This window comes from Canis lupus, chromosome X (assembly GCF_048164855.1).
Source record: "Canis lupus baileyi chromosome X, mCanLup2.hap1, whole genome shotgun sequence".
Classification (NCBI taxonomy): domain Eukaryota; kingdom Metazoa; phylum Chordata; class Mammalia; order Carnivora; family Canidae; genus Canis; species Canis lupus.
The window spans coordinates 102,713,696-102,857,874 of NC_132876.1; positions in this window are offsets into that span (position 1 = coordinate 102,713,696).

Genomic DNA, 144,179 nt, shown 5'->3' on the forward strand with positions numbered 1-144,179 from the left:
CCTGCGGAGTCCCGTGGATCCTGCTGACCAGCCATGCCACCAGGGCTGATGTGAGAATGAACTTGTCCGGACAGTCAGGGCATTTCTCCCCGCCGCCGAGTTCACTGTGGCCGATGAAAACAGAGGTCAAGGAAAGCTTGCGCGCTGTCCTTGGATTTGGTGCTTCAGAATCTTTTGCTTTCCTGTGCGTGGAATCCTAATTCCATTGATATTGTTGAAGTCTCTCTCATGAGCCCGCTCCCTGCCCTCCTGGTACTCAGGATTTTCCCTGGCCCCGGCCTGATCTGTGGCCCATTCTAGTGCCCCTGGGGAGTCCCGTGGGTCCTGCCGACCAGCCATCCCACCAGGGAGGTTGTAAGAAGACGAGTATACCTACGTTCAGGGCATGTCTCCTTATGCCCAGGCTCGCTGTGGCTGATGAAACCAGAGTTCTGGGAATGCTCGCCTGCTCTCCTTGGCTCGGGTACCCCAGAGTCCTTTGGTTTTCTCTGTTAGGAACGCTGATTCCGTTGACATTGTTGAAATCGCTCTCGTGAGCCTCCTGCCGGGCCCTCTTTCCGAAGCAGGCTGATTCTTGGACCAAGCCTGATCTGCGGGCCGGTTCATTGCCTCCTGAGGATTCCCGTGGTTCCAACGCTTGATCTTAGGCAAAAGGCCGATTATCAATAGTCCCTTGGGTCCTGCTGACCAGCCATCCAACCAGGAATGATGTGAGAATACCAGTGGACCTACGTTCAGGGCATTTCTCCCCGTCCCCCTGTACCCTGTGGCCGATGATAGCAGGTTTCCGGGAGGGCTTGCATGCTCCTCTTGGGTTTGGTGCTCCAGAGTCCTTTGGTTCCTTCCCTTGGGAATCCTAATTCCACTGATCCTGTTGAAGTCCGTCTGGGGAGCCTACTGCCCGGCCCTCTTTGAAAGCACACTGATTCCCGGCCACCTCATGATCTATCTGCCGTTCCTTTGCCTCCTGGGGAGTCCTGTGGGGCCTGCTGACCAGCCACCCCACCAGAAGATGTCAGAGTACTAGTGTACCGACGGTGAGGATATGTCTCCTTATGCCCAGGTTCGCTGTGGCTGATGAAACCAGAGTTCTGGGAAAGCTCGCCTGCTCTCCTTGGCTTGGGTACCCCAGAGTCCTTTGGTTTCCCCTGTTTGGAATGCTAATTCCGTTGATATTGTTGAAATCTCTCTCGTGAGCCTCCTGCTGGTCCCTCTTTCAGAAGCAGGCTGATTCTTGGAGGAAACCTGATTGCTGTCCCTGCTTGGTATGTGGGACGTTCCAGTACCCCCAGGGGAGTCCAGTGGGGCCTGCTCACCAGCCTTCCCACCGGGGATGATGTGACAATTCTAGTGTACCTATGTTCAGGATATTTGTCCCCGTCCCCCAGCTCGCTGTGAACTGTGAAACCAGAGTTGGGTGAAAGCTCGCCTGCTCTCCTTGCCTTTGGTGCTCCAGAGTCCTTTTGTTCTTCCGTTTGGAATCCTAAAGCCATGCCTCTTGTGGAAGTCCCTCTCGTGAGCCTGATGCCGGCCCGCTTTAGAAGCAGGCTGATTCCTAGCCCCAGTCTGATCTGTGGGAAGTTCCAGTGCCTTCTGGGGAGTCCCGTGGGGCCTGCTCACCAGCCATCCAATCAGGAGTGATGGGAGAATCCTTGGGTTCCTAGTTCAGGGCATTTCTCCCCATCCCCAGGTTCACTGTGGCCGGTAGAAGCAGGGTATTGGATAACTCGAGTGCTCTCTGTGGTCTGGTGCTCCTGAGCCTCTGGGTTTCTTGTGTTTGGAAACCAAATTCAGTCGATATTGTTGAAGTCTCACTCATGAGCCTGCTGCTTGGCCCTCTTTCAGAAGTCGGCTGATTGCTGTCCCTGCTTGGTATGTGGGACGTTCCAGTGCCTCCTGGGGAGTCCAGTGGGGCCTGCTTACTAAATTTCCCAATGGGGATGATGTGACAATTCTAGTGTATCTACATTCAGGGTATGTCTCCCCATCCCCCTGCTTGCAGTGGCACGTGAAACCCGAGTTGGGTGAAAGCTCTCATGCTCTCCTTGGCTTTGGTGCTCCAGAGTCTCTTTGTTATTTCCGTTTGGAATCCTAATCCATGCCTATTGTGGAGGTCCTTCTCTTGAGCCTGATGCGGGCCCGCTTTAGAATCAGGCTGACTCCAAGCCCCAGTCTGATCTGTGGGACGTTCCAGTGCCTTCACGGGAATCCCGTGGGCCCTGCTGACCAGCCATCCCAACGGGGATGATGTGAGAATGAACATGTCCGTACAGTCAGGGCATTTCTCCCCATCCCCGTGTTCACTGTGGCCGATGAAAACAGAGGTCTAGGAAAGCTTGCGTGCTGTCCTTGGATTTGGTGCTTCAGACTCTTTTGCTTTCCTGTGTTTGGAATCCTAATTCCATTGATATTGTTGAAGTCTCTCTCATGAGCCCGCTCCATGCCCTCATCGTACTCAGGCTTTCCCCTGGCCCCAGCCTGATCTGTGGCCGTTCTAGTGCCCCTGTGAAATCCCGTGGGTCCTGCCGAACAGCCATCCCACCAGGGATGATGTAACAAGTCGAGTGTACCTACGTTCAGGGCATGTCTCCTCATTCCCAGGTTCGCTGTGGCTGAAGAAACCAAGGTATAGGGATAGCTCGCACGCTCCCCTTGGCTGTGGTTCTCAGGAGTCCTTTGGTTTCTTCTGTTTGGAAAACTCATTCCTTTGATATTGTTGAAATCTCTCTCGTGAGCCTGCTGCGGGGCCCTCTTTCCGAAGCAGGCTAAGTACTCACAACAGCCTGATCTCTGGGTCTTTCTGTGGCCTCCTTGGGAGGCCCATGTGTCCCGCTGACCAGCCACCAACCAGGGATGATGTGACAATTCTAGTGTACCTACGTTCAGGGTATTAACCACCGTTCCCCTGCTCGCCGTGGCCCGTGAAACCAGAGTTCTGGGAAAGCCTGCACGCTCTCCCTGGCTTGGGTGCCCCAGAGTCCTTTGGTTTCCTCTGTTTGGAATGATAATTCCATTGGTATTGTTGAAATCGATCTCCTGAGCCTCCTGGTCCCTTCGTTCAGAACCTGGCTGATTCTTGGACGAAGCCTGATCTACGGGCCGGTCCATTGTCTCCGGGGGAGTCCCGTGGGTCCTGCTCACCAGCCATCCCACCAGGGATGATGGTAGAATACTTGGGTACCCAGTTCAGGGCATTTCTCCCTACCCCCAGGGTCACTGTGTCCCGTAGAAGCAGGGTATTGGATAACGCGAGTGTTCTCCGTGGCTCTGGTGCTCCAGAGCCTTTGGGTTTCCTGTGTTTGGAAACCTAATTCAATTGATATTGTTGAAGTGTCACTCATGAGCCTGCTGCTTGGCCCTCTTTGGGAAGGAGGCGGATTGCTGTCCCTGCCTGGTATGTGGGACGTTCCAGTACCCCCAGGGGAGTCCAGTGGGGCCTGCTCACCAGCCTTCCCACCGGGGATGATGTGACAATTCTAGTGTACCTAGGTTCAGGGTATTTGTCCCTGTCCCCTAGCTCGCTGTGGCCTGTGAAACCAGAGTTGGATGAAAGCTCACCTGCTCTCCTTGCCTTTGGTGCTCCAGAGTCCTTTTGTTCTTCCGTTTGGAATCCTAAAGCCATGCCTCTCTTGGAAGTCCCTCTCGTGAGCCTGATGCCGGCCCGCTTTTGAATCAGGCTGACTCCAAACCCCAGCCTCTGTGGGACGTTCCACGGACTCCACGGGAATCTTGTGGGGCCTGCTGACCAGCCATCCCACCACGGATGATGTGAAAATGAACCTGTACGTACAGTCAGTGCATTTTTCCCCATCCCCGAGTTCACTGTGGTTGATGAAAACAGAGGTCTAGGATAGCTTGCGTAGTGTCCTTGTATTTAGTGCTTCAGACTCTTTTGCTTTCCTGTGTTTGGAATCCTAATTCCATTGATATTGGTGAAGTCTCTCTCATGAGCCCGCTCCTTGCCCTCTTCATACTCAGGCATTTCCCTGGCCCCAGCCTGATCTGTGGCCGTTCCAGTGCCCCTGGGGAGTCCCGTGGGTCCTGCCGAACACCCATCCCACCAGGAATGATGTAAGAAGACGAGTGTACCTACGTTCAGGGCATGTCTCCTTATCCCCAGGTTCGCTGTGGCTGAAGAAACCAAGGTATAGGGAAAGCTTGCACGCTCTCCTTGGCTGTGGTGCTCAGGAATCCTTTGGTTTCTCCTGTTTGGAAAACTCATTCCATTGATACTGTTGAAATCTCTCTCGTGAGCCTGCTGCGGGGCCCTCTTTCCGAAGCAGGCTGAGTACTCACAATAGTCTGATCTGTGGGTCTTTCCATGGCCTCCCTGGGATGCCCATGTGTCCCGCTGTCCAGCCACCAACCAGGGATGATGTGATAATTCTAGTGTGCCTACGTTCACGGTATTACCCCCCCGTTCCCCTGCCACTGTGGCCCGTGAAACCAGAGTTCTGGGAAAGCTCGCACGCTCTCCTTGGCTTGGGTGCCCCAGAGTCCTTTGGTTTCCTCTGCTTGGAATGATAATTTCATTGGTATTGTTGAAATCGATCTCCTGAGCCTCCTCCTGACGGGCCTTCTTTCCGAAGCAGGCTGATTCTTGGACGAAGCCTGATCTACGGGCCGGTCCATTGTCTCCTGAGGAGTCCCGTGGGGCCTGCTCATCAGCCATCCCACCACGGATGATGGGAGAATCCTTGGGTGCCTAGTTTAGGGCATTTCTCCCTACCCCCAGGTTCACTGTGGCCAGTAGAAGCAGGGTATTGGATGACTCGAGTGTTCTCCATGGCTCTGGTACTCCAAAGCCTTTGGGTTTCCTGTGTTTGGAAACCTAATTCAGTGGATATTGTTGAAGTGTCACTCATAAGCCTGCTGCTTGGCCCTCTTTGGGAAGGAGGCGGATTGCTGTCCCTGCCTGGTATGTGGGACGTTCCAGTACCCCCAGGGGAGTCCAGTGGGGCCTGCTCACCAGCCTTCCCACCGGGGATGATGTGACAATTCTAGTGTACCTAGGTTCAGGGTATTTGTCCCTGTCCCCTAGCTCGCTGTGGCCTGTGAAACCAGAGTTGGATGAATGCTCACCTGCTCTCCTTGCCTTTGGTGCTCCAGAGTCCTTTTGTTCTTCCGTTTGGAATCCTAAAGCCATGCCTCTTGTGGAAGTCCCTCTCGTGAGCCTGATGCGGGCCCGCTTTAGAAGCAGGCTGATTCCTAGCCCCAGTCTGATCTGTGGGAAGTTCCAGTGCCTTCTGGGGAGTCCCGTGGGGCCTGCTCACCAGCCATCCAATCAGGAGTGATGGGAGAATCCTTGGGTTCCTAGTTCAGGGCATTTCTCCCCATCCCCAGGTTCACTGTGGCCGGTAGAAGCAGGGTATTGGATAACTCGAGTGCTCTCTGTGGTCTGGTGCTCCTGAGCCTCTGGGTTTCTTGTGTTTGGAAACCAAATTCAGTCGATATTGTTGAAGTCTCACTCATGAGCCTGCTGCTTGGCCCTCTTTCAGAAGTCGGCTGATTGCTGTCCCTGCTTGGTATGTGGGACGTTCCAGTGCCTCCTGGGGAGTCCAGTGGGGCCTGCTTACTAAATTTCCCAATGGGGATGATGTGACAATTCTAGTGTATCTACATTCAGGGTATGTCTCCCCATCCCCCTGCTTGCAGTGGCACGTGAAACCCGAGTTGGGTGAAAGCTCTCATGCTCTCCTTGGCTTTGGTGCTCCAGAGTCTCTTTGTTATTTCCGTTTGGAATCCTAATCCATGCCTATTGTGGAGGTCCTTCTCTTGAGCCTGATGCGGGCCCGCTTTAGAATCAGGCTGACTCCAAGCCCCAGTCTGATCTGTGGGACGTTCCAGTGCCTTCACGGGAATCCCTTGGGCCCTGCTGACCAGCCATCCCAACGGGGATGATGTGAGAATGAACATGTCCGTACAGTCAGGGCATTTCTCCCCATCCCCGTGTTCACTGTGGCCGATGAAAACAGAGGTCTAGGAAAGCTTGCGTGCTGTCCTTGGATTTGGTGCTTCAGACTCTTTTGCTTTCCTGTGTTTGGAATCCTAATTCCATTGATATTGTTGAAGTCTCTCTCATGAGCCCGCTCCATGCCCTCATCGTACTCAGGCTTTTCCCTGGCCCCAGCCTGATCTGTGGCCGTTCTAGTGCCCCTGTGAAATCCCGTGGGTCCTGCCGAACAGCCATCCCACCAGGGATGATGTAACAAGTCGAGTGTACCTACGTTCAGGGCATGTCTCCTCATTCCCAGGTTCGCTGTGGCTGAAGAAACCAAGGTATAGGGAAAGCTCGCACGCTCTCCTTGGCTGTGGATCTCAGGAGTCCTTTGGTTTCTTTTGTTTGGAAAACTCATTCCGTTGATATTGTTGAAATCTCTCTCGTGAGCCTGCTGCGGGGCCCTCTTTCCGAAGCAGGCTAAGTACTCACAACAGCCTGATCTGTGGGTCTTTCTGTGGCCTCCTTGGGAGGCCCATGTGTCCTGCTGACCAGCCACCAACCAGGGATGATGTGACAATTCTAGTGTACCTACGTTCAGGGTATTAACCCCCGTTCCCCTGCTCGCTGTGGCCCGTGAAACCAGAGTTCTGGGAAAGCCTGCACGCTCTCCCTGGCTTGGATGCCCCAGAGTCCTTTGGTTTCCTCTGTTTGGAATGATAATTCCATTGGTATTGTTGAAATCGATCTCCTGAGCCTCCTGGTCCCTTCGTTCAGAACCTGGCTGATTCTTGGACGAAGCCTGATCTACGGGCCGGTCCATTGTCTCCGGGGGAGTCCCGTGGGTCCTGCTCACCAGCCATCCCACCAGGGATGATGGTAGAATACTTCGTACCCAGTTCAGGGCATTTCTCCCTACCCCCAGGGTCACTGTGTCCCGTAGAAGCAGTGTATTGGATAACCCGAGTGTTCTCCATGGCTCTGTCGGTCCAGAGCCTTTGGGTTTCCTGTGTCTGGAAACCTAATTCAATTGATATTGTTGAAGTCTCACTCATGAGCCTGCTGCTTGGCCCTCGTTCAGAAGGAAGCTGATTGCTGTCCCTGCCTGGTATGTGGGTCGTTCTGGTGCGCCCAGGGGAGTCCAGTGGGGCCTGCTCACCAGCCTTCCCGCCAGGGATGATGTGACATTTCCAGTGTACCTACGTTCAGGGTATTTCCCCCCATCCCCCAGCTCGCTGTGGCCCGTGAAACAAGAGTTGGGTGAAAGCTCTCATGCTCTCCTTGGTTTTGGTGCTCCAGAGTCCTTTTGATCCTTCCATTTGGAATCCTAAATCCATGCCTATTGTTGAAAAGCCTCTCTTGAGCTGATGCCGGCCCTCTTGGGGAGCAGGCTGCTTACTAGCCCCAGCCTGATCTGTGGGACGTTCCAGTGCCTCCTGGGGAGTCCCGTGGGTCCTGCTGACCAGCCATCCCACCACGGATGATGTGAAAATGAACTTGTCCGTACAGTCAGGGCATTTCTCCCCATCCCCGAGTTCACTGTGGCCGATGAAAACAGAGGTCTAGGAAAGCTTGTGCGCTCTCCTTGGATTTGGTGCTTCAGATTCTTTTGCTTTTTTCTGTGGAAACCTAATTCCATTGATATTGTTGAAATCTCTCTCATGAGCCCGCTCCCTGTCGTCTTCGTACTCAGGCTTTTCCCTGGCCCCAGCCTGAACTGTGGCCCGTTCTAGTGCCCCTGGGAAGTCCCGTGGGTCCTGCCGACCAGCCATCCCACCAGGGATGATGTAAGAAGACGAGTGTACCTACGTTCAGGGCATGTCTCCTTATGCCTAGGTTCGCTGTGGCTGATGAAAGCAGAGTTCTGGGAAACCCCGCCTGGTCTCCTTGGCTTGGGTGCCCCAGAGTCCTTTGGTTTCTTCTTTTTGGAATGCTAATTCCGTTGATATTGTTGAAATCGGTCTCGTGAGCCTGCCTCGGGGCCCTCTTTCCGAAGCAGGCTGATTTCTCACAACAGCCTCATCTGTCGCTCTTTCTGTTGCCTCCTCGGGAGTCCCCTGGATCCTGCTGACCAGCCGCCAACCAGCGATGATGTGAGAATACCAGTGGACCTACGTTCAGGGCTTTTCTCCACGTCCCCCTGTTCGCTGTGGCGGATGAAACCAGGTTTCCGGGAGGGCCCGCATGCTCCCCTGCCTTTGGGGCTCCAGAGTCCTTTGGTGTCCTGCGTTTGGAAACCATATCCATTGATACTGTTGGAATCTCTTTCGTGAGCCTGCTGCCTGGACCTCTTTCCGAAACAGGCTGGCAGGCAACAGTGTCCGATGAAAGCAAAATGTTTGGAAACCATGCCTTTTCTCCTTGGCTTTGCTCTGCAGTAATCCCTTGTTTTCCACACCTGGTATCCTAATTCCATCCATATTGTTGGACTATCTGACGTGAAGCTACGAGAGCTACGGCCTAGCCCCCTTTCAGCAGGCCGATTGCCCCCTGCAGAGTGATCTGTGGAGTGCAGGGCTCCTGGGGCAGTCCCGTGGGCCGTGCCTCACCTGGTGTGCCCACCGGGCATATGTGAGCACGTGCGCACTTGGCAGTCCCTTCGCCCCGTCCCCATGTTCCCTGTGGCAGCGGAACCCACAGTCTTCAGGAAGAGCAGCTGCGCTTGCTGGCTTTGCTGATGCAAACGACCCTTCTTTCGTGTATCTGCTATCCCCGTTCCGTTCGTGTACATGCCATGCCTCTTCTGAATTTGGTGTCCTGGCCTCTTTAGCAGCCTGCTCCCTTTGTGCTGGCCTGATCAAGGCATTTCTGATGCCCTTCTTCAAAAAGTGGAACGTTGAAGCCGAATCTCGTGCGGGTTGAATGTTGAGATTCCCAAAAGGAAGCGATGCAGAGAGTAGTTTTCTCCAACTTCGGCTCTCGAGGCCTCCTGGGAGGGCTTCTCGCAGAACCACGTTGCCTCCAGCCATCCCTCCGTCCTTCTGATTAGGTAGGTCGGGGTAGGTGGGCTGAAGGTTTTGCCATCTCTCTCCCAGTACCGAAGCACGGGGTGGTCGTGACAGGGGCCTCCCTGTGGGAACCAGCGGTCCTCTGGTGTGTTAAGTTCCAGGGAAGCCAATACAACGGTCGTGTGTATTGGAGGCTGGACCAGCGGACACCGTCTGTTCTTTTCTCTCTCTGTCTGTCTCTGTCTTTGCCTCTCGCTCATTCTCTCTCTCTCTGCCTCTGTCTCTCTCTCCCTCACTCTCTCCCTTTTTTTTTTTCTTCTAATATTCCGGTGGGAATTCTCAGGTTCCTGATATGCATTCCAGGTCCGTGGGCATGTGGGGGCCAGCCGCCCCTGCATGTATGGTATAGTTCTGAGAAGACGCTGGGCTCTTAACAGTGCCGCCGCTGTTGGCCATTGCAGTTTGACCGCTAGGGCTTAGCTCAGTCCCCTGTTGAGAGCTCTCCCCCGAGTCTGGAGTCTGGTCACGTGCCAAGTAGCGGGAGCTAGGGTGTGGTGGACCAGGCATCAGAGTAATGCTGATAGTTGTCATCTCGTTGCAGCTTCAGAGCCTGGGCAAGGTATGAGCGTGTGACCATCTTGCAAGAAGGGAACCGAGGATCGCAAACACCTGATTTTCTTCAGGCCACACCGCCAGTTGGCGGCAGGGCTGGGCAGGGCTCGGCAGGGGTACGCCATGCTCCCCGAGGTCTCCTAGAATGATGGGAAGACTCACGTCGCCTACTGTGGTGCCTCCAGCTACAGGATGGCCGAAGGCCCTGCGGATTGCCCGTGGCACGGTAAGCCGTCTCCCTTGAGCTGTCGGGTTGTTTCTCAAACGCGCGCGTGCATCGTGTCTGTGCGCAGGGGGATGGCGGGACCCCCTGGTGTACTGCGGGTGTGGGAGCCTCCGTGTGTCCGTGTGGACCTTGGCCTTTTGCACGTTTGAAACGTGGGGAGGGGACGAGCAATGAGAGCTGCTGTGCCGTGGACCACGAGTTGTCCTGAGGCGCTCCTCCGTCTCGTTTCAGTTTCTCTTCGGGGGCCAGGTGTGCAACCAGGCCCCGCGCCGCCGTGCTGGCAGCTGAGGGTCTGAGAGGACTTTGCTTGGGCCACGGGACAAAGAAGTGTCAGACGTCCGAGTGGGACCTGGAGAGCCGGGACCCGGAACCCGTGCTCCTGAGCGGGATGGAGTGGAGGTTTCCCGGCACGCAGAGGTGCTGCCTGGTCCGTGTCCTCCCGGGCGGGGCGGCGTCTTGTCCGAGGTGCCCCTGAGGCCACAGCAGTGCGCAGCCACCACTGCTTTGTGGTCTCCTGTCAGAAAGGACGTGACGGCCCCGGGGGTTGCGTGCAGGTAGAGGCCTGGTGAGTGAAGGTCTCGTGGGTCAGTCGTACGCCCGGAAGCCTGCATCCGAGTGGATGTTGCAAGCGGCAGCTCCTCCACGTTGGCGTCTGGCCCGAGACCGCCGCGGCCGAAGGCAGAAGCTGGGGACTTGCGCGTGTGAAGTGAGGGGACGCACGGTCTTGCCAGAGGACCTGGCCACGGGCGGTGCTGCAGCCATCGGCCCTTCGCTCAGCGAGGCGATGTCGACGGGCTGAGAGCCTGTGCCGGCCGTTGCCGGCCTCCCGGGGGTTTTCGCCAAGCTCAGGAGGCAAGGGGACGAGGCGGCGTTTCCCTTTGCCTCGGGCCGCTTGCCAGGAGCTCCAGGGCCTCTGCCGGCCCTCGGGGCCAGCCCAGCAGTTAAACTCCTCGCAGACGCAGCGCGTGAGTGGTCTTCAAACCTCTGCAAGAGGAGAGGCTGTCTGGGAAGGCAGCCTGTGTCCCGAGACGGCTGTGTTCGGACGCCTGCTGCCAGGCAGGCGCTGCCGAGAGGATCCGCTATGGACGCCTTCCCGACGCCGACGAGGCGCTCACCACTGCCACCGCCAGCGCCCCGTCCCCCTCCCGGAGGAAGCCGCGGGAACTCAGAGCTCTGGGGCTTTGTCCTGCCTGCACCTTCTTGGCCGCTCCGGAGGCTCGCGCGCGTTTCCGTGGCCAAGGAGGGTGCTCTTCTTTGGTCACAGCGTCCCGGTGAGTGCTTCGTCCTGTGCTCCTGGGCCTAGATCTGACTGGTACGATTGTGGTTTTGATCACCGGGGAGGCGTGTGACAACTCCCATTGCTGGTCCCCTGCTCCACCCCCAGATTTTCTGACACGGCACACCAAAGGGCTAAGGGGTGGGACGTGGGCGTTCTGCGATTCCAGCGGGTCCTTTGGTGGCCTTGAGGCTGCTCCTCTGGGCCGCCCCAACATTATCTGCTGGGGCTGGTGTTGGAAGGCAGATGATCTGCGAACTTCATCACCACGGGTAACCCGGGAAGAGGGCCGGGCCTGAGCGCCCTCGGTCTGAGTGTCCCCAGTGTCCCGAATGCCCGAGCGGGCAGCAGGCGTCTCGCCATTTGTTTTGCCCCTGGCTCTCCGAGGAATCCGACAAATCCATCTCAAGAGAACACGTCCAAAGGGAAGTGGGATTTCCCACTAGTGCCAATTAGTCGACACGTCTTTATTCTCTGAGCCCCGTCCAACATCTCCCGCAGTTCATCCATTCCCCCCCTAACCCACAAAGCACACCAACCCCAACCCCCCCCACCCCCCGCGCCCCCGATGACAGGTAACCCATTGCGGCAACGTGATCACGCCGGGCACGCTGAAATTTGCTGTTTGAACAGCGCGTTGCCACTGCCTCGGTTTTGCGGCACTCACGTGTACAGCACGCCTCGGGTCGGGGGAGGGTGGAACACAAGTGACTCAGCCTGTCCCGAATCATTCTCGCCCAATCACAGAGTCAGTTCCTCCACACCAATATGGACTGGTGACGTATGTGCAAATGCGCAAGAAAGCTCTTGCTACCTGTGGCTCTCCTTTCTCCCAGAAGGTGGATTCCTAGCTCCTGGCCTGACCTGTGGACATGGCTGTGCTTCCAGGGGAGTCCCACGGAGTCACTGGGCACCTCGTGCTCCCGAGATTGACGTGTGGAAGACGTGTGCGGCATGGCGCGTACCCAGCTCCACTGTGGCCGCTTGAAGCCGTGAATACACACCGAGGGCCTACTCTCCTTGCTCTGGAGGTTCACCATCTTTTGCTTTTTCATTGTTTCTTCTATTCTTTTCTTTTCTTTTCTTCCTCCAGCACGTTCTTGGAATCCGAAACCACTATAGTAGTTGAAAACGCTTTTGGGGAGTTGCTGCCTGACTCTCTTTCACAAGCACGCTGATTCTTGGGCCCAGCTTGATCTGTGGGACACTCCAGGGCCTCCTGCGGAGTCCCGTGGATCCTGCTGACCAGCCATGCCACCAGGGCTGATGTGAGAATGAACTTGTCCGGACAGTCAGGGCATTTCTCCCCGCCGCCGAGTTCACTGTGGCCGATGAAAACAGAGGTCAAGGAAAGCTTGCGCGCTGTCCTTGGATTTGGTGCTTCAGATTCTTTTGCTTTCCTGTGCGTGGAATCCTAATTCCATTGATATTGTTGAAGTCTCTCTCATGAGCCCGCTCCCTGCCCTCCTGGTACTCAGGATTTTCCCTGGCCCCGGCCTGATCTGTGGCCCATTCTAGTGCCCCTGGGGAGTCCCGTGGGTCCTGCCGACCAGCCATCCCACCAGGGAGGTTGTAAGAAGACGAGTATACCTACGTTCAGGGCATGTCTCCTTATGCCCAGGCTCGCTGTGGCTGATGAAACCAGAGTTCTGGGAATGCTCGCCTGCTCTCCTTGGCTCGGGTACCCCAGAGTCCTTTGGTTTTCTCTGTTAGGAACGCTGATTCCGTTGACATTGTTGAAATCGCTCTCGTGAGCCTCCTGCCGGGCCCTCTTTCCGAAGCAGGCTGATTCTTGGACCAAGCCTGATCTGCGGGCCGGTTCATTGCCTCCTGAGGATTCCCGTGGTTCCAACGCTTGATCTTAGGCAAAAGGCCGATTATCAATAGTCCCTTGGGTCCTGCTGACCAGCCATCCAACCAGGAATGATGTGAGAATACCAGTGGACCTACGTTCAGGGCATTTCTCCCCGTCCCCCTGTACCCTGTGGCCGATGATAGCAGGTTTCCGGGAGGGCTTGCATGCTCCTCTTGGGTTTGGTGCTCCAGAGTCCTTTGGTTCCTTCCCTTGGGAATCCTAATTCCACTGATCCTGTTGAAGTCCGTCTGGGGAGCCTACTGCCCGGCCCTCTTTGAAAGCACACTGATTCCCGGCCACCTCATGATCTATCTGCCGTTCCTTTGCCTCCTGGGGAGTCCTGTGGGGCCTGCTGACCAGCCACCCCACCAGAAGATGTCAGAGTACTAGTGTACCGACGGTGAGGATATGTCTCCTTATGCCCAGGTTCGCTGTGGCTGATGAAACCAGAGTTCTGGGAAAGCTCGCCTGCTCTCCTTGGCTTGGGTACCCCAGAGTCCTTTGGTTTCCCCTGTTTGGAATGCTAATTCCGTTGATATTGTTGAAATCTCTCTCGTGAGCCTCCTGCTGGTCCCTCTTTCAGAAGCAGGCTGATTCTTGGAGGAAACCTGATTGCTGTCCCTGCTTGGTATGTGGGACGTTCCAGTACCCCCAGGGGAGTCCAGTGGGGCCTGCTCACCAGCCTTCCCACCGGGGATGATGTGACAATTCTAGTGTACCTATGTTCAGGATATTTGTCCCCGTCCCCCAGCTCGCTGTGAACTGTGAAACCAGAGTTGGGTGAAAGCTCGCCTGCTCTCCTTGCCTTTGGTGCTCCAGAGTCCTTTTGTTCTTCCGTTTGGAATCCTAAAGCCATGCCTCTTGTGGAAGTCCCTCTCGTGAGCCTGATGCCGGCCCGCTTTAGAAGCAGGCTGATTCCTAGCCCCAGTCTGATCTGTGGGAAGTTCCAGTGCCTTCTGGGGAGTCCCGTGGGGCCTGCTCACCAGCCATCCAATCAGGAGTGATGGGAGAATCCTTGGGTTCCTAGTTCAGGGCATTTCTCCCCATCCCCAGGTTCACTGTGGCCGGTAGAAGCAGGGTATTGGATAACTCGAGTGCTCTCTGTGGTCTGGTGCTCCTGAGCCTCTGGGTTTCTTGTGTTTGGAAACCAAATTCAGTCGATATTGTTGAAGTCTCACTCATGAGCCTGCTGCTTGGCCCTCTTTCAGAAGTCGGCTGATTGCTGTCCCTGCTTGGTATGTGGGACGTTCCAGTGCCTCCTGGGGAGTCCAGTGGGGCCTGCTTACTAAATTTCCCAATGGGGATGATGTGACAATTCTAGTGTATCTACATTCAGGGTATGTCTCCCCATCCCCCTGCTTGCAGTGGCACGTGAAACCCGAGTTGGGTGAAAGCTCTCATGCTCTCCTTGGCTTTGGTGCTCCAGAGTCTCTTTGTTATTTCCGTTTGGAATCCTAATCCATGCCTATTGTGGAGGTCCTTCTCTTGAGCCTGATGCGGGCCCGCTTTAGAATCAGGCTGACTCCAAGCCCCAGTCTGATCTGTGGGACGTTCCAGTGCCTTCACGGGAATCCCGTGGGCCCTGCTGACCAGCCATCCCAACGGGGATGATGTGAGAATGAACATGTCCGTACAGTCAGGGCATTTCTCCCCATCCCCGTGTTCACTGTGGCCGATGAAAACAGAGGTCTAGGAAAGCTTGCGTGCTGTCCTTGGATTTGGTGCTTCAGACTCTTTTGCTTTCCTGTGTTTGGAATCCTAATTCCATTGATATTGTTGAAGTCTCTCTCATGAGCCCGCTCCATGCCCTCATCGTACTCAGGCTTTCCCCTGGCCCCAGCCTGATCTGTGGCCGTTCTAGTGCCCCTGTGAAATCCCGTGGGTCCTGCCGAACAGCCATCCCACCAGGGATGATGTAACAAGTCGAGTGTACCTACGTTCAGGGCATGTCTCCTCATTCCCAGGTTCGCTGTGGCTGAAGAAACCAAGGTATAGGGATAGCTCGCACGCTCCCCTTGGCTGTGGTTCTCAGGAGTCCTTTGGTTTCTTCTGTTTGGAAAACTCATTCCTTTGATATTGTTGAAATCTCTCTCGTGAGCCTGCTGCGGGGCCCTCTTTCCGAAGCAGGCTAAGTACTCACAACAGCCTGATCTCTGGGTCTTTCTGTGGCCTCCTTGGGAGGCCCATGTGTCCCGCTGACCAGCCACCAACCAGGGATGATGTGACAATTCTAGTGTACCTACGTTCAGGGTATTAACCACCGTTCCCCTGCTCGCCGTGGCCCGTGAAACCAGAGTTCTGGGAAAGCCTGCACGCTCTCCCTGGCTTGGGTGCCCCAGAGTCCTTTGGTTTCCTCTGTTTGGAATGATAATTCCATTGGTATTGTTGAAATCGATCTCCTGAGCCTCCTGGTCCCTTCGTTCAGAACCTGGCTGATTCTTGGACGAAGCCTGATCTACGGGCCGGTCCATTGTCTCCGGGGGAGTCCCGTGGGTCCTGCTCACCAGCCATCCCACCAGGGATGATGGTAGAATACTTGGGTACCCAGTTCAGGGCATTTCTCCCTACCCCAGGGTCACTGTGTCCCGTAGAAGCAGGGTATTGGATAACGCGAGTGTTCTCCGTGGCTCTGGTGCTCCAGAGCCTTTGGGTTTCCTGTGTTTGGAAACCTAATTCAATTGATATTGTTGAAGTGTCACTCATGAGCCTGCTGCTTGGCCCTCTTTGGGAAGGAGGCGGATTGCTGTCCCTGCCTGGTATGTGGGACGTTCCAGTACCCCCAGGGGAGTCCAGTGGGGCCTGCTCACCAGCCTTCCCACCGGGGATGATGTGACAATTCTAGTGTACCTAGGTTCAGGGTATTTGTCCCTGTCCCCTAGCTCGCTGTGGCCTGTGAAACCAGAGTTGGATGAAAGCTCACCTGCTCTCCTTGCCTTTGGTGCTCCAGAGTCCTTTTGTTCTTCCGTTTGGAATCCTAAAGCCATGCCTCTCTTGGAAGTCCCTCTCGTGAGCCTGATGCCGGCCCGCTTTTGAATCAGGCTGACTCCAAACCCCAGCCTCTGTGGGACGTTCCACGGACTCCACGGGAATCTTGTGGGGCCTGCTGACCAGCCATCCCACCACGGATGATGTGAAAATGAACCTGTACGTACAGTCAGTGCATTTTTCCCCATCCCCGAGTTCACTGTGGTTGATGAAAACAGAGGTCTAGGATAGCTTGCGTAGTGTCCTTGTATTTAGTGCTTCAGACTCTTTTGCTTTCCTGTGTTTGGAATCCTAATTCCATTGATATTGGTGAAGTCTCTCTCATGAGCCCGCTCCTTGCCCTCTTCATACTCAGGCATTTCCCTGGCCCCAGCCTGATCTGTGGCCGTTCCAGTGCCCCTGGGGAGTCCCGTGGGTCCTGCCGAACACCCATCCCACCAGGAATGATGTAAGAAGACGAGTGTACCTACGTTCAGGGCATGTCTCCTTATCCCCAGGTTCGCTGTGGCTGAAGAAACCAAGGTATAGGGAAAGCTTGCACGCTCTCCTTGGCTGTGGTGCTCAGGAATCCTTTGGTTTCTCCTGTTTGGAAAACTCATTCCATTGATACTGTTGAAATCTCTCTCGTGAGCCTGCTGCGGGGCCCTCTTTCCGAAGCAGGCTGAGTACTCACAATAGTCTGATCTGTGGGTCTTTCCATGGCCTCCCTGGGATGCCCATGTGTCCCGCTGTCCAGCCACCAACCAGGGATGATGTGATAATTCTAGTGTGCCTACGTTCACGGTATTACCCCCCCGTTCCCCTGCCACTGTGGCCCGTGAAACCAGAGTTCTGGGAAAGCTCGCACGCTCTCCTTGGCTTGGGTGCCCCAGAGTCCTTTGGTTTCCTCTGCTTGGAATGATAATTTCATTGGTATTGTTGAAATCGATCTCCTGAGCCTCCTCCTGACGGGCCTTCTTTCCGAAGCAGGCTGATTCTTGGACGAAGCCTGATCTACGGGCCGGTCCATTGTCTCCTGAGGAGTCCCGTGGGGCCTGCTCATCAGCCATCCCACCACGGATGATGGGAGAATCCTTGGGTGCCTAGTTTAGGGCATTTCTCCCTACCCCCAGGTTCACTGTGGCCAGTAGAAGCAGGGTATTGGATGACTCGAGTGTTCTCCATGGCTCTGGTACTCCAAAGCCTTTGGGTTTCCTGTGTTTGGAAACCTAATTCAGTGGATATTGTTGAAGTGTCACTCATAAGCCTGCTGCTTGGCCCTCTTTGGGAAGGAGGCGGATTGCTGTCCCTGCCTGGTATGTGGGACGTTCCAGTACCCCCAGGGGAGTCCAGTGGGGCCTGCTCACCAGCCTTCCCACCGGGGATGATGTGACAATTCTAGTGTACCTAGGTTCAGGGTATTTGTCCCTGTCCCCTAGCTCGCTGTGGCCTGTGAAACCAGAGTTGGATGAATGCTCACCTGCTCTCCTTGCCTTTGGTGCTCCAGAGTCCTTTTGTTCTTCCGTTTGGAATCCTAAAGCCATGCCTCTTGTGGAAGTCCCTCTCGTGAGCCTGATGCGGGCCCGCTTTAGAAGCAGGCTGATTCCTAGCCCCAGTCTGATCTGTGGGAAGTTCCAGTGCCTTCTGGGGAGTCCCGTGGGGCCTGCTCACCAGCCATCCAATCAGGAGTGATGGGAGAATCCTTGGGTTCCTAGTTCAGGGCATTTCTCCCCATCCCCAGGTTCACTGTGGCCGGTAGAAGCAGGGTATTGGATAACTCGAGTGCTCTCTGTGGTCTGGTGCTCCTGAGCCTCTGGGTTTCTTGTGTTTGGAAACCAAATTCAGTCGATATTGTTGAAGTCTCACTCATGAGCCTGCTGCTTGGCCCTCTTTCAGAAGTCGGCTGATTGCTGTCCCTGCTTGGTATGTGGGACGTTCCAGTGCCTCCTGGGGAGTCCAGTGGGGCCTGCTTACTAAATTTCCCAATGGGGATGATGTGACAATTCTAGTGTATCTACATTCAGGGTATGTCTCCCCATCCCCCTGCTTGCAGTGGCACGTGAAACCCGAGTTGGGTGAAAGCTCTCATGCTCTCCTTGGCTTTGGTGCTCCAGAGTCTCTTTGTTATTTCCGTTTGGAATCCTAATCCATGCCTATTGTGGAGGTCCTTCTCTTGAGCCTGATGCGGGCCCGCTTTAGAATCAGGCTGACTCCAAGCCCCAGTCTGATCTGTGGGACGTTCCAGTGCCTTCACGGGAATCCCTTGGGCCCTGCTGACCAGCCATCCCAACGGGGATGATGTGAGAATGAACATGTCCGTACAGTCAGGGCATTTCTCCCCATCCCCGTGTTCACTGTGGCCGATGAAAACAGAGGTCTAGGAAAGCTTGCGTGCTGTCCTTGGATTTGGTGCTTCAGACTCTTTTGCTTTCCTGTGTTTGGAATCCTAATTCCATTGATATTGTTGAAGTCTCTCTCATGAGCCCGCTCCATGCCCTCATCGTACTCAGGCTTTTCCCTGGCCCCAGCCTGATCTGTGGCCGTTCTAGTGCCCCTGTGAAATCCCGTGGGTCCTGCCGAACAGCCATCCCACCAGGGATGATGTAACAAGTCGAGTGTACCTACGTTCAGGGCATGTCTCCTCATTCCCAGGTTCGCTGTGGCTGAAGAAACCAAGGTATAGGGAAAGCTCGCACGCTCTCCTTGGCTGTGGATCTCAGGAGTCCTTTGGTTTCTTTTGTTTGGAAAACTCATTCCGTTGATATTGTTGAAATCTCTCTCGTGAGCCTGCTGCGGGGCCCTCTTTCCGAAGCAGGCTAAGTACTCACAACAGCCTGATCTGTGGGTCTTTCTGTGGCCTCCTTGGGAGGCCCATGTGTCCTGCTGACCAGCCACCAACCAGGGATGATGTGACAATTCTAGTGTACCTACGTTCAGGGTATTAACCCCCGTTCCCCTGCTCGCTGTGGCCCGTGAAACCAGAGTTCTGGGAAAGCCTGCACGCTCTCCCTGGCTTGGATGCCCCAGAGTCCTTTGGTTTCCTCTGTTTGGAATGATAATTCCATTGGTATTGTTGAAATCGATCTCCTGAGCCTCCTGGTCCCTTCGTTCAGAACCTGGCTGATTCTTGGACGAAGCCTGATCTACGGGCCGGTCCATTGTCTCCGGGGGAGTCCCGTGGGTCCTGCTCACCAGCCATCCCACCAGGGATGATGGTAGAATACTTCGTACCCAGTTCAGGGCATTTCTCCCTACCCCCAGGGTCACTGTGTCCCGTAGAAGCAGTGTATTGGATAACCCGAGTGTTCTCCATGGCTCTGTCGGTCCAGAGCCTTTGGGTTTCCTGTGTCTGGAAACCTAATTCAATTGATATTGTTGAAGTCTCACTCATGAGCCTGCTGCTTGGCCCTCGTTCAGAAGGAAGCTGATTGCTGTCCCTGCCTGGTATGTGGGTCGTTCTGGTGCGCCCAGGGGAGTCCAGTGGGGCCTGCTCACCAGCCTTCCCGCCAGGGATGATGTGACATTTCCAGTGTACCTACGTTCAGGGTATTTCCCCCCATCCCCCAGCTCGCTGTGGCCCGTGAAACAAGAGTTGGGTGAAAGCTCTCATGCTCTCCTTGGTTTTGGTGCTCCAGAGTCCTTTTGATCCTTCCATTTGGAATCCTAAATCCATGCCTATTGTTGAAAAGCCTCTCTTGAGCTGATGCCGGCCCTCTTGGGGAGCAGGCTGCCTACTAGCCCCAGCCTGATCTGTGGGACGTTCCAGTGCCTCCTGGGGAGTCCCGTGGGTCCTGCTGACCAGCCATCCCACCACGGATGATGTGAAAATGAACTTGTCCGTACAGTCAGGGCATTTCTCCCCATCCCCGAGTTCACTGTGGCCGATGAAAACAGAGGTCTAGGAAAGCTTGTGCGCTCTCCTTGGATTTGGTGCTTCAGATTCTTTTGCTTTTTTCTGTGGAAACCTAATTCCATTGATATTGTTGAAATCTCTCTCATGAGCCCGCTCCCTGTCGTCTTCGTACTCAGGCTTTTCCCTGGCCCCAGCCTGAACTGTGGCCCGTTCTAGTGCCCCTGGGAAGTCCCGTGGGTCCTGCCGACCAGCCATCCCACCAGGGATGATGTAAGAAGACGAGTGTACCTACGTTCAGGGCATGTCTCCTTATGCCTAGGTTCGCTGTGGCTGATGAAAGCAGAGTTCTGGGAAACCCCGCCTGGTCTCCTTGGCTTGGGTGCCCCAGAGTCCTTTGGTTTCTTCTGTTTGGAATGCTAATTCCGTTGATATTGTTGAAATCGGTCTCGTGAGCCTGCCTCGGGGCCCTCTTTCCGAAGCAGGCGGATTCTTGGATCAAGCCTGATCTGCGGGCCGGTTCTTTGCCTCCTGAGGATTCCTGTGGGTCCTACACTTGATCTTAGGCAAAAGGCTGATTATCAATAGTCCCTTGGGTCCTGCTGACCAGCCATCCAACCAGGAATGATGTGAGAATACCAGTGGACCTACGTTCAGGGCATTTTTCCCTGTCGTCCTGTTCCCTATGGTCAATGACACCAGGTTTCCGGGAGGGCTCGCATGCTCCCCTTGGCTTTGGTGCTCCAGAGTCCTTTGGTTCCTTCCCTTGGGAATCCTAATTCCATCGATATTGTTGAAGTCCGTCTCGGGAGCCTACTGCCTGGCCCTCTTTGAAAGCACACTGATTCCCGGCCACCGCATGATCTATCTGTCGTTCCATTGCTTCCTGGGGAGTCCCGTGGGGCCTCCTGACCAGCAATCCCACCAGGGAAGATGTAAGAGTACCTGTATACCGAAGTTCAGGATATGTCTCCTTATGCCCAGGTTCGCGGTGGCCGATGAAACCAGAGTTCTGGGGAAGCTCGCCTGCTCTCCTTGGCTTGGGTACCCCAGTGTCCTTTGTTTTCCTCTGTTAGGAATGCTAATTCCGTTGATATTGTTGAAATCGCTCTCGTGAGCCTCCTGAAGGGCCCTCATTCCGAACCTGGCTGATTCTTGAACCAAGCCTGATCTGTGGGCCGATTCATTGTTTCCTGGGGAATCCTATGGGGCTACACTTGCTCTTAGCCAAGAGGCCGATTAGCAATAGTCCCGTGGGTCCTGATGACCAGTCATCCAACCAGGAATGATGTGAGAATACCAGTGGACCTACGTTCAGGGCATTTCTCCCCATCCCCCTGTTCCCTGTGGCCGATGACACCAGGTTTCCGGGAGGGCTTGCAAGCTCCCCTTGGGTTTGGTGCTCCAGAGTCCTTTGGTTCCTTCCCTTGGGAATCCTTATTCCATTGATCCTGTTGAAGTCCGTCTCGGGAGCCTACTGCCCGGCCCTCTTTGAAAGCACACTGATTCCCGACGACCGCATGATCTATCTGCCGTTCCATTGCCTCCTGGGGAGTCCTGTGGGGCCTGCTGACCAGCCATCCCACCAGGGAAGATGTAAGAGGACTTGTGTACCGACGTTCTGGATATGTCTCCTTATGCCCAGTTTCGCTGTGGCTGATGAAACCAGAGTTCTGGGAAAGCTCGCCTGCTCCCCTTGGCTTGGGTACCCCAGAGTCCTTTGGTTTCCCCTGTTTGGAATGCTAATTCCGTTGATATTGTTGAAATCTCTCTCGTGAGCCTCCTGCCAGGCCCTCTTTCAGAAGTAGGCTGATTCTTGGAGGAAACCTGATCTGCGGTCCGGTCCATTGCATCCTGGGGAGTCCTGTGGGTCCTACACTTGATCTTAGCCAAAAGGCCGAGAATAATAGTCCAGTGGGTCCTGATGACCAGCCATCCCACAAGGGATGATGGGAGAATACTTTCGTACCTAGGTCAGCACATTACTCCCCATCTCCAGGTTTTTGTGGCTGGTCAAACCAGGGTCTTGGATAACTCGAGTGCTCTCTGTGGCTCTGCTCCTCCAGAGGCTTCGGGATTCTTGTATTTGGAATCCTAATTCAACTGATATTGTTGAAGTCTCACTCATGACCTGCTGCTTGGCCCTCTTTTGGAACGAGGCTGATTCCTGCCCCTGCCTCGTATGTGGGACGTTCCAGTCTCTCTTAGGAAGTCCCGTGGTTCCTGTTCACCAACCACCCCACCAGGGATGATGTGACAATTCTAGTGTGCCTACGTTCACGGTATTACCCCCCGTTCCCCTGCTCGCTGTGGCCCGTGAACGCAGAGTTCTGGGAAAGCTCGCACGCTCTGCTTGCCTTGGGTGCCCCAGAGTCCTTTGGTTTTTTCTGTTTGGAATGATAATTCCATTGGTATTGTTGAAATCGATCTCCTGAGCCTCCAGACGGCCCCTATTTCAGAACCAGGCTGATTTTTGGACGAAGCCTGATCTACGGACTGGCCCACTATCTCCTGGGGAGTCCCGTGGGGCCTGCTCACCAGCCATTCCACCAGGGATGATGGGAGAATCCTTTGGTACCTAGTTCAGGGCATTTCTCCCCATCCCCAGGTTCACTGTGGCCGGTAGAAGCAGGGTATTGGATAACTCGAGTGCTCTCCGTGGCTCTGGTGCTCCAGAGCCGTTGGGTTTCCTGTGTTTGGAAACCTAATTCAATTGATATTGTTGAAGTCTCACTCATGAGCCTGCTGCTTGGCCCTCCTTGGGAAGGAGGCTGATTGCTGTCCCTGCCTGGTATGTGGGACGTTCCAGTACCCCCAGGGGAGTCCAGTGAGGCTTGCTCACAAGCCTTCCCACCGGGGATTTTGTGACAATTCTAGTGTTCCTACGTTCAGGATATGTCCCCCCGTGCCCCTGCTCACTGTGGCGTGTGAAACTAGTGTTTGGTGAAAGTTCGCGTGCTCCTTGGCTTTGGTGCTCCAGAGCCTTTTGTTTCTTCCCTTTGGAATCCTAAATCCATGCCTATTGTTGAAGTCCCTCTCGTGAGCCTGATGCCGGCCCTCTTTAGAAGCAGGCTGATTCCTAGCCCCAGCCTCATTTGTGGGACATTCCAGTGCGTTCTGGGGAGTCCCGTTGGGCCTGCTGACCAGCCATCCCACCACGAATGATGTGAAAATGAACCTGTCCAGACAGTCAGGGCATATTTGCCCATCCCCGAGTTCACTGTGGCCGATGAAAACAGAGGTCTAGGATAGCTTGCGTAGTGTCCTTGGATTTAGTGCTTCAGACTCTTTTGCTTTCCTGTGTTTGGAATCCTAATTCCATTGATATTGTTGAAGTCTCTCTCATGAGCCCGCTCCTTGCCCTCTTGGTACTCAGGCGTTTCCCTGGCCCCAGCCTGATCTGTGGCCATTCTAGTGCCCCTAGGGAGTCCCGTGGGTCCTGCCGACGAGCCATCCCACCAGGGATGATGTAACAAGTCGAGTGTACCTACGTTCAGGGCATGTCTCCTTATCCTAGGTTCGCTGTGGCTGAAGAAACCAAGGTATAGGGAAAGCTCTCATGCTCTCCTTGGCTGTGGTGCTCAGGAATCCTTTGGTTTCTTCTCTTTGGAAAACTGATTCCGTTGATACTGTTGAAATCTCTCTCGTGAGCCTGCTGCAGGGCCCTCTTTCCGACGCAGGCTGAGTACTCACAATAGCCTGATCTGTGGGTCTTTCCGTGGCCTCCCTGGGAGGCCCATGTGTCCCGCTGACCAGCCACCAACCAGGGATGATGTGACAATTCTAGTGTGCCTACGTTCAGGGTATTACCCCCCATTCCACTGCTCGCTGTGGCCCGTGAAACCAGAGTTCTGGGAAAGCTCGCACGCTCTCCTTGGCTTGGGTGCCCCAGAGTCCTTTGGTTTCCTCTGTTTGGAATGATAATTCCATTGGTATTGTTGAAATCGATCTCCTGAGCCTCCTCCAGACAGGCCTTCTTTCCGAAGCAGGCTGATTCTTGGACGAAGCCTGATCTACGGGCCGGTCCATTGTCTCCTGGGGAGTCCCGTGGGGCCTGCTCACCAGCCATCCCACCACGGATGATGGGAGAATCCTTGGGATCCTAGTTCAGGGCATTTCTCCCTACCCCCAGGTTCACTGTGGCCAGTAGAAGCAGGGTATTGGATCACTCGATTGTTCTCCGTGGCTCTGGTGGTCCAGAGCCTTTGGGTTTCCTGTGTTTGGAAACCTAATTCAATTGATATTGTTGAAGTGTCACTCATGAGCCTGCTGCTTGGCCCTCTTTGGGAAGGAGGCTGATTGCTGTCCCTGCCTGGTATGTGGGATGTTCCAGTGCCCCCAGGGGAGTCCAGTGAGGCTTGCTCACAATACTTCCCACCGGGGATTTTGTGACAATTCTAGTGTATCTACGTTCAGGATATGTCCCCCCGTCCCCCTGCTCACCCTGGCCCCTTGAAACTGAGTTGGGTGAAAGCTCGCATGCTCCTTAGCAGTGGTGTCCAGAGCCTTTTGTTTCTTCTGTTTAGAATCCTAAAACCATGCCTATTCTTGAAGTCCCTCTCGTGAGCCTGATGCGGGCCCGCTTTAGAAGCAGGCTGATTCCTTGCCCCAGCCTGATCTGTGGGACGTTCCAGTGCCTTCTGGGAAGTCCCGTGGGTCCTGCTGACCAGCCAACCCACCAGGGGTATAATGAGAATGAACTTGTCCGGACAGTCAGGGCATTTCTCTCCGTCGCCGAGTTCACTGTGGCCGATGAAAACAGAGGTCAAGGAAAGCTTGCGTGCTGTCCTTGGATTTGGTGCTTCAGACTCTTTTGCTTTCCTGTGTTTGGAATCCTAATTCCATTGATATTGTTGAAGTCTCTCTCATGAGCCCGCTCACTGCCCTCATCGTACTCAGGCTTTTCCCTGGCCCCAGCCTGATCTGTGGCCGTTCTAGTGCCCCTGTGAAATCCCGTGGGTCCTGCCGAACAGCCATCCCACCAGGGATGATGTAACAAGTCGAGTGTACCTACGTTCAGGGCATGTCTCCTCATTCCCAGGTTCGCTGTGGCTGAAGAAACCAAGGTATAGGGAAAGCTCGCACGCTCTCCTTGGCTGTGGTTCTCAGGAGTCCTTTGGTTTCTTCTGTTTGGAAAACTCATTCCTTTGATATTGTTGAAATCTCTCTCGTGAGCCTGCTGCGGGGCCCTCTTTCCGAAGCAGGCTGAGTACTCACAACAGCCTGATCTGTGGGTCTTTCTGTGGCCTCCTTGGGAGGCCCATGTGTCCTGCTGACCAGCCACCAACCAGGGATGATGTGACAATTCTAGTGTACCTACGTTCAGGGTATTAACCCCCGTTCCCCTGCTCGCTGTGGCCCGTGAAACCAGAGTTCTGGGAAAGCCTGCACGCTCTCCCTGGCTTGGGTGCCCCAGAGTCCTTTGGTTTCCTCTGTTTGGAATGATAATTCCATTGGTATTGTTGAAATCGATCTCCTGAGCCTCCTGGTCCCTTCGTTCAGAACCTGGCTGATTCTTGGACGAAGCCTGATCTACGGGCCTGTCCATTGTCTCCGGGGGAGTCCCGTGGGTCCTGCTCACCAGCCATCCCACCAGGGATGATGGTAGAATACTTGGGTACCCAGTTCAGGGCATTTCTCCCTACCCCCAGGGTCACTGTGTCCCGTAGAAGCAGTGTATTGTGTATTGGATAACCCGAGTGTTCTCCATGGCTCTGTCGGTCCAGAGCCTTTGGGTTTCCTGTGTCTGGAAACCTAATTCAATTGATATTGTTGAAGTCTCACTCATGAGCCTGCTGCTTGGCCCTCGTTCAGAAGGAAGCTGATTGCTGTCCCTGCCTGGTATGTGGGTCGTTCTGGTGCGCCCAGGGGAGTCCAGTGGGGCCTGCTCACCAGCCTTCCCGCCAGGGATGATGTGACATTTCCAGTGTACCTACGTTCAGGGTATTTCCCCCCATCCCCCAGCTCGCTGTGGCCCGTGAAACAAGAGTTGGGTGAAAGCTCTCATGCTCTCCTTGGTTTTGGTGCTCCAGAGTCCTTTTGATCCTTCCATTTGGAATCCTAAATCCATGCCTATTGTTGAAAAGCCTCTCTTGAGCTGATGCCGGCCCTCTTGGGGAGCAGGCTGCCTACTAGCCCCAGCCTGATCTGTGGGACGTTCCAGTGCCTCCTGGGGAGTCCCGTGGGTCCTGCTGACCAGCCATCCCACCACGGATGATGTGAAAATGAACTTGTCCGTACAGTCAGGGCATTTCTCCCCATCCCCGAGTTCACTGTGGCCGATGAAAACAGAGGTCTAGGAAAGCTTGTGCGCTCTCCTTGGATTTGGTGCTTCAGATTCTTTTGCTTTTTTCTGTGGAAACCTAATTCCATTGATATTGTTGAAATCTCTCTCATGAGCCCGCTCCCTGTCGTCTTCGTACTCAGGCTTTTCCCTGGCCCCAGCCTGAACTGTGGCCCGTTCTAGTGCCCCTGGGAAGTCCCGTGGGTCCTGCCGACCAGCCATCCCACCAGGGATGATGTAAGAAGACGAGTGTACCTACGTTCAGGGCATGTCTCCTTATGCCTAGGTTCGCTGTGGCTGATGAAAGCAGAGTTCTGGGAAACCCCGCCTGGTCTCCTTGGCTTGGGTGCCCCAGAGTCCTTTGGTTTCTTCTGTTTGGAATGCTAATTCCGTTGATATTGTTGAAATCGGTCTCGTGAGCCTGCCTCGGGGCCCTCTTTCCGAAGCAGGCGGATTCTTGGATCAAGCCTGATCTGCGGGCCGGTTCTTTGCCTCCTGAGGATTCCTGTGGGTCCTACACTTGATCTTAGGCAAAAGGCTGATTATCAATAGTCCCTTGGGTCCTGCTGACCAGCCATCCAACCAGGAATGATGTGAGAATACCAGTGGACCTACGTTCAGGGCATTTTTCCCTGTCGTCCTGTTCCCTATGGTCAATGACACCAGGTTTCCGGGAGGGCTCGCATGCTCCCCTTGGCTTTGGTGCTCCAGAGTCCTTTGGTTCCTTCCCTTGGGAATCCTAATTCCATCGATATTGTTGAAGTCCGTCTCGGGAGCCTACTGCCTGGCCCTCTTTGAAAGCACACTGATTCCCGGCCACCGCATGATCTATCTGTCGTTCCATTGCTTCCTGGGGAGTCCCGTGGGGCCTCCTGACCAGCAATCCCACCAGGGAAGATGTAAGAGTACCTGTATACCGAAGTTCAGGATATGTCTCCTTATGCCCAGGTTCGCGGTGGCCGATGAAACCAGAGTTCTGGGGAAGCTCGCCTGCTCTCCTTGGCTTGGGTACCCCAGTGTCCTTTGTTTTCCTCTGTTAGGAATGCTAATTCCGTTGATATTGTTGAAATCGCTCTCGTGAGCCTCCTGAAGGGCCCTCATTCCGAACCTGGCTGATTCTTGAACCAAGCCTGATCTGTGGGCCGATTCATTGTTTCCTGGGGAATCCTATGGGGCTACACTTGCTCTTAGCCAAGAGGCCGATTAGCAATAGTCCCGTGGGTCCTGATGACCAGTCATCCAACCAGGAATGATGTGAGAATACCAGTGGACCTACGTTCAGGGCATTTCTCCCCATCCCCCTGTTCCCTGTGGCCGATGACACCAGGTTTCCGGGAGGGCTTGCAAGCTCCCCTTGGGTTTGGTGCTCCAGAGTCCTTTGGTTCCTTCCCTTGGGAATCCTTATTCCATTGATCCTGTTGAAGTCCGTCTCGGGAGCCTACTGCCCGGCCCTCTTTGAAAGCACACTGATTCCCGACGACCGCATGATCTATCTGCCGTTCCATTGCCTCCTGGGGAGTCCTGTGGGGCCTGCTGACCAGCCATCCCACCAGGGAAGATGTAAGAGGACTTGTGTACCGACGTTCTGGATATGTCTCCTTATGCCCAGTTTCGCTGTGGCTGATGAAACCAGAGTTCTGGGAAAGCTCGCCTGCTCCCCTTGGCTTGGGTACCCCAGAGTCCTTTGGTTTCCCCTGTTTGGAATGCTAATTCCGTTGATATTGTTGAAATCTCTCTCGTGAGCCTCCTGCCAGGCCCTCTTTCAGAAGTAGGCTGATTCTTGGAGGAAACCTGATCTGCGGTCCGGTCCATTGCATCCTGGGGAGTCCTGTGGGTCCTACACTTGATCTTAGCCAAAAGGCCGAGAATAATAGTCCAGTGGGTCCTGATGACCAGCCATCCCACAAGGGATGATGGGAGAATACTTTCGTACCTAGGTCAGCACATTACTCCCCATCTCCAGGTTTTTGTGGCTGGTCAAACCAGGGTCTTGGATAACTCGAGTGCTCTCTGTGGCTCTGCTCCTCCAGAGGCTTCGGGATTCTTGTATTTGGAATCCTAATTCAACTGATATTGTTGAAGTCTCACTCATGACCTGCTGCTTGGCCCTCTTTTGGAACGAGGCTGATTCCTGCCCCTGCCTCGTATGTGGGACGTTCCAGTCTCTCTTAGGAAGTCCCGTGGTTCCTGTTCACCAACCACCCCACCAGGGATGATGTGACAATTCTAGTGTGCCTACGTTCACGGTATTACCCCCCGTTCCCCTGCTCGCTGTGGCCCGTGAACGCAGAGTTCTGGGAAAGCTCGCACGCTCTGCTTGCCTTGGGTGCCCCAGAGTCCTTTGGTTTTTTCTGTTTGGAATGATAATTCCATTGGTATTGTTGAAATCGATCTCCTGAGCCTCCAGACGGCCCCTATTTCAGAACCAGGCTGATTTTTGGACGAAGCCTGATCTACGGACTGGCCCACTATCTCCTGGGGAGTCCCGTGGGGCCTGCTCACCAGCCATTCCACCAGGGATGATGGGAGAATCCTTTGGTACCTAGTTCAGGGCATTTCTCCCCATCCCCAGGTTCACTGTGGCCGGTAGAAGCAGGGTATTGGATAACTCGAGTGCTCTCCGTGGCTCTGGTGCTCCAGAGCCGTTGGGTTTCCTGTGTTTGGAAACCTAATTCAATTGATATTGTTGAAGTCTCACTCATGAGCCTGCTGCTTGGCCCTCCTTGGGAAGGAGGCTGATTGCTGTCCCTGCCTGGTATGTGGGACGTTCCAGTACCCCCAGGGGAGTCCAGTGAGGCTTGCTCACAAGCCTTCCCACCGGGGATTTTGTGACAATTCTAGTGTTCCTACGTTCAGGATATGTCCCCCCGTGCCCCTGCTCACTGTGGCGTGTGAAACTAGTGTTTGGTGAAAGTTCGCGTGCTCCTTGGCTTTGGTGCTCCAGAGCCTTTTGTTTCTTCCCTTTGGAATCCTAAATCCATGCCTATTGTTGAAGTCCCTCTCGTGAGCCTGATGCCGGCCCTCTTTAGAAGCAGGCTGATTCCTAGCCCCAGCCTCATTTGTGGGACATTCCAGTGCGTTCTGGGGAGTCCCGTTGGGCCTGCTGACCAGCCATCCCACCACGAATGATGTGAAAATGAACCTGTCCAGACAGTCAGGGCATATTTGCCCATCCCCGAGTTCACTGTGGCCGATGAAAACAGAGGTCTAGGATAGCTTGCGTAGTGTCCTTGGATTTAGTGCTTCAGACTCTTTTGCTTTCCTGTGTTTGGAATCCTAATTCCATTGATATTGTTGAAGTCTCTCTCATGAGCCCGCTCCTTGCCCTCTTGGTACTCAGGCGTTTCCCTGGCCCCAGCCTGATCTGTGGCCATTCTAGTGCCCCTAGGGAGTCCCGTGGGTCCTGCCGACGAGCCATCCCACCAGGGATGATGTAACAAGTCGAGTGTACCTACGTTCAGGGCATGTCTCCTTATCCTAGGTTCGCTGTGGCTGAAGAAACCAAGGTATAGGGAAAGCTCTCATGCTCTCCTTGGCTGTGGTGCTCAGGAATCCTTTGGTTTCTTCTCTTTGGAAAACTGATTCCGTTGATACTGTTGAAATCTCTCTCGTGAGCCTGCTGCAGGGCCCTCTTTCCGACGCAGGCTGAGTACTCACAATAGCCTGATCTGTGGGTCTTTCCGTGGCCTCCCTGGGAGGCCCATGTGTCCCGCTGACCAGCCACCAACCAGGGATGATGTGACAATTCTAGTGTGCCTACGTTCAGGGTATTACCCCCCATTCCACTGCTCGCTGTGGCCCGTGAAACCAGAGTTCTGGGAAAGCTCGCACGCTCTCCTTGGCTTGGGTGCCCCAGAGTCCTTTGGTTTCCTCTGTTTGGAATGATAATTCCATTGGTATTGTTGAAATCGATCTCCTGAGCCTCCTCCAGACAGGCCTTCTTTCCGAAGCAGGCTGATTCTTGGACGAAGCCTGATCTACGGGCCGGTCCATTGTCTCCTGGGGAGTCCCGTGGGGCCTGCTCACCAGCCATCCCACCACGGATGATGGGAGAATCCTTGGGATCCTAGTTCAGGGCATTTCTCCCTACCCCCAGGTTCACTGTGGCCAGTAGAAGCAGGGTATTGGATCACTCGATTGTTCTCCGTGGCTCTGGTGGTCCAGAGCCTTTGGGTTTCCTGTGTTTGGAAACCTAATTCAATTGATATTGTTGAAGTGTCACTCATGAGCCTGCTGCTTGGCCCTCTTTGGGAAGGAGGCTGATTGCTGTCCCTGCCTGGTATGTGGGATGTTCCAGTGCCCCCAGGGGAGTCCAGTGAGGCTTGCTCACAATACTTCCCACCGGGGATTTTGTGACAATTCTAGTGTATCTACGTTCAGGATATGTCCCCCCGTCCCCCTGCTCACCCTGGCCCCTTGAAACTGAGTTGGGTGAAAGCTCGCATGCTCCTTAGCAGTGGTGTCCAGAGCCTTTTGTTTCTTCTGTTTAGAATCCTAAAACCATGCCTATTCTTGAAGTCCCTCTCGTGAGCCTGATGCGGGCCCGCTTTAGAAGCAGGCTGATTCCTTGCCCCAGCCTGATCTGTGGGACGTTCCAGTGCCTTCTGGGAAGTCCCGTGGGTCCTGCTGACCAGCCAACCCACCAGGGGTATAATGAGAATGAACTTGTCCGGACAGTCAGGGCATTTCTCTCCGTCGCCGAGTTCACTGTGGCCGATGAAAACAGAGGTCAAGGAAAGCTTGCGTGCTGTCCTTGGATTTGGTGCTTCAGACTCTTTTGCTTTCCTGTGTTTGGAATCCTAATTCCATTGATATTGTTGAAGTCTCTCTCATGAGCCCGCTCACTGCCCTCATCGTACTCAGGCTTTTCCCTGGCCCCAGCCTGATCTGTGGCCGTTCTAGTGCCCCTGTGAAATCCCGTGGGTCCTGCCGAACAGCCATCCCACCAGGGATGATGTAACAAGTCGAGTGTACCTACGTTCAGGGCATGTCTCCTCATTCCCAGGTTCGCTGTGGCTGAAGAAACCAAGGTATAGGGAAAGCTCGCACGCTCTCCTTGGCTGTGGTTCTCAGGAGTCCTTTGGTTTCTTCTGTTTGGAAAACTCATTCCTTTGATATTGTTGAAATCTCTCTCGTGAGCCTGCTGCGGGGCCCTCTTTCCGAAGCAGGCTGAGTACTCACAACAGCCTGATCTGTGGGTCTTTCTGTGGCCTCCTTGGGAGGCCCATGTGTCCTGCTGACCAGCCACCAACCAGGGATGATGTGACAATTCTAGTGTACCTACGTTCAGGGTATTAACCCCCGTTCCCCTGCTCGCTGTGGCCCGTGAAACCAGAGTTCTGGGAAAGCCTGCACGCTCTCCCTGGCTTGGGTGCCCCAGAGTCCTTTGGTTTCCTCTGTTTGGAATGATAATTCCATTGGTATTGTTGAAATCGATCTCCTGAGCCTCCTGGTCCCTTCGTTCAGAACCTGGCTGATTCTTGGACGAAGCCTGATCTACGGGCCTGTCCATTGTCTCCGGGGGAGTCCCGTGGGTCCTGCTCACCAGCCATCCCACCAGGGATGATGGTAGAATACTTGGGTACCCAGTTCAGGGCATTTCTCCCTACCCCCAGGGTCACTGTGTCCCGTAGAAGCAGTGTATTGTGTATTGGATAACCCGAGTGTTCTCCATGGCTCTGTCGGTCCAGAGCCTTTGGGTTTCCTGTGTCTGGAAACCTAATTCAATTGATATTGTTGAAGTCTCACTCATGAGCCTGCTGCTTGGCCCTCGTTCAGAAGGAAGCTGATTGCTGTCCCTGCCTGGTATGTGGGTCGTTCTGGTGCGCCCAGGGGAGTCCAGTGGGGCCTGCTCACCAGCCTTCCCGCCAGGGATGATGTGACATTTCCAGTGTACCTACGTTCAGGGTATTTCCCCCCATCCCCCAGCTCGCTGTGGCCCGTGAAACAAGAGTTGGGTGAAAGCTCTCATGCTCTCCTTGGTTTTGGTGCTCCAGAGTCCTTTTGATCCTTCCATTTGGAATCCTAAATCCATGCCTATTGTTGAAAAGCCTCTCTTGAGCTGATGCCGGCCCTCTTGGGGAGCAGGCTGCCTACTAGCCCCAGCCTGATCTGTGGGACGTTCCAGTGCCTCCTGGGGAGTCCCGTGGGTCCTGCTGACCAGCCATCCCACCACGGATGATGTGAAAATGAACTTGTCCGTACAGTCAGGGCATTTCTCCCCATCCCCGAGTTCACTGTGGCCGATGAAAACAGAGGTCTAGGAAAGCTTGTGCGCTCTCCTTGGATTTGGTGCTTCAGATTCTTTTGCTTTTTTCTGTGGAAACCTAATTCCATTGATATTGTTGAAATCTCTCTCATGAGCCCGCTCCCTGTCGTCTTCGTACTCAGGCTTTTCCCTGGCCCCAGCCTGAACTGTGGCCCGTTCTAGTGCCCCTGGGAAGTCCCGTGGGTCCTGCCGACCAGCCATCCCACCAGGGATGATGTAAGAAGACGAGTGTACCTACGTTCAGGGCATGTCTCCTTATGCCTAGGTTCGCTGTGGCTGATGAAAGCAGAGTTCTGGGAAACCCCGCCTGGTCTCCTTGGCTTGGGTGCCCCAGAGTCCTTTGGTTTCTTCTGTTTGGAATGCTAATTCCGTTGATATTGTTGAAATCGGTCTCGTGAGCCTGCCTCGGGGCCCTCTTTCCGAAGCAGGCGGATTCTTGGATCAAGCCTGATCTGCGGGCCGGTTCTTTGCCTCCTGAGGATTCCTGTGGGTCCTACACTTGATCTTAGGCAAAAGGCTGATTATCAATAGTCCCTTGGGTCCTGCTGACCAGCCATCCAACCAGGAATGATGTGAGAATACCAGTGGACCTACGTTCAGGGCATTTTTCCCTGTCGTCCTGTTCCCTATGGTCAATGACACCAGGTTTCCGGGAGGGCTCGCATGCTCCCCTTGGCTTTGGTGCTCCAGAGTCCTTTGGTTCCTTCCCTTGGGAATCCTAATTCCATCGATATTGTTGAAGTCCGTCTCGGGAGCCTACTGCCTGGCCCTCTTTGAAAGCACACTGATTCCCGGCCACCGCATGATCTATCTGTCGTTCCATTGCTTCCTGGGGAGTCCCGTGGGGCCTCCTGACCAGCAATCCCACCAGGGAAGATGTAAGAGTACCTGTATACCGAAGTTCAGGATATGTCTCCTTATGCCCAGGTTCGCGGTGGCCGATGAAACCAGAGTTCTGGGGAAGCTCGCCTGCTCTCCTTGGCTTGGGTACCCCAGTGTCCTTTGTTTTCCTCTGTTAGGAATGCTAATTCCGTTGATATTGTTGAAATCGCTCTCGTGAGCCTCCTGAAGGGCCCTCATTCCGAACCTGGCTGATTCTTGAACCAAGCCTGATCTGTGGGCCGATTCATTGTTTCCTGGGGAATCCTATGGGGCTACACTTGCTCTTAGCCAAGAGGCCGATTAGCAATAGTCCCGTGGGTCCTGATGACCAGTCATCCAACCAGGAATGATGTGAGAATACCAGTGGACCTACGTTCAGGGCATTTCTCCCCATCCCCCTGTTCCCTGTGGCCGATGACACCAGGTTTCCGGGAGGGCTTGCAAGCTCCCCTTGGGTTTGGTGCTCCAGAGTCCTTTGGTTCCTTCCCTTGGGAATCCTTATTCCATTGATCCTGTTGAAGTCCGTCTCGGGAGCCTACTGCCCGGCCCTCTTTGAAAGCACACTGATTCCCGACGACCGCATGATCTATCTGCCGTTCCATTGCCTCCTGGGGAGTCCTGTGGGGCCTGCTGACCAGCCATCCCACCAGGGAAGATGTAAGAGGACTTGTGTACCGACGTTCTGGATATGTCTCCTTATGCCCAGTTTCGCTGTGGCTGATGAAACCAGAGTTCTGGGAAAGCTCGCCTGCTCCCCTTGGCTTGGGTACCCCAGAGTCCTTTGGTTTCCCCTGTTTGGAATGCTAATTCCGTTGATATTGTTGAAATCTCTCTCGTGAGCCTCCTGCCAGGCCCTCTTTCAGAAGTAGGCTGATTCTTGGAGGAAACCTGATCTGCGGTCCGGTCCATTGCATCCTGGGGAGTCCTGTGGGTCCTACACTTGATCTTAGCCAAAAGGCCGAGAATAATAGTCCAGTGGGTCCTGATGACCAGCCATCCCACAAGGGATGATGGGAGAATACTTTCGTACCTAGGTCAGCACATTACTCCCCATCTCCAGGTTTTTGTGGCTGGTCAAACCAGGGTCTTGGATAACTCGAGTGCTCTCTGTGGCTCTGCTCCTCCAGAGGCTTCGGGATTCTTGTATTTGGAATCCTAATTCAACTGATATTGTTGAAGTCTCACTCATGACCTGCTGCTTGGCCCTCTTTTGGAACGAGGCTGATTCCTGCCCCTGCCTCGTATGTGGGACGTTCCAGTCTCTCTTAGGAAGTCCCGTGGTTCCTGTTCACCAACCACCCCACCAGGGATGATGTGACAATTCTAGTGTGCCTACGTTCACGGTATTACCCCCCGTTCCCCTGCTCGCTGTGGCCCGTGAACGCAGAGTTCTGGGAAAGCTCGCACGCTCTGCTTGCCTTGGGTGCCCCAGAGTCCTTTGGTTTTTTCTGTTTGGAATGATAATTCCATTGGTATTGTTGAAATCGATCTCCTGAGCCTCCAGACGGCCCCTATTTCAGAACCAGGCTGATTTTTGGACGAAGCCTGATCTACGGACTGGCCCACTATCTCCTGGGGAGTCCCGTGGGGCCTGCTCACCAGCCATTCCACCAGGGATGATGGGAGAATCCTTTGGTACCTAGTTCAGGGCATTTCTCCCCATCCCCAGGTTCACTGTGGCCGGTAGAAGCAGGGTATTGGATAACTCGAGTGCTCTCCGTGGCTCTGGTGCTCCAGAGCCGTTGGGTTTCCTGTGTTTGGAAACCTAATTCAATTGATATTGTTGAAGTCTCACTCATGAGCCTGCTGCTTGGCCCTCCTTGGGAAGGAGGCTGATTGCTGTCCCTGCCTGGTATGTGGGACGTTCCAGTACCCCCAGGGGAGTCCAGTGAGGCTTGCTCACAAGCCTTCCCACCGGGGATTTTGTGACAATTCTAGTGTTCCTACGTTCAGGATATGTCCCCCCGTGCCCCTGCTCACTGTGGCGTGTGAAACTAGTGTTTGGTGAAAGTTCGCGTGCTCCTTGGCTTTGGTGCTCCAGAGCCTTTTGTTTCTTCCCTTTGGAATCCTAAATCCATGCCTATTGTTGAAGTCCCTCTCGTGAGCCTGATGCCGGCCCTCTTTAGAAGCAGGCTGATTCCTAGCCCCAGCCTCATTTGTGGGACATTCCAGTGCGTTCTGGGGAGTCCCGTTGGGCCTGCTGACCAGCCATCCCACCACGAATGATGTGAAAATGAACCTGTCCAGACAGTCAGGGCATATTTGCCCATCCCCGAGTTCACTGTGGCCGATGAAAACAGAGGTCTAGGATAGCTTGCGTAGTGTCCTTGGATTTAGTGCTTCAGACTCTTTTGCTTTCCTGTGTTTGGAATCCTAATTCCATTGATATTGTTGAAGTCTCTCTCATGAGCCCGCTCCTTGCCCTCTTGGTACTCAGGCGTTTCCCTGGCCCCAGCCTGATCTGTGGCCATTCTAGTGCCCCTAGGGAGTCCCGTGGGTCCTGCCGACGAGCCATCCCACCAGGGATGATGTAACAAGTCGAGTGTACCTACGTTCAGGGCATGTCTCCTTATCCTAGGTTCGCTGTGGCTGAAGAAACCAAGGTATAGGGAAAGCTCTCATGCTCTCCTTGGCTGTGGTGCTCAGGAATCCTTTGGTTTCTTCTCTTTGGAAAACTGATTCCGTTGATACTGTTGAAATCTCTCTCGTGAGCCTGCTGCAGGGCCCTCTTTCCGACGCAGGCTGAGTACTCACAATAGCCTGATCTGTGGGTCTTTCCGTGGCCTCCCTGGGAGGCCCATGTGTCCCGCTGACCAGCCACCAACCAGGGATGATGTGACAATTCTAGTGTGCCTACGTTCAGGGTATTACCCCCCATTCCACTGCTCGCTGTGGCCCGTGAAACCAGAGTTCTGGGAAAGCTCGCACGCTCTCCTTGGCTTGGGTGCCCCAGAGTCCTTTGGTTTCCTCTGTTTGGAATGATAATTCCATTGGTATTGTTGAAATCGATCTCCTGAGCCTCCTCCAGACAGGCCTTCTTTCCGAAGCAGGCTGATTCTTGGACGAAGCCTGATCTACGGGCCGGTCCATTGTCTCCTGGGGAGTCCCGTGGGGCCTGCTCACCAGCCATCCCACCACGGATGATGGGAGAATCCTTGGGATCCTAGTTCAGGGCATTTCTCCCTACCCCCAGGTTCACTGTGGCCAGTAGAAGCAGGGTATTGGATCACTCGATTGTTCTCCGTGGCTCTGGTGGTCCAGAGCCTTTGGGTTTCCTGTGTTTGGAAACCTAATTCAATTGATATTGTTGAAGTGTCACTCATGAGCCTGCTGCTTGGCCCTCTTTGGGAAGGAGGCTGATTGCTGTCCCTGCCTGGTATGTGGGATGTTCCAGTGCCCCCAGGGGAGTCCAGTGAGGCTTGCTCACAATACTTCCCACCGGGGATTTTGTGACAATTCTAGTGTATCTACGTTCAGGATATGTCCCCCCGTCCCCCTGCTCACCCTGGCCCCTTGAAACTGAGTTGGGTGAAAGCTCGCATGCTCCTTAGCAGTGGTGTCCAGAGCCTTTTGTTTCTTCTGTTTAGAATCCTAAAACCATGCCTATTCTTGAAGTCCCTCTCGTGAGCCTGATGCGGGCCCGCTTTAGAAGCAGGCTGATTCCTTGCCCCAGCCTGATCTGTGGGACGTTCCAGTGCCTTCTGGGAAGTCCCGTGGGTCCTGCTGACCAGCCAACCCACCAGGGGTATAATGAGAATGAACTTGTCCGGACAGTCAGGGCATTTCTCTCCGTCGCCGAGTTCACTGTGGCCGATGAAAACAGAGGTCAAGGAAAGCTTGCGTGCTGTCCTTGGATTTGGTGCTTCAGACTCTTTTGCTTTCCTGTGTTTGGAATCCTAATTCCATTGATATTGTTGAAGTCTCTCTCATGAGCCCGCTCACTGCCCTCATCGTACTCAGGCTTTTCCCTGGCCCCAGCCTGATCTGTGGCCCATTCTAGTGCCCTTGGGGAGTCCTGTGGGTCCTGCTGACCCGCCACCCACCAGGGTTGATGTGAGAATACTAGTTTACCTACATTCAGCACATTTCCCCCAGTCCTCAGGTTCGCTTTCCCACATGAAACCAGAGTTCTGGGAAAGCTCGCCTGTTTTCCTTGGGATTGGTGCTGTAGATTCTTTTGGTTTTCTGGTTTTGGAATCCTAATTCAATTGATATTTTTGACATCTCTCCCCTGAGCCTCCTGCCGTGTCCTCTTTGCGACGCAGGTTGATTTTGTACCCTGCCTGGTCTGCGTGCTGGTCCAGTGCCTCTTCAGGAGTCCTGTGTGTCCTGCTACTCAGTGATTCCACCAATGTTGATGTCTAAATATTAGGTACTTAAGTTTAGGGCATTTATCATGTTCCCCGGTTTCGCGGTGGCTGATGAAACCAGTGTAGTGGGAAAGCTTGTGTGCTCTCCTAGCTTTGGCACTCCAGAATCTTTTGCTTTCCTGTGTGTGGAATCCTAATTCCATTGATATTGTGGAAATCCCTCTCGTGAGCCCGCTCCCTGCCCTCTTTGCAAGGTGGGCTGATTCTTGGCCCATGCCTTATATGTGTGCCATTCCATTGGCTCCTGTGGTTTCCTGTGGTCAGACCCCCTAGTTCACCTGCTCGGGTTTGTGAGCAATTTTCCAGTGTCTGTTACTCCATCATCTGTGCGATGGTGTCGATGAAATCAAGTGTTTGTAAACCATGCCTTTTTCCTTGGCTTTGCTATGCTGTAACCCCTTGTCTTCTGTACTGGAATCTTAATTCCATCAATATTGGTGAACTGTCTCCTGTGAAGCTGTGGTCTAACTCTGTTCTGTCGTCTGGCTGTCTGCTCCCGCCTGTTTTGGGTTGTCATTGGTTCTTTAAGCCTCTTGTGCATTGCTTATTAATTTTCCCCTAGTGGTATGTGAATACCTACGTTCTTTGCTGTTCATTTTCTCATATTCCCAGATTTCCTGTACCACTTAACCCGAAGTGTTTAGAAACCATGACTGTTCTCCTTGGTTTTCCAATCTATCATTTTTTAAAAGTAGTTCATATTCTAAATGCATTAATGTAATTGAAATATAGCTATAGTCATCTTATTTGTATAATGTGGTTAATGAGTTAATTAAGGTGATGTGAGTATTTGGGTGGAGCCTTAATATGATAAGAAGTTTTTACCTGTATGTAGATTTGGGTGTACACCTTGTCCCAGTGGCTAGAGGCTTGTTTCTTTTGATCTTGGGGTCCTGATTTCTAACCCCATTTTTATCATTGAGTAATTAATGAAAAACTAAATAAATAAATAGATAAATAATATTTTTTTAACAAGTGCAAGAGGCACCACAGATCTCTCCATGTTTTCAAGTGGAAAGTTCATGGATAACACAGAAGGCAGCATGCTCCAAGCCAGCAAGTGAGGCCTGTCTAAAAACTAACACTGTTAGCACTTTGATTTTCGACTGATAACCTACAGAAATGTATGAAAATAAATTTCTGTTGTTTATGCCATATTGTCTCTGGTATTTGTTTATGATAGACTTTGCAAAATAGTACATGGGATAATACTTGATATCAGTTAAGTCAGAAATTAAAATTCATCTGTGGTACTTCACCTGAAGTTACATAAACCTTTAATGAATTTTTTAAATGCTAGTGAATTAATCCTCATAAAAAGTCTCTTTGTTAATTTTGCTCCATCACGGTGATATTTCCATAGTAAAGTCTACTTTGCCTGTCTCTGCATTGTTAAAACATATTCATACCTACTTTTGTATACTGATCTTATTCAGTACTTTCAAAACAAAATAAGCCTAACATATTTCTCACACTGTAGTTTGAATAATCATTTTAAATGAAAATCTGATTTGTATCAATACTCTGCTTCCAAGTCTTTATCAATCTTCTTCACGTTTATTATTATATTTATTATTTCCCTTTTCTTAACTCTCTAACTGTATTTACACCATCTCCCTGTGGGAGTCAGCTATATTAACCAAAACAAGTACAGAATTTAAATGAACAACTGTTAATGTTATAAAGAGTGATGCTAAGATATGCAGAATATAACCCAGAAAGAACAACTATGGAATTTCAGAGTTAAATAGTTTGAATTAAAGCATGCTTAGGGTGCTCCTAACCCAGTGTTGAAAAGTGTCTAGATTTCTTTGCTGTAACCTTAAGGGTAGGACATGTTTCTTCGTCATATCTGTATCACTGGCTTCCAACACAGTGTCTTTCCCAATAAATAGTCTTTAAAAAGATTAAGGAGCTGTCATTTCCACTAAGGAAACACCTAGAAAATTCAGGAGGATAGCCAAGAGAGGGATGGAAAGTCTGCCTTCCTTTTGCCCACAAGTGTGAAGGCTTGTTTTCTCTACACTTACGACTTCAGCAAAGTCTATCATCATTAATACATATTTTTTCCAGTTCCTATATTCCCATATTAATGTTTTGACATTTCTCTCACTTAAATCTGCCTTTAATTAAAATTGTGATTCTCTCTCCTCAACTAATAACCCCTGGGTGAGTGGGACTTAGAATCTCTTCTCTAGAGTTCAGTACTTCATAGATGATTATTCTATGTTTACTAAATAAAAAGCAGATAAAGCAAAATTTTTTGTTATTTGTATGACATTGCAGGCAAAGATTTCTGTTCACAGACAACCACCATGGACACGACACAGTTTTTGAGGAGTGAGTGAGCACATGATATTTACAGTGTCCAAAATAGATAAGTCATTAGTACTGAATTATATAAGAAACAACTACAAATTAAGAAAAACACATAATCGCTAATAGATAAGCAACCAGTTTTTAAAAGTAGAAAGCCAAGAAGTGAAATTAGCATTGGTAGAGCTATTCAGAGTATATAGCCAATCACAAAAATGTTAAATAACAAATTAATAGTCACTTGTAATAAGAATAGATTGGCAACATTTAGAAAGCTGGACAATGCCAAGTTTGGGTGGGGGCCTGGAGGTACCATGTTCTACTGGGGCAGCCATTCTGGAGAGTAATCAGGTGCTACATTATCAAATTAAATAAATGTGACCTATCTATAGTCCAGCCATTCTGCTATGTATATGTTCCAGGTAAATTCTTAGGTAGATCCATGAACAGACTTGAAGAATGATGTACATTGTTTCATTATTTGTACAGCATTGGAAGCTAATTGGTGTGTGCCTCCATGGGAGAGTATATAGTAAAGAACTTTTAGAAATAATTGATTAATATGCAATAGTTAGAAACAACTGATTAGAAATGCATGTAGCAATGCAGATGAATCCCAAAAATGAGGCTCAGTGAAAAGTTCTATTTACATAAATTTAAAAAACCATGCTCATAAAATAATAATACATATTTTCCAATAATATGTTTAAGCAAAAAGTTAAGCATCAAATACATTAGAATTGATGAGGAAAGGAAAGATGGGATCCAGGCTTAGAGATGTAAGGGAAATTTCTTTTAAAGTTTACTGAGTATGATTTTCAACTGGGTGTGTTTAACATAAGAATATCGAAATTTTGTAGCCTTTTGTCTGTACATATCCAAAATGAATCAGATTTTTAATGGAAATTGTATTGGTGTATATGTAGGCACACATCAATATCTTTGTGATTATTGCTACCCAGGGGACAATTTTCTGTGTTTTCAACCTGTCTCTTAGACTCTAGGTTTTATAGAGGTCTGTCACCTAAAATTTAAACAATCATCTCTGTGAATGGTGCTGGTGCTTTAAGTATTCAGTTTGTCAGTCCAAAGTTTGCCTCTGAACTTTGTAAGGTGCTGACAGTGACAAAGTTACATGGTAGCGTGAAGGGTTCTGGCTTTGCTCAGAACCTTTTCCTGCCACTGCTTCCATGATCTACAAAAGTTCCTAATGTTGAATGAATATACAGTAGAGAGGTCTGCCCTAATGCGCACAATATGATGGCCACGGTTGAACTCTGAATCCTTGTGATGACTAGAGAAAACATATGTAGTGGAACATGGGTGGAATGGCTGGAAAAATAAATATCATCTCAGGACCAGAAAAGCCGTCTATCTGAAAATGCTTCCAACTGAGTTCAAACTGAGTATGAGAAAGGCCAAAAAAAAAAAAAAAAATCTAAAAGAATTTCTTCTTCATTTTACAGGCCTAGAAGATGATTGCTGTGCAATTAAAGAAAAATATATTTGGCTGTCGCTATTTATGTTATGCAGTCAGTGGTTCTCAGCAGGCATAGTTTTGCTCCCCAAGAGACATTTGCCAGTGTTTAAGGACATTTCCTATTGTCTCAACTAGCTGGCTTCTAGCAGGTAGAACCCAGGATGCTGGTAAACATCCTGTAACATACAGGACAGTCTCCACAAAAAAAGAATGATCTGGCCTAGTATGTCAATAGTGGTAGGATTGAAAACTCATGGCCTGAGCTTAAAGGTTAAGTGAATCAAACATGTCCTTATTGCTCACACACCCTGAGTGGCAACCTTCACCTTCTTTGACCTTGCTTGGACTGCTCTTCTAACGATAACCATGTGGTTTCCTCCCTCTCTTCTTTCAGGTTCTAGGTCAAATGAGGCCTTCTCTGTGAGACTTTCATTGACCAACTTATTAATATTTGAGATTCGTATTTCATTCCTTGAAAATCCCTATCCATCTACCTTGCCTTATTTTACTCCATATACTTACCAACTCATGAAATATGCTTTACTTATTTTATCTCTAAATAACTCTATTAAGATGTAAGCAACATTTATTATTACTGGATCTCCAATGGTGGGAGGAGTGCCTGACACAGAATAGGTACTCAATAATTTCTTATTGAACAAATGAATGAACTCCGTCCCAAGAACCTTAATTCAAATCAGGTATGCCATCATTTTTTAGGTTTAGGCAGTTTTGCTAAGTCTTGAAATAACACTGATGATGGTATGATCTTACCCGATGTTCCCATTCTCTCTTCTATATGACAAAGACTAAGGGACATGGGAAGCTCCTCCAGCTTGGCTTGTGAAGATTCAGAAAAAAAAAAAAAATCTTTGTTCACATTCAAGTATCAGATTCTGTTAAATTTCTTTCAATTATTAACATCTAAGAGAGCACCTAAACTGAAAGAGATTTAAAAAAAAAAAAAAAAAACAGATTTTAGTTTTCAGTAGTTATTTGTTTGCCAGAGAAAGCCAGTATCTGGTAAACAGTTCTGCACTTATCTACTATAGTGATTTTCCTATCCCTACCGAGTCCATACATACCACTCTCTCATACACACTCATGGAAAGAAGTGGGCAAGAAAATCTCCCCTGGTGAGTATAAAAGGGTGTTACGTACTCAGAGCCCTCTCCACATACAACTGTTACCATTCTTGTCCATAAAGAAATGGTATATGCTTGGAACCAATAATCACTATATGCTAATTTCCCTTTACTGTTTTTCTAAATAAAATTACTTTTGAAAAATCACTGTTAACCTTGTTTTTCCCCTACCATTATATTTTGGGTATACTGAGGTGGTCAAATTGATCATTTCCCACATAGGCTACATTTCAGGGGTAAACCACATTCATAGAATAGTCTAATTATGAGACTAATCAGCAACAGCTCTCTTTTAAGAACTTTACATTTCATTAGATCTCTAGATTTTTCTTAGAAATAGAGAGGCAATTTTGGTTGCCTCTTACCGTACTTACATTGGTCATGGTTCCCTCAGAAAATAGAATGCTGACTGAGCTTTTATATAAGATACAAGGACAGGATTAAGGGGATCATAAGGAATACTGGGACACTCAGAAAGCCACTATGGGAATCCTTTTACCTCCCCTAATACTGGGAGGTAAGAAGAGGAAAAGCTGTTACCTGAATCTCTTCATGAGGCCATGAAGGAGCAGGTGCCTAGGAGGAGCTGTTGGGCTTTAAAGGACCAAAAGTAGCTAATAACAAAATTTTGTTAGTACTACTGAAACCGCCCATAAGTCACTGTATAACAGTATCACTGGCACTTTTTCTATACAGAGAGGACAAAATAAACTCAAGGTTCTGCCCATTGAGAGGAATTCCCTTTACCATGGTTTATCAAGGCTACTCATCGTTAATTAAGGCTGTAATGCAGTAAACGTGTGCTGCCAACTGCTCCCTGCAGACACGCAGAATCATCCACAAGTCAGGTCCAGGTTTTTCCTGACTCTTCTCTTGTTACAGGGAACTCTCCTTAAAGCCATAGGTGTGGGGCAGGGAGAGAAGGAGCTAGAAGTAGGTACAGTATGAGCCACATGCTCATAAAATTTACTTGTACTAGTACTAAAGAAATGGAATATTGATATATAAATTAAAACACAGGAGTCTGTCAGCACAAAATCAACAGTAGGAAGCTGAGGTTGCACGCTCACTTCATATTCCATACTCACCCATTCATTCTCTATCAGTGTCTAGAGCAACCTAAGGCCTCACTTTCAAGTGGTGTTGGAAGAGGTCAGTGAGAGAACGAGACCAATGGTTGACCCGGGAGCTAAATCCGGGCAGAGGCTCCCCACCAATACCTGTGCGCGTGATGTATGTCCTGCACGTGCCCACACCGCCCGCCCGAGCTGTTTGCCAGGACGCAGCCTCCAGAGGGCGCTGTGCTCCTGAGCCCACCCACCTGCTCCCTCTGGGAGCCCAGACGCCGCCTCTGTACACCTTAAGATTCCCGGAGGGTGGAGGCGCCTGGCTGGCTCGTTCCGCACAGCATGCTATTCTGGATCACTCTGGATCGTGAATTGAAGAACCACGTTGAGCGTAGAGGTTACTTAAAAACAAAGAAATTCTGGCGGCAGGTGTAGCGATCTCATCTTTCAGCGCCCAAAACAAGCCTCGCAGGCCTCCCTTCTTTCTCGAACCTGCTCCGCCCCCCCCCCCGCCCCCGCCCCATCTATCCTGAGTGGCCACCTCTGTCTTCGCCCTCTCCTTACCCTCTGCCCGTGAGGGCCCAATTTGTGAACCAACGAAAGAGGAAAGGTCTTTGGTAGAATATAGCATTACCCTCCTCCAAAGCTTTAGGGGTCTCTGCTCTGATTTGTGTTTGTGCTTTGCCTCTATGCCACAGACACTTTAAGTATCACTGCCTCTCCTGGGTCAGGAGGTCACATACTCAAGCATTTTGAACCACAGCCTGAGCTTGCTCTGGAATTCTCTCTTGAGGCCTTAATCAAAAGTGGCTAGTTCCTGAGTTCCCGAAATTGATCAGATAAGAACTCCTAAGTGTCCTTTGTTTTGCTTCACAGTTGCATCGGTAGATTATTGGATACCTGGTAACTAAAGTGATGTGGCAAATGCACTTTCCAGGGATTATATTTTGCTGCTACTTCTTTGTGACAAGATTCAGTTAGCATCATCAATGTAACAGACCCGAGTGATGATCTATGGGATTTGAATAAAACCAAAATCCCTTTTGTGCATTATATTTTAAACAAAAGAAGTAGGGGCACCTGGGTTGGCTCAGTCAGTTAGGCATCTGACTCCTGATCTTAGCTCAGGTCTTGATTTCAGGGTCTTGAGTTCAAGCCCCACATTGGGTTCCATGCTGGATGTGGAGCCGACATGAAAAAAAAAAAAAAAAAACCCCAAAGACCAAAAAACAACAACAACAAAAGAAGAGCAGTACAGTTGATATAGTCTTTAGGTAAGACAAGGAATGTGCACTGTTGCCCTTGGCAGGGTAAAGCAAACAATTTCTTTTTTTTTTTTTTTTTTTTTTTTACTGAATTGTATTGAAAATGAACTGTTCACTAGGTTAGTTTTATACCAGGGGCCAGTGTCAGTGTAAGTATGCCCCAGTAAAGATATTTCTTCTGGAACAACAGCTAGAATCACCACGTGGTTACGTTTATAAAAATCTACAGTCCTTCCTTGAGATCCACGTGCCCTCTGCACTGCAAAATAGGTGAGTTAAATTAAAATCACTGACACTGCACCTTTTAAGCTTTTGAGGTTGGCATAAATCTCTGACATCCTCTGGTGATGTGGTAAGTGTTTTGGCTTACTATTTTGGAAGAAGGGCACAGTTCCAGAGTCTTGAAATTGTCCCTTGTTTTTTTAATTGCTCTCACTCCATGGATTCAGGACCCAGTGTGAGGTTTCTGTTAGTTATTTCATAAGTCTTTGCCAATATATATACTCAGTGACTGAGAATATAACCACCGAGTAAGTCTCTGGTCTGTCTGCACCCACTGTTTTTTTTTTGTTTTGGTTTTTTTTTTTTTTTTTTTTTTGCACCCACTGTTAAATGAGCTCAGCCCAAGACCCATTCTACATCTGATTTCCCTAAGCCTCCATTTGGATCAGCAGATCAAGGTAGCATTCGTATTCCCTGGGGATTAGAGACAAGTCATAGCTAGCATCTAATAATTCCTAAAAGTTCAGGGTACTTTATTTTCCCTAGTGCCCATACATTCTAGTAAATGGCTATCATTCCTTCTAGGAAAAGGCTTAGAGGAATCATTGTAATCACTTTTGGCTGCATTGCAGAGTTACCCTTCAATGTGACTTAGCCTCCCCATCAGTCAAGGTTCTCTGGGTTTCTGAACTGAATGGAGTGTAGGAACTGGGTTAAGTATACCCACTTTGGTGGATTGAGTCAGATTTCTGCTCACTCTAGCAAGAATTTAAAATATTACCAGAAAGTTAGCTGAAAACAATATTCTGTTTCACCGTTCTACCAAAATCTAGGCTCCAGCAAGTGTTATGTCTTTATTTGGGTCACCTGAAGATGTCCTTACTTTCTTCCTGACTCTATAATGTTTAGATATCTTAGGTTCATGAGAGCCTGCAATATTTACTTTTATTGCTAAATTCATTGATTTCAATGGGAGAGACTAGGAAAACACTGTGATCATTTTGTCGATGATTATTCATGTATTCATTTGATATATATTTATTGAACATCTACTACATATTAGAAACTGTTCTGGATACTGGAGATACAGCAATGAGTATGGGGGATGCTCACAAAATGAGTTGAATATACAGCCCTCTATGTTATGCGAGCCCAGAGCTTTAAAATTATATATCATTTTGAAATAAATAATGTAAGACAGGAAAAAAAATGCACCAAAAGGTTTTCCAAGCTGTGAAATTTCAGTATATAGATTTTCTTCTTTAGTTTTCTCTATATTATCTATGGTGTTTATGGTTTTGCTTTGTTTTGTTTTCTCTAAAGAAACTGTGTATATAGCAGTAAAGAGCCAAAGATTTGAATTAGACAAATGGATCTATTTATTTGCTAACCATGTTACTTTGGATAAATGATATTAGCAGTGTTACTTCAGAAAAATGGAGGCAGCCTGGGTGGCTCAGTGGTTTAGCGCCACCTTCGGCCCAGGGCGTGATCTTGAAGACCCGGGATCCAATCCCACATCAGGTTCCCTGCATGGAGCCTGCTTCTCCCTCTGCCTGTGTCTCTGCCTGTGTGTGTGTATGTGTGTGTGTGTGTGTGTGTGTGTGTGTCTCGTGGATAAATAAATAAAGTCTTAAAAAAAAAAAAGAAAAATGTTAGCAGTCCATATATGTAAAATAGAATAATGACCATATAGAATTGTTTTGGATCATTAAATGCAGTACTGTTTCTAAAGGTATGAATATAATGCCTGCTTTGTCATAAATAATAAATGGTAACATCATTCTTAATCAAAAGTACAGCTTTTGTAATCAGATAATTTTTTTTTGAGTAATCTCTACACCCGATGTGGGACTCGAACTCACAATCTCAAGATCAAATTGTATGTTCTACCAACTGAGCCAGCTTGGCACCCCTGTAATCAGATAACTTTTTAAAGAACAAAAAGATATAAAACCCAATAGCTCTAATGTATACCTGTTAAATGATACCTTCTCCTCATTAAACTGTAAAGTAGTGATATTTCAGAGGGATTTCTACTCAAAACTCCCTTCACAGATACTGCTTTTTAAGTTACCATTTGTGTGTGTGTTGAGATCCCATAAGATCTACTCTCCTAGCAAATTTCAAGTCTACAATACAGTATTGTTAGAGTTACCATTTACCATGCTACATATTAGATCTCCTGAAAGTGTGCATCTTGAACTGAAAGTTTGTACCTTTTGGCCACCTTCTAAAATAGTTCAAAAAAGATCCTCATTCTGATCGATAGCAGTATAGATAAGAAGTGGTGTCATGTTTCCTTTAAAAATTGCATTTTTTTTCTCATTTTAAAAGTGCTACAGTATTATTATGGACTGTTTGTAACAGAGCATGAGGAAAACATGAAGTCAAAGACAACCAGATAATCACTATAATTTATGTGTTTCCCACCACTATTTTGCAGTCAATATTTAAAAATAATTTTAATCTAAAAAATATTTTGGGGTGCTTGGGTGGCTCAGTGGTTAAGCATCTACCTTTGGCTCAGGTTGTAATCCCAGAGTCCTGGGATCGGGTCCTGCATCAGGCTCCCTGCAGGGAGCCTCTGCCTGTGCCTCTCTGTCTCTCATGAATAAATAAATAAAATCTTTAAAAATAAATAAATAAAAAATATTAAAGTTGTATATATATTATTTGACTAATACAAATTGACACTTTTGAAATGAATTTTAGTTTTTTATAAATTAAAAGATACCATGAATGTTTTACTTAACTAAAAGAGCCATTTGAAACATACTAAATAATATGTACTTAGATTTAAGTTATCAATAAAGTAAAAGAGAATCATATTTTATAGTATGACCAGTTCTTCAAATATTGCTCTTATATAGCACCAGACTGAATAATTTTTTTAAAGATTTATTTATTCATTTGAGAGAATAGATAGAGCAAGAGAGAGCAAGCAACCATGAGTAGGGAGAGGGGCAGAAGTAGAGAAGGAGACTCCCCGCTGAGCATGGAGCCCACTGTAGACCTTGATCCCAGGACCCTGAGATCATGACCTGAGCCAAAACCAAAAGTCAGTCACTCAACCAACTGAGCCACCCAGGAGCCTCAAAATAATATTTTAAAACAAATTTTGGCTAAATCTGCTTTTTGGTGGAATAACTATAAACTATCCTATAATGATCATTTTAATCTAATTTATTTCATTTTCTTCTAAAACATTTTAAAATGCTAAACATATAAATGATGCATGAACCAAGGGAAATTACAGTCCTCATTGTTTTAAAGTGCTTATTCCTAGGCCATGCAAATCTGTCAGCATATTTTCAATCTAATGTACCAAGGTCAAATGCACTCTAGAGATACTTCTTAATGGAATTTTTAGGTAAGCCTATGCTATTGTACAGTACACTAAACAATTTGATGACCAGCACATTTGGAATATATATTATGTAATTTCAGAGAACTTCGGAAATGCAGGGCTGCCTTTTAAATGCTAAGTAGTAGCTTTGAATGTTCTTTCTGAAGAAAGATGGAAGAAATAATTTTGCTGACTTTTTTCTAGTGAGACAAAGTACGGATGAATTGTGAGTGTAAATTTAATTCTTTCAGCTATGACTTTAGTGGACTAAAAGTATGTACAAAGGAAAGGAAAGGAAAAGACTTGCTGGAAAAATTTGGCTGTCACTAATGATGTTATGGAAGGCAAATCAGGTCTCGTCTCCATCTGTTAACTAACTTGTGAATATGACTTTAAGAGTATTTTATGTTATTAAATATATATTAAAGCACATTAACTAAGCTATTAACTCTATTTTAAGTAACGTTATGACAAGAATACTATAGTATTTATCAAAATGAAATTTGATGTTGAACAGTTATTATGTCCTTGAAATAATTTCCTCCCCTGTATTCTATCATGTTTACTGTTTTTCTCATACCTCTCCATTTTTTTTTGTCCAGTGCTTGTTTACTCCTTCTGCTTCCTTTGCATATTAATAGCAGTTTTAAAACAAAAATCTTTGTATTCCCAAGTCTCTTCCTTGATTATTTTCATCCATTCTTTTTACTTTATTTGCCAAGTATATACGGATAATAACCAAATGTTAGTTGCCTAGACTCTTTCCAGTGGCCAATTTCTAATTCCCATTTCTTTCTGTCTCTTTCCAGTTAGTTCACCACTAAGTTTCAAAAAAATCCATCTGAGATATCTCATCAATCTCTTCTTTCTTCTCCAATATCTATTGCTGTAACCATAAATAAGATAGGTAAGATCTATAGCTTTAGACAGTACTAGCCAATAGAAATTTCTGCAATGATGGAAATGTTCTATATCTGTGTTGTCAAATATGGTAGCCATTAAGGGAGCTATTGAACACTTGAAATGTGGCTAATGCAAACGAGGAACTGAAACTTTAATTTTAATTAACATTCATTTAAATTTCAATACACACATAAGGCTAGTAGCGACTATCTTGAACAGCACAGCTATAGAATGTTTTTGGTCTCAGAAGTTCCAAGATACAGGACTTTGGATTGCTGTGCTCTTATTTTTTTTTTTTTTCAGAATTTTAAACTAGATTAAAATTTAATAAAATACAATGTTTAAATTAAATTAAATTAAATTAAATTTAGAATTACAATTTAAATCCATCCAAAAGAATCAGAATTAAACACATTGCATCTCCATGAAACTAAAGATGTGATTTCTTTTTTTATAGTTTTTTTTTTATTTTTTAAATATTTTATTTATTTATTCATGAGAGACAGAGAGAGAGAGGCAGAGACATAGGCAGAGGGAGAAGCAGGCTCCATGCAGGGAGCCCGACGTGGGACTCGATCCTGGGTCTCCAGGATCATGACCTGAGCTGAAGGCAGCGCTAAACCGCTGAGCCACCCAGGTTGCCCAAAAACTGTGATTTCTGTCAAAGAACAATTAGGGTATCTTGACACGGTTGGTTAGCAGCTTGCAAAATGATTCACAAAAAGCACAAAAAACAATGAAAGAAAAAATGACCACCATGGACCAAATCAGAAAAGATGTTAAAGAAGAGTAAAAAGAAGAGTAAAAAATAAATTGATTAAAAATACGATCAATGATAATAGATGGATGCTGAAAGCTTGGCTCCATACAAAATGACATTTTAGAAAGGACTAAATATGGAATATAAGAAATAGTGAAAGGAACCCATAAGAGGACCAGGGACACTGAGTGGTGAAAAACCAGAGAGGAAGACAAACCATGAGAGACTCCCAACTCTGGGAAACAAACAAATGGCTGCAGAAGGGGAGGTGGGGGCGGGGGTGGCCGGGGCAACTGGGTGACAGGCACTAAGGAGGGCACATGATAAACACAGGAAGCTCTACATATTACACTGCTACTTAAGCCTTTTGGTGCCTCCTCTTATGTTATTACTGAAACCAAACTCCATAGGCTCATACATAATGTCCACTTTGGTCTGTTCCCATCACACTTGTCCAGTCACATGTCCTTTAATCCCATCCTTATATACTCTAATCTGTCCAAACTGAATTATCTTTATTCTGAGTTCATTGCTTATGCTTTTTCCACATTCAGAATTTGATTCATATATTAATTCTCTTTTAGAAATCTTGTTCCCAAACTGCATTTCCAAGTCTTCTTAGTAGTTTTGGGGGATTTTGTTTGTCTTTTTAAGATTTTAAATGTATTTGGAATATAACAACAGAATGCATTTTGTGAAATTATGCAGAACAAAGTCATTTCCCCACCAGCTATTTTAGTGGACCTGAGTCTGGTTTATATCAGAAGCCCCAGGATGCCTTAAGAATATTTGCCTGGGGTCCCTGGGAGGCGCAGTTGGTTAAGTGTCCGATTCTTGGCTTCAATTCAGAGCATGATCTCAGGGTCATGAGATTGAGCCCCGCACAAGGCTTCCAAACTCAGCATGCAATCTGCTTCAGATTCTTTTTCCCTCTCCCTCTGCCCCTCTTGCTCCTGTGTGCTCTCTTTCTCATGTACTCTTTTTCTAGAATAAATAAATCTTTTAAAAAAGGAATATTTGTCTCATTATCCCCATTATTTTCCCCTCCAGGGACCTGTCCCTAATAAACTTTGCTATGCCTCTTCTAGGTGTTTTTTTTTAAAATCCTATTTATTTAAAGTAAGAGGTAAAAAGAGGTTTACCCATTCCTCCCACCCTTCAGTCCCGCCTCTGGCAACCACAATCTGTTCTGTTCTCTGTATCTTATCTATGAGCATGTTTGTTTTTGTTTTTGTTTTAAGATTTCAAATATAAGAAAGATCATATAGGGGTACCTGTCTGGCTCAGTCAGTGGAGCATGTGACTATTTATCTTAGGGTTGTGAGTTCAAGCCCCATCTTGGGCATAAAGCTTAGTTTAAAAAAAAAAAAGAAAGAAAAATCATATAGAATTTGTCTTTCTCTTATTTCACTTAACATGGTATCCTTGAGGTCCATCCATGTTGTTGCAAATGGCAAGATTTCATTCTTGTTTATGACTGAGCAATCTATTGTATACATATACCACGTCTTCTTTATCCATTCATCCATCTGTTGGCACTTAAGTTGTTTCCTCATCTTGGAGATTGTAAATAATGCTTCAGTGAATATGGGGGTGCATATATTTTTTCAAGTTAGTGTTTTCACTTTTCTGGGATAAATACCCAGAAATGCAACTGATGGATCTTATGGTAGTTCTATTTTTCATTTTTTGAGGAACCTCCATACTGTTTTCCATAGTATTTGCTCCAGTTTGCATTCCCACCAGCAGTGCATGAGGGTTCCCTTTTCTCCACATCCTTGCCAACACTTCTTTCTTGTGTTTCTGATGATGACCATTCTCACAGGCATGAGGTGATAGCTCATTGTGTTTTGTTTTTTTTTTTTTTTTGCTCATTGTGTTTTGATTTGCATTCCCTTGATGATTAGTGATGTTAAGCATCTTTTCATGTGTTCATTGGACATCTGGATGTCTGCTTTGGAAAAATGTCTATTCAGATACTCTACCCATTTTTCAGTTGGATTAATTGTTTCAGGTGAAGTTGCCATTTATTTCATGAAACATTTTCCAGTTTCCCATGCTGTAAGCAAGCTCTCCCTCCACTGAATCACTCTAGTTATCTCTTTCTTCCTGGCATATATTTGATTTTTCTGTAAGTTTACAAGTTTTTGTTGTTACATCCTGTATCTGATTTATTCAGTAATATTCAGTCTTTGGTTCACTGTCTGACATATAGAACACTCAAAACAACTCTTTGTCAGGTAATTGGATTGAATAATAAATAACTGAATGAATGTGGACATTTGAATTTGAGACTCTTGTTATCACCATCACAACATATTAAAGGATAGTAATTAAATCATTAGGTAAATATGAATTTATAAATGTAAATATTTCATATATAGAGATATGTTTTATGAACATATATATAAAACTCTTAATTGTGTAAATATATATATGTATATACTCCCAAATATGCAAATAATCTTTTTACTTATAGCTGAATGGCTTGCATATTTTGCAGAAATTGTTTTCTCTTTTTATATGCATATATAACACATACATTTTTGTCTGATGTGTACTGAGAAAAGTAATTGTATTTTAAATTTTTTTCTAGATAATTGGCTCTGTTCTCCATTTTATTGCCCACATGTAAAGCAATCTTAAACATTATAATTATATGCTACAAAACAAAACATTGTGTGAAAATATTTATTTTAAACCAGAATATTATGTTAAGTTGAGAAGATTTTCCCACCGTGAACATTTGTTTGCCATCTGTATTCAGTCCAAGCAAACTGTTCATTACCATTAGGGAAAATCGTATAGTGGACATTCTACCCCTTGGAACTATTAAATTGTGGCACTTATCAATATATGAAAAACCTGATACTCCATTTAATATTTTATGAACTTCCTCTGGAGTATCGTGAGAAGTTCACTTTTCTAGGAAATGTAAGTCCCAAATAGAAAATAGGTATATTCATATTGTAGACACAATCCAGTCTGTAATACAGTCATTTTAATAATGCTTTATTTTTTTTTTCTTATTACAGAAATCAATGATTCCATTGTCAACAGTATTAAATGGCAAACTGCATTACGGATTAGACGTTAGACATTAGGCATTAGACAGGGTCCAATTGCTAAAGAAGAAAGACTCACAGGGCCAACAATGATAAGGCTTAAAAATCTATAGTTCATTGCATGAAAAGGCTACAATAAAGCAACAGCATTAAAGTCAGGATATGGATCACAGCCACAGGCTTTTCCACAGCAAGTCTAGAGAAGCCAGGCATAAGTTCCTATATTCCCTTTGCAAAGGCCATACATGATAACACCTTCTCTCTCAGACCAGGAACATGATTTTCTCTTATATCAGAAACCACCTAGGGATCCCTGGGTGGCGCAGCGGTTTGGCGCCTGCCTTTGGCCCAGGGCGCGATCCTGGAGACCCGGGATCGAATCCCACGTCGGGCTCCCGGTGCATGGAGCCTGCTTCTCCCTCTGCCTGTGTTTCTGCCTCTCTCTCTCTCTCTCTCTGTGTGACTATCATAAATAAATAAAAATTAAAAAAAAAAAAAAAGAAACCACCTATATGTGTACATAAAAGCACAAAGCTGGGAAAGTCAAAGTGGAGTCTCAGACAGGATTCTTTATATTCTGAAGATCATGTAGGCATCTTCCTCCTGCATAACCTGTCCCTATAGCAGAGTGCTCCAGGTCCCTTGCCAAGACCAGGTGCAAATCATCAATAAATCATAAATAAATCAAGCAAGCAAGCAAGCAAGCTGACATTCTGGTCTATCATCCCAGAACTTCTTAAACCTTTAGTTACAAAGAAACACTAGTAGTCAGTGTAGTTTATGCCCTGGTCAGGGTTAGTGCTGCACAGGTACTTTTCTTTTTTCAGTAAAACAACTCAGACCATTTCCAGGCCTGTGGGAGTTAACTGTCACAACTCAGAAACCAAATAACAGGAGCTATTTCTTGCAACACATAAGGTAACAAAGATTTAGTAATCAAAATATGTAAGATGCACTTGTAAACTAGAGAAAGAAACTAATAACCTAATAGAAAGAGAAGCCACAACATTTTTTTAAACACATAAAAACTCACTAATGATTTAAAAGTTGGCAAAAAATTCATAATACAATACTCATCAGATTACCAAATTTTTCACAGGTCTTCTAGGTAAGTTTCAGTAAGAATTTGTGAGAACAAAAGCCCTCAAATGCTGCCATACGAGGATAAAGTGGTACAGTCACTTAAAAACCTGACAAACTTTACAATCATTAAGGATATTCGTATCTTCAAAGTAGTTCTTCATCTTGTAGGAATATACCCTCAAAAAACTAGAAAATATAACATGGAAACATTTGTACAATTATTTAACACAGCATTGCTTGTAATGGTGAAAAATTAGAAATCATCTATGACCTAGAAATAGAAAAATAAATTTAAAAATTGTATATTTTCCAATGGAATACTTAGTAGATGTTAAAATGAATAAATAGGCATTTATATATCATGAGTCAGTGATATAATGTTCTGCAACTCCTGAATTATAAATGTGCTACAGAACTAAAGTTTTATTATTTATTTTTTATTTTTTAAACAGACTATTTATTTTAGAGAAAGAGCACAAGCAGGGGGAAGGTCAGAGGGAAAGGGGGAGAGAGAGAGAGAATGAATGCAAGGCTCAATCTCATGACCCTGAGATTATGACCTGAGCTGAAATCAAGAGGCAGAAACTTAACTGACTGAATCACCCAGGTGCCCCTATACCACTAAAATTTTAAAACAAAGAGAGGAAATAAGATTACAGACAGATAGCAAATTATGTTGTATCACTTATTTGAAGCTTAAAAACAAAGCCAAAAATTCATAATATGTTATTTATGGAGCTATACAGATATAATGAAGTATAAAATTTAGGAAAAATTGGGATCCCTGGGTGGCTCAGCAGTTTAGCACCTGCCTTGGCCCAGCGCGTGATCCTGGAGTCCCGGGATCGAGTCCCACATCAGGCTCCCTGCATGGAGCCTGCTTCTCCCTCTGCCTGTGTCTCCGCATCTCTCTCTCTCTGTGTGTCTCTCATGAATAAATAAAAAAAAAATCTTTAAAGAAAAAAATAAAATAAAAATAAGTAAATAAATAAAATAATAAAATTTAGGAAAAATAAATACCATCTTTAAAAAAATGTTGGTTGTTAGTGAAGTATAATGAACATAAAATAGTTTGTCATGGGTCTCAGTTATGTGTCATAGTGATTCAATATTTTTATAATTTATAAAATGATCCTCATAAATCTAGTTACCATCTGCCACTATACAAAGTTATTACAATATTATTAATTATCTTCCCTATGTTGTACTTTTTATCCCCATGACCTATTTATTTTGTAACCTGATTTTTGTACCTTTTAATCCCCTTAACCTATTTAGGCCACCCTCTAAACCCCTCCCCACCCTGGTAACCAACATTTTGTTTTCTGTAGCTATGAGTCTGTTCCTGTTTTTCTGTTTTTGCTTGTTTTGCTCTGCTCTCATAAAAGTGAAATCCTATGTCATTTGTCTTTATATATCTGACTTATCTCATTTAGTATAATATCTTCAAGGTCCATCCATATTGTTACAAATGGCAAGCTTTCATTATTTTTTATGGTTGAGTAATATTCCATTGTATAAATAGCACATTTTCTTTATCCATTCATTCATCAATGGAAACTTAAGTCACTTCCATATCTTGACTATTATAAATAATGCTGCAATAAACATAGGGTTTCATTCATCATTCAATAAACATAGGGTTTTCCGTAGTGGTTGTACCAGTTTGCATTCCCACCAACAATGTATGACAGTTCCCTTCTTTTTTATATTCTCACCAACACTTGTTATTTTTTGTCTTTCTGATAATTGCCTGACATATGTGAGGTGATACCTCATTATGGTTTTGATTTGCATTTCCCTGATGATTAGTAATATTGAACATCTTTTCATGTGCCATCTGTATGTCTTCATTGGAAAAAATGTATATTCTAGTCCTCTGCCCATTTAATTGGGTTGGATTTTTTTATATTAAGTAATATATGTTCTTTATATATTTTGGATATTAGCCCCTTGTCAGATGTGTGATTGCAAATATCTTTTCCCATTTGGTAGATTGTCCTTTTGTTTTGCTGTGGCTTCTTTTGCTATGCTTTTTAGTTTGCTTTAATCCCATTAGTTTATTTTAGTTATTTTTGCCTTTGCCTGAAAAGACTGGTCCAAAAAGTATTGCTAAGATTGATGTTAAAGAGCTTACTGCTTATGTTTTCTTCTAGGAATTTAATGGTTTCTGATCTTACATTTAAGTCCTTAATTTATTTTGAATTTATTTTTGTATATGGTATAAGAGAGTGATCCAGTTTCATTTTTTTGCATGTAGCCATTCATGCTAATACCTTTTAGATGGTAGGTACCTCTGGGGAGAAACTTAAATATTCTCAGACAGGGATCCAAAATGATTTAGTTATTTGAAAACAAGAACTTGTGACAAATGTGGCACAATGCTAACTATACCAGTTGGAAAATTAAAACTGCCTCCTAGAATTTGGGTTGTAGGGGGACTGGTGACAGACTTGGATCTGAAAAAAAAAAATATTGAATTGAAGGGATACCACAGAAGTCAAATTGCCCACCCATCAAAAAAAAAATTAAAAAGCAGCCTATAGCATAGTAAATATGGACTTTATGTGAAGAAGCCTGCCTGGGTTTATCTTGGATTCTTCCTAAAATTACTACCTGATTGGCTGTAGATTATAACCCCAGCTTGTGAATAGAAACTGAGGGAAGTGTCCTGAGTGTCCAGCCATAGAAGAGACATTTTTCAAGGTCAAGAATGAGGAATTGGCCACATCCAGTTGGGCTACTTCTCAGTAATTCTCATAAACAAAAGAAACACTCTGTGAAATAATCATTGGCATTAAGAATCTGCCATACTCAGAGGGAATCATCAAGGTAATACCACTGTCATTAAAGTAAATCTTTTCTTGATCCTATAGGCTGCCTATTTGGTATAGGAGTAAGAAAAAGGAGAAGCATAAAATGGGGTAAAGATGATACCAAATGATACCTCAGGAGAGATGCAGGACTGTCTAGGTAAAAGAACCAGCTTCTAACTGAATAAGACTATGGAATTGTGATAATTGCCAAAAAATGATATTTTAATTGAAAAATAAGACTTCTTATGACTGAATGTGATCAAACATCTTTTCATTGTCTAACAGTGTCATAAAGATTTTGGAATCTGCTTGAAATTTCATCCTAGGCAGGGAAAGATTTAGCTGTATGAAGCTGATATAAAGGGTCAGTGAGAGCAATAAATGTTTTATATTTGTGCCTTAAAAGTTACTATCTGTACAATAAACAGATTATATGGTTATTTTATATAAAACAAACACAGAGCACAAAAGAATTTATATCTTCCTTAGAGCATTTGTGATAGAGACCTTATTCTACTCCTGAGTGATTTGCAATCCTCATTACGATAAAACAGAAGAGGGAGGTTGGATTTGGTGATATGTGTACCGGCAACTACTTAAGAGTTCTAATACAATTAGAACTTTCAGAGTTTTTAAGATTTTTTGTGCCAATTATCAATGCTACACATTTCAATCCTATATATTTGTTTTGAAATCAATAGCCAGAAAATGCCATGTTGGAAACATAAAGACAACAAAGAATATGCTGGCTGAATTTAATTTTCGCCTGAAGCATTTAGATAAGCTTCTTTATCTCCTGTGTTTGTGACTTCTTAAGTAAGAAGCTATAATATATTTTTCGATTGTTTCAAAGTTTTAAATTTTTTTTAAAGTTTATTTATTTATTTGAAAAAGAGAGCAGGCATGAGGGACAGAGGGAAAGAGAGTCCCAAGCAGGTGCTGTGCTGAGCGTGGAGCCTGACTTGGGGCTCCATCTCACAACCCTGGGATCACAACTTGAGCTGAAACCAAGAGTCAAATGCTTAACCAGCTGTGTCACTCAGGCACCTCTACAAAGTTTTGATTTTTTTAAATTAAACTTTACTTGTCACAAGTGTCCTTTTCTAATTTGCAAAGGTTGTGAATGCCTATAATTTCCTCTATGGATCACTGAGAATTCAAGTGACCATTTCAGGTCCTGAATTTGACTTGCTGCAAATTAGTGGTGAAGCTATGCTACTGAGTGCTACAGTCCTCAGGGTAGACTTCTATGCTGTCACACAATTCTGAGATCAAGATAATGCTTACCTGAGTTATTTAGTTGAGGCGATCTTTACTGCAAAAGGGTCTGTTATTTACAACATAACATTAGGTGATAAGTAAGATATCTCTGTGGAATTCAGAAACATATAGTCTGTAAAGTCATAGTCTTGATAACTATTAGCATATGATATATCAACTGCTCAATAAAACCAGAATGCATATCTACCTATAGGATTGGATGATTCGCAGTAACTCTATATCAAAATATCAACATGGGTTCTCAAACTAGCATTCAATAAGCACTGTATATACCATATTGCTGTGTATGCTATCCTGTTTCTCTCCATCTGGAAATGTGACCAGTGCCACAGGAGGCAGTTGATGATTTATCCAGAACTTAGGTGACTTTGCGATTCCTTAGAATAGATTGATCATGTACTTTTCACTCTTTCCTGAATATGCATCACACACACTTATTCTTTTGTTTATTTATAAATTTATACTTTGTATTTCAAACTTGCACAAATGTACCAGTGTATTGTGTTCATTACTAAACATGTACAAATATTAGAAATGTAAAATTTTTGAGATAAAGATTAAATAAGCATTATTTTCACAGAGATATTCTATTAGAGAATTCAGCCAGACTAAACTTGATTCAGTTTTGGCTTTGAAAATTCTTAACATATGTTTAAAGTGACAAAATTAATAAGATGCCATAAGTGCCTCAGTGTGTGCTGTTCCTATGAGATCTCATTTTGGAAGTCTGTTGATTATGAAATTTGGTAACCAGGAGAATGTTACATGACAAAAATTAGCCAGTCTTCAAAAAGAGTCCAAGTAGCTAACATAAATGCATGCATAAATCAAGCAAATATTGAGTACATATATATTAGAGCAACAAGATTGCGTTAATGTTATGTATTAGAGATGTAAGACAGGTAGAACCAAAGACTTTTGCTTAAAGGGAGCTTTCCTATCCTCTAAAGAAAGAATGGATGGGCACTATAATTACCACGTTGCTCAGATAACATTCATAGCAACCAGGAAACTCTGTAACACAGGCAGTACACAGAAAGAAACTTGTTCCTGAAAACCAGACACATGCTTTCAGATAACCATGCTGGATCACCCAAGCATTTGTATAAAGGCGTACAGTGGCTATTAAGAGCAACCGCAGTTGTTTGCCTTTTGATTAAGTGTAGAGACTGAAAATTCTCTGAAGTTACTAGAAAGATCATGATAATAGATAGTGGTCTTTTCAATGCAAAGTTGTAAGGGAGGCAAAAAAAAAAGGGATAAAGAACCATTTCTCTTGATAATTAACAGAGGAAGGTCTCAACAACTCTATTGAAATAGGCTTAGAAGTTAGAAGAAGAATACTATTTCAGCATGCCTCAGTACTGCTGGAAACAGACTTGCCAAGAAATAAACTGCACTCAAGAACAAAGAATTTTATGTGGAAATATAATCTAGGGCAGACGTCCGCAAACTTTGGTCTGTGGGTCAAATCTGACCCACTGCCTCTTTTTGTTAATAAAATTTTATTGTCACCTAGTGACACCCCTCTATTTTTGTATTGTGTATGATAGCTTTCACAAGATAATGGCAGGGCTGACTAGTTGTAACAGGTGCCATCTTTCCTGTAAAGCCTAAAATATTTATTCTTTGGCCCTTTATAGAAAAAGTTTTCTGATATATAGTCCCCTGGAGTTGATACATACTACTCAAGTTTCTAAAAGGACTTGTTATTAATGTAAAAATTTAATGATTAAATCCCCATATTTATTTTTATGGGACAATACTTTTACACAGGGATCCCTGGGTGGCGCAGCGGTTTGGCGCCTGCCTTTGGCCCAGGGCGCGATCCTGGAGACCCGGGATCGAATCCCACGTCGGGCTCCCGGTGCATGGAGCCTGCTTCTCCCTCTGCCTGTGTCTCTGCCTCTCTCTCTCTCTCTCTCTCTCTCTCACTGCGTGCCTATCATTAAAAAAAAAAAAAAAAAAAAAAAACAATACTTTTACACATATTTAAATACTACCTTGGATATTTTACCCTGATTGCCTATGTTGTATGTATATGTATAAAACCATAGTTGAAAAAAAAATAAAACCATAGTTGATTCTAGAATAAGATTCAGTCATTTTTCATTAGTCATTTGGGGCTTTTCTCAGTTTTAAAATGGATTTTGGGATCCCTGGGTGGCGCAGCAGTTTGGCGCCTGCCTTTGGCCCAGGGCGCGATCCTGGAGACCCGGGATCGAATCCCACATCGGGCTCCCGGTGCATGGAGCCTGCTTCTCCCTCTGCCTGTGTCTCTGCGCCTCTCTCTCTCTCTGTGACTATCATAAATAAATAAAAATTAAAAGAAAATTAAAAAATAAATAAATAAATAAAATGGATTTTATCTCCAGTGGCAAACCATTTGGGTATTTTCTTGTATATTTTAGATCCTGGCGCCTAGAATATCGTCCAGTTGAAAAGGTCTATTAAGATTTTTGCAGGGGATCCCTAGGTGGCTCAGCGGTTTAGTGCCTGCCTTTGGCTCAGGGCGTGATCCTGGAGTCCTGGGTTCGAGTTCCGCATCAGGCTCCCTGCATGAAGCCTGCTTCTCCCTCTACCTGTGTCTCTGCCTCTCTCTATCTCTGTGTCTCTCATGAATAAATAAATAAAATCTTAAAAAAAAAAATTCTTGCAGACAGAGAAGCAAATTAAGTAAGAAGCCAATTTTCCAAAAGTTTGGATTCACTGTTTTTTTTTTTTGTCCGGGACTTTGTATTATCATATATGTACCTGTGAAGGGCACAGGACCATAAACCATTCAGTTCAGCTTTGACTTTACTTTATAAACCACTTCTCTGCACCTCTCTGCAGATCAGAATGTCTTGGCATGACTGTCCTTGTCAAAAGGGTGTTTTATGTCAAAAAAACAAGAATGGTCTTTTCACATCAATTTCTTCTCCATAAGCTCCTTTACTATCAGGGATCAAGTTTTGAGTTAGATACCTTTCCTGCTTCATGTAATTGAGGGAATGGGTATACAGAGTGTTCATAATAAACAACTTGACAAGAAATCTGGCCCAATTTCTCTGTCCCTGTTTGCATCATTGCTAGTTTCGGTCCCACTTTAGGAATTTATTAATCTGATTTATTGCCTTTAGTAGATCATCTAAAAATGTGTCACCAGTAGCCGATCATTCCACAATATCTTTATATGAATTAATGTCATAAGTGAGAAAGGTCCTGAGGAACCAGTAGGTTCTGTAACATTTTGAACCATGACTAAGGCAATAAGATTAAATTCATGACACAATGGACAATGGGTATCAGAATGGGCAGAGAGCAGAAAAAGCTGCAAATGTCAGCAGAAATGATACATAACCTTCACTTGCTTCACAGTTCAGCCTGGGGCCAGCTCAGCTCAGGAGGTCGTTATGCTGACTTTTTCTGCAGAGAGAGGGTGTAGGGGAGAATCAGAGAGAAAGGAGAAAGAGAAGGAGGAGGAGGAGAAGGTGGGGAGCAGGGTGAGGGGTGAGGTGAGACGTGGGGGGGGGGGTGATGGCGAAAGAGGAAGAGGAGAGAAGAAACCCTGCTCGTCAGTTGTTCACTGCTTTTAGGAATTTCTAACCGATAGTTCTAAATGACTGTTTTCTATCCTGGGACTCTATGTTTTTTGCCTTTCTGGATCCCATCTTATCTTCTATTATTTAAATAGTTTTTTTCAGAAGGGTGTTTACCTAAATGAGATTACTTTGGCAGCATGGCCTCTGGCATGATTATTACAATTCTCAAAATTTTTGGCTTATGGCTGCAGAATTTCCCATCAACATACACAAAATGTGTTCACCAAGGTAAGATGCTAAGGACCCTTGGAAGTGTCTCTTTCCACAATAAATAAACAAAAGGATGAGATAAGTTATCTGGCATGGTAACAAAAAAACAGAATCAGGGAGACAACGAGCAGTTAGCCACACTTGTCTGTATTTTTTATTCTTAGTCTGAAAACCGATTTGATTGTCTATACTAATGAATAATCTCACCCTTCAAATAACTGTTAAATATTTATTTCAGGTTGGATTACATTTATAAAATGAAAGGTAATAGTTTTATCAGGAGAATTATTTTGTAGATATATTTGCACACATCCCTCCCAGCTTTGTGTCAGAATTTCAGTGGTACCCTGCAGCTATTCATTGACCCCAAATAATAGATTTATTCCTCAGTGGACCACAAGCTAGCAATGGTTCTTGAGACATAGGACAACTATAGTGGTAGAAAAAGAGAGCAGGTGTTGTAAAATCCTCAGAGAGGACATATTTGATAACAAGCATGTTAATGTAAATTATCTTATTCTGTTCTATTTTTTGTTGTCCCAGTGAAAATTGTGTCATTTATGCCTACAGAGCACAATGCTCAGTTGTGCTTTTAGCTATTCCACTTTATCTGAACAGTTCTTTTCTTATCTTTGACCATTTTTTAAATGAAGCCTTAGCCCCCAGATTGACATTATTAACTTGCTGTGCCTTGGGAGCAGTTCTTGTGAATTCAAATGCACGTTTCCTTAATTTAAAATAAAAATGAGAAAATGCAAAATGATTATATTTCATTATGCAAATTAATTTTTCTTTCTTGCTAAAAAGATTTGGTTATTGCCTTTGCTTCAAATGAAACACAAATGAGGCATGAGATCTCCTGTCGCTTTTTCACAGTTGAAAACAACATTTAGTATTAACACAGTCATTAATATTATATACAAGCCCTAATTCAGTTGGTTATTGATTTGTATGATATCACACAATAAAAAAATAGTAACTATTTGGAAGTACCTGTTTGAATAGTAAACTGTTTGAAACCTACAGCAGAACTGTGATGAAAATCACTACCGACTATTGGCTTGAGCTAACTATACTACAGATTTCTTTGCTTAACATTATAATCAAGAGATATTAGTTATGTGTTTAGGAATTTGAGCTATTTTTTATGTTGCTACATGGATGATTACTAACGCAAGTAGTTTCAGCTTTATTCATCATGTATAGTTTTATTATTCTCCTTATGTGATAAAACACTAATTATAAAGTCAAATATAAATTTTAATTTTATATTGAAAAAAACTTAAAAGCCATCTCTCTTCAGATGTGATCCAAAGTCACAACCAGGGGATTCACAGAAAGAACTCATTCATGTTAATGTATTATTTATGTATATTTAAACTGATTGGCATTCAGAATATATATTTGTCATTATGAAAAATGACAAGTCTTGAAAAGATGATCTTTTAAAAAACAAATATTACATATTGAGATTTTAATTTCATTTTTGTGAACAATCTATATGTATGTTAAATTAAGGAAATACATGTTTGAATTCATAGTTTATGAACAAATTTGCAGTTACATTTCTATATGCAGCTTGCTCTTCCATTATAATGCAATGGCATTATGTTTCCAGTAGAAAACGACATTATGAAAACTAATTCTGATAGTCACATCAAATCAGCAAATGTAATGCCTTTGAATTTAAGGTATCTGTGTTTTTCCTTTCTGAAATTTGGTATTGCAGACTCGTTTTGGTCTAGTTGTATGAGACCACATGGGATACCATAAACCCGTGGTTCCCAAATGGAAGCAGTTTAGTCCCAGAATATTTGACAATGCCTGAAGACATTTTTGGTAGTTACAACTTGGGGCAAGGTGCTTTTGGCATCTAGCAGGTAGAGCCCAGGGATGCTTCTAAATCTTCTACAATGCACAGGACAGCTTCCCACAACAAAGAATTATGTAGATTCAGATGTCAATAGTGTTGTTTTACTGCAGGTTAAGAAATTCTGTATAGAGCAGTGCTGTCCAATATAAATATAGTGAATCACAGATGAGAGCCTGATATGAGATTTAAAATTTTCAAGTAGTCACATTTAAAAAAAAAAAGGAAACAGGGGATGTTATTATAATAATGTATTTTATTTAAGCTAGTATATCTAAAATATTGTTTTTCAGCATGCATTTAATATAGCATGACAGATATTTTACATTTTTAATACTTTTAGAAATCCAGTGTTTATTGTACACCTACAATACATCTGAATTCAGACCAGCCATATCTTAGGTGCCCAATAGCCACTTGCAGCTGGTGACTAATTGTACTGGGCAGAGAAGCTTGCCTCTACCCCTAACTTTACCATTATTCACCCAGATCTTATAAGTAGCAAAATAATTAAAATGATCTATACTTGTGCCACCAAGTGTGACCAGTGTTTTCTTTGATTTATCAAATGATCTTATCCAGGGATCTTAACATTTTTTACAATAGTGTTGAATCTTACCTCTAAAATGATCACTTTTGATGACAGTCACAAAGTTAGAAGGAATATTAAGAGAATGTAATGCAATTTCCATTTCAGTCCAGCAATTCTATCACTTACATTGTCAAGTCTTTTGAGATATATTACCTGTATCTCTATCACAGCCTGCAGTCTATTTAATAATGTTAAAAGGGAGAATACTTTTTTAAGAGGAATCTTAAATACCACTTTTTATTTTACTCAAAGCAGTTCTTGTATATTAAGACAGAAAAAATATTGAAGTAGACTTTTATCTTTTAAAGTTAAATATGCTAGGGGTGCCTGGGTGACTCAGTCGGTTAAGCCTCTGACTCTTGATTTTGACTTACTTCATGATCTCAAGGTCATGAGATTGAGCCTTGCATCAGGCTCTGCACTGGACATGGAGCCTGCTTAAGATTCTGTCTCTCCCTCTGCCTCTCCCTGCCCTTGTGCTCCCTCTTCTCTCTCTCTCAATCAATCAATCAATAAAAGTTAAATATATGTTGTGCCCATGACTTGCTCCACTTATGTGGTTAGCAGCTTAGAAATGATGCTATTAGGTCAAAATGCCCACCTCCTGGGACACCTGGGTGGCTCATCAGTTGAGCATCTGCCTTTGGCTCAGAGCATGATCCCGGAGTCTAGGATCAAGTCCCACATCAGGCCCCTTGCGGGGAGCCTGCTTCTCCCTCTGCCTGTGTCTCTGCCTCTGTCTCTCTGTATCTCTCATGAATAAATAAATAAAATCTTTAAAAAAATACCCACCCCCTTTTAAGTTCAGTTATTACAGAATAAACTTTGTTCTGGGAAAATAGGCAATAAATTAGGATTATTGTATGAGTAGACAGACAGTACTTACCAGAATCCTGATGATATGTAATAGGAAGTTGGAAGCCTATCTTTCCTTAACTTTTACTCTCTGAAAAGATATAAGGCTATCATAAATACAAAATAATAAACACAACAGGTATTATTTTAATTACTACTTTAAAGAAGTAGAACAATCTTAAAGTATTTAAAAATGTATTTGTTCCACAGAAAACAGAAGCAAGTTGTTTAAATGATATAATCTATTGTTGAAAACTCTTATACAACTGTATGTGGTACCTGGGATGGATTTGAAAAACACATATAATAGCTCATTAAGTAACATATCTTAATTTTGATGCTGTTCCTCCCGTTGACTCTCTCTTTAATGGCAGGATTTATGGGAGATTTCTGTGTCTGCTTTGAAGAAGTAGCTTAATGCTTACAAATTTGGGATTAGTTGATATATCTGTAAAGTCTTTGAATGTCTCTAAAACACATTAAGAAAGTTCTCTGCTCACAAAAGATGGGAATCTAAGAATTGAGAAGAGCAGATTGTCAACTGAAATATGATGGTAGGTGGTGGAATTTGTTTAAATATAGCTATCTACTCTTCAATAATTGTTGCTGAAAATGCACCATCTGCTTTAAAAGAATAATCATTTGTGGCATATCATGCTAATACATTCACAAGAAGGAAGGAATTTATTTTTGAAATTTTCATTTACTAAGTCACTAATTAAGTATATTTGGCCAGTGTGTTAGGGCAACATTAGAAAATTTCCAGTGAGTTATATGGTATATCTTTCAGCCAGGTGATCCTGTAAGATCTGGTTTGAAATTACTCCAAGAATTTGTTGATGCAGAAAAATTAAGAGATGTTTTATAAATGAAGATATATGATAAAAGACATAATATTGGTCAAATTGGCATCTTAATGTTCGAAATATTTGAGGGTAAGTCAGCATTCTTAAATATTCATTGTCTGGGTTTGGCAAATACCTTCCAGGCAGTCTTTGCATATCTATCCATAGTGTTCTTTACTTGAAAATACCAAATGGCTTCTGTTTCATAAGCATGTAATCAAAAACAGTGGAGTAGATAATATTAAATTGCCTTGTATTCTAAAAAGAAGGCTTTTATTCCAACATGTTATTTTTAATTTAATGGATATATTATTAAACTGAAATAATATTCCACTTATTTTTGATAACTGATTTGCAATACCTATTAATTTTGCTTTTCTGTTGCATGTCACCATTTTTATAATTATAGCAACATTTTATGTTATCAGCAATACATTCATATTTCACAATGTGTAAAATATACTCTAGACAGATACTAATAGTAGATGCTAAATACTTTGATCTGTTCCTTTAAGGCTCACCTAAAGCATCTTTTGAAACTTTTTTTCAATTCTTTCTCAGTTAAATATGACTGATTTTCATTCTGTGATATAGAAGTTATTCCTTTTATTTTGAATTTCTTTTGCAGCATTTTTATCTAATTCCCCTTTAACTACTCCCTTCCCTTTAGAAGACAAGCACTCTTAAGGGAAGTGACTATCTTTTATTCTTATATATAATCTTTCTCAAATCCAGCACATGTGTTACATATAGTAGACCTTCAATCACGTTGGTTTTAATTAAATTGAATACTATATGCTTCTATCCATTTTGAGATTAATTGGCTGTCATGTATTAAGGAAGGAATGTAATACACAACTCATTTTTCAAAGACAAATCAGCCAGATGGATTTTTTTTCCATTTAAGTGGTTGACACTTTTATATTTATTCCATGTGGCATGTGCTCTTTCTGTCACATCTCTCACTTTAATGAGTTGATAATGTCACCAAATGGTTTTTGGCTATATCAGAACAGGTATGTGTAGGAAGTAGCTAGAATTCCCTTATGAATACCTACAAATGCCAAATGAGTTTCTAACGTAGCATTAGGACAAAAGAAGAGAACATCTGAGTTAATAAAAAAGAAGACAATGCACTCCCTGGTAGAGCTGCAGTGGGATGCACCTAGGACAGTGCAGTGCTCCTTTTTAGAAACACAGGGAAGAGGAAAAAATAAAACAAGATGAAATCAGAGACAAACCATAAGAGACTCTTAATTATAGGAAACAAACTGAGGGTCGCGGGATGGGGATGGGGTAACTGGGGCTGGACATTAAGGAGGGCATGTGATGGAATGAGCACTGGGTGTGAGCACTGGGTGTTATAGAAGACTGATTAATCAGAGAAGGACAAACATTATATGTTCTCATTCATTTGGGGAATATAAATAATAGTGAAAGGGAATATAAGGGAAGGGAGAAGAAATGTGTGGGAAATATCAGAAAGGGAGACAGAACATGAAAGACTCCTAACTCTGGGAAACGAACTAGGGGTGGTGGAAGGGGAGGAGGGCGGGGGGTGGGGGTGAATGGGTGACGGGCACTGAGGGGGGCACTTGACGGGATGAGCACTGGGTGTTATTCTGTATGTTAGTAAATTGAACACCAATAAAAAATAAATTTATTATAAAAAAAAGAAGACTGATTAATCACTAACCTCTGCCTCTGAAACCAGTAATACATTATATGTTAATTGAATTTAAATTTTAGAAAAGTTAAATCATAATAAGAGTTAATGTTTAATAAATATCTTATTTCATAGCTAAATATCCATTTAAATGTTTCTAATCTGTCAAAAAAAAAGAAACAGCAATTAGAGCTGTGTGCTTTGAGATAGCTCTCTCTATATATAATTTTATCCTACCTTGACTCTTTTCTCACTTAAAAAATGTCTCTAGCTTATTCAAGCATATTTCCTATGTTTGAAGAGTTGTTTTTACTACTGAACATTGAAGAATTTTAAAAATGCAAATATGCTAATTAAGCTACTTATAGCTCTGCCTATAAAATATTGCAAGATTGGAGGTACAAGCTCTCTATCCTCATCTTAATTTTTCCCTTAATACCTGGGTGATGTTGGCAAGACATTACACCTGTGTCTCAATTTCTTCTCTCAATCTCTTCATCTATAAAGTCAGAGATTTGGATGTTCTATACTTCAATGAGTCCTCATTCTGAATGTGTTTGTGTGTGATTGTGTCTTGTAATACAGCCTTGATGTAATCCTCTCCTATACTCCTTATTAGCTCTTTCACCTTCTAAATTTATTTAATCTACCTCAGACTCAATCTCAAGTATAGAAGGTAATTACAGTTCTCCTGCAACATCAGAAACTCTGAGACATTCATGAAGTCATACACATAAATGTACAGTATAAATATCTACAGGTTACATATTGTAATATCTGGAGTAATGTGGAAGGAACATCTAGAGCAACACTGTTCAACAAAGGTAAGATACAAGGGTAAATGCTACCTAGCTACAATGTGATTTTAAATTTTCTAGTAGCCACATTTAAAAAAGAAAAAAAAAGTGAAATTCATCATCATAAATTTATTTAGCCCAATTTATCCAAAAATTTATGGGACCATGAAATCTATATAAAATATTAAAGAAATACTTTGCATTCTTTTATTCATGCTAGGTCTTTCAAATCTAGTATCTATTTTATATTTATAGTACATATCTTAATTTGATCTAGCCACATTTCAAAAGCTCCATAGCCATGTGTGGCTAGTGGCTATCATAACGGGCAGCACACATCTGGAAATTTCAAGGGATAATAAAGGAAACTTAGAAATGAACAAATGTACCTCTCTCTCATCACTGCTTTGAAATTGTATTATGTCTTATTAAAGCATGCAATGAAATTTGGAGATGGGCTCTTCTTGAAACCTATTTTCATTGTTTATAGTCAAGATTAAACGTAAGTCTCGGTTATTTAAAAAAGAGAATACCTTGGCCTTGTGTGTGTGAATTATGCTTATGAGCCTGGGAATTATTTTAGAATTTTTCCCATATTAAAAATTATTATTGTAGTTCCACATTCATTGCCTCTTTCCTAAATATTTGGAATCTCATTCCAAAGTACTAATCAAGTTGCATATTATTGATCAACATTCTAGCAAAAATAGTACAATTCTGAGGCTTGTGTGCCATATACAAACATCCCCAGTTATGGATTGTACAGCAAAGCAGTGCTTGAGTGACTCATTTGGTTGAGTCAGACTCTTGGCTTCAGCTCAGGTTGTGATCTCAGGGTTGTGAGATCAAGCCCTGCATCAGGCTCTGTGCTCAATGTGGAGTTTGCTTGAGATTCTCTCTTCCTCTCCCTCTCCCTCTCCCTTTTGCTCAGTCTCTCAAATATATAAGTAAATAAGATAAATAAATAAATAAGATAGATAAATAAATAAATAAAGGATTGTACAGCAAAATCATGTGGTTTTTAAACAGTTATCTCCTCTTTGGAAAAGAAAAGTAAATAAATAAAAAATACAAACTTGAAAAAAATGCTGACACCATGTTAATAAAATTGCATTGAAAAAGTTCATATTATTATTTTTAAATTTGTTTAATTGAAGTATAGTTGACATACAACATTATGTTAGTTCCAGGTACAACATAGTGAACTGACAATACATTGTACAGTGCTTACCACGATAAGTGTAGTCACCATCTGTCACCATGCAACGTTATTATATTATGTACATTATTATATTGTATTCCAAATTCATGCTTTTTTGTCCTAAATTTAATTTAAAATGTAGATCCCTTGAAACTGAGAAGTAGTTTACAATTCCAGAATCTAAGTATGGACTATGCCTCATTTATCAAAAAGTAAGTAATATAATAGGTAATTGTGCTCATGGTATGCATTCTCCATTGCCTTTGAAGAATTTGAATTATGGAAATCAATCAGTCAGGGACATTGTCAGTGATATTTCTTATATACTGAAATCATGACTATTGTTAGCAGAATAGTATCAAAAACACCTAGTTCTATAAAATTCAGTTAATTACTTAATTTAATCTTTACCACAAATTAATAGGCCCAAAATAAGACAAACATAACTTTTGGATAAAGTCACTAGGATTCCTTCTTGTTGAGTATAATTTAACTTTTCTTTCTTTATTAAAGTTGAAATGTCTACATGAACAAAATCATTTCCTTCAAGACAAAAAAATCATACGGTATGTCTTTATAAATATTTGTACGAGTACATTAATACTCAAAGATGTGCCAGCAAAACACAATTTGGCAACAATAAATAAATATAGAAATGTACCTATCTGTACATATGTATATATGTGCATGTATATTTATACACATATGGTTTCTTTTTTTAAAGATTTTGTGTATTTGAGAGAAGGAGAGTGAGTGGGTAAGCATGAGCAGGGGGTGGGGCAGAGGAAGAGGGAGAGAGAATCTCAGGCACACTTCATGCTGAGTACAGAGCCCAACATGGGTCTCAGTCCCATGACCCTGAGATCATGACCTGGGCTGAAACCAAGAATCGGTCACTTAATTGACTGAGCCACCCAGGCACCCCTACACATGTAGTTTCTAACCAACATGATGTCATCTTTGGGACCAACAAAAGAAGTATGTTACCCATTTATTTACAAAGAGGAAAGGGTATATATTTTCCCTGTATTTTACTTGGGCAGAGCACATTGAAAATAGTAAATTTTGAGTAATATGTATTAACATATATGTTCTTATAATCACACATTTACTCACATATATTATTCTTATCATTAGTGTTTATCAAAATAAAGAAACACCACAAATTAAAATTTTTCTTAATATATATGTTTGTACATTATGGTGTGTACAATAGTGTCTTGAGTATATACTAGATACTTACCACTTGGTAAAATACTGCTGGCTACCCAATGCTTTTTCATCTTACCAAAAATGAACTTGAAACTGTTGCTCTGTTGAGAGTTAATGGAGTCCTGATAGAAAATAACATGGCTTAGGAGTAAATCAAAAGGTGCTTTAATATCAAATGTGTCATTCTTGGGATCCTTGGGTGGTGCAGCGGTTTGGCGCCTGCCTTTGGCCCAGGGCGCGATCCTGGAGATCTGGGATCGAATCCCACGTCGGGCTCCCGGTGCATGGAGCCTGCTTCTCCCTCTTCCTGTGTCTCTGCCTCTCTCTCTCTCTGCTTCTCCCTCTGCCTGTGTCTCTGCCTCTCTCTCTCTCTCTGTGTGACTATCATAAATAAATAAAAATTTTAAAAAAACAAAAACAAAAAAAAAAACAAATGTGTCATTCTGAATGGTGTAACCATAAGTTATTTCACACTTTTAAACTTTAGTTTTCTCAGTTGAAAAGTGAGATCTAGGGAGTAAAAAAGTTCAAATATGTCTTATACTACTACTATTTCCTCTAAACATATCTATTATCCCAGTGATTCTATTGATATATCTGATTAAAGATACACTTTATTTTACATTTCTCTAAGTAAAGTCCTTTCTTTTTTAAGCCATTATAAAATGTACACATTGTTACTTTTATCAGGATATAATTTGTTGGGGATTCCTGGGTGGCGCAGCGGTTTAGCGCCTGCCTTTGGCCCAGGGTGCGATCCTGGAGACCCGGGATCGAATCCCACGTCGGGCTCCCGGTGCATGGAGCCTGCTTCTTCCTCTCCCTCTGCCTGTGTCTCTGCCTCTCTCTCTATGTGTGACTTTCATAAATAAATAAATAAATAAAATTTTAAAAAAGGAATATAATTTGTTATTAAAAGAGATATAAAAATAAAAAAATAAAAAATAAAATAAGAGATATAATTTGTTATAAAATTAATCCTGGAATATAGATCTACTATAAAATTTCCCTACAATACAAAATTTTCCATCATGGTAGTTTTCTTCTTGTTGCATGAGATATATTTCTTTTTTTGTTTTTGGAATATTAATTTGATTAAATTATATGATTTTAACTCTGAAAGGAAATAAGATGAAGAAGACATTTTGAAACTCTCATAGCTCTAATACTAATTTGAATATGTAGTGTTTATTTTTTCAAGTTGTTATATATATATATTGTGTGTGTGTGTGTGTTTGGGGGGGTGTGTGTATACACACTTCAAGAAAGGACCTGAGTTTCTGACATTTTGGAAAAGAATATTTATCCCAAAAAGGGAGTGAAAGGAAGGCTATAAAGATAAATAGGAATTTTCTACAATGTTTTATTAGTGGTCTAGTCTACCTTGTCTAATAATATATATGAGAAGTCTGGTGGCATGCTGGAGCCAGCTTATAGAAGCTCAAAGGGGGGCTAGTGGTGTACATCCTTTCCTAATTCCATGTTTAAGGATGCCACTCAATAGCTTAAAATCAGCTATAGAGGGAGTATGCTACAAATCAGAATTTAGGGAACTGCTTTCTGTTCCTTAGTTGGGCAATGTTCGTTCTTCCCTAGACCAAGTTTTTTATTTTTTGGTTTGTTTCTTTTATACAGTGATGCCTCTTCCCAGAACACTCTTTCTCTCTGCATCCACATTTGTTCATGAAATTGTTTGGTCTCACAAAGAGAAGAGAAGTGAGGTCCTATGTTTTTATAAGCATTAAGTCAAATACATAGGATTTCAAGAGAAGCTGGTTATATTGAAATATAATTATCAAAATATTAAAAATATGTTATATAATTATGTCTTCCATTAAGTTATCAAGTAAGATCCAGAAGCACATTTAATAACTATCATAATTTTAAGTTACTATTTGATATGTGATATGAAATATATGTAACTTCTACTATTAATATGCCACTGAGACTGCTAATTCTATCATGATGTGTGTCTGCATTTGTAATATAAGGAAATGCTAATTTTCACAACTTTATTGAAAAATTATTGATATTCAAAAATCTGCACATATTTAATGTATATAGTTTGATGACATTGGACATGTGCATATATTCGAGAAACCATCACCGCAATCAAGGTAACAGATAAAACTACTACCTTGCAAAGTTAAAGAAATGCTCATTTTATTTGTTTTATTTTATTTTTTTAGAAATGCTCATTTTAATTAGAGTTTGGTTGCATTTTTTTTTTTCCATAACCAAGTAGACAGACTCTTTGAATCATGTTTCAGGATATCTGTTGACAGAGTAGAATTTTGTGTGTCCCTTGGGATCTTCTTTGACTTTCCATTTTTGGAGAGGCAATCTTTGTTATCCCAAAATAATCACCAATTTTAAATAGTAGTAATGATGCCATTGTAATTGCCAATTTGATTCTGCTAGAAGTCTAAGAGAGAAAGGGCTGTTTATATCTTTTTCATGAAGGTTGTTTCAGCTCCTAGCACCCATAACACAGAGTTCATGAATGAGTAAATGAACAAATGCATAGACATTTGTGGCTCACTGACTGTTGATTCTTACTCATGGTAAAAGGGAGAAGAAAGTACAATGATACTTTCTTTTTCTGATAATTGTCTCTTTTCTGTATAACTGGAATCCTTAGAGATTAATATTGGTGAGTTTTTCAGATATGGCAGCAATAATATACACACTATTAAGGAAAACTCAATCTGAACCTCATAATATTTTACAACCAAAACTGCAGAGAAGAAAAGTCACTGTATACATAGAAAATTGCATAATTTATACCCAGTTGTAGCACTTTCTAAGATTGGCTATGTACTATCCTTTCCAGGCATTCTCTAATTTTATTGATATCAATTTACCAGGTGCCCCATGGAGTTTAGCTGGCATAGTATTACGTAGTTTCTGAACTCCCATTTATCAGATCAATAGCTCATACTGTCTGCATGTCACAGTATTAGTATCACAGGAATAGTTATTATTTCTGGCCTTGAATATTATTCTGTCTCCTCACTTCAGTCATTCTTGGACAGAGCGCTAAAAGTTGGTGTGTTTGGGGTAAATAGAGAAGAACAGTATCTAATCCAAAGTGAGTGTTGAACAAATAATAGTTTATTTTCTCTTCCATCCCCACAGTGGTGGGTTCCTTTACATTGCTTCCATTTTTCCTACCCAGCATATTTATCAGGACTTTCGTTGCCACTAAGATGTATTATACATTTACAAGCACTGAAATGGTGTATCCCCATAAAAACACATAAGCATTCCTTTCTCCACTGCTAACCATATATGCATGGATTCCCAGCCTTCTGGGAACTCACAACATTTACTCTTCTTTTCCCATTTTATACATTCAAAATAAACAGTAAATTCTTCCAAGATAGAAGGGCCTCTAACTTTATATGTTATTTGATAACACAGAGAAAAAGTATATAGTATATAAACCAAATAATCTTCTAAACATAAAAGAGGTTATTTTGTGCTTTAAATAAATTATATGCTAAATTAGATATTTGAATGTGGTTTTCATAAGCAGGGACTGAATCTTTACTACACATTGAAGGTTGGAGACACATTTTATTCTGGTATTTGGACCTACTCTGAGTTTTCGGGCATTAAATATATCTGTGATACTTTGTCTTATATGATCAACATCTGTCAAATCAATTCTGTAAAATATCATAATGAAAGAGGTTCTAATTAGCCGACAAAAATGGCAACATACATCTTTCTTGCACAATATTATTTTTTATTTTTTTCTTTTTCCCAGGTTGAAGTATGATTGACAAATACATATGTGTTTGTGGGCATGTTTAAATTATACAGTGTGATGTTTTGATATGCATATACACAAGAAATAATTTCCACAGTCAAGCTAATTTCAATCAACTCACATAGTCATCATTTTGTTTGTGTGTTGTGAGAACACTTAAGATCTAATCTCTTAAAATATTTCAGCTATATAGCACAGTGTATTAACTATAGTCATCATGTTGTACATTAGATCTCCAGAGCTTATTCACTCTGCATAACTGCAACTTTGTACCCTTTCACTGACATCTCCCCACTTTCCTCACCCCTCAGCCCCTGACAGCCACCATTCTACCCTGTTTCAATGAATTCAATGTTTTTCAACTTCACATAGAAGTGAGATCATGCAGTATTTGTCTTTCCATGTTTGGCTTACTTCACTTAGCATAATGTCCTCCAGGCTCACCCATGTTGTTACGAAGGGCAGGATTACTTAAAAAGAAATGCTGTTTCATTTTATCACATTTATATATATTGTATTTTCTTTATCCAGTCAACTAGCAATGGACCCTTAAGTCATTATATTTTGGCTACCGTGAATAATGCTGCAATGACCATGGGAGTGCAGATATTACTGCAGACAGTGATTTTATTTCCTTTGGATATATGCAGCTTTCGGGGTAGGATTGCTCAATTATATGGCAGTTCTAGATTTCATTTTTAAAAAAATGTTTTTAAAGATTTTATTATTCATGATAGACATAGTGAGAGAGAGAGAGAGAGAGGCAGAGACACAGGCAGAGGGAGAAGCAGGCTCCATGCAGGGAGCCCAATGTGGGACTCGATCCCGGGTCTCCAGGATCAGGCCCTGGGCTGAAGGCAGGCACTGAACCGCTGAGCCACCCAGGGATCCCCCTAGTTTTCATTTTTTGAGGAACGTCCAAACTATTTTCCATAATGGCTGTACCAATTTTTCATTCTCACCAATAGTGTACAAGGGTTCTCTTTTCTCCACATCCTTGCCAACTTTTGTTTTGATAATAACCATTCTATTAGGTGTGAGGTGATATCTCGCTGTAGTTTTGTTTTACATTTCCCTGATTAATAGTGATGTCGAGCATCTTTTCATATACTTGTTGGTCATTTGCATGTCTCAATTTTAAAATATTGGTATTATTTATATGCATGGTTTTTTTTCATTATTATACTGTTATGAGCAGCCAGGGGTACTTAAAGTCTTTTAATATGGTTTTCTTTTAATTTCTCCTGCAATTCAGGTTTTAAGAAATTTGCTTGATTTTCATAAATTAAGCTACATAAAAATATTTTTGGGGTGAATTATGCATTTTACTATAGAGCAGCACATTGTTTTTTTTTAAATATTTAGCCTTTAATTAAATTTTTCATATTAATATAACAACTCTTTTCAAAATATGGCTGTAGGTCCTTTACAGTCATTTTACTTTTATTCATTTTGTCTAACTTTGTGTTAGATGAATCTTTGTCATGTATCACATTATTGGGCTATGGGTGTTGATATGGTAGAATCTTTTTTAATAGGTTAACTTTTCCTATTTACACTTATTGATGTGATAAAAAGATTTGATTTTACCCCTTTTATCTACATTCTCTGCTTATAATATTTTCTGTTTTATTTTTGCTAAACTTATTTTTATATGATTCAGGTTTTCTATTCATAATTCTGAAGGTTAGCAATCAGTTTCTATCATTCTGTTGTTTGATTCCATATGTGTAATCTGATTACTGAATGTGTAATCTGAATTACTGAAAGGTATTGGCAGGGATAGTGATGGTGAATCAGATGTATCTGCATTTCAGAATGAAAATCCAAAGTAGGCTAGGTCTAAATAATCAAAAAGATAGGTTAAGGGCCTATCTCTGATGGCTTTTACACTCCTACTTAGGTAGTTAGTTAGTTAGTTAGTTAGAAGAATGCAGCATCACCAGTGCTTTTAAAGGCACAGAGAATATTAAAATATGAAAAAAGGACATTAATAACTCTAAAATGGAAGTAAAATTATACATACCATAATGATGCATCTTAAAATCAATGATACTGTATGAACTATGATATATAATTATTAAAACCTTAATTGACCTCTCTACCATAAAAGATGAGACTATTAGCAGACTACTTCTTTCTGTCTCTACTTCCTGATGATTATTTTTATATTACATCTAATATTATAAGTTCTATAATATATACTTTTAAAGCAATAATAGTCTAGTTCTTGTCAGATTAAGATTTTATGTTTTACTTCCCTCTACGGAGAACAGTGAAATTATTATACTTTCTCACACCCCATACCATAAATTTAGGTTTCTTATTAGGTAGAACTCTATGTAATTGAAATTGATCATTTTTCAAGGTTGAAAGTACCAACTTTTGACAATTGTATATAGTCTAACCTAATATATTATCATTTTTTTTCCTTAAGTTTTTATAATTTTAACTTCTATAACCATACCTCATACACAGCCTGGGAAATTTATATACGTATAGTAATTATCCCTCTGTAAAATTTATATATATTTTCCAAATCATCTCATCCCGCCTATGGATATCTAGGGCAAGTATTTTTATCTTTCAACAGGAAGTGAAACAGCAGTTTCTCACATAACACACAAACAATTTTCTCCAGAATTTAGTCATATGACCACAACTACTTGTAAGGAAGAGTGGAAAGTATGCTCCCAAGGATGGATGGCAACATGCCCAGCTTAAACTATGATGTTTATTTTTAAAATAAAGATGGTAGGAAAAGATATTTGAGGACGTTTAGTGGTCTATGACACAGATACTGTCTAATTCTTTACATTGATAGACCTATGAAAGTTACATCACTGTGTTAACTTTTTATAGCAGTTGGTAAAGATCAGAATGAGCCTATAATTTCTAAGAAACTAGAGAAAAATTTAAAAACAGAAGAGTAATAAGAAAAATCTTGATAAGTCATGCTAGAAAAGAAGAAAACAAAGGGGAAAGAGGTAAAATTCAAATCACAAATGGAAACTAAATAGTTGACAGAAATTAGACTAAATCAGTAATAGAAATTAATAAATATTTGGGAATATCTATGATGATATAAGGCTAAACATAAGGAAAAACAATCTAGATTTTTTAAAAAACATAAGTTTATTAATAGTATAATCAAACTAAGTGGAATTTAAGTTTAAAAATCATTCAGTGGAATAACTGGGGACATTTTGTGTCGTCAAGTGGTATGGCCCATCAAGAATATATATAATGGTTCAGTGTAATTAATCACTGAACAAGGTAATATCAAAGTATAAAGTAAAATGTTTTCTAAAAATATTGTAAAATCGGTGAATCCACAATTATAGAAGGAATTCTTAAATCATTTTCTTAATCATTTAAATAGAAAATTTACATAAGAGAATTAATAAGCTTAGTCAAGTAAAATGTGTAGAGAAAATTGTATCCAAGGAACAGAAAATAATTTCTTGTCCAGTTGTTCTGGAATACTTCCAAAAACCAATACATTATAGGCCACAAAGAAAATTAAAAATTATTTGCAATGGAAAAAAAGCTCACATAGGCCACAATCCTTGAATTCTACACAATAAAACAAGGATTCAAAATAAACTGTGTTGGGGGGCCAGGTGGCTCAGTCAGTTAAGCATCTGCCTTAGGCTCAGATCTGATCCCAGGTTCATGGGATCTAGCCCCACATTAGCCTCTCTGCTCAGTGGGGAGCCTGTTTCTCCCCTTCCCTTTCCCTTTGTCCCTTCCATCCCCACCCCTCCATGCACTCCCTATCTCTCCCTCTCAAATAAATAAAATCTAAATAAATAAATAAAATACAATAAAACCGTGTTGAGGAGGAAGACCTTCCTTTGCCTTGTAATCCTTCTAGCTGTACTAAGACTCAAATTGGCATGAGACAGATTAACAGGAGAAAATCAAATTTATTAGACATATTACGAGGAGTACACACAAAAATGAAATTCCAAAGACTGTAAGGCAAGGAAAGCTCATTTGAGCAACGGGAGTAGGGTAGGGTCTGAGGACACAAAGGGAGAAAACTCTTTAGCAAGAAGACTGAAAGGAGCTTTGTGGAAAAACAAGATTGTTCTCTTATGCAGATGAGTTCCCTCTTTAAAGGAAGCCAATGTTAATGCTTCTCTCCCTATCGCCACTTTCCTTTCTAATGTAAATGTAGGCAGTTAAGGGGTGAGGGGGAGGGCAAGAGGGTGTGCAGAGCATTTACTTTTAACTGGAAATAATCTTTGTACCAAAATGGTACATTTTGGAGTGTCTCATCCTGCATCCCTTTAGCTGAAAACCTTATTATCCATTTGACTTCAAAGACAAAGTTATGTTAGAATAATATAAGGTAGAAAATTTAAAGGAAATATTATTATAAATAATATCTAAAGCATTGTGTACAAAACATTTGAGGATAATCAGGTTCGTCTTAGAAAGCTGGACACCCACATTTCCATCACACTGACCTCCTATCTAACAAAGATTTGACAGAGAGGTACAAAATATAAGTGAAACTGAAGAAGAGCTTGGTTCTTGTCTCAGGGAGTCTAAGAATGAATCTCGCTGCTGATAAAGGAGAATGAGTAAGGCAATAGACGTTTATTAAGCAAAGATACGCAGAAAGCTCTCAGAAGTGAGAGGGGTCCCGACAGGGTTGCCACTGAGAGCATTTTTGGCTGGCTTTATAGACAGCCTGACCAGGGAGATGATGGCCTTGAGAGTTCTTGTCCTGAGTGAATGACATATGACTGTTTTGAGCCTTGGTGATTACTTGAAAGCCTTCAAAGGAAGATACTCCCTAACATTTTGGAGCCAAGGGGCCAGACTTAACTTCCTTATCTCTGTTTTTGTTACCATATTTGCATCTCAGTGTCCTTGGGATTTATGGGGGCCCAGAGATTTGTGGGAACTTAACTCTGGGCCTTTCCCTTATCTTTCCCTGCCTAGTCTCATTTTCCCCTAATTCAAAACTTTTCAAAGCATATGGCTAAACAACGTAGAATTATATGGAGTATTTGTCAATTCATTCTGGTCAGGTTAGCCCTGAAAGGGAAACTGGATAAAGAGAACACATATAGAAAGAAAATTATTGGGCAGCCCCGGTGGCGCAGCAGTTTAGCGCCCCCTACAGCCCAGGCTGTGATCCTGGAGACCCCGGATGGAGTCCCACGTCGGGTTCCCCGCATGGAGCCTGCTTCTCCCTCTGCCTGTGTCTCTGCCTCTCTCTCTTTCTCTCTCTTTCTGAATAAATAAATAAAAATCTTAAAAAAAAATTAGTTTCACCTGAGAATATGTATATAAAACCCTGAAATCCCTGAAATATATAATATACATAATCTAATTAATGTAATTCTTCTGAGAAACATATTAAAGGCAAAAATAAAATGTACAAATATTTGAAAACTTGCTGGAAAAAACGAACATTAATAGCAATTCCCAGGGGATGCCTGGGTGGCTCAGCGGTTTAGCGCCTGCCTTTGGCCCAGGGCACGATCCTGGAGTCCCAGGATCGAGTCCCACCTTGGGCTCCCGGCATGGAGCCTGCTTCTTCCTCTGCCTGTGTCTCTGCCTCTCTCTTTCTCTACGTCTATCATGAATAAATAAATATAATCTTTTTAAAAAAATAGCAATTCCCATTTAAACGCTCAACTAGAAATAGATTCCTTTCCATCTCATGAAGTGTATTTTATCAGAAATAGGAAGTAAACGTGATACCTAAATGTGAATTAATGGAACAATAATGTTAATATAATCAGTAATACATATCTAAATGTGTGTAAAATCATTTGAACCATTCACAATTTTTCTGGATTGCAAAAAATGTTTAAAATGAGCAAAAAGGGATGCCCAGGTAGCTCAGTCAGTTGAGCGTCTGACTCTTGGTTTCATTTCAGGTTGGGATCTCAGTGTCATGTAATCAAGCCCCAATTCAGGCTTTAAGCTCTGTGCAGAGTCTTGTTGTCCCTCTCCCTCTGCTCCTCCCCCTACACATTCTCTCTCTCTCACTCAAATAAATAAATAAATAAATAAATAAATAAATACATAAATAAATAAAATCTTTTAAAAATAGTAATAATTTTAAAATAAGCAAAGAGATATGGATGTTAGCAACAGATGAGATTAATTTTATTTGCAGAAGACACATTGTCTAAAAAGCCTAACGTTGAAGTTAAGCAGTCATTAGAACCAAATTGCTCAGTCATCTTGATACCAGATACAGATATACATCAGTCACATTCTATACATGTCCAATAAATAAAAAATGTAATCGTAAAAAGATCCAGTTTGCAATAGTGACTCAGTAAAATTTCACCCCAAGTCCAGTCCTACATCTCTCTAATCTGTCTGATGTCCAGTTATCTCTGTCTTCACTAGTCTCTTGGCTTCCACCCTTGGTTCTCTGAAGTTTTTTTTCAACACAGCATCCAGGATATCTTTTTTTTTTTTTTCCCAGTAAGAGATATCTTTTAAAGCTGAAATTAAGTTTGTTCATAACCTTTGATAGCTATCTTCTCACTCATAGTAGAAGTCAAAGACCTTATAGGACCCTCTACAATCATTATTCCCTTTATGCTTGTGACCTCATTTTCAGAAAATGAAACTATCTACTTAGCTTACTTTGCTCCCATTACACTGGTTTCTCACCTCTTCTTAGAACATGCCAAACATGTTTTCATCTCAGATGCTGTTCCTTCACCTAACTACGATTTCCCAGTTCCACAGGGTTACTGTCTCATCACGTATTGATTTAAAGATCACCCTCTTGGTGGAGACCTTCTAGTCCATCCTATCTAGCCCTATATTGCCTACATGAAGTCTCTTTTTTTTCCCTGTTTTTCTCTGTAACACTCATCACTGTGTTACATATTTATCCTACTTATTTCTGTCTCCCTGTGCAAAGATCTAAGACTGCAAGTTGAGATCTACACAGCTTCAACAGAAACATTTTTTACTCCCCATAGTTGTGTAATGTACAATCTGCACACAGGTATAAGGTGGCCCTGCTCTCACAATAGTAATTTAATGCCTATTAGGACATGAATTCTTCCTGGGCTTTTTTTGCCCCATTATAGGAGTGAGGTTGAGGGTGGTGGGAGACAAGATCACAGAAATAATGAGACCTGATTGTGGATGGGCTTTGAAGACCATTCTAAGAACTTGAAATTTACTTGGAGCAAGGGTAGAAAACTACTAGAGAGTGATAAGGAGATTAGTGACCTAATCCAATTTGTACTTTAAAAGGTTCACTCTGGGAGTGTCTGGCTGGCCCAGTTGACAGAGCATGCTACTCTTGATCTCAGGGTTTTGAGTTCAAGCCCCACATTAGATGTAGAGCTTACTGAAGAAAGGGAAAAAAAGCTTCACTCCGCCTGCTAAGTGGAAAATAGACTGTATGGGGAGAAAGATGGTGTAATGGATATTAATTAGGAGGGTATTATAGTGATTATAATGAATCAAGTCAAAGATGATGGCAGCTTGGCAAAAGGGGGCAGCACATTGGAAGTGGAGAGTTAAGCTCATGGTCTTAGATATATATTGAAAGTAAAGCCAATGGGAATTGTGGACAGATTTGATGTGGGATGTAGGAGAAAAGATAGAGGCAAGGATGGCCAAAAAGGTTTTGGGCCTGAGCAGCAAGAAGTATGCAGTTGTCACTTATATAGATGGAAGAAATACCCAGAGGGCATATTTGCATGGGTCTGGGGGTGGAGGGGAGGGGAGATCAGTAGTTTGGCTATGGATATATTAGGTTTCATATTTCTGTTAGGCTTTTGGATCTATTTGGATATATGATATTGAACTTTAAGGGGAGACATACAAACTAAAGATATAAACGTGCACTTGTCAGAATGGTAAAATGAATAACACAAGAAACAACAGTTGTTGGTGAGGTTGCAGAGAAAGGGGAACCCTCTAACAATGTTGGTGGGAATGCAAACTGGTGCAGCCAGTCTGGAGAACAGTGTGGAGATTCCTCAAGAAGTTAAAAATATAGCTACCCCATATTCCAGCAATTACAGTACTAGGTATTTACCCCAAAGACACAAAAACACAGATTTGAGGGATACATGCATCCTGATGTGTTTTTTTGAATATTTATTTTAGAGAGAGATCATGGGGGGTGGTGGGGTAAAGGAAGAGAGAGAGAAAGGGAATCTCTAGCAGACTCCCTACTGAGCACAGAGTACAATGCAGGGCTCCATCTCAAGATCATTGCACCCCAATGTTTATAAAAAAGCATTATCAACAATAGTCAAACTATGGAGAGAGCCCAAATGTCCATCAACTGATGAATGGATGAAGAAGATAAGGTATACATATATACAGTGGAATATTACTCAGCCATCAAAAAGAATGAGATCTTTTCATTTGCAACAACGTGGATGGAGCTAGAGTATATTATGCTGAGAGAAATAAGTCAGTCAGAGAAAGACAAATACCATATTATCTCACTCATATGTAGAATTTATGAAAGAAAATAGATATACAGAAAGGGGGAAAAGAAAAAAAAGGAGAGAGGGAAACAAGACATAAGAGACTCTTAATGATAGCAATGATGAGGGAGGTGGATGGAGGATGGGCTAGATGGGCAATGGGGATTCAGGAGGGTACCTGTTGTGATAAGCACTGAGTGTTGTATGTAAGTGATGAATCACTAAATTCTACAGAAATTAATATTGCACTGTATGTTCACTAAAATTTTTAAAAATTGAAGATATAAACTTGTGATTTATCCATCTGTAAATGGGTTTTGTTTTATTTGTATTATTAATGTAAAATTTAGCATCATAAGCATTTTAAAATGTACAGTTCAGTTATGTTAAGTATTATAGATGGTGTTTAAGCTATGCCTGTGGGTGAAATCAACAAGAATAAGTATAAAAAGCAAAGGGAAAATGTCCGCAGATTGATCCCTGGGATAATCCAATGTGAAAATGATGAAGAAGAACCAATAGAAGGAAAAGCCAGTGAGAGGGTGGAGGGAACACTCAGAATATGGGGTGAGTTAAAAACCAAGGGAAAAAGAATTCCAGGGTAGGAGTGATTAACTACATCACATGCTGCTGAATATTCAAAACAGATGAGCACTTAGATTCGGCCATTTGATTTAGTACTGTGGCGCTTATTAGTGACAGTGGTTTGTTAACATTACTATTTTGTCCCCAGGTCTTCAGCACTGTCTCTATCCACATACTTTGCCTTGTGCCTCTTCAGTTCTTCCCACAGAAATCAAGTGTCTCTGACCTTGGACTCAGCATTGTTTTAGTGATAGAACACAGAAGGGAGTTCTAGTGTGCTAGTTCCTTAAGAGATACAGGTATTTCCCTTCGTCTTGCTCTTCCCTATCACTAAGAGCAGCATGTGGTCTGGTCAGCCTGTTGGTCCAAGGAGGATGAGGCTCCCTTGAGACAGACCCACTCCTAATATGCAGCCTAGAGCTGTCCAGCCTAGCACACATCTGTATCAACTGACTCCTAGGTGCACGGCTTTTGATGGATGGATGCCGGAGACATTACATGTTTGTTACATAGTTAACTGATATGGTGACCTTGACAAGAGTTATGTTGTTGGAATGATGGATAGAGAGCCTGACTAAAGTTAAGTCCAAAGGAAAATGGGAAGAAAATCATTGGATATAGTATAGCAATTCTTCTGTGCTGTTTTTGTAATTTTCCCATGACTAGGGTGTAAGAAATGGGAAAGTACTTGAAGAGAGATGTTGAGTAAAAAAATGATATTCCTTTTGGATAACAGAAATGACAGCATGTTCGAATGCTGATGAGAATGGTCCAGTAGAATGGAGGAAAATGGTGATGCAAGAAAAAATCACTCCCGTCATTCTGGGGGACTTGACGTATCCAAGTGAAGATTTGGGCCTAGGAAAGTTTCAAATTCAGATTGTCCTGTCGTGAAAATCCACGCATTTTCTATTAAAATATGCTGTCAAGCTTCTCTCTCAAAGCAGTAAATGTGGAATGAGTGTGGGAAGATATGTAGTAAAGCCAATTTACTGGAATGATAATTTAAAGTCCAGAGATCTTCTTAGGATGTGCCTTTAATTAGATGCATGATCTCAGGCAGGTCCTCTAATTATTTGGATCACTTCGTTTCCTCACCTTATTAAAAAAATGAATAGAGAAATGAGCTCTAAATTTCCTCATCTAGCTCTAAAATAGTATTATTTCAAGACCCGACAATTATGCTTGAAATTGCCCCTCTGAGAGCTGTTGCCATCATTATGTAAGTGCACAGCTCACTGGCATTCTCCTATATAACAGATCTCAAAATGCCTCTTTCACAGTAACATCCCAAACTCACCTAAAGTCAGATATTTTAGAATATCTGACATCTGCTTAGTCTCCCAAGGCTGGCAGAATGGATTGAATAATAGTTATTTTAGGATGTAATTGCCGCACTGTTAAAAAATAAACCCCTCTGCAACTAAATAATGTCACATTTCTGAGCCACTTATGTAACCAAAATGACTTATCCAAATAAAAGAGCATGATTTGGGGAAACATTTAAAAAGTCATTGCAAACGATTTTCATTACTAGCCTGCTGTGCTGTAAAAGTGTGATTCTCCATATTTTAGATGGTTGCTATGCAGAACAATGGCAGTTTTCTAATACTACATGTAAAAAATCTTAGCCTAGTAGCATTAGAGAAAATTAAGGTATAGAGTACAGGAAAGGGAATATGGAAGTACCTAAAAGACCCTAAATGTCTTGGGGCAAATAGAAAGTAGTGGGAAGCAATTGTGCAAGGAGATTAGAACACTGATGGCACTTAATCAGTTTATGCACAAATAATAGAGGAGTAATTGACAACTAAGAGGGGTAACAGGAAAATAGGGATCTAAGGGGAAAAGATGGAGAAGACAAAGAGGAAGAAAAAGGATATTTCTAGTAACTTTAACTTTGCATAGGCTGGCCAACTTTTGTAGTTTTGAAAAATAACCACTGAGCCTAGGGTTGGGGGGTATGGATAAATAATGATAAGGTAAATAGAAACATAAATATGGATAGATAGATGATAGATTGATAGAGACAGTTTAATATCTTTTGAGTATGAATAAATACATCTTATTTGAAATTTGTATAATTGTGAAAAACAGCAAAGAACTAAAGTCAGCATGGCATGGCACACTACTAGAATTGGCAATGTCAATGCATGTTAAAATTCTCAGGGCACAAATTAAGAATTACAATGTCCACATCACCTCAAGTTTGACATGGAAGTTGTGGGTGGGTGTGTCTATGTATATATTTCTATGTGTGGTGTAAAGATTGTGAAGTACATTTCAAATAGAATAAGTCAATTAATTGAAATAGAAATGGGGTGGCGACTAAGTTCTGAAACCTAAACTATGATTTTTAAAAATTCTAAGATGGCTGGTCAAAAGTGACATTTCAACTAACTAGTAATTTATTGTTGTGTATAGGCAAATGACGTGTTAAATAATTTATCCCCAGAAATTTGGTCCGATTTCAAATGATGACAAATGTATTAATACTTGCATATCAACAAACATAATTAAAATACAATATGCCATTTTGCTTTAATTGCATCCCCCAAAGAAATACCATGAACAATCTCACTGAGATTCACATTGACCCAATACTGAAATGTCAAATACATGATACTAGATAGCCCATTACTTCTTTCCGTTTCTCTAAATGAAGGTTTCAAGAGAAAATAGCACTAATTGACAGGAAAATAATTTACCAGTACTGTAGCCTGTAAATCATTTTAGAAAAGCAAGAACTCCATTAAATCTCATTCTTCTAATTGGATTTCCCATTGCCTTGCCACCTTTCTATTGGCAATGGCCCTGTAAATTCAGATGCAGCCTCAGTAAATTCAGTAAAAATAATCAGAAGCTAAAAGTTAGTTAGTTGTTCCTTTAAAAATAAAAGGATCAGTTAATTAATTTTTAACTAAATCAGGTATTTGACACCAAAGTAGTTTGTCATACCATTTGACTTAGTCTCTGTGTTGCTAAACTGACACTTGACTGAATTTGACCTGATTTTTGAAAAATCTTTGTTATTACATACACACTTGGAATCCCTGGGCTGAGTATTAGAGATATGTTGCCTCATTTAACATCTTGTTTTCCTGTTTCAAGCCAAAGGTATGCTAATAGATGATAGAGCCAGGATTCAAATCTACAGTTACTTCCTTCAAAATCACATTCAAGGGACACCTGGGTGGCTCAGTAGTTGAGCATCTGCCTTTGGCTCAGGGCGTGATCCCAGATCCTGGGATCAAGTCCCACATCAGCTCTCTGTGAGAGCCTGCTTCTCCCTCTGCCTGTGTCTCTGACTCTCTGTGTCTCTCATAAATAAATAAATAAATAAATAAATAAATAAATAAATAAATAAATCTTAAAAAAAAATCACATTCTAGAGCCACAGGCTCTCATTAAAATACTCCCTGGGAACAGAGTTGAGGGTGAGGATCAACAATTGTAACTCAGCAAATGGATACATAAATATAGGTTCACAGCTAGATAAATTGATAGACTTGTTATATACTATAGATAGATATTGACGTGTTTTGACAATTTGTATAATTTTAAACTATATCAAGAAATTAGCTTGTCATAGCATATAGATTTCAGTTTCATCATCTCTAAAAATGACAAACAGTATATTTACTACAAGGGCACTGGATATTACTATAGCCAAGGGAAAGCAATAGTTAGGCAAATCTCAGTTCAAATTCAAGTTCTGCTAACTACTTACTGGCCATGTGACCTTTGACTCCTATAAGCTTCAGTCTCCTCATCTGTAAAATGGGGATTTTGAATATATTGTTATTTTTTTTTTAAAGATTTTATTCATTTGACAAAGAGCATAAAGTTAGGGGAGTGGCAGGCAGAGTAAGAGGGAGAAGCAGGGCTCCATTCTAGGACCCTGGGATCATGGACCTGAGCCAAAGGCAGACACTTAACCGACTGAGCCACCCAGACAGCCTTAGGATATATTGTTCTCAAAATATTCTTGGGACACTAGTATACTACCCAGAATGGAAGATGACCTTAGGCCAAATGCCTAGAGTAGATAAAAATCATAATGATTTAATATCTGGAAGGTTTTTTTCATTAGTTCTTAGATATAGGAAGTTCTAGACTTCACTGTGTTTTAATCAGTTGGATTCAACTATTAAATAGACCAAGTATCAACTGAGCAATTTCATCAACTGGTTTAATATATCACAGCTTGATGACATTGCATTATTTCTGGTACTGCAATAAAAGATCATTTCAATTTACTTTTTTTCCCTTTCAGGGAAAACAAACAAACAAATAAACAAACCTAACTTTTATGACTGGGCCAAAAATAGAAATGGTCTATATTTATTACCCTTACCGTTAAAACCCTAGTGCTTAGAACAGTGCCTGGCAAATCAATATTTTTAAAAAATATGTTCATTAAAATGAGTTGGGTAAATAATAAAATTACAAAGTGATTACTGTACTTTAAAAGAACTATTTTAGACAGTTGTGTGTCAAATTCAGTTCTGTGCTATAGTAGCTATGTATGAGTTATGCAGACAACTGTAATAAACCTTTGGAGTTTGTTGTGCCCAAGATCGCGAATCCGAGAAACCGCCAAAGAGCCGACACTGATGCAATCACACGAGGGTTTATTACAAGCCCGAGCCTGGGTCCAAATATACCCGATGCAGCGGAGCAGGGACTTGGACCCCGAGACTAAGAGGCTTAGCAACTTTATAGGGGCCAGTGGCCAATGGGATACGTAAAAAGTTGCACAGTCATGCTGGTCTGCTGAGCCGGATTTCCAATTACGGTGTGTTCTGGCCTTTATTAGGGCAGGGCAGTGCCCTAAGTAATAAGCAGGTCAGCACAAGGCGGGTGCAGCCCAAAATAGAGTCAGTCCTGCTCTGCTTGTCCAGGGGTAGGGGATTTTGTTCAATTTCCTGGGTCCCACAGAGTTTATACACATTAGCATTCATTAATGACTTTGAAATTATGTGTGCAGCTATAGAGAGAAATAAAAATGAAGCATGGGATAAAAACATTTCCTTGTAGCATCTTTGTGAAAACTAATGTAAATAAAGAACATATGTAAGTTAAAGGCACACAGAATCCTATGAATAAAAATTTAAAAGGTACTTTTTCAGATTTTGAGATGGGTTACACTTTAATTGATGTTTTTGTTTTACTGTCAAAGGAACAGAGAATTTTGAAATTTCACAAAAAAGTCATGTCTAAAATTAAGCAATATGTTCTTGGGAATCTAGGTTGAATATCTTAGCAATTATTCCTCAATTATAATATACACTTGCCCCTTCAACTTGTAAATCATTAGCCTTAAATTACTACAATTAAATCATCAGGGGATGGTTTTTACTAACTGACCAAAATAAGGAATAGGGATCTTTGCTGTAGCTGTGGTTGTTACTGTTCTGTTGTCTTATTCCTTCCCTACAAGCCAGAATATGAGTAGAGACCAGTCAGTGCATGTGAGAAAACACAGTTGATCATTTGCATTTTCATCGGTGGATAGTCTTCCATATGGTGCTTTCTGGTATCCAAATAGGTGCTATCTGTGATATAGTTTGTTATAGACCTTTTTTATTAACATGGGAAGTTTAGATGTGGGCTATGATAAATAAAGTTTTATCAGGTAACTACTATGTGTTTTTATGTCTTATGATGCCACACACTGTTTTCTTTCTTCAGGAGATGGATATTCTCCTTATGCTTTCCTCTTACGTTTTTTGCTAACGAGAACAACTGAGAAATTTTGTAAGCCATGGCTATGGTTGGTAGACAATTTTATATTAACATTTTTCACACTAATAATGCTGTACAATTTATGTCCTTGTACATATGTAGAGTTAATTTAGCTATCAATTACAAGCTATCCTTTGATAATACCACTGCCTTATACAGAAAATATTTGAGCATGTTAAAATTATTTTAAAAACAATGAGAATTTCAGCTACTTCAGGATGAAAAATACAAATTACTTCATGATCATCTATGATAACCATTTAATCAGCAGTGTTTTTTTTTTTTAAGATTTTATTTATTTATCCACGAGAGACACAGAGAGAGAAAGGCAGAGACACAGGCAGAGGGAGAAGCAGGCTCCATGCAGAGAGCCTGACATGGGACTCGATCCCAGGTCTCCAGGATCACGCTGCGGGCTGAAGGTGGTACTAAACCACTGAGCCACCCGGGCTGCCCTAATCAGCAGTTTTAGCAAGCAAGAAACATCTTATAAAGATAAAGGGAAAAAAAAAAGATAAAGGAAATATATATTATATAAGTTTAAATATATTATACATACACTTATGTATTATATAAATATATGATTGTTATATAATATGCAATTTATATATGTAAAATCTCACAATCCTGAACAGCTTCTTTCACATAAACAATATATATTCTTATATACACATATACCTACATATATACATATTTATTTATTTAATATTACATAGGAAAAAATCTTCCCCTCCTGAGATTTTCTTAAAATTTTAAAGTATTATTTTTATTTATTTATTTATTTTAATATTTTATTTATTCATGAGAGACACACACAGAGAGAGAGGCAGAGACACAGGCAGATGGAGAAGCAGGCTCCATGCTGGGAGCCCGACTCGGGACTCGATCCCGGGACTCCGGGATCACGCCCTGAGCCGAAGGCAGATGCTCAACTGCTGAGCCACCCAGGCATCCCTAAAATATTATTTTTGTTTAAAATGCAGATATATATCCTCTTTAAGATGAACCTATAATATATATTTTTATCTTCCCCATTCTATTATTGATGTATTTGGTATTCACAGAATAGGTAACAGTAGAACTGTAAATGCTTCCTTATATCACAATGCAGAATATCAATTATGGGATGTTATAAATTATATTTGAAATTGAAATTACTATTTATTCAAAAAACTAAGAATTTCCCTGTAATTAATAGACATTAACATTTCTACCAATCAGAAGAGCCACACAAAGGCTACCCGATTACTTTTACTCTTCTGAAGCAATAAAGTCTCTTACATATTAGAGTTAGAGAAAATGTGAGATAAAATACATGAAAAGAATGCTGTCTAATAACAGAAAAAAATAGAGGTTATGACAGCATAATAAATAAACATCCATAGTAGTTAACCTGATTATGTGTTATGTGGTAGCTAATGGCATTGCAGGTGAATGTCAAACCTTTTTTTTTGAAAGAACTAGCATGGTTTCCATGATTGCAAAAAGAAGAGTCGTTTAAGGAATTCAACTTTATTACATACATACTAAAGGCTAAATTTGACTTTTGCTAATTTCAACAAAGATTAAATATTTCCTCATAACCAAGGTGAAAGTCAAAGTAGCTTTGTAAATACCACCATAATTACTTCATTATTCCCTTTGTTATAAAGGGAATAATTGCTTAGGCATGTTAAATTCCTTTTATGAACAAATACACTGTGTTTTGGGATAGAGAAAATTAAAAGAACCCATAACATTTGGGTTTCCCAGTATCTGTCTTCCCCTCCAACATAACTGAAATCTAATGGGAATGTTGCAATATATGTCCGCTCTTGGTATTTCTGGTGACTAATATTTGGTAGCATTGCTTAGTGGTTGCCCTTTATGTTCCTTGTCCCTGACTTGAGGGATGTGATGAGAAATTCTATGTGTAGAAGTTGCCATGAATCTTTGAATGCAGTGGGACAGAGAGGCATGGGGTTTGGGAGGCTGGAGAGTTCAGCACCACACTGGAGGTGTGCAGAGGGCATGGCAGGTGGAGCAGCTTTGATGGTGAGCATCAGTAGTATTTCTGGGGCATGATGTTGGCTAGACCTTGCATCCCTCAGTACCTCAATGTCTGTTCCCACCAGCTCCTCATCTCCTGTATTCTGTGAATTATCTGATTCTCTTCCAATAAATGATTTTTCTACTTAAGATAACCAGAGTAGGTTTCTCTTGTTTGCAAATAAGAATCCTGACTAGTAGTTCTTCTTTCTTTCTGTTGTAGCTATTTCTCTTTTTTTTTTTTTAATATTTATCTTAGAGAAAGTGAGAGAGAGAGCACGAATGAGCAGAGGGAAGGGCAGAGGCAGAGGGAGAAAGAGAATCCCAAGCAAGCTTCACACCCAGCGCTGAGCCCGATAGGGCTCCATCTCACCACTCTGAGATCATGACCCAAACTGAAACTAAGGGTCAGACACTCAACACCCAGGTGTCCCTGTTTCTATTTCTTTAATTATTAATTGGTCATGTAAATCTTCCACTGCCCTTTGATAAACTTTAGCTTTAGCAAATTTATGAGCATGTAATGGCTAACCAGGAGATTTTGACCCTATCTAAATGTTATTGAAAAAATGTAAGAACTTCTTGGTCCTGGGAAACAAAATTCAATAACCAAAAATTTTGTATTTTTTCACACTTAAATGGAAAAATAACCACTAATTTCAGGGGGGAAATTAGGGCATGAGTAGTGAAATTGTGGGAAAACTCAACAAAATGTTGACATTTACTAGTTACATTTACTGATGTAAATAAAACTTACCACACATAAACTAAAACCATTTCACCCCTAAGTATTCATCCAAAAGACGTTGTGAGTTAACTAAGAAAACAAGAAACTTCTTTCTTTTCTTTCTTTCTTTTTTTTCATTTATTTATGATAGTCACACAGAGAGAAAGAGAGAGAGAGAGAGAGGCAGAGACACAGGCAGAGGGAGAAGCAGGCTCCATGCACCGGGAGCCCGACGTGGGATTCGATCCCGGGTCTCCAGGATCGCGCCCTGGGCCAAAGGTAGGCGCCAAACCACTGCGCCACCCAGGGATCCCTTCTTTCTTTCTTTCTTTCTTTCTTTCTTTCTTTCTTTCTTTCTTTCTTTCTTTCTTTCTTTCTTTCTTTCTTCTTTTCTTTTCTTTTCTTTCTTTTTTTCTTTCTTTTTAAAAGATCTTATTTATTTATTCATGAGAGACTCAGAGAGAGAGGCAGAGACACAGGCAGAGGGAGAAGAAGGCTCCATGAAAGGAGCATGACGCGGGACTCAATCCCAGGTCTCCAGGATCACACCCTGGGCTGAAGGCGGCATTAAACCACTGAGCCACCTGGGCTGCCCAAGAAACTACTTTCTGAGCCATATGTGTAGGAAAGATTTTGTGAAAAGTGATCTATTTTAGAGCTTTAATTGAGCTATAATGGTATAGAGTTCAAATGGTCCAATTTATATTGGTCCTACTAACCTATATTTTCTTGCAGTTGTCCTACACTGCAATATCCACATATTTTGGATCAAGACAATAAATGAATGAATGAATAAATAAATACCATAACAAGTACTATTTTTGCAACATGAAAATAGTATTAGTACAGATAACTCAATCTAATCTGTTATTAGCATTTTTAACTAGAATCCAATTTCATGATAAATGCACTCTATACTCCAAGGAGCCATTAATAAAGTTGACTGGAAGTCTGTCTCATCCATAGCTGATTCCAGGCCTTGTTGCTCAGCAACTACCTGCCAGATTACATTTCCAAGCTGTAATGTAACTGATTCCCTGGAGAGCACTTCAAACAAATGGGAGTTTTCAGCCACTTAATTCAATGCCCTTTACAGAAGGATTGCTTTAGGGACCATGAGATTTGGGATTTTAAATGCCCTGGGACCCCTGTTAACTCTATAGTTTCCACAGAATTCTGGTTCCAAGTAAGTGCCTGATTGTGCAAAAGAAATGCACACCAGCACAACTAAAAGCCACCCTGGCAGGTGCTTCATTTCTGGACAGCCTGGAAGTGAATGAAATAAACATCAATAAAAATATACAGATGGAGAGGTAGTTAATTCAGGAGGTTATAATGGCTGTGGGAATTCCTGAAGGAAGGCATTTTAAGAAGGTATGATAGTCAGTGCCCAAAATATCTGAGGAGCCAAACTGAGTGAGAGAAATCCATGGGATTTGAGGTAAAGTTGCTGACGAGGCCAAAATAAATTGGCTTTATCAATTCATTGTTTTTCCGTTGAGTACCCTACTGTCTTACTTTTTAGGTGGTCCCTCGGTAGTTGAGCTCTAAAAAATTTGTTAATCACTCACCTTCATCTATGGCCCGATAAAACTGTGAATAGGCCACCCATTAAGAAGAAAAAAAAAAAAAGTTGAACCAAGGAGATGGAAAGGTGGCTGTATTCATTTCATTATTAGCATCAGACCAGAATGGAAGAAATAAATCAGAAGGCCTATTATACAGTCAAAGCATAGAAGCCATCAGAGTTAGCCATTATCCAGTCAAGAATATATAGGATGGAGATTAAAAAGGGCAAGAGGAAAGAGAAGAGAAAAGTAGAAATCAAGAAAACAAAAAGGAAAATTTTGGAGACAATTTCAGGAACTCTAAGATTCCTCTAGACTTCTTTTTTATATGTATAAGGAAGTCCATTTCACTGACCTCAGCTTCACAATAAAGAGTGCAAGCTGAGGGACACCTGGGTGGCTCAGTGGTTGAGCGTCTGCCTTTGGCTCAGGGCATGGTCCCAGAGTCCTAGTATAGAGTCCCTCATCAGACTCCCTATGGGGAGCCTGCTTCTCCCTCTGCCTCTGTAGCTGCCTCTCTGTGTCTCTCATGAAAAAATAAATAAAATCTTAAAAAAAAAAAAAAGTGCAAGCTGAGCCATACAGTGGATGCCTCCTTCTAAGGCATCTAAGACTGTAATTCCCATTGATCTCCTTCTCGCTCATTCACTCTCTGTCTTTCTCTCCACACACATATACACATGTAAATAATTAAATTTTGTATACTATTAAATCATTATACACCAACTCTATCACTACTGCATAAGATACTTCATGACAGAAAAAAAGATGTCTTACACAATGTATGTAATGCCTAGCAGAGTGAATTGTAAATTATATGGCTTATTGCTGAAATGGAAAATTGCCCACAAACTGCAATGTGTTTACTCAAAATTGTGGTATTTCATGAGAAATCTAGAGATATCCCTAGACATTTGTCTCTGAGCTCCATCTCTATCCTGCAGACCTTTTCAATTGCCTTTCCAATATTCACTTCTCCTCTTTTACTAAGTAAAATTATATTTGGGATAGAAATGTATGTGTAGCAACAAGTACTTTTCTTGCAGAAACCCAAACAAAACCATCAAGCCTAGAGAGCAAATACCATGTTTGCCCAATTTATTTCTGACACATTTTTCTCATGTGTCTAGTTAAAAACATCCCCAAGTTCTTTGCAGCTCGGCTGGCCCTGTGATCCAAGTTCTGGTCAATGAGATACAAAAAGAATTCATGTGTATTGGGCTTTCAAAAAAAAAAAAAATCTGTAATTTTTCCTAATGAAAGAGGCAGATTCAATACCCTGTAAATTTGTTTTTCCCTGTGCCTTTTTTCATCTTCCTGCCTTGAGTAAACACTTCATGCTTGATAGTAGAGCTGCCATCTTGCAACTGTGACTTAAAAGGTTATCTTATAAGCATTACGGGGAAGAATGCTAGAAAAATATCATAGACTTGAATTTTTTCTTAAACAACTACATCATCCCTGAAATCCATTTCTCTAGGCTTTTTGTTGCCTGACAAAATAAGATCCCTATTTGTTTGAGACAGATAATTTCCTACAAGGAGGTTTCTAAGCTCTACTTATAATCATATGTATAGATAAAAAAAGATATATTAATACATTTATTTTGGCTTTCCAAGTAACATTATTTAAGTATATCAGTGGAAAAGACCACCATGACTATTGTTTTATATATTATTGAGCAATGATATACTTTGAGAAAATGTTATTGAATGTCAGAGTTCAGGTTTTTAAAAAGAGACTATGTGGACTAGGAGCAATAGCCACTGTGAGATATTTGTTGGAGGGAACAAAACAACACAGAGCCGTATTTGTTCTAATTAAAATTCATCAGGGATCCCTGGGTGGCTCAGCGGTTTGGGGCCTGCCTTCGGCCCAGAGTGTGATCCTAAAGTCCCGGGATCCAGTCACATGTTGGGCTTCCTGCATGGAGCCTGCTTCTCCCTCTGCCTGTGTCTCTGCTTCTCTCTTTATCTGTGTCTCTCATGAATAAATAAAGTTTTAAAAAATAAATAAATAATAAAATTCATCAATGTGAAAGGACAAGATACGTTTTATTAAATGCCTTCATTTAATCCACATGTAAAAGACTGTAATTAAGAGCATGATGAAATCTTGAATGTTAAACTTATGATTTATGAACATCTAAAAATCAGACAGTAAATAACTATATTTGAGCTGGTGGCCTACAGTTTCCAGAAACGTTTTTGTAAAAAGTGATTCCATCAAGGATTTGTTAAACATCATCTAATATAACATCAATATTGATTCTTGGCTCCAATAAATAGTAGAGGTGAGATGAAATGTCAAATGTCTAATGTGGGTAGATCTCATCAAAACAGTGGCAACGTGTGGCCATTTATCACCTTTTATTTTGTGTGCATATTTGTTTTTCATGATGTATGAGTGGCAGAGTGAAAAAAATATTAAAGGGCATTTTCGTTTGAGGAGATTAAGGGTTTGATCCCATGGTTTTGTGCAAAAGTGCACATTTCATGAATATATTTTGAGAACCAGAAATATCATACACTTGGGACCACATAAGAAAGACAAGATTTAGGTAGGTGAGAGGGCAACAAATTTGATTCTTTCTACATCAGATTAGGAAATTGTACTCTTGGTGAATAGCAACAGGGATTGAGGACTTTTTTGCGGAAACCTAGACAAATAAAACCATCAGGCCTATAGAGCAGCCTCCATGTGTGCCTAGTTTATTTCTGATACATTTTCTCATTTATGAATACTAAGAAGTTGCACAGCTTTCCAGATATGAACGGGAGATATGTTTATTCTGCTAGCCTCCCTTTGCTCCCCACTTCCTCTACTGCATCATGCTTTAAGAGTTAGTGGATTGATAGAGTGTTGTGAGTTACAAGATTTTGTGTATGAATTTCCAAATGAATCAAGCTAAAGTTCTTTCTAGGATTATGATATGTTGGGTTTTTTTTTCTTTTCTTCAGTTCAATCTAATTATCATTGAATTTTTTAGAAAACAGTGTCCACCCTCAAATTTGCATCTCCTTATGCCCGTGAATTACTTCCACAGATAAGTCTGCAACCTGCATTTTGCTAGCCGTATGGTTATCAATGCCTCACATATCTATGAGGAGAAAATTTAAGAATCCTTTCATGAAATCACCTCATTTCTGATTTTCTCACTCCTATCTCTGATAACTCTCCTTGAGAAAGCTATTTACTGAGAAAGTTGTGACAGAGCAACCTTTGTAGTCTGCAAGGACTCACACTGACTTGATGTTTATGTGCAGAGACAGACGCTCTATGGATTTCTGCAGTGATTTTTCCCCCTGCAGTAAATCAAGGAAGCCAGCCGGTCTGTACATTCCATTGAAAGTGATGAATGGTTAACTTTAAACTCTGCCTGGGGTTAAATGATCTCAGGCTTTAGTGAATTCCTGATTCCTCTTTGGAAAACTTTCTATGAGTACCAGTGTGTTCATTCATCCTGAAGGTGCACCCATGCAAGGCTTTTTTTTTTTTTTTTTTGCAATTAGAGGAACTAATGAGACATCAAAAGTAGCTGTGGCCTCATTGTCAGACCTTACTCTGTTGTTCATCTATCAGTTTAGGCTCCCATTTTAAGTCTTAATGGTAGGAGTGTGGAGGAAACAAACTCTGTGGAGTGTACATGACAAGAACAAATGAAATGATGTGAGAAGCCCAGAAGTCACCGTTGAAAGATACTCTCAGGATAGTATCAGGCTTTAAATTGCAGAGAGGGATCATAACCTTCACAGTAAGATATGTAAACTAAACCAGACCTGAAATATATACAATTCCCTTATATTTATTAATAATTTGATGAGTAGGTAGTGTCGGGGAGGAAGAGCTTCCTCTGCCCTACAAGGTCCTCCTAGCTGGACTAAGTGACATGAGAAAGATTAATAGGACAAAATGAAATTTAATAGGTGTATGTACAGAAAATCTACACACACATGAAATTCTAAAGACAATGAGGCAACATGAAGCTTAGATGAGCTAATGAGAGGGGTGGGGTCTGAGGCCACAACCAGGAGAAGACTGTTAGCTTAACACATCAAAATGTTGATGGTGATTGATGCAGGAAAGATGTTAGTGTTCCAAGCCAACGGCCAAGAAAGAACTCTTGAGATGCCTTTGGTGCAAAAAAAGTGGTTTCATTAAAGCATGGGGACAGGACCTGTGGGCAGAAAGAGCTGCCCTGGAGTCAGTAACCAGTTGCCCATCACATACTTTCAAGTTGAGGGGTGGGGAATTAGGGATAGCCTAAATCTCCCAGATATTTTGGAAACAAGGTTTCCACAATCCTGAGGGGACTAGCTATTGTTGGGGAAAGGTCGTTAACTACTGTTTAGTAAAAAGTCATCCATGAGACCCTTCAGATATGCATCCGTGGGTCATGTGCCTGGAGGATGATTAGCAACATGTATCTTGGGGGTAGAGATAAAGGAAGTTTCCAAAGGAATTTTTATAAGACTTACAGGATCCTATGGGGGGGGGGGGGGTCAGGCTAAGTAAGATTGCTTTTTGCCCTTAGCAAAGTATTAACAAGGAGGCAGCAGAGTCCCTAGAGCAGTGTCACTCTGACTGTTCTAAGGACTTGTGAATGGGCTGTAGGTAGTTAAGGAAATGTACTTTTTCTTTTGCCTTTGTTTCCCACATCAGTGATAACATTCTAGCTTATGGAGCAATAAACTAACCAAAAGTTTCCTAAGTAATGACTGTCTTTTATTATGTGCCACTTACCCCTTTCTAGAAAAAAGTGTCGATAACGAACTAATGAGCTTTTTTTCTACATTAAAATTAGTAATACATTAGCAAAAAAATGTTGTGGGAGAAATTGTATTAACTCTGCCGACCTTTATTTTTCTGGGTCTCACCGCTCACTGCCATCCCCATTCAAGGTATTTGGGTGAGTGCTCTGAATGTTCTCAGTGACCTTTCTCCTTTTCATTTGCTACAATAGAAATGTACGCAGGGGTGGACATTTAATCAATTGGTGGTTTGTGGAGAGGAGGATATTGACCTTGTAACTTACACATTCTTTCTGTTACTTATCTCTTGAGACAATTTATGAACAAAAAGCATAGAGGAGAGAATTCCAAAGTTGAACCCCCAAGTGCCTGCATTCTAGGGGAAGGTGTTTGAAAACATGTAACCAAAAGAAACATTGAGATTACAATCTTGCATTGTGGCAGTGATGATTTCAGAAGGCTGCTGATTTGAAAGCTGTATTCTTTCTGGGAAGAACCAGAGAAACACAGAGGACCCTTCCTATTAGGAGTCTGGAACAAAAATATAACAGTTCACCCCCTGGAGTTGCCATCCTGGACATTTTAGTTTATAATGATGTTCTCTCTCAGTCTCTCTCTCTCTCTCTCTCTCTCTCTCTCTCTCTCTCTCTATATATATATATATATACGTATATATATATGTATATATATATATATACACACACACATATATATATGTATATATATATATTTCATGTATGTATAAATATATGAAAGTTAAATCATTTTGAGAAAGGAAGATTTTAGGAGTACTTTGCTAATATTTGACTCAAATAGTCAAATAGAATAGAATGGGAGAGGGCTGCCATCACTCTGGTCAGAGGCTCCTGATTTGAATTAAAAAGAGCTCTTGCAGAGGAGTCTGTCTGGACAACACAAATTTGAATCTCAACCCTGTCAAGTAATAGCTGTGCAATTTTGGTTTACTTACCTCAGACAATGGAATCATATCACCAACTTCTGGATCATTTAAAGGCTATATAAAATACTTAGTATAATACTTGATAACATGAAAATGATCTGAAAGTGTAGCTATTTTAGTTATGCAAATCACCTCTGCTTCTTCAGAGAAAGAAAAGGTGTAATTCTCCCAAGTATGTATTGTAATACTGGTTTAGTGAACAAAAATATTAAGTAGACAATGAAAAGGGATGAAATTATATGATTTGGTGAAAATATGTAGTGTTTTTACTTGAAAATTTTATCAAATTTGACAGGTCATAACTTTATTACATAAAAACTTCTAAAATTGAGAAGAGAATTGATTTAAAAATAAAAATGTGAATAAATATACCTATTCCCAGTGAGAAAACAAACTGTATGCACACATATACACACACATGCACATACCCACAGGATACACTATAGCAGTGTTAATAATAAATTGCAGGTAGTCCATTTAAAAATACTGTTCTATAACAAACTCAAATTTTTTATCATTGGAACCTAAACTGCAAAAGCTGTGAAGTGTTCCTTGCACCTTTAATGGAATTAATTTACAAAGAAAAGTTTGAATTGTTTTTGTTGTATTGCAACTTTACACTTTTAGAGCAAAGTATTGAGATTCTCCTACCCCCCCCATCAAGACGCAAAATTACATTGTGTTCAGTTCTCAATGCGTAACATATGCTGCTATAGCTTTGAAAGTCATTGTCATGTCTACATGTTAATGTGTGACAGTCCTATCCGTCTTAATTCATGACAGATTTGACATTATGCTATGATTTTGAGGATTTATTTTTATATTTTGAATTTTCTTGGATATGATAGTTATCCCATATAACTGCTTACTGTTTTTATGCATATTGTATATGAGCTCATATAATTCTTTTCATCTATTTATTTAATATAGTAGTGTTTATCTTTTGCATATAATTTATTTCAAAATCCACTGCCTGGAGTGATGGCAAGTTACATTAAAACCTTCAGTGTGAAAGATATGAAACATATATATCATGTTGGTTCATATTCACTTTGAAGATGAAGTATGTCATGTTGAGCTTCTGGGCTAGAGAAGAAACAGTTTCCATAAAGTTAATAGGAAGCAAGAAAGATTATAATGCTGTAATAATAACATAATACAATAACAATACAAAATATACAATATATAAAAATTATAATACATACTATACATAGTTTAAAAATACTATGCTGGGATGCCTGGGTGGCTCAGTGGTTGAGTTCTGCCGTTAGCTCAGAGTGTGATCCCGGGTCTGAGGACTGAGTCCCACATCAGGCTCCCTGTGAGGAGCCCTGCTTCTCCTTCTGTCTATGTCTCTGCCCCTCTCTCGTGTCTCTCATGAATAAATAAATGAAATCTTTAAAAAAAATAAAAAATAAAATAAAAATACTATGCTAATTGCTTTAATGATACAGAATTAGGATATCTTTATAAAATCAGGAAATGCTGTTAGAAAGCAACTACCGGGACACCTGGGTAGATCAGTCAGTTAAGCATCCGACTTTTGATTTCAGCTCAGGTCATGATCTCAGCGTGGTGGGATCAAGCCCTGTGTTGGGTTCTGCGCTCAGCGCAGGGCCTGCTTGATTCTCTCTCCCTCTCCCTCCTGCTCTCTCTCTCTCTAATAAACAAAATCTTTTTAAAAAAGAAAAAAAAGGGATCCCTGGGTGGCGCAGCGGTTTGGCGCCTGCCTTTGGCCCAGGGCACGATCCTGGAGACCCGGGATCGAATCCCACGTCAGGCTCCCGGTGCATGGAGCCTGCTTCTCCCTCTGCCTGTGTCTCTGCGTCTCTCTCTCTATGACTATCATAAATAAATAAAAATTAAAAAAAAAGAAAAAAAAGCAAATTACCTATTTGTGTTAGTTTAGATAAGAAGAACAATTTTTTTAAAGTAGAATATATTAAGTAACTTTAGATGGCTCTTAATAAAATAGCCAATACTTATTGATCATCTCTTATGGACTGAGGACAGGAACAGAAAAAAAAAAAGTGAGACTAATGGAACTCAAAGTCTAAAGAATATGTTCACAAACCTAACAACTCTCAGCCTGTCAGAGATATCATACGTTCATTCAGATTTATCAGCAACCATTTGTTTAGTGTCTACTAATGTGTATAGCACTGTGAAAATCACTCCAGGAAAAGATACAAGTCAAATTAATCTGAGGGTTATTAAATCCTGAGATGTCCTATGAGAGACACCTTCTGCTGATGATAGCTAGCAATTCTGAAATGAAGATAGGGTCATATTAAGTGAGTCTAGTATAGATCAGATTGAGGCAGAAATCAAGTGCTGATTCATGATAGATAAACATTGAGAATTATTTTATCCACCCATTTGATAAGTGTTTATTGACACCTCTGTGCCAGGCACTTTTTATATGTAAAGCTATAACAGCAGCCATAAAACACATGACCCTACCCACCCACAGCTGATAACTTTGGTAAATTGATCTGCCTAGACAGGACTTTTGTCAATTGTTTTCATAACTTAACTTTCTTTGAAAAATCAAGGCCTGCATATGATTCAAACTTTCTCTGCATAGTTGGGGAAAATCCTGACTGCTATATAAGTTTTTCCAACTTTGTGGAGTGTGACCTCCACATTTTGAAACAATGTGGAGAAAATACACAATAAAGTTCATAAATAGGAATGGAAGTTGTCTGTAATCTTTGGCCTTCTAAATTAGCTGTGAGAAAGGAGATCTGCAATTATTAGTGATTCCCTGGGACCAGCTTGCCTTAGATGGTTGAAATAAGGGCTCATGAGAGATTATGTCGGCACTGAAAACCTGTTAAGTCTCTTACTGAGGTCAGTAACTGGGCACAGCAATCAGCCTGACACTTGAATCGTAATGGACCAGATTAGCTTATAAAATCACATTGAAATGTGTTCAGAACAGAGGCTTAAAATATAAGCATGGTCATGCTATTTTGGCATGTCTAAATATGCTTCTGATTTTTAATGCTAATATTATGGCTACAGAAAGAAAATGCTTTTGGAAGATGGGGTTAGTAGGCATAAATATATAGAAATTTGATTATCAGAAAGGAGTAAGATGTTATCTTGGTTATCCCTTCAACTGCACAGAAATTCCAACAGATGTCTACCAGTAGAATGAATGGATGGAAAGATGGTTCCAACATTTGTCATGATTGTACTGGCTAATAGACTAAGCTTCCACAGTCCCAATGGCTAGTATATTCCTGTTGTGGACATAGATACATCAAATGCATTATATTGGGTCTGATAATTTCTATTTAGTGGAATATCATTTTATAGACTCAGATAAAGAATGAAAGAAAAAGTGAAAAAGTGTAGTAACTGCAGATATTAAAGTGAAAATGAACAAAAGAGACCTTAATTATTTTGCATTCATAATAGAAATATAGATTTCTACTAAAATATGTAAATTCTTGATCATTTTCACAGTTGGCACTACTCATACAACTATTATGGCTATGGTTAATCTTTTATTTTGAACTATTTGAACATTGGTTTGTTTTAATACATGTGGGCATTCTTATAGGTATGCATTCATATCACTTTTTGTTTATATTGTTTTTATTAATTTTGTCTTATTGTTTTTATTTTCCTAAGGTTTCATTTGCTAAATGATACTAGTCCTGAATATAATAGAGCATAGTAAAATTTCTTTGAAACCAGGGAGTGCTAAATGCAGTGCTATATTTCGAGTTTAGAAAGAAATAGCCCTATTAGAATAGTCTTTTTGAATAAATTTCCCAGCGGTCCTGACCAATATCTTCTTTTAATTTCCCATTTAATTTTCTGCCTGGCTTCACACAAGAGTCTCTTTCAATGCTTGCCCAACCCCAGTTTCTTTTTCCCACCAATAGGCATAAAGCAGATAATTTTCTCTAAGGTGTAATTTTGTATCTGTCTGAGTCACATATCTGGTACAAGTACTAAATTCTCTATTTCATTGCCACCATTTCCCTACATTTGACTGAAAACATTTCCAAAGTTCATAGAGAGTGTTTGCTTCTTCTTCCTAATCATTGATGATACTAACAGGGTAGTTCATGGACAGTTCCCATAAATTAGAGACTTGATTATTGCATCTTTTTTCTTCTAGAGTAAGTTTTTAGTCCTACTATCAAAGCTTTTTCAAAGTTTATTTTAATTAAGAAATTTTTTCTTCAAAATCCTGTACATTTCAAATTCATAAAGCTAGATATATTCAGCCAACTTATAAGATATTTTGATACTTAATTATTACTAATTTATTAAATTCCTGTGGTCTACAACATGTCTTTAAATTTCTCAAGCAATTCAATGTAATTATTGTTTTATACTTATCTTGTTTTCTCCTATCTTTCCACACTCACCAAATGATTGTTTCACTTAATGGTATTAAGTGGGCTTATGGAAGAAATGTGGTTCTACAATGTCTTTTTTTTTTTCTAGATTTATTTTATTTATTTTTATTTTTTTTAATTTATTTTTTATTGGTGTTCAATTTACTAACATACAGAATAACCCCCAGTGCCCGTCACCCATTCACTCCCACCCCCCGCCCTCCTCCCCTTCTACCACCCCTAGTTCGTTTCCCAGAGTACAATGTCTTAGTCACATGCTTTCTTCAAATGGAAGCACCTTTGTAGTTGTCTGGATGTCAAAGATAGCATAGCCTTGACAATATTGTTTGTTCATAAGTAATTAATTAAAATTTTTAACTAAGAAGAAATCTATCACATTAATTTTATTATTATTATTATTATTATTATTATTATTATTATTAGTTAGCTCTATGCCCAGTGTGGGGCTTGAACCCACAACGCTGAGATCAAGAGTCACATGCTCTACTGACTGAGCTGGCCAGGTGCCCCTATCATATTAGGCTTCCTTAAAGATTTTATTTTAATTAATTAATTAATTACTTTATTTATTTATTTAGTGCGAGTGAGTAAGGTGGGAGAGAAGCAGAGGGAGAGGAGAGAGAGAACCCCAAACAAACTCCACACTGAGCACAGAGCCCAATGCAGGCTCAGTCTTACAACTGAGAGATCTTGGCCTGAGCTGAAATGAAGAGTCGATGCTCAACAGACCAAGCCACCCAGGTGCCCCCTTCTCACATTAATTTTTAAGTGTATATTTCCCTGCAAATTCAACCTCAGAATTATCCCATTACCTATGACTAATATTGAGCCAAGAGTCACAAAGAGGCTCCTTCCTGTTCATATCTTTTATAGGAAAAGAATCAAGAAGAAGGACTGCCCATGTCAAGCCTCTCTTATTTTTGAGAGATTCAAATATGCCCAGAAGAAAACCGGACATCTGTGCAACAGGACATATATGCAACAGGTGCTTAAGTTCTGAATTGCTCATATATGTATCTTATGACTAATAATGTAAATCTTGAGAAGCAAAGATCTGTCTCCACTTAAGAAAGTTAGTGAAACAAGATATTTCATCTCCCAGGCTGTTAGGCTTTCACCCACAAGTGGTGGAATTCCACTTAAACTGGATTAAAAAATATGTAAATACAGTGTCTCATATATCACAAAGCTCAGAAATACAGGAGGGCTTCAGAGTCAGATGTTTAAAAAGCCCAGGGAGGGGCGCCTGGATGGCTCAGCTGGTTAAGTGTTTGGTTTCAGCTCAGGTCACAATCCCAGGGTTCTGGGACTGAGCTCCTCATCAGGCTCCCTACTCAGCAAGGGGTCTGCTTCTCCTTCTGCCTCTCCCTCTGGCTTGTGTTCTCCCACCCTTGCACGCTCACTTGCTCTCTCTCTCCCCCAAATGAATAAATAAAATCTTCTAAAATAAATAAATAAATAAATTGCCCATGATGTCCTCAGGGACAGAGTTTCTTTCCAACTCTATTCTACAAAGTTGAGTACCTTTTGGGATTGGTAGCTGCAGAAGTCTAGGCAGCATATTTAAATAACAATGCCCAAAGGAAGACAAGGTGATTTTTCTAGTCTCTTAGAAGTGAAGAAACAATTCCATGAGCTCACAAGACTCCCCTCCCCGCCACAATGTCTTAATGGCCATGTTAAGTTATCTGAATATTCCTGAACCAGTCAGACCCAGTTTCCCACGAATCATCTGACTGTGGCAGAAGGGGATATATGAACAAAACTGTGGTTCCTTTGGGAAGAAATACAATTTCAGTGAGTTTTAGGTAAGCAGGACGTTTACTATACTCTGGCCTCTGGCCACTATGGCAAAGGCACTACACTGAGACCTAAAATCACTTATCACCCACTCTACCTAAAGTTGAGGTGCCAGAAATTCATGAATTCAGATATTTCAGATGGTAGGAATACTATAATATTTTCAACATGAGTGGTCCACCTATCCACATTGTCCAAGACAATATTTCCTTTATAAAGACTATAAGAATTATACTAGTGACAGAGTCCCTATAATATTTGATAATGCATTAGTAAATGGGATTACTGGTTAGACATTCTAAAGTTAAAATGGCTCTTGATTCTCATACAGATGACAGATTCCTTGGGCATACAGTGGAAAAAGTGCCCAAACAGTAAGCAAAGTGGCATGCTCACATAAGCAACAAGGTTAATAATATTATTTTGGAAGATCAGGTATACAGTGGTCTTTGACAGTGGTTAATTGATCATTAGATCCTTAGGGCCAAAATGGATGGACAGCCCACTGAAGTCTTGCTTTGTTTGTCTAAATCTAAAACCTAACTCTGGTGAACGGATCTCAAACTTGAGTCACTGTCATGTCACTCAATTTTTTGTAGTTCCTGTGGCCCTTTACTTGAGGGGTGATTGAGTACCGCTCGTAGACTTTTTAAGTGCTCCTATTGGAATCCACTTTTTTTGTTTCTGTGTGCATCCCCTCTGATGAAACGAACACAAAAGTGTGTGTTTACTTTTGATTCTTCTTTGAAAGACTCCCTCTAGGCTACTGAAGCTATGTCCACATAAGCAGAGATCTGGAAGCGCTTGAGTATTTTATCCGCTCGAGCAGCCCTTGTGCCCAGCAATGACTAATGTTCAAGGGAGAATATAAAACCCCAGCTCCATTGTCTTAGAGCATTTTGAGGAGTGATTTACAATCCAAAGATTTCCTTTTGGAACAAGCTAAGCAACCTAAAATTTGTGTGCTGCACAATTTCTTCCTCTTTGCTGTTCTGCTCTCTCCAGTTCTTTAATAGTTTCTCATGGGAATACTTCCTTTACTATATCACTTGTACTTTATTCCTTGTCACGGCTTTGGATCTGCATCCGAGGAACCCAACTCTTAGAAAAGCACCCTATCATGATATTACAAGTATTTTGCCTGTTTCCCCTACTCTTCCCCGGAGGGCCTATGGTCCTTTACCAGGGCAAATTTATTCTGGAGAAGGAAAATGCCAAGATTTTTAAAGGAATCTTTAAATTTTAGTTTTGGGTGAGTTTTTTTTTAAAGGCTAGTTAAAAGAAATTATTTGTTAAAAATTTTAAACCATAAGATTTCACATACACCATGGCATCTATTGAAGAGTTGAATGGTGTAGGCGTATTGGCTCTTGATTCCCCCCTTCAGCTCCCTACCCAATTGGCACCTAGAGCAGAAGAACCAGCTACCCCTTCATTTATTTACTTTTTAAAGATTTTACCTATTCATTTGAGAGAGAGAGAGAGAACTAGTACAAGCAGGGGGAGGGGCAGAGGGAGAGAGACAAGTGGGCTTCCCACTGAGCAGGGAGCCCAGTGTGGGGCTCTATCCCAGAACCCTGAGATCATGACCTGAGCTGAAGATAGACACTTCACCAGGATGCTCCTCTTTTTTTTTCAGCTGCCCCTTTAGATGGGTTTCTTCCCTGGCCCTGAAACTTAACGTCTGTAGGTGTGTATCTCGAACTTAGGCTGAGTTTTTTTTATAATAGAGTTAAGAAGAAAGTAAAACATGTTTCATAATCCTTATGTATCAAAAATAGAAAACGGAAGGTAGACTGAAATACAGGAAAGCTTGTATTCAATTGTGAAAGCTAAGAGCATTCTTATATTGCCTAGCCTGCAGCACCAGTTTACATTATGGAGTGGGCCATGAAGACACTTAAGTTTGCAACCCTGCCCTCACCTGTATCCCCCTCCTGACCCAGAGGTAAGACCCTCTCTTTTTCTTTCTACTCACTCTATACACACGACACTGTCTCACAAGGGACTGTTTTGAGTGAATGAGCACTACACCCTATAGACCAAGAACACCAATCTACTTAGAGCACAGGCTTAGAAGTGTCTGCTGATAACTTGAGTTGTTTTCTGAGTTTGCCCCATGGTAGAACTGCAGTGATCTCAAAATATATCCTGCATTTCTTCCACCAGCAGCTGATTGTGTGTTTTTTTTATAAATAGTCTCAACAAATGACAGGATCCCATATTGGCATTCTGATTTATGGAACATTGGCTTTTCTGTTGCATAGAAGCAAGTAGATGTCTCTGAAATCATCTTCACAAACTACAATAATAAATAAAAGGGAATCTAGCAGCCTTAGAAGAATTACAAAGATTAGTTCAAAGAATTGAAAACAAAATGCACAAATTGAGACGCCTATCATATCTCCATTCAGGATTACAGACTGACTGATGAAAAAGGTGGATGTCTTAGAGAATGACAGTGGATTCATAAATGTGCTTTTGTAAGTCTCCGTTCCCTCTGGATTTTCCTTTCTGGTGTTAATCTGTGGAGTTCCTGACATTTTGTCACATATCTCAGTTTGAAAACAAATAAAAACAAACAAGAAACACCCTGGCAATGAGTTGAAAAAACAAAGATAAACAAAATAGAAGCCATTTGCTGTCATCGAAGAAGGACAGACATCTTGCTTCATGGCTATGGAATCTAATCTATATGAAAACTATGGCAAGACTTCATAGACAAATTACAGGAAAAAAATCCATTAGGGTTTTCTAGAAAGGCCACACCCTCATCACGATATGGATATAGATAAATATATACATATAGAAGTATATACATATACATATATATGTGTCATGAAGAGGGAATGGACTTGGAAATATGAAATCTTGGTGAAATCTGTACCCTTGACCATGGGACAGCAGGCAGCCATGTAAACTGATCTGCCCAATATAAATGGGAACTTTATTTCTTATTACCAAAATCAGTTATTGGGCCAGGAATGCTCCAGCATCTAGTAATATGAACACGATGATTAAAACTCTGGTAATGCCAGTGTGCCTAGCTGTCTCAGTTGGTAAAGCATGTAACTCTTGATCTCAGGGTCATGAGTTTGAGCCACACATTGGGCATAGAGCTTAATTAAAATAAAAAAAAAACAAATAAAACTCTGATAATGTGTACTTCTGCTTCATTTTCCCAACCCCAGGTAAGCTGTACTTATGAATTCGTGTGATTTTCTACAGACAATGAACTGAGGAAAATATTTGAGCCTAAATTATAGATGGTTCTGCATGATATGCTGACCTATGGCAGAGGTTGATGATTGTGTTATACTTGATAGAGATAGCCTAGAAGGAAAAATCTTCCCAGTGGGCAAAATTTCAAATGGCCAATTTAATAATTCCCCTTGTTTGAAGGAAAAGATAGCAAGAAAAGAGATAAATCTAAATAGCATCTCACAGACAATAGCAGTGGTTCATGCTTTAACTGGATGATCAGGGACTTGAAAGGGGTAAAACTGCACTGTCTCATGAGATACCATATAGGATCTGAATCAGTGCACAATATGTGATGCTGGTTGTCCCTACCTAGCCTTGCATGTAATAAATAGGAGGAAGTGGAGATGATGGCCTTCATGATTAAATATAATGATTCACTCCATTTCATTTCAAATTTTGATACCTCTAGGTTCTCTACCCTAAAATGCATTCTTCCACCGTGAAATATAATAAAATTCTCTCAAATTCTACATGACTGACACCTGGCAATTTCAGCCTTTTAATGCCATTGGGTGAACAGGAAAACACAAAAACAAAACCAAAAAACTCCCAAAACAAAACAAACAAACAAACAAACAAAAAAACACCAACCAAAAAGAGATTGGGAGAGTCAGGAGTTTATGGCATTGAATGGTGTGATCGATCTTAATTATTAAGGGAAAATAAGGTTGTTGATACTCAACAGAGGGAAAGCAGGGTTTATGAAATTCATGTGATCCCCTGGAGGATTTTTTTTTTATACTACATTGTCTGGGAGTAAGTGATAAGGGAAAACGACTATAGTTTTATGTAAGAAAGCCACTGAGGGCTCAGACCACTCAGAAGTAAATACATATGAACTCTTCATCACCACAAGAGATGGCTGAAGAAATGGGAACATAGAATGGGTAAAGAGAAGTATTGCAAATACAATCGGAGAACAATTACAAAAATAGAGAAGGCACCCTCTTACCTATATTTCCCTCCTTGCTTTTTGTGTCATGTAGAGGTAGATATATTAAATAATTGGCCCCTTTTTTTCTGTTTTCTTCCTACTATGAGTGGGATACATAATGATGGTGCACTTTAGAATACTGATGCAAATCTTTACTGAATACTGATAATCATCTAGAGATCATGACTTGTTACTGTTTCTAGTAACTGAGCATGGCCCATTGGTTTTGGAAATGGAAATAAGAGAAAAGGGTGGATTTCGATGTAGGAGTCTGTAGTGTGCCTTTGTTAATATTTTTGGAACCTGACATCTGAATGACTCTTTTTGGGGAGTGGGGAATGGTGAGAGGCAGCTGCTCCTACTTGAGTTAATTTTGGTAGCTGAAGGCCCCATTTTCCACTACAAAAGCCATCATGGTCCATATTTCCTCTCTTTCCCTCAAGTAGTCATGAAACAGGCACATGACATAAGCATGGCAATTAGGTAGGGTGTCCTTACCTGAGATTCTTAAACTGGAAGGTGTAACCAAAAAAGCCAGAGAGGTTAAGAAACCATACATTGTGGATACAGCAGTAAGTATCTTGAGTCCAGTGGTTCCAGGGACATTTATCCAATGACAGGGATGCTAGCAGAGGCATTCTGACTAGTTTCTTCATATTCCTCAATTTGACCAAATACCCGTCTACCTATCTTACTGCATGTCTGTTATTTTACAGGTCTGATTCTTTGGCCTTCCTCTCAGCTATTTGAGCTTCCGGATGTTCTTTCAACACTTCTTTTTCTGTTTCTGATTCTTACCTTGCCTATGTTTCTTACGACGTAAGTCCTTAGTGGTATAGCAGGTGACTGATCCTCTATAAACTGTTTTTTTATTTCTAAAAGGAAGAGCAAGAAGTAGGTATTTTAAGATTCTTCCAGTTTTTTAATAAATTTGTAAAAAAAAATACTTAATGTATCAAAGTATATATTTTGGAAGTTTCTTTCATAAATGAATTCAGCCATTCCAAGCTGTCATTAATTTGATCTCTAAAGAAAATGAGATTTTAAAAAGTTAATGTCATGGTTAGAAAATACTGTACTTTATTTTAAATTTTCAATTTTAAATTATTCACTTAAATTATAAAATAAGAAAATAGTTCATGCATGCCAGCTGTGCAAGCCAGTGCTCACATATCCATGCATTCATTTGTCAAATTCATATTATTATAGTTAATATTTCAATTAAGAAATGAATATTATCTATCAAAATTCTACATGGAAAGTAATCTTTAAATTTTTTTTCTCATAAAAGTTTGCATCCAAGTATTTCCATTGGTGTAGTGGTTTATTTTGTTAGCTTGTTTATATAATACCAAGATTTGGAGACGTCCCCTCTGAAGCCGGTGGCAAGTGATTTTGTGCTTCTTGAGAAATATAATGAAAATATCCAGAAGCCTCTATTTTGCAAAATATTTGACAAGCACAGTCTTGTTTCAATGGGGGGGAAACAAGCTAAACAAGAAAAATAAGAGTCATTTGTAGGATCCTAACACAAATGTCTCCTTTTTGAAACTCTAATTATAAATGGAAAAGAAAAATAAAAACAAATGTTTTGCATGAGTGGCAGCACTAATTGCTTCTGATCTTGATTTTTTCCTGTGAATTGCCTTGAGTATTTTTTAAGGTACTGCTTAAATGTTTAATGAATGAATAAAATCATCTGTAACAGTAGTTAAATTGCAGATTTTTTTTTCAAATTTGATTTACAAAATGTTGAATGCCATGAGACCTTCTCCTTTATTAAACATAATAAGAAGTCAGTTGAGGAAAGATATCTGTCAGTAAAATATTATTGTTAAATCCAAACAGATTTATTTAGAAGTATTAATTAGAACAAATTTAGCCCTATGTCTTTTCAGAATGCAGAGGAGTGAAACCAAGCACCAAACAAATACAAAAACAAAAAGCAAAAACAAGAAAAGGCCTCCAATAGATAATTCTCTGGTAAAGAAATATAACATCTACAAGTTCTATCTCTGTTTTTAAATTGACTAAAATGTGATTCTTAAGCTCAATCTCAGTTTAAAACACATAAACAGAAGCCTCTAGGGAAAAGAGAGTGTTTTCATCTTGAAGTCCTATTAGTGCATTAGCCATGCAAACTAGAAGAATTTAAAGGTGAATTAAACCATTAGTTTAGAATAAAATTTGCCTTGATACACAGGCATGCATGTGCATGTGCATGCATGTGCGTGCATGTGTGTGTGTGTGCATAAGAGAATAAACAGATGACTAGTTTAAAAAATCAGTACGTAGGATTAGAAATTCATAGATTTTAGTCCTTTTATTTTGAGAAGTGAAAATAATATTATACTTTTTCTTAATCGCATTTTATTTATTGATGTGCGATATAAAAAGCCTTGAACTATTACCGATTTTAAGTATGTAATTATTCCTTCTTCCACAGAAGCATGCTGGGGACTTCTGTATATTATTCCAATGATTTTTTGGATAAATCTGTTATTAAATAAGTATTGTTCATAGGAGCAAAATGAGAACTAAGACTTTTAATTAAATAACACAAATTTTATCAATTCAAAAAAAATCCAATTTTTCAAGGTTTTTGAATTTGATATTGCTTTATGTGGAAGTAGAATCAATATTTTATTCCAGAGTGAAAACATTTAAACATATATATGTAATATTTTATTAATACATAAATATAAATATATATTAAATATATACATGGAAGAGGATATAGATATATGCAATATTTATTTATATTAGGAAATATAATAAGCTTCTGATAACCTCTCTCCCTCTTTCTCTCTCTCACATGCACACACGCTCACACACAGGGCCTCTGAGTAGAGACTGCCTGTGTTCCTACAAGACTAACAATTATGGCTGCAAAATAGGGTTGTCATCTTGATGCTGAAGTATATGATTTTCATCCAGTTATGAAATTGCATTTTATTTGCACATGCACCTGCTTCTGTTCCATATTATATTATTCATTTGGACTCTATTTTTTCTAAAATTGAGCCTTTGTGCTTTATTGAAGATTTTCAGCTCTTGAATAAAAAAACAGGGGGTCAGATCCTTTCTTTTGCTGGAAGACAAAAAGAGGCACAGGTGATCCTGGGATAATGCTTTTGGCCACATACATGGTTTCCTTCCTTTAACACTGGAATCTTTTTCATTCACAAAGCTGCTCAGGAGAAGGAAGGAAGACTTTCTCCTCCTCAGTTGCAGGGATTTCATGTTCATCCTGAGAGCTATGCACAACTTCTTTCCAATAACCTCAGATTTAGAATGATTCAAAGTTTCAAATCATTTAATCATTCAAGCCCCATACATATGGTTCAAATACTCTTCACAAGAAGTACATACAAATATAGCATTGACAACTGGTGTAACTGAAGTTAGAACATTTGTCTGCAGAGTCTGGAAAGTGTGTTGTTGAAAATAGCCAGAACATTAAAAGAGTGTTGTCAATTGTTTGCCGCCTTTATTTTTTTAAGATTTTATTTATTTATTTATTTATTTATTTATTTATTTATTTGAGAGAGAGAAAGAGAGAAAAAGCGAGAGCAAGGGGAGGAACAGAGGGAGAGAGACAAGCAGCCTCTGTGCTTAGCACAGAGCTCCACGTGGGACCCAATCCCACCACCCTGACACCATGACGGGAACCAAAATCGAGTCAGACACTTAACCGACTGAGCCACCCAGGCACCCCTCTTTGCCGCTTTTAGCACAGTATTAGAAAACAAGACTATTCAATACTCAGTCTTTAAGTAAAAATAGAAGGAACAACAGTTGAAAAACAAGGAAAAGAGATTAAAAACCTATGTTTTTTGTATATGGAGCAAATATATCAGAAAAGCACTGTTTTGGGGACATTGTAATTGACAAAGAAAAAACTCTAGGTACTAAACTAGCCAAATATTGAAGTGGCTTGCAAAGCTCTGTATCACCCAAGGAGGACAAACTTGCTGGTGTCCATTCAGATATGGAGACTAATGATAAATGAAATTTCTTGCAGAGATCAGAATCCAGTCAAAGACTTTTCCTATGGCAAGGATTCTTCATACTTGTCTCATATGTTGTCATCATGCTATGCATTAGTGACTTCTGTGTGTTTCCTACTCTTTCACCCTTTGCAGTTGATTTATCCTTTCTACTATTTATGAATATCTGAGTTGTTCCAGACAGTGCTACCATGGAGATCCTCTCCATGTACTTTTGATCATATGGGGAATATCGGGTATATATCTTGCACTAGAGTGACATCATCATAGTGTATGATATATTTTACCATAATTGATAATGCCCAGTGTTTCAAACTATGTTCCTGTCATTCCACATCTTGAACAATAGTTTACGTTGTCTTTTTCAGTCTTCACCTGTGTGTGATGTGCAGTGGCATCTCACTGTGCTGTGCTTTTTTTTTTCACTCTCTCTCACTATGCTTTTAATTGACTTTCCCAGAACATGAATGTGGTTGTGCACCTTTGTATGTAATTCTTGGCAATTGGGGTATCTTCTTTTTTTGCTGTGCACTGTATGAATTTCCAGTTATTTTACATACTTCCCATCATGTGGCATTTTCTCTCATTTTTGTTTTGGCCATTCAGGTGATACGTAAAGTATTTCATTGTGGGCTTAATCTACATCTCCTAGAAGAATGGTAAAGTTGGACACTTTAAAGCTTTTGGCCATTTGAATGTCCTCTGTAAAGTTCATGTTCAAGACTTTTGCCTATTTTGTCAATATTGAATTTTCCCCCTTACTCATTTGTAGGAGTATTTTGTATGGAAATGGATTCTGTAATTAAAAACTTGCCCACAAAAGAAACTCTAGTCACATATATCTTCACAGTTAAGAGAGAAGCAACATCAATCTTGTGCAAGCACTTTCAGAGATAAATAAGGGAGACCACTTCCCAACTTGTTTTGTGAGACCAGCATTATTTTGATACCAAAGTATCTGAGAACAACTTCATAAGAAAGAAAAAAATCAAAGGCCATTTTCTTATGAACATCAGAGTAAAAGTCCTTCATGAGGTAGTAACAAGTCAAATCCAGCAACATATAAAAAAGATATATCATCATTAAGTTAGATATATTCATAGAATGCACTATTAAAATAATATTTGCTTATCAATCAATACAAACCACTACATTAATGGAGAAGAAAAGCCATATAATTATTTCAAGAGGTACAGGAAAAAATTGTTCAATTCCTAACAAATTTGGAATAGAAAACTTTGCTTAATTTATATCTATAACACACTCTACCTAATACAGCAGAATACACATTCTTTTTGAATGTATATGGAACATTCACCAATATAGACCATATACAGAACCATGTAAAGAGTTTCCATAAATTTCAAAGAATTCATATTACTCAGAATAAGTCTTTGGCCCAAACAGAATTGAATCAGAATTCAATATAAGTATCTATAAAATCCCCAAATATTTGTAGATTAAACAACCCATTTCTAAATAACACATTGACCAAAGTGGAAATCATGAGGAAAATTTAAAAAAAAAAATTGAAATGAGTTAAAATAAGAAACACAACATATCAAAGTTTGTGAGATGCAGCTAAAGTTATACACACACACACACACACACACACACACATTATGATCTAAGCTGCCATCTTAAGAATCTTTTAAGAGGAAGAAAAAATTAGCAGAAAAGCAAAAGGAAAACTAAACCCTAAGTAAATAGAAGTAAGGAAATCGGAGAAGGGCAAACATTATATGGCCTCATTCATTTGAGGAATATAAAAAATAGTGAAAGGGAATAAAGGGGAAAGGAGAAAAAAATGAGTGGGAACTATCCGAGAGGGAGACAGAACATGAGAGACTCCTAACTCTGGGAAACGAACAAGGGGTGGTAGAAAGGGAGGTGGGCAGGGGGTGGGGGTGACTGGGTGACGGGCCCTGAGGGGGGCTCTTGATGGGATGAGCACTGGGTGTTATTCTATATGTTGGCAAATTGAACACCAATAAAAAATAAATTTAAAAAAATAAATAAAAGTAAGGAAATAACTAAGATTAAAGTAGAAATCAAGGATACAGACAACAGAAAACATTAGAGAAATTTAATGAACCCCCCAAAAAGTTTATGTTAAAAGAACAATAAAATAATTGATAAAAATCTAAGTTAAAGGGATCCCTGGGTGGCGCAGCGGTTTAGCGCCTGCCTTTGGCCCAGGGCGTGATCCTGTAGACCCGGGATCGAGTCCCACGTCGGGCTCCCGGTGCATGGAGCCTGCATCTCCCTCTGCCTGTGTTTCTGCCTCTCTCTCTCTCTCTCTCTCTCTGTGACTATTATAAATAAATAAAAATTTAAAAAAAAATCTAAGTTAAGAAAAAAACAGAAAGCACAAATGATTAATATTAGGAATTAAAAAGATATAACTACAGGTGTTAGATACATTAAAAGAAAAATATGAGAATATAATGAAAAACACTTTATGTCAATACAAAAACAGGTACAATTAGATGATCAACTCAGTATATGCAGGAAAATCATTTGACAAATTCAGTACCCACTCATCATAAAATATCTCTGCCAAGCTAACAATAATAGGAAATTAATACGATAAAGGATGCCTTTAAAAACCCACAGGTAACTCCAATCTTTTTTTTTTAAGATTTTATTTATTTATTCATGAGAGACACAGAGAGAGAAAGAGACAGAGACAGAGAGAGACAGGGTGGGGGCAGAGACATAAGCAGAGGGAGAAGCAGGGAGCCCGATGTGGGACTCGATCCCGGGACTCCAGGATCACGCCCTGGGCCGACGGCAGGAGCTAAACTGCTGAGCCACCCAGGGATCCCCAGGTAACTCCAATCTTGATGGTAAAGACTGGGTGCTTTTCATTTAAAACTGAGAAAAAAAAGTCAAAGATGTCTGCTCTCATGACTTCTAGTCAATATCAATTCCCTTAACAAAAGAATTTACAAAAGCATCAAAATTACGAAAAACTTAGGTATAAATTTGACAGAATATACGAAAGACCTGTACACTTCTAACTACAAAACTTGGATAAAATAGAGATCTAAAGAATTGCAGTGATATACCTTATTTATGGATTAGATGACTCAGTATTGTTTTGATGTCAGTTATTCCAAAATTGATTTATATTTTTAGGTCTATTCCAATCAAAATCCAAGCAAGCTTGTTTTTTTCCCCATGAATTAGTGAGCTGTTCCTAAACATTTTATGGAAAATTAAAAAACTTGGACTTACTCTGATGATTTTTTAAAGGATTTTAATAACTTATTCATGAGAGACACACACACAGAGAGAGAGAGAGAGGCAGAGGGAGAAGCAGGCTCCATGCAGGGAGCCCGACGTGGGACTCGATCCCGGGTCTCCAGGATCACACCCCGGGCCGAAGTTGGCGTTAAACCGCTGAGCCACCGGGGCTGTCTTACTATGTTTATTTTGAAAAAGAATACCAAGTTGAGGACTTACACTATCTGATCTCTAAACTTACCATAAAGCTACAGTAAGTAAGACAGTGCAATATTGACATGAGGGGTACGCATGTAGAATAAGATAGAAGAGTGTCCACAAAGAGACTCACATACATATATGTTCAGTTAGTTTTTAAAAAGGTACCAAGATAATTCAATGAGTAAAAAATAATCTTTTCAACAACTGATGCTGAAACTCTGGGATATACTTAAGAAAAAATAAATAAATCTTGACCAAATTCTCATATCACAGTTCCAACATAAAAGGGATCGTAGACTTAACCTATAAATGCCTATAAGAAAACATCAAAAAATCTTGCTAATCTGTGGGTAAGCCAGTATTACTATGCATAAAGCACCAATCATATAAGAAAAGGAAGGTCATCAAAGTTAAAATGTCTACTCTTTAAAGAAACCATTAACACCACACATCCATTACAATTCCTAAATTCAAAAAGTGGACAGTTCCAAATGATAGCCAGCATGAGGAGAAAGCAGAACTTTCATATATTGCTGGTAAGAGTGTAAAATTTGTGCAACTACTTTGGAGAACTGTTCGGCAGTTTCTGATAAAATCAAATATATACTTAGCATGAACTATAGCAGTTCTATTCCAGGATGCAGTGAAGAGAACAGAAAACATGTCCTCTTAAAGATTTGTACATGAATGTTCATAGCAACTTTATTCATAATAACTCCAAATTGGAAACTGCTCAAATGTCTATAAACAGGTGAGCAGATAAAAATATGGATGAGGGGCACACGAGTGGCTCAGTTGGTTGGGTGTCTGACTCAGTTTTGGTTCAGGTCATGATTTTGGGGTCATGAGATGGAGCCCTGAGTCCAGCTCCACGCTCTCATTTATCCATTCATGAGAGACACAGAGAGAGGCAGAGGCATAGGCAGAGGGAGAAGCAGGCTCCCTGTGGGGACCCGGATACGGGATTCGATCCCAGGACCCTGGGATCATGACCGGAGCCAAAGGCAGATGCTCAACTGCTGAGCTACCCAGGCGTCCCCACAGGGTACTGATTGTGACTGCAAGCTGATTGGTGATTGCCTGGGGCCACGGGTGGGTAGGGGTTAACAGGGACACAAGGGAAGGTTTTGGGTGGAAAGTGAAATATTTTGATTGTGGTGGTGACTATATGAATGTTTACATTTGTGAAAACTCACTGTGCTATAAACTTCAAAGGAAGGATATTCTTCCCTGTTAAATATATAAAATATTTCCAAAATTAAAATAAAACATGTATCTGAAACAAACACAGTGAGACAGCACAGTGTGCCCAGTAGAATGGTTCAAAGTAAATTCAAATTTTTATTTAACCGTATCAAATGTTAGGAAGAATGTAGATTGGCTATAACACACGCATTGCTGAAGAATGTAGATTGCTGGGGACACCCGGGTGGCTCAGTGGTTTGGCGGCTGCCTTCGGGCCAGGGCGTGATGCTGGAATCCTGGGATTGAGTTCCACGTCCGGCTCCCTGCAAGGAGCCTACTTCTCCCTCTGCCTCTCTTTCTCTGTGTCTCTCGTGAATAAATAAATAAAATCTTTAAAAAAAAAAAAAAGATTGTAGATTGCTAATCCCCTTGGAAAAGTCTGGTAATACTTACTGAGAATGGACATTTTATACCTATGACCTGTCCGAGTTATATATCCAAGATACATACAGCTGTTGGTTAACTTCTGGACATGTACAAGAATATTTATAACAGCATTATTTGTAATATCCCTCAAGTGGAAACAATTTAAATACAACAGCAAAGCACTAAAATTAATTATGAGCAAAGTACTGGTACCATGTGGATGGATCTCACAGACAAAATGTTGAGCTTCAGCAGCTAAGCACCTAAATCACATTTTGTACCACCTTTGTATAATTTTTAGTGAGATTTGGGGGTTAAATGGACCATTCTCCCCACCTTCACCTCCAAATTAAGGATACAGTGAAAAGTATGGCATCTTAAGAAACAAGAGGGAAGAGGGTAGGTGATATGATTCCATTTATAAAAGTTCAAAAAGAAGCAGAACTAGGCCATGGTGATAGAAGTCAGAGTCATGGTTACTTTTGGTAGCTTGGTAATATGATAGGCTTCTGGAGTGTTAATAATGTTCTACTTTTTGATACGAGTATTTATTACTAGGCTGTGTTTATTTTAAAAATTCATGAAGTTGTATGATTGTGATTTTTACACTTTTCTGTAAGTATAATACTTAAAGTATTTAAATTTCTAAAATCAGATCATGTTGCTCTTTAAATGCTCCAGTGGATTCCCACTATACTTCTAATTAAATCTCACATCACTCCTCCCGAAGCTCTAGCCACACTGACCTTTTTTCTCTTCCTTGAACAAAGAATGAAACAAATTCATTCTTATCCCTTTTCACTTGCAGTTCCTCTGCCTGGAACACTATCTTCCAAAATGGTAACCTAGTTCACTTTTTATTGACATGCAGGTCTTGAAATCTAAAAGCAGTTCCTCTGTCACTTTATTTAGAACCCTACATTTTTTCAGTATAATTCTCACATCTGAAATCATCTATTTCATGGCTTAGTTTCTGGGTCCCCTAGTTAGGATGCAACATCCATGCTTGCAGCAACTGTGATTGTCTTGCTCTCTGCTGTATATCCTCAGTGACTAGAATCCTGCTAGACAGGCAGAAAAATTTTCAGCAAATAACTGGAACATGAATAAACTTATAGATGAATGAGTGAGTGAATGAATGAATGAATGAATGAGTTGACAAATGTATTGCAGAGAAATTAATGACTATTGATTAAATACAAGATGTTTTTATGGAACTGCATTAAACATGGGAAAATGTTATCGAGTTATGTTTTTCTTCTACCCCTCAAATGAGATTATTGAAATACAGCCCAGGGAAAGGGCCTTGAGAATGATGATTTCAGCAGCTTGTGCAAACGTTCCAAATAATAAAACATTAAATTATTGTTTCCATGTTGATGCTCAAGCTTCTGTTATCCTACAGTGTTATTGCTGAAGCTTCAAAGATGAATAATTTTGCATAACAATGATATGGTGCAGTAAAGCCTCAATGGTATGAACATGTATTTTTGTAAATATACTAAATGTATATTTTAAGCAAATTATCTGTAAAACATATAAGCATATCATATTTTTATAATAGCACAAGTAGCTTATCATCTAATTTGCCTTGTTCATTTTTTAAAGAGTTCCAGGTGTAAGTGGGCACTTAAGTGCTTTTTGATGATGCTGATAGTTTACTGAAATTTCTTATACATAACATTTTCCTTGTAATGTTTCAGCACATATGTTCTCTTTTATTCTTGCTATATTTTCCCATTTGTAATATTGTCATTTTCCCAGTTTAAACTATTATTTGGTTTACAACTCATGGGAATTTTTCATCTTTTAGCCTTATAGTGAGGTGGTCTAATATTTGTGTTCCTTCAGCACCTTGTACTAGAGTCAATAAAGCAAGGTATATACAGAATTTAGCAAATGTTCATGAAAGGTCATACTCTCAAGGCCAAATAAATAGAAGTATTCCATTATAATTAGACATCCTTTACAGAGCATACTCTAAATAGCTTATTATATTTCTAATTAAGACAGAAGTTCAATCACAGAAACCAAGGTATATTATTAGACATATTTGAGTCTCCTGGCTGGCTAAGTCAGTGGAGCATGCAGCTCTCGATCTTGGGATTGTGAGTTTGAGTCCCATTTTGGATGTGGAGATTACTTAAAAATAAAATTTTAAAAAGACATATTTGGACTATAATTCATGTAAAATACTAGTGTTATTCTATGTGTTTGAAATAATTATTTCTAATATTTGTGTTCCTTAAAACCTCAAGAAATCAGTAGAAATTTATAAGGTTTTCCTAGCAATGTCTAAGTGGGGAGAAAAAATTTAGGTATTAAACATTTGTGCAGACATGACTTCACTTGGTCACAACCACAACCCTACATAGTAAATATTTAGCTTATTAATTATGGTTATTTTAAAGTCTTTACCAGTTTTGATATGATTTCTGGGATTGATTCTATTAGCACTTTTCCAGCAACTTTTCCCTGTTTCTTTGTATATCTGGCTGTTTTTTTCATAGAATGCCAAATATTGTAGAGGATTTAGAGAGCTCTTGGTTATGTTACCTTCATCTTAAGACTGTTATGTCTTATTGGTGATCACCACAATTCTAACAGCATCATACCTATAATCAACAATAATGTAGTGTGCACTTAAAATTTTGTTGACAGTAGATCTCACATTAAGTGTTCTACCACAATAAAATTTTTAAAAAAGATCTAGTTTTAATCTTTGTTAGAGTGGATCTATTTCTGCTTTTCCTGTTTTCTTAGGGCATCATCTTTAGTTTAGAGCATAGCTTTTCAGTGGAAAATCTGATGTGTTCATGAAAGATCTTCTCCCTTTGGATGACCCTAAGCTCTAGTGTCTCCCTAGTATTGTATGATCTCTAAAATCTTTGGCAAGCTATGCCTAACTGTGTCACGAGCTCTAGACCCATTTGCTTTGAGTTTTCACATCAGTGAGTTCAGCCCTATACTCCCAGACAATGCAATATCCATTTTATACATCCTAAGGCCTTCAAACTTTAATGACCTCAGCCATCAGTATTGCTACAGATTAGCATCTGATTCCTAAAACAATTTTTTACTACAATACCTTTGTCAAAAAAATGCTGTTCACTCATCCAGATTCCTTTGTGTAATGTGGCCCAGTGCTGTGTATGGTCCCAGCTTCTGGAATATTAGCATTACATATTTTGACTGAACCCAGTCGAGCTAAGACAAAACCAATCTTTCTTCTGCTAAAACTGTATCAACATGTGTTCAACCTCAAAGGTCCTCCCTTAGCAGGCAGGGATGAGTTATCAATTAACTTGAACACTGCCTCTGAAACTATGTAACAATAGATTTAAGGGATTTCAGAGCTCTCCACTGAAGGCAGGTGAAAATATATACCTCTTATCGTCATTTATCCTGTTTCTAAAATGGTCAGTTTCATAAATGGTTGTATTCATTCCCAGATTTGTCCAATATATTGTGAAAATGGAATGAAAAGAGAGAAGAATTGGTATGCAATAAAATGTGAAGACTCCCAGCAACTTAGTCCTCTAACATAAGTGGGAAATTGGGTTTTTTTTTTCAGTGTCTGAAAGATTTCCCTTTATAGGTCTGCTGAGTTGTATTTTGTCAGCTCCTATTAAATTGTGTTGTCATAGATACCTATGAATCATATAAAGTATAGAAAGACTTTATTTCAGCTTTTATAAGCCTCTGCAAACAAGGGGGAAAAAGATTTAGAATCTCTGATTTTAGTGAGACTGTTCAATTTCTTGTTTGTTTCTTCAAGTTCTTTGTGCTAAGAAGTCACACTCTTGGTATCTAGGCACATTAGAGATGTCCCAAGGGAATTTGGGTATTTGTGAATAGTCTTTATTTTGCCCTAACATGCATGAGTAAAAATCTAATTTTTTTGAGTGTTTGATGTGGTTTCAGTGACTACACAATACACTGTCCTTCCAGTCAAAAATACACATCTGTTATGTGTTTGTATGTATTGATTTTACCCCCTCCATTGAAATACACCCAAGTGGTAATTTAATGTGTATGCCCTAGCTACAATGCATGTGGGGACTTCATTAATGGATCCTAAATATGGAAAAATAAATTGAGACTGGGACTGGGGAGACTAACTCGGTGGTACTCCTGAGAGGTAGCAGTAGTTCATATCACAGCATCTAAAAGTTGATAGTAGAAAATGTAAGCCTTTATAAGTGGGATCAATATAGGGAAGAGCCTACTTTCAGAACTGTCTAAGCAGTTGTAGTGCTCAGTCAAGTGTATAGCAATATTTGAAGAAGGCTCATTTATTTTAGAGCTAAACTGAGTACTTTGTTGGGATATAGGAAGAGAAAATTGGAAAGACTGTATTATAAGGATCCAAGTTAGGCAAGTTTGTGTTTAGGGCATGTTTTTAGGGTTATAGGAAAAACAACATGTTAGCAGGAATTAGAAGTACAGATCTACCAAAAAAGTGAAAAGTAGATAGATTAGGGAGAAAAAAGAGAACTTGGTGAGACATGGATACCTAGGGCATCATGCCAGGTTTATGACAGCAAGGCTAATTTCAGCATCTACCTGATGGTAACCTTGAGTTTCTAATACACTGACAAGTTGGGTCTGAATTTGTCTATGAATGATGTTTCTGGTATATCCAAATATGAAAGAAGTACTATACCTGATTTTATTAGTTCCACAGGAACTTATGACAGACAGAATAAAAATATTTTCAAAGGGATCACAAAGAGTTTTCATTTTCTACAGGACTGTCTGAGGGAAGCACAGCTTCTTAGATCAACTCAGTGCCATGTAAATGCTCCATATGTAAGGAGCTTAGAAGTCACAGTCCCATCTTTACAAGAAGGAAAAGTTAAAAAAACTGGAAATCAGTGACTTTTTTGGGACATATTAGAGAACTCCCACAGAGAGAGGAGAATCCAAAGAGTAAAAGTCAAGATCTATTTACCTGGAGCAGAAGCTGTTAGAGACATAAACTGGTATGAACACATAGCTGGGAATTTTGATAAGACTGTTTGTAGACTAGCTCAAGAGTGGGAAACTCCTGTGGGCTGCAGAATTGTGGAGGCAGCTACACTTCACTAGAGCTTACGTCTAGGAATCCTACCAGGTTCTCATGGTGAAGAGTCAAGAAAGATCCCCTGGTGGCTCTAGCTGGGAGGCAAAAAGAATGATCACTATGAAACAGAGTTCAGAGCATTCTCCCTAACAAAGGCTTCTTCTCCAGGGAAAACAGTGTCAGAGCCTTACCCAGCTGGGACTTGGGCATTTGCCCCACTCCAGCCCTCTCTAGCCTCCTCCTTACCTAAAAAGTATGGATATAACTAAGAAATGCTTTTGAAAGCCATAGGCCAGGACCATGAGTCTACTAAAAGACTAAGAGTCATAAAATTATAAAATTCTTTGTCTCCCCACACCTTACCACCACACCCACAGGATTTCATTATAACAGTGGATTACAGTGGGAAGAACTGTAAGATGCAGACTGTGTCAGAGGAGGAGTATTACAGAAGTCCAAAGTGAAAAGGGAAGACAGAATAAGGACATTAGAGGACTTTGAAGCCTCTGACACACATACTCATAGAAACCATTAACAGCCCAACTCCTAACCAAAGTGATGTAAAACGTCATGCTCAGGCCTATTTACCTCAGTTCCCATTACTGAAAACCTCATGTCTGCTTTCAACAAAAAAAGACAAGGTATCTTAAAAGGCAAGAAAAAATATAGTTAGAAGAGATAAAGCAAACATCAGAACCAGGTTCAGATATGCCCTAAATATTGGAATTATCAGAAACTTTAAAGTAAGTAGCTAGGATGGTCATGATGATGATGATGAAATTTTTTTTTTTTTGAGCATGATAGAGCTCGAACAGGGATAGGAAGGTGCAGAGAGAGAATAGTAAGCAGGCTCGATGCCCAACATAGAGCCCTGACTTGGGGCTCGATCTCACGACCCTGAGATCATGACTTGAGCTGAAATCAAGAGTCTGAGGGTTACTCACTTAACCAACTGAGCCACCCAGGCACCCCTAGCTATGATTAATTTAATGAGAGTTATAATGGAAAAAGTAGATACTGTGCAAACACAGAAGGGTAGTATAAGGAGAGTATAATTGAAACTCTAAGAATCAAAAGGAAATGCTAGAAATGAAAAAAATTTTTGTAAGAGAAATGAAGAATACCTTTGATGGGCTCATCAGTAGCCTGGACACTGGCCAAGGGAAGAATGAGCGAGCTTGAGGATAATGTCAATAGAAACTTCCCAAACTGAAATGCAAAGAGAAAAAAAGAATGAGGAAAAAAAAACCCAACAGAACATACAAAAACTGTGGGGCAATTTTATTTTATTTTATTTAGTTTTATAAAGATTATTTATTTATTTGACAGAGTGCTCAAGTGGGGAGAGTGGCAAAGGGAGAAAGAGAATTCTCAAGCAGACTCTCGCTGAGCATGGAGCCCAATGCAGGGCGCCATCTCAGGACTCTGAGATATGACCTGAACCGAAATCAAAGTTGGCCAACTGAGCTACCCAGGTGCCCCCACAATTTTAAAATGTGAAACAAATACACAATTGTAATACTGAAGGAGAAAAAATGAGAAGTATCTGAATAATGGTTAGGAACTTTGCAAAATTAATGACATGCATCAAACCATAGGTCCAAGTAGCTCAAAGAACACCAACTAGGACAAACATCACAAAACAAAATAAAAACTACAGGCCAAAAAAACCCAAAAAAGCTATAAGCATATATTCAAATTTCAGCAAAACAAAAACAAAGGGAAAATACTGAATAAAGTCAAGGTAGGGGGATGAGAGGAAACTTATCTATCAATGAATAAAGATAAAAATAATAGTGGATTTCTCATCAGAAAGCATGCAAGAAAGAAGAGAGCAAAGAGTTAACCATTTAGCTTTGAAAGAAAAAAAAACTTAGAATTCTGTATTTAGTGAATTGATGTTAAAAGAAGTTCTTCAGGGAGAAGGAAAATCATATAGGTCAGAAATTTAAATCTACATAAAGAAAGAAAGGGTGTTAGAGAAGGAATAAATGAAGGTTAAAGAATATTCTTATTTCTTATTAATCTAAAAGATAACTATTTGATTAAAGTTAAAGAGTAGCAATGTATTAAGTAGTTACAGCATATAGATAAATAAAATAATGACACCAATGTCATAAAGGACAAGAGGAAGGAAGTTAGGAGTAATGTGTTATATTTTTCCTGAATTGAACGTGAAATTTTGTAGTGTTCTTAGAAAGCAGACTTAGATTTGTTAAAATGCGTGTTACAAACTCTAATACAACTTCTGAAACTTTTAAAAAAGTGGTGTAATTTATATGCCAAGAGAGAAGATAAAATGGAATCATATGAAATCACATAAAACTAAAGAAGGCAGGAAAAAGAGGGAAAGAAACCAAGAATAAATAGAATAAACAAAAAACCACACTTCCAAACATGGTAGATATTAGCCAGTTACACGAATAATCATTGTAAATGTGAATGATTTGAACACATCAATTAAAAGACTAATGTCATAGTGGATTTTAAAAAAAAATACAGGACCATCTATATGTTGTCTACAAAAATCCACTTTTTAAATATAAAGACTCAAGCTTCAGATAAGTTAAAAGTAAAGGGATGGAGAAAGATATACCACGCTAACATTAATCAAAAGAAAGTTGTAGTAGCTATTTTAATTTAGAAAAAAACTACTTTCATAAAGACAAATATGTTCTTGAATAAAGAGAGAGATTATGGAATGATAAGTCTAATGGGCTGAATTCTTCAAGAAGATGTAAAAATCCCATATGTGTATGCATCTAATGAGGTAGCATCAAAGTATGTGAAGTATCTACTCAAACCACAGTGGAATTAAGCTAGAAATAAATAACTGAAAGGTGGAAAATCCCCAAATATTTGGAGATTAAGCAGTATACTTCTAAATAACACATAGGTCAAAGAAGTCTCAAGAGAAATTTGTTAAATATTTAAACTAAGTGAAAATGTATATACAACTTAGCAAAACTAACAAGATGCCATGAAAGTAGTGCTTAGAGGGGAATTTATAGCATTAAATGAATATATTTAAAAAGACAAAAGTTCTAAAAGCAGTAATTAAATTTCATGCCTTTAGAAAACTAGAGAAAGAGCCGTTTAAGCTTCAAACAGGCAGAGAAAAAAAAAAGAAATAAAAATTAGAAAAGAAACCACTGATATTAAAAATAGGAGAACAGTAGAGCAAATCAACAAAACCAAAACCTGAGTCTTTGAAAGGATTGATGCAATTGATAAAGCTTTATCCAGGCCAACTAAGAAAAAAGAGAAGATACAAATTACCAATATCAGAAATGAGAAAAGAGACATTATACTAGTGATCTCATGGACATGAGAAGGATAATAAAGGAATCCTATGCCCACAATTTTGATAAATACATGAAGCAGACTAATTCCTTGAAAGACGCAAAGCACCACAAGAGAATAAAAAGATAAAGTGGACAATGGCAACAAAACTTACACAAGGAAGAATAGATAATCTGCATAGTTCTATACATACATATTGAAGAACCAACAATTAAGAAAGCACCAGACTTAAATGGTTTTACTGACTTCTACCTAGCATTTTCAAAGAAATAATACCAATTCTGCACAGTCTCTTCCAGAAAATAATAAAAGCAGAGGGAATATTCCCCAAGTCATTCAATGAGGCCAGTATTACTATAATATCAAAAGCAGATTAAGACACTTTAGGAAAGAAAAAGGACAGACCAATAGTTTTCATTAACATCAATACAAAAATCTTCAACAAATTATTAACAAAACAAATCAACAATATGTAAAATCAATTATGCTCCATAACCAAGTGGAATTTATTCTCAGTATGTAAACATAGTTCATTATTTGACAGTCAATACAATCCACCTGCTAAAAGGCTAAAATGAAAAATTACATGACGTATTAATTAAAGCAGAAAAAATATTTGACCAAATCCAAAACCAGTATGTGATAAAACTCTCAAAAAACTAGAAAGATTACTTTCTCAAGCTGATAAAGTATATCTACCAAAACAAACTTACATCTAACATTATACTTAATGCTGAGAAATTGGACACTTTCCCTTTAAGATGGCAACAAGGCAAGAATGTGCTGTTTCTATTCAAAATCATACTGAATTTCCCAGTTAGTTCAATAATACAAGAAAAGAATGTAAATGTATACGGATTGAAATGGAAAAAAATGAATGTCTTTGTTAGCAGATGACATTATTGTCTATATAGAAATTCCTAAAGAACTGAAAAAAAGAAAAAAAGGGCAGCCCGGGTGGCTCAGCGGTTTAGCGCCACCTTCAGCCCAGGGCCTGATCCTGGAGACCCGGGATCGAATCCCACGTCGGGCTCCCTGCATGGAGCCTGCTTCTCCCTCTGCCTGTGTCTCTGCCCCTGTGTGTGTGTGTGTGTGTGTGCGTCTCTCATGAATGAATAAATAAATAAAATCTTTTTAAAAAAGAATTAAAAAAAAGAAAAATCTTGAAATTAATAAGAGAATATAGCAAGGTTGCAGGCTACAAGTTAATGTACAAAAATTAATTACTTTCCTATCTACCAGCAATGAGCTATTGTAATTTTTTTTTAAGATTTTATTTATTTATGAGCGACAGAGAGAGAGAGGATTCGATCCCGGGTCTCCAGGATCACACCCTGGGCTGCAGGCGGCGCCAAACCGCTGCGCCACCAGGGCTGCCCTATTGTAATTTAAAACACACACACACACACACACACACACACACACACACACACACAATCAAAACCCAGTACCTTTTACAATTGCACACAGTAAACACAAAATATTCAGGTATAAAGCTAAAAACTAAGTGCAGGATCTATATACAAAAATACCACAAAACTCTGATGAAAGAAACCAGGATCTAAACAAACGGAGAAATACACCGTAATCATAGAATCACAATACTGTTGGTATGTCATTTTTTTCCTGCCTATGTTTATAGATTCAATGTAATCCCAATCCAAACACCAGTAAGCTATTTTGTGGATTTCAGTAAACTTATTTTAAAGTTTATATACAAAGGCAATGATCTAGAATAGCCAGCAGAGTACTAAAGAAAAACGAAGTTGAAAGATTCACATCAGTTAATTTTAATAATTATAATAAAGTCACAATAATCAAGACATTTCTTGATGGAAAAAGAATGAAATCATTTGTACAGAATAGAGAGCCCAAAGGAACACATAAAGATAGCCAACTGATCTTTGACAAAGAACCAGAGGCAAATCAATGGAGAAAGAATAAACTTTTCACTGAAAGATGCAACAGCATTTGGGTGTTGATATGCAAAATGATTAACCTAGACTCAGATTGTATACCTTTCACAAAACATATCTCAAAATTGGCCATACACCTAATGTAAAACACAAAATTATAAACTTCCAGGAGGAAGTCTAGGTGACTTTGGATTTGGTAATAAATATTTAGATTCAACACTAAAAGCACAGTATATAAAAGAAAAATGATAAACTGGACTTTATTAAAATTAAAATTTTGCTCTGAAAAGACAATGTTAAGATAATCAAAAGACAAGCCACAAACTGTGAGAACATAATCTTAAAATACATATTTGATAAAGAACTTGTATCCAAAATATACAAAGAACTCTTAAAACTCAACAATAAGGGGGATCCCTGGGTGTCGCAGCGGTTTGGCGCCTGCCTTTGGCCCAGGGCGCGATCCTGGAGACTCGGGATCGAGTCCCACGTCGGGCTCCCTGCATGGAGCCTGCTTCTCCCTCTGCCTGTGTCTCTGCCTCTCTCTCTTTCTCTCTGTGTGACTATCATAAATAAATAAATAAATAAATAAATAAATACAAACTCAACAATAAGAAAGCAACCTACCAAAATATGGACAAAAGGCCTAACCAAATTCTTTCCCAAAAAAATGTATATGTGTGGTGAATAAGTGTATGAAAAGATCCTCAACATTATTTACCATTAAGGAGTTGCAGATTGAAACAATAATGAGGTACCACCACACACCTTTTAGTATGGCTAGTATTTCTTTTGAAAACGACTAACTGGCAATACCAGTTGCTGGCAAGGATGCAAAGTATTAGGAGCTCTCATTTATTGCTGATGAGAATGAAAAATGACATGACTATTCTGTGAAACAGTTTGGACATTTCTTACAATGCATCCAGCAGTCACACTCCTAAGTGTTTACGCAGCTGATCTGAAAACTTATGTCCACACAAAATCCTGAGCAAGAATGTTAGAGCAGCTTTATTCATAGTCACCCCAAACTGGAAGGAACCCAAATAATCCTTCCGTAGGTAAATGGATAAACAAACTTTGGTAGTTCCATACAATGAAATATTATTCAGCAATAAAAAGAAATGATCTATCAAGTCATGAAAAGACGTGGATGAATTTAATGTGCTGATTGAAACAAGACAGTCTGAAAAAGCTACAACTGTGTGATCCCAAATGTACAATATTGTTTGATAGGCGAAACCATAGCAAAGTTGAACTACAGAATCACTGGTTGACAAAGGCTAGGGACAGAGTAGGATTGTATATGTGATGCATAGGGTAATTTTTAAGGACAGTGAAACTATTCTGTATGATATTGTAACTGAGTCTATGACAACATGCGCTTGTCAGAATCCATAGGACTTTATGTCACAAAGCGTGAAGTTTAATTTATGCAAATTAAAAAATCATTCAGGAGGCCAAGTGAATTGTAGAAGTGATAAAATAATCCAATTGTTCATAAATATATGAAACATTCTCACTGACATGGGATGGAAGAGTTACTGACCTAAGTAAATTGGTAAATGAGTGGCATCTGTAACACTAAAGACAAAAGGAACTGCATATAAAAGCACTGTTTGCAGGAATCCCTGGGTGGCTCAGCGGCTTAGTGCCCTTTGGCCCAGAGCATGATCCCAGAGTCCCGGGATGGAGTCCCACATCAGCTACCCCCCCCACCCCCGCATGGAGCCTGCTTCTCCCTCTGCCTGTGTCTCTGCCTCTCTCTCTCTCTGTGTCTCTCATGAATAAATAAATAAAATCTTAAAAAAAAAAAGCACTGTATGCTAGTTGTAGGAGTCAGATTTTTTCACTGCTAGAGTGCAAATTTACAGATAAACAAGGGCAGGAGGCAGGGGGAAGGAAGCTAGGAGATGGTAATGGACTTGGAATCATTGGTATAAATACATATTTACCTTAATAGAGATAAAGGTGGTTACATATAGAATTATTTATAAATAGAAGTGATGTACATACAAGTATGTGTGTATGTATGTGCTTTTGTGTGTATGAGCACACACACAAACCTTTCCTTGCTCTGTCAGCTAACTGGGCATGGAAGCAGTCGATACTTCCAGTAGCAATTGGCACATCTAGTATCCAGATCTTGGTTTCTAATATCGTTTTTTCATAAAAGGTATCAGGGTTCCTTGGAGGAATGACTGATTCTAGAAGTAGGATTCAAGATGAGCTTGGAGCATCATGTAGTGCCAGAAAGGAAGTGCTGGGGCAAGGGGGAGCGGGGGCTGGTGGGGAAGGAAGCAGGGCAAAGGAGAAAAATGTCAAAAGGACAAAGGAGCCAAAAGCCAAATGCAAGAGCTCCCAATAGCTAAAGCTGGAACAGTTTAAGGAAAATAATAAATACAGTAGTATTGGATTATAACAAAAGTATACATTAGATATCCATGAATTCAAACTAATAGCAAGAAATAATTTAATAAATATGTGAACCAGGGAGGGAAGGCAAATCTCCTGTGCAAAAGAATTCCAAATAGTAAATGTGGATAGTCTACCTGCAAAGAGGTAGAGTATAACATTCTGGAAGTGTAAGCTACTCCTTTCCAAAGGGCACAGCATGAAATGAGGGCTGAAAAGACTAACTTTATGGTGGAAAAATCTGATAAACACTACTTCATCCACTTGATCCAAGGGAACATACAGGGAAAAGTCATGGGGATAGTATATTCCCTTGACATGATGTGATTGAAATGGCATTTTACTTCTGTAGTCTTCTTCACAAAAATACATAGCTCCAGTCTAATTATGAGAAAAACATGAGAAAAATCCCAACTGAGGAGCATTCAACAAAGTACTTGCACAGTATTCCTCAAAACTGTTAAGGTCATCAAAAACATGGAAAATATGAGAAATTATCACAGCCAGTGGAAGCTAAGATTACACGACTAAATGTAGTGTTCTGGGCGACATCTCAGGGACAGAAAAAGGACATTGGGCAAAAACTAAGAAAATCTGATCAAACTATGGACTTTATTTAATAATAATGTATCAACATTGGTTCATTGATTATAACAAATATACCTACTAACGAAGGATATTGATAAGAGAAGAGACTGGGTGTGAGGTATATGGACTGTCTGTATTATCTTCACAATTTTTCTGTAAGTTTAAAAGTGTTCTAAAAAATAAAAAAATAAAAGTGTTCTAAAATAAAAGTTTTCTTTTAGAAAACAGTTTAAACATATGATCAATAAATTTATATACTTAATACATATAAAGATTTAGTCATGTAAATGTAAATGTAGATCTATGTCTCTTGTATTTAGTTGACTTGCTACTTGTTTATCATCTGAATGTATTCTTTCAACTTTTAAATTTATTATTAAAGTATAATTGATATATAATGTTATGTGGATTTCAGGTGTGCAACGTAGTGATTACCAATAGTTATATACATTACTCAGTTCTCGCCACAGTAAGTGTAGTCACCATCTTTCACCATACGACCTTATTACAACATTGTTGACTATATTCCCTATGCTGTACTTTTCATCTTTTATTTATTTTATAACTGAAAGTCCGTACAACATTTCCTCTTCATCTATTTTGCCCATACTCCCACCCACCCCACTTCTGGCTACTCCCACTTTGCTGTCTGTATTTAAGAGTTGGTTGATTGCTTGGTTGGTTACTTGGTTTTGTTTTTTAGGTTTCACATATAAGTGAAATTATAAGGTATTGTCCTTCTCTGACTTATTTCACTTACCAAAATGCCCTTTAGGTCCATCCATGTTTTTGCAGATGGCAAAATTTCATTTTTTTTATGGCTCAGTAATATTAGATAGTGTGTGAGTGTGTGTATGTGACATCTTCTTTATCCATTCATCTATTGATGGACACTTGGGTTGCTTCCATATCTTGGATATTGTAATTAATGCTGCAGTAAACAGGGGTGCATTTTTCCTTTCAAATTAGTGCTTTTGCTTTTTGGGGATAAATACCCATTTAATGAAATTATTGATCCTATGATATTCCTATTTTTAATATTTCATAGGGTTACCATACTGTTTTCCTCAGTGGCTGCACCAATTTACCCTCCCACCAACAGTGCTCTAGAGTTCCATTTTCCCTACATCCTCATCAACACTTGTTATTTCTTGTCTTTTTTATTCTAACCATTCTGACTAGTATGAGGTGCTATCTCACTGTGGTTTTGATTTGCATCTCCTAATGATGAGTGATGTTAAACATCATTTCATGTGTCTGTTGGCCCTCTGTATATCTTCTTGGAAATTACCTATTTAGATCCTCTGCCCACTTTGTAATTGCATTGTTTGTTTTAAGAGGGTTGATTGTATAAGTTCTTTATATATTTTGAATATACTCTTATTGAGTATATCATTTGCAAATAACTTTTTCCCCTCTGAATGTATTTTTAAACATTTATAAAGTATTGTAGAAATATTGTGTTTAATATTATGCATTAAATATTATAACGCTAAGTATTATAAGAAATATTATCTTGATTGGAAGCCTCCTTCAGGTTAAGATTTCAGCAGCATTAACTGATGATTTGTTGTTTACCAGGATCTTTAATAAGCACTTTCTCCATTTTATTTATTATTATTAATAATATATTTATATATATATTGTTAACATGAAATCTTATTCTAAACATATTTGATATAAAAGTCTCTTGAAAAGACTCATAAATCTAATAAGAGACTAATGATGATCTTTTATTTTTACCAATTCTAATTTTGTTGATGAATATATACTCATATAGACATATGTTTATGAATGAGTGGAACAGTATTTTTACAAATGACTAAAAACTTACATACAACATTCATTAAGGCTGCAGAATCTTGAGACGCCTGGGTGGCTCAGTGGTTGAGCATCTGCCTTCAGCTCAGGGCATGTTCCTGGGGTCCTGGGATCAAGTCCCATATGGGACTCCCTGCGAGGAGCCTGCTTCTCCCTCTGCATATGTCTCTGCCTCTCTCTCTCTGCGTCTCTCATGAATAAATAAATAAAAATCTTTTAAAAAGAAAAAGAAAGAAAAAAGAGGATACGGAATCTCTATGTCAGTTATTGCCATGACTACAAAACCTTTCCTTTAGACCATGTTCAATGACTAATATTTCTTATGCCATTTCCCTTCATATTTTAGTGCTAGATTACTCACATAATAGAATACCATTTCTATCTTAATCTGATCCATGTGACAATTTACTAAAAGAAATGTAAAAAAGGAACATTTTGCTAGCAATTCATTATTAGAGTTGTGTAATATTTCTTTAAAGCTGTTCAAAACCAATTAGGTGTTTCTGTTTCATTGTTTAAAGCATGACAAGCAGGAATGTAATTTTGTTTTCAGACAATGAAAGCTTTTGCTTTATAAAGAATTATTGTTTTCTGTTTTAAGAGAAAGGACTTCAAGATCACCTTTTTAAAAATGCAAACACCTTTTCAAGTAAATGTCTCTCAGGTTGATTACTCTTAAATCCCCATCATTAATTGATCAGGATAAGGGATATTTTACCTGGTCAAAAACAATTGAAATTATGTCTACCTCCAAGGACATCTACAGACTGGTTTCCTTAAGGAAACACCTGACAAGTGCGGGTGGTTATCTTTCAGAATACATGAAAGGAGCCAAAAACAATTTGAGAACATTAAAGAATAGGGAGATTTCTACATCTTCAAGTCTTCTTTTCTGGAAGAAAATAAATATCCCTATTTGTTTTCATGAAAATAATTACAAACAATGATGTAAATTTATTCTAGACTTGGAAAACTGATGGAAGTAGCAAATTAACATGCATTGATGAAAAGAAAGAGGATCACTTAGCATGAAGACCAAATACTTTTCAATTGGAAAAGTGAATCTGTATTTAACATATGTGTGTATACATGTATACATATAACATTTTACTGAATAAAGTATTTTCTCACTGCTTTGCCAAGTCATGCCCTACGAATTTATCTTTCTTAGGTAGTGCTTTACTTTTCCTAAAATCATTGTTGTGCATGCTTGTTTATATGCCTTTGCCTATTGTTTTCCCTTAACCTCCATCATCTTACACCAAGTGTTCCAACATCTTTTACGTAATCTTTCACACAGAATTTGTAAATTCTGTTCTCCTTGGAGTCCTTCCTTTTGAGGCCTCTGTTCTCTCTAAGGGGAACTAACTCCTCTCCTTACCATATCTGTAGCCATTTATCCTAGAGGTGATTTCCTTATCATCCCAAGACTTTACATTGATGCCCCTCCATTTTGCATTTCGTATTTTCCAGAGACTACATTTTTGTCTTGCTTATCCATTTTGTCTACCTTATCCTTTTTTTCTGGAGACACATTCCATGAACTTCCTGATAAAAGGTTTCTGGGAAGTAAAACAAAATAGGGTATTTACATCTGGCAATATACCTATTCCACTATTATAAATTGAGTACTTGACTTGGATTTTAAAGTCTTATTTAATAAACTTCCTCTACCATTTAAAGTGGTTTTTTTCTCCTTTGCTTTTTATTTTATTTTTTATTTTTATTTTTAAATTTTTTTATAAATTTATTTTTTATTGGTGTTCAATTTACCAACATATAGAATAATACCCAGTGCTCATCCCATCAAGTGCCCCCCTCAGTGCCTGTCACCCAGTCACCCCCACCCCCCGCCCACCTCCCTTTCTACCACCCCTAGTTCGTTTCTCAGAGTTAGGAGTCTCTCATGTTCTGTCTCCCTTTCTGATATCCTTTGCCTTTTAGATTTCAGTGTAACTTGGTAAAATTCCATGTCATTGTGATATCCATTCTCTTTTTTCATTATGTGGTAGTGATGTGATTTAGAGGGGGGTTCATGAGCAAACAGTTAAGAAAGAATTCTTGAGACCTTTTTGGTGCAAAAGGTGGTTTTACTAAAGCAAGAGGACAGGACCTGTGGGCAGAAAGAGCTGCCTCGGGATTGTGAGGAGTGATTGATTATACACTTTGGAGCTGGGGAAGGTTAAGACAAGGGAAATTTCCAAAGGGATTTTCATATACTAAAGAAGACTTGCAGGATAGCTGGAGGCCTAGCTATTGTCAAACTAAGGTTGTTTTTCCCTCTAGCAAGGCATTAACATTAAGACAGTTGGGAGTTTCTAGGATGCCTGGGTAGCTCAGTTGGTTGAACATCTGACTCTTGGCTTCAGCTTGGGTTGTGATTTCATAGGTCTTGGTGTGGAGCTCTACATTGGGCTCCATGCTTGGGAGGGAGCCTGCTCGAAGATTCTTTTCCTCTCCCCCTCTATCCCCTCTCCTCCATCTCAGATCAATAAATAAATCTTAAAAAAAAAAAAAACAACAATTAGGAGTTCCTGGAGCAATGCCTGCTTCAAGTATTTGTCAATAGGTTGCAAGTTTTAAGGAAATTTAATTTTCTCTCCATTTCCTTTTGCCTTTCTTCTCCACGTCAGTAGCATTTTTTTTTCTTTTTAAATGTTTTAAGGATCACTTGGGGTGGCTAGGTGGCTCAGTCAGTTAAGCATCCAACTCTTGATTTCAGCTTAGGTCATGATCTCAGGGTTCTGAGATCAAACCTCCACCTTAAGCATGGAGCCTGCTTAAGATTCTCTCTCTCCTTCTCTCTCGGCCCCTTCCCCCCAAAAAAGGTTTAAGGATCACCTGCTTAGGACTCACTTCCTGAAATTTCACCATTATATGATTTATAGTTTATTTTGGATTTTAAAAAGCACTTCCGTCTAAACACTTTCTTCATTTGCTCACATAATTTCTTTGATAATTTTCTCTACTCTCTTCTATGATTGTGTTTATTGAAATGGATATTATTAACCTGGATATTTGATGTGAATCAATCCTCTAGTTTTCTTCTTTTCTTTCACTCCAGTGTTCAATATTTTTACTGTACTTTCCAGGAGACTTCCCCTAGTGTATCTTTCATCACTTCTACTATATTATTTATTTCAGCTATCTAATTTTAATTTGCAAGAATTCTATGTTTCTCTGGTCATTCCTCCTTTTATAGCATTCTGTTCTTGTTTTCATTTTTTTTAATTTAAATTTTAGTTAACATATAGTGCAATTTTGGTCTCTGGAGTAGAATTCAGGGATTCAGTCACTTACATACAACACCTGGTGCTCATTGCAACAAGTGCCTTCCTGAATCCCCATCACCCATCTAGCCCATCCACCACCCACCTCCCTCCATCAACCCTCAGTTTGTTCTCTATACTTAAGAGTCTCTTATGTCTTGTTTCCCTCTCTCCTTTTTTCATTTTCCCCATTCCCATATGTTCATCTGTTTCCTTCCTTCGATTCCACGTATGAGTGAGATCATATGGTACTTGTCTCTCTCTGACTGACTTACTTCACTGAGCCTAATACACTCTAGCTCCATTCACATCCTTGCAAAATGGCAATATTTCATTCTTTTTGATGGCTAAGTAATATTACACACAGAGAGACACACACACAGCATCTTCTTTATCCACTCATCAGTCATTGGACATTCAAACTCTCTGTTTTTGTTTTTAATAGATACAAAAATGTTTCCTATCCCTCTGATTATATTAATTATTGTTTTACTTTGATATTTTCTTCTTCTAGTTCCTCCTACATTCCCTGTTTCTTTGATTCTCTTTGGTTCATAAAATAAGATTTTATTTATTTATTCATGAGAGACACAGAGAAAGAGGCAGAGACATGGGCAGAGGAAGAAGCAGGCTCATCGCAGGGAGCCTGATGTGGGACTCGATCCCCTGATCCCAGGATCAAATGCTGAGCCAAAGGCAGTTGCTCAACCACTGAGCCACCCAGGCATTCCTACATTTATATATATATATATATATATATATATATATATATATATATATATATTTTAAAGATTTTTATTTATTTATTCATGAGAGGCACACAGAGAGAGACAGAGGCAGAGACAGAGGCAGAGGCAGAGGGAGAAGCAGGCTCCATGCAGGGAGCCCGAGATGGGACTTGATCCCGGGTCCCCAGGTTCACACCCCGGGCTGAAGGTAGCGCTAAACTGCTGAGCCACTGGGGCTGCCCTACATTTATATTTTAAAAATAGAAATTACTTTAGCATTTCATGTTTTGTTTCCTTTTATATTTTCATTTACTCCTTTGAAAAGCATTCACCACATACTTGATGTGCCTCAACTCTTTGTTCATATTTAAACTTCCAATACTAAAAAATTGATTGAATTTTCTGTGTGTATAAAGGTAATTTTTCCACAAGTTTTTCTGGCAGTGAGTGGGATTTTAGTGAGGATCACCCTTGATAGAGTATCTGTAACACTTTTCTTTGGGAGCTGATCAGTTTATACAATGAAAACATAAATCAGTTTATGCAACTCCCATGCTTAGAATACTTCAGCAGTTTCCCATAATACACAGAATGGAATTCAACCTTCATATCAGAACTCTTAAAGCCCTATGTGATGTGGCTTTTTGCCTATCTCTTAAATTACATTTCATATCACTTATCAGTTTCTACTTGAGTCCTGCTGGCTTCCTTCAGTTCCTTGGACAAGCCACGTTTTTACTCCACAGAGACTTGTTTTTAATACTTCCTCTACCAGGAATTTCTTTTTTCCCAAATATTTACATTCATGTATCCTGTTTTTTAAAACCAGAAATAACTATCACCTCTTCACAGAGATTTTTCTGGCCAGACTATTTAAGAATGTGCCCCATTGTCTAACAGAGCACCATGTTTATTCCCTTCTTAGAGTTTATCATAAACTGTAATTGTAATATATTTATTTATTTTTATTTATCTTTTTCATCTTCACTAGAAGGTGGGATGCTGATGAGAGAGACCTCACCCACCATTTTCACTACTGTATCCTAGCACCTAGCACAGTGTCATACACAGAGAAGGTTCTCAAATATATATATATATATATATATATATATATATATATATATATATATATATATATTTTTTTTTTTAGTGAAAAAAGGCATGCCTGTTTACCTACCATGAAGTTAAGCTATGGACATTTGGCCACTTTTCTAGGCATTTATTGACTGATTATTGATTAATTATCTATTTGTTGAGAATATACTACATGATAGCTAACACATGACTCTGCTAAAAACTAGAGACACAGAGAGTTTTTTTTTTCTTCTTAAAGAGGGAGAGAGCAGGGGAGAGGGAGAAGGAAAGAGACAGAGTCTTAAGCAGCCTCCATGCCCAGCACTGAGCCTATCACGGGGCCTGACATCACAACCCTGAGCTCATGATCTGAGCTGAACTTAAGAGTCAGACATTTAACCAACTAAATTACAAAGGCACCCTAAGACAGAGACTTTTAAAGAGGGAGTTCTCTAGAGATTGACAATACATTAGGAGGAAAAGGTGCATGAAGTAAAGTTTAATAGAACAGATATTATAACAAAGGTCTATAGAAGGTAGCATGGAAATACAGAAAAGAGGCCAACCAGTTGTACGTGTAGATATGCCATAAGATCACTAAACATTTGAAAAGCATGTGCAAGATGCTTATTAGGCTAGGACTGGGCATGAGAGAATGAACTTTGGTCAGAGATAACAGCCAATAAACCAGCAAAGAGAAGTGAAAGGATATTTGATGTCATTTGGTTATAATTTAATTTGCTTCTATTAAATCCATTCACCATAAATTATATTTTGCCTTGGCTCTTGGGTTATATTTAAACTTCAGATACTAAAATTAAAATTTCTGCGTGTACAAATGTGTTTTTTCTGCCTACTTTTGAAGCAAATCCACATGTAGAGGTTGGTTCCCTTTCCTCTACCCATCTGTCTCATCCTCTACAGAGGTCCCAAGTGAACCCAACCCAGCCCACAGCCAACTTAATATTTGAATGCAGCCACATGAGGCAAGACTGGTTGAACTTAGCTCATATTCTAAATGTATAAGCAATGGAAATGTTTTTGTTTAAAATCACTACATTTTAGAATTGTTTGTTGAACACTGATAACAAAAACAGGCATAATGTAAGTAGGACAGGATATCTTTAGTCCAAGCAATTAACATGGAAGTGTGTTGATGTGGTATAACGGAGGAGCAGATAATTTGAGAAAAGGAGGTAGGAAAGGACTACTTATTAGAAAAATATATGTCTATATCTATAAATCTATGTATCTATTTATATATAGTTGAGAATTATATCACCTGTAGTAATGAGCAGAATAACAGTGAGTAAGAAACTAAAATCTTCCAAGAATGAAGGACAATGACTCAGGGTTCAGTAGATATAAGCAACATGGAAGAGTGGGATATAATATAGATTGGTGTTATAAGCTTCATAAATGAGAAGTTTTAGGGATAAAGAACATAGAATATTCTAGAAGCAGCAATGGGAAGCAAGAAAGACTCCTACTCACCTCTAGAGCAGACATATGAGGGCTGTAGGAGATGATAGTAACAGCCATCACTTGGGAAAGCTTCAGGAGAAGCAGTGTCATCAGAAGAGAATCTCTATGAAGGTAAAGGGAACATAAAGAAAATAGTTTGAGGGGCACCTGGGTGACCCAATTAAGCATCTGCCTTTGGCTCTGGTCATGAACCCAGAGTCCTGGGATCGAGCCCCGCATCAGGCTCCCTTGCTCATCCCCCTCCCTCTCTGCTCCTCCCCCTCACTCGTGCTCTCTCTCTCTCTCTCAAATAAATAAATAAAATCTTTTTAAAAAACAGTTTGAGGGATAACACAGGATTTTGCTGATGGTCACCAAGAATCCCAGAAAGAACGACAGGAATGAAATAAGGGATGTACAGAACCATAGAGAGAAAAGACTGTAGAGGATGAGTCGTGAACTGGTCACTGGGGTCTTTAAGTGACTGACAAAACAAAGTTAATAACAAGCTAATAGTTCTGATTGACTCAAGGAAAATAGTTTTGTTGAGGAATTTCTTAGAAAAAAAAATGTGATTCATATTTTAGCTCAGTATTAGCCACATAGATGGTTACAGAAGACCCAGGAGAGTATAGTCTTATCCCAGTATGCAGGACTTACTGGGATAAGACCTCTAATTTATTTATAGAAATCCAGGCTATTGTTGTGTATACTGCAAAGGAGGGTAGAACTGTATAAGCATGATAAAACATTAGGAAAGGAGACAGTAGGTGTATAGAGTAGAAAATACTCTTGGAAAAATAGAATCAAAGGGAAGAGTTGAATTTGCAACTCTGTGCTATGCATATCTGCCAGTAGTTTCTGTGATCTCATAACATAACTGTTCCTGCAGAAGATTTCTACCAAGCTTCACCTCAGCCCAGATGGCTGTATTAATAAAATGGCACCCAAGATCAATCAAGAAAAGACACCACAATATTCCACTACACAAATACACACACTCTTATACACACACACACACACAGTATGTGCAAAGTTCTGTCAACTTAATAAATAGAATTTTAATATTTTTCTTCTTTACATATACAAAATAAATATATGAAAAGGCAAGTTGTATAGTTGAAACAATTTTGCAAGTCTAACATTAAATGTTTTCAATGATTACAGGGAGGAATACTATGTAGACAATTTGCTTTCCTATATTTGATCTATTCTGTTGTTTTGCAAAATAGGGAGGTATTTGTAAAAAATGGTCTCTTTGTATAGCCAAGTGTTTTCATTTGTAATTCAAGAAGTCAAATAATTATATATATATGTATATAAATATAATAGAAATATAAAATATATGTGTGTGTATACACACATACACACAATGCCTGGCATATAATGGAGTAAAGTAAATGCTTTCTAAATAAATAAAAGAAATACAAAGAATATAAGTGCTGACTTAGTGAAAAACAAGGATTAGCATATAGTTCAACATTTCAGCATGTAATAGGAACAATTAACAAACAATTGTTTGTTAAACAGTTAACAAACCCAATAGCCGGGTATGGTGGGGAAAGAACAGAAGAGAAGAATGAAACTGTGTTGTGAGTTAAGATTTTTCAGTAAAGATCAAATGAATGACAAAAAATGATGACTTTTAAAAAATTTCAGTGTGTTCATAGATACATATATCTATGTATCTCTATCTATATATCTCTATGTCTATATATATTTATAAAAAAGAGTTTAGAAAAAAATAGAAAAAAAAAGAGTTTAGAGTGGAACACTTGGCTGGCTTAGTAGGTAAAGCATGTGATTCTTGATCTTGAGTTTAATATTGGGCATAGAAATTATTAAAAAAAAAAAGAGTTTAGCGAATGTGAATTGTTTTTATGCCAACACGTACTTTTTCAGTGCTAACTACTGGAAATGTTGCTCCACTTCATTGAATTTAATAAAGGAAATTAGTAAATTAATAAAATATTTTTATTTTTGTTATTCTCAACACATAAAAAGGCTTTAAAATAAATTACTCATATACGTTTATATCCAAGGTACTCTTGTAGATACTTGAGGCAAACGGGATGAACAGTAAGTTAAATATATTCTTCTGAGTGAGTTTAATGATACCAGAGTATGATATTAGTATATGATATCAATTGCTTCATGAACATAATCCTCTTACTCTTCAAAGTATACCCCACCTTTTTAAGGTAGGAGGATAATCGTGAGAGCATGACATCATGGAAGTCAAATGATAAAGTGTTTTTAGGAATGCCAAATGCTACCCAAGGGATGAAGAAAATGAGGACTCAAAGTTGGCCTGAATTTAGCAAAATAGAAGTCACTGGTGGTCAAAACAAAAGTATCTGAAAGAATTTGGAGATTAATGCATGACTGAAGGAGTTCTAAGGTGAAAGGGTAGCAAGAAAATAGAGATAGTGAGAATATTCAATCCCTCACCTTCTATCAACGTAACAAATTTTACCAAGAGCAAATGATTTCTTCATATTTGGAAATGTTGTAAGGAATCTTGTCAGCCATATATTTAGAATTGATATGGTTAAACTCTGTTTTCAAATGAAGAAAATTGGAGTCCAGAATAAATTTGCATTTGTCTTTTATTTCTAGTTTAAATTATACTCCCAAGGCAAACAGGTCTTTCTTCCTCTGTGCTACCTAAACAGACCTTATCTGTGAGTTTCCCTCTATATTATAATCATCTTTGGTTCTCAGACCTAGCACCATGTCTGGATCATAGTAGTTTCATAAAAATATGCTTCTTTAGAATAGAACCAGGCAATTTAACAAATCAGGTATTAATAGAAGTAACAAAGACCTTTAGAAATTGAATAACAGGGTAGGGGCGAGTGGGTGACAGGCACTGAGGGGGCCACTTGACGGGATGAGCACTGGGTGTTATTCTGTATGTTGGCAAATTGAACACCAACAAAAAATAAATTTATTATTAAAAAAATGAAATTGAATAACAATATTGTTACTTGTACCTTGCTTCAGTGTGGTCAAGGAGATCAATGTCTGATGCCTAACAGGATTTGGAACCTGTATACAACAACCTGCTACCTTGCTAAGATATCAAGCACTCCTTAATCCCACCCACATAACCGTATAAACTCATAGTACCTGTGGGAAAGATCCACCATAAGCCCAAATCTAGAGTCAGGCGTGTCTTAAGTGTTTGAAAAACCAATGCAGAAACTCTAATGAGATGATTTACATTGACAACTTATTTGTTGTTCTATTATTTTTGCTGATGTAATTATAAAAGAAAGGTTTGTCCCATTGATCCAGGGCAAGAAAGCAGAACAGTGTTAGGGGAGAATAATGTGTGTTTCCCACTCAGATCCATGGAACAATCTGGTTGATGAGCCTTTTGGAAAAATAAGTTTCAGGCAGAAGCTTTAGGCAACTCTATCATAAAGGACACTGTACA